This window comes from Dromaius novaehollandiae, chromosome 1, assembly GCF_036370855.1.
Source record: "Dromaius novaehollandiae isolate bDroNov1 chromosome 1, bDroNov1.hap1, whole genome shotgun sequence".
Lineage (NCBI taxonomy): Eukaryota > Metazoa > Chordata > Aves > Casuariiformes > Dromaiidae > Dromaius > Dromaius novaehollandiae.
In genome coordinates this window covers 195,157,816-195,301,153 of record NC_088098.1, presented here as the reverse complement: position 1 = coordinate 195,301,153, position 143,338 = coordinate 195,157,816, and the positions used below count along the sequence as shown (strand labels likewise).

The following is a 143,338-nucleotide window of genomic DNA, read 5'->3' as shown; positions in this document are numbered from 1 at the left end:
CTTGTCACACTCAAGAGCTATTGCTTGCAACCTAAATAATCCCACTGATGTCAAAAATCTCAGAGTGAGCAGAGATGGTGAAACCTGCCTGGTGTGCACAGATGGCTCTTGCTCACACGCGTTGCTTCTGTCAGCTGCTCACAGGGGTGGAAAGGTTTCACAACGCCGATACAAGTGGCATTAAATAATTTGACTCAGACCCATGGTGAGATACCCGGTTATGCTACAGGCCGCATGCAAAGTATTGGGGAAGGTTAAACAGCCTCTGCCTTGGGCAGCTGCCAATTTATGTCAAGATGCCACAGAAAACCTGAAAGGGGAAAGATAACATGGTAGTTGTGAAATCGTCCAGGATTGTGCGGTGATTTCTGTGTGGGAGGTTGCAGCAAGGACTCTCAAATGACTTAAACCACTATGTTACGGCTTTGGGTTTGTTTCTTCTTTTCTCACGTTTTGGGGGAGAAAAGGGTGTGTCTGGTGGTTCAGGTGCTAGCTTGGGATTAGATGATCTAGGTTCAGGTTTCTGCTTTGCCCATGACTCCCTTGGGCAAGTTGCTGAAATTCCCTCTACCCTTTACCCCTCGTCCCTGAAGGAAGAACAGGACTTCCATACCTCCAAGGCACAGAGGATTAATACTTCAAAGGCTGTGAGGCATTCAGACACGGTATTAGAGAGCCATATAAGGCCCTGAATAGGTTCACTCTGCTTTATCTTTTGACTGTACGCCTTGGACAGCAAAGGGAATCCTTCAGAGCACTTAGCATAGCTGACTTCTAAATGCAAACTAATGTTCGACCTTAACTACATGGAGAACTAATGTTCTGCTGTAATTCGTTCTAATACATTCTGTGCAATATTTTCCCTTCACTCTCCTCCTTTTCACGTGTCTGTCATATTCCTTGGTTGAAACATGGAAGCTGTTCTTAACTGTTTTCCAAGCAATCACACTTTTGCCCTGCCTAATTTCACTTCTCCTTGAACTGCTCTTCCCACCCTTCCCTTCCTCCTCCTCCTCAGGCAGCTCAGGCAGGAGCCACCCATCACTCGGCTCCCCGCTAGGATGGAGCAGGCAGCCGGCTGCGCTGCTGCGGATTTATAGACCCTTTGGCATGAGCAGAGGCTGGCTGGGCCAGGCCGCAGAGCAGGGGCAGACTGCAGCAGCTGGGAGCGCTTCCTGCTGCCGCATCCCGCGCGCTGTCAGGACAAGGCTGAGGTGAGTGGTTACTCCTTTCATTCTGTGCTCCGCTATCCGTGCAGAGGAAAAGCCGGTGTGTATTTCGGTAGGAGCTGCGATGCATGTTGATTAGGAGATAGCTTGGCTTGTGGGCAGACTAGACCTTGGAGAGATGCTGCGGTGCAAAGCAGGAGATTGCAAGAGTGACAGCCAGAGAGAGGGAAAAAATCCGTACAGGGTCACTGTGGACTCAAGCCTTTCAAAGTGTTATGCCTTCCCTCTCCTGACTTGCCAGAAAGGAGATCTAGCAGCTCAGGTATAGCACAGGACTCGGGAGACTTACTTGTTCTACAGTATTGGTTTTCTTTGGGTTTTGATCCCCGAAACCATCTTCTCCATGTGGGAGCGGACAGGTGCTAAGGCAGGAACGGGAGCTCAGGACCAGAGCCTGGAGGGAGCCCGTCCTTTCCCAGGGCGCGAAGCTGCTGGGCTGACGCAGCTGTAACACGAACCAGCATCTCCCGTTCGGCCGAGCCAGCCATTTTGTCACCTTGTGCTTCTGTTGCCCATTTGCAAAATGAAGAGCAGTATTTTCCTCCCTCATAGGGATGAAGCTTAGAAAGATGAAGGAGTCCGGGAATGACTGTAGCAGCGGTCGCAGACATGTCTGGCATGACCCCAGCAGCCTGCTCCTCACCTCTGGTTATCCAGCACCCTCCAAAGAGGCCACATGGGAGACAAAATGGCATTTCAGGGGACAGTTGACTACTGCAACTTGCCCATAAGGAGTATGCCACTCACATCAATGCTGTAGGTAACAAATCTTGACAGAGCTGCAGGGCTCTGCAAGTCTTTTGCAGCAGATATCCCTGATGTAGTGATGAAATCTGTGGTGCTTTGTTTTCCCTTATCTTCTGACATCTGCAACCTCAGTGGCTTTGGGCATGAGGAGGAGTCTTCTTATTTAAAAAAGTGGTAAGCATGCTTAGCTGTTTCTCTGTGGATGGGGGAAAGAATACAGTATGACTCTTCTTGCATTTGCAGCATGAGCTTTGTCAAGGACAGAAAAGAAGATGCATGCCTTTTATTTTTCTCATGTGTAGGTTTCCTCCAAAAATAGTTGATATTTCACAGGTGTAAACTGGACAGATGTAGCACTCTGTGGTGACAATCTGATTCCCTGAATTTGTTTCACATTGCTGTGAACAGCTTAGCAAGACAGGAGGGGAGAAAAGAAACATGCCTAAAATGTAATAAAAGACTAACTCTAAAAGAGTAAAAAACCAAGCAGATGAATCCTCACGCACAATCTCCTGTTTCTGTAAGAGAATGAAAACCTTTCTAAGGGAGCTGATATCAGTTAGGGTTAAGTGTTTCATGCTTTCTTTTGCTTCGCCTCTTTAAAAGCAAAGTTTTACTAGAGAGTATCACCTGCCCAATTTGAATCTAAACAAATAAACAGTTTGGAGTTTTACCTTTAATTTCCTGTCCAGTGCCAGTTTTCTCTGGGCCCAGCTGCGAGCCCCTCGTGAAACGCTCTGAGCATTTCTGTGTACAATAGGAAGGCGGCTTCCCGTCCCATTACCCTCCCCGGCGCCCAAGGAGACACAGGGAAGTTCGAGCAACCGGCAGGTGTGCATCCAAACAGGCTGCCTCGCGGCTGTCATCCTCGCTGAGTGCTCTCGGCACAGGGCTCTTTGCTCAGTCTTACTTTTCAGGGAGGAACAGCATCAAATTCTTTTTCAGAAAAATCTTTTTCTTAAATTGTCCTTGTTTGAAAGAAAGTCTTGTGTTCCCTGACAATGACAACAGGAGGACTAAATGCTCTCTGACATGTACTGCGCTGATTCAATGGGGCTCGGCCCTGAGTCCGGCAGGTTTTGCTGATTTCTGTACCATATACTGCTAAGCAGGCATGCATGGTATTTTTTCTGTGACCTAGAGCTTCCTCCCAGGACACTGCAAGTAATTTGATTCTTTGTTGATAAACCATCATTCAAACATGACATGGAACTATAGTCCTAATGACCTGTGCTAACGAAAACCCAAATGACACATTCTCAGGAGAAAGTTTCTTAGTTCCAGTGTTTTCGTAAGATAATTATATCAAGTCAATTACCCTCCCCTGTAGCTTCATTTATGGCGAGTTGCTCACTTTGTCTAAACTCCTGCATGCCATTGCAGTGCATTATTTTGTCATCTTCCACCCCATAATTTCATAATATGTTGCATATTTGTTTGAAAGTATGGCAAAAGCTTTTAAGTCTTTAGGAGAGAGATGCCATATCCTTACTGTGATGATATATGGTCTGCCAGTTCAACTAGCCTGCCTTGTAGCACATCCCAAATCGCAATTGGGAAACTTTTAAATTCCTAGTCTCCCCTGTGTTCCAAAATAGGAAAAGATAAACAGGAAAAAGGGGAGACACCTTCTATTTTATATTGTTCAACTCTCAAGTCAGTTGAGTGTCCGATATTAATAACTTCCTGTTTTGTTTTAAGTCTTCTGTCAGCGGAAGAACTTCCGTGTGTATTGGCATTTTGGCCTAAACTTAGGAAACTAAATGACTAGAGTGTTTTCAAGCTTGAAGACACAAATTCCAGTTTTCTATTTACATTTACAGACCCTGTAAGTAGTCGTGGGACTTGAGAGGGAAGAATCCACACAAATCAGACTACTTTTATGTGAAACATCAAATAAGGATCCTCTGAAACTCTGGGCTTTTGTGCATTTCTAAGGATGTGCTCAGAAACTAGAAACAGAAAAGAGGATCTGGAAAAAGGTAGAGAAAGGTGCATTTGTGTAATATCACTTGTGTAAGCTGCTTGTGTAATGTGGTGCATGTTGCATTGCATCATTTTTCACATTAGCTTAAATTAGTAAGACTCTCTCTTTTCCAGCTCTCCCAGTAACTTTTCCAGTGAACTAAACTATGTCTTTTGGATGATATGCTGTGTTGCTTACGTAAAGGGGAGGTGGAGTCCCCCATCATGCTTTACTCATCTGTACTGCACATGATAGCTGCTCTGCATCCCTGGCAACCACCTCCTGATCTTGGTGTGTGACAGGGCAGCTTGGACTTAGCTGTTCTGTAAGATCTAAAAATTAAACCAACGGATCAAGATTTAAAGCAGCACTGGATTTAAAAGACTAGCAAGTGTTCCAGCTGTGAGTTATTTCATTGGTTGCAGTAAATATCACTAGAAGAGCTTGTCAAAAGGAAATGCGAAGCAGGTGAAAAGAAATGTCCTTGAAGGGAATATCAAAGCCTTTTGCAACTATCATCTAGTGGACTGGGAGACTCAGGGCTTTGGAGAGAAGATGAGGGTGAAAGACGTAAAAATCTGCATAAGAAGGAGAAAGTACTGGTTATCCCACTGAGTGATTATAGAGGAAACAATCTTACTACAGGGACTAATTAGACACTGAATCTCACAACTCTCTAATATCTCCTTCAGGACAGTGAGTAACCCAAACTAGCTGAAGCAGTCTTCAAACCGGCAGCATTAAGAGGCTCTGTCGCACTAGGAGCACACTGAAATGCCAGTTCAGTACAGCAGTGGTAACTTCCTGTGTTCTCAAATCCTGTATTCTGGCAATAATAGGTTGTCCTAAGCAACCCCCTGGGACCAGGGAGGCAATTTTGTTTTCTGTGCGTCTTGTCTGATCAGCACACTGTGGTCCTGGCCCCACAAATGCATGAATGGGTCCCACTGCGTCTGATCAGAGCCTCCTACGCCAATGGCTCCAACCTCCATCTTCCCAGGCAAACATAACAGTTAATTGCTAATATTAACAGGACAGAATTTCACATTTCTATAACTGATCTACTAACTAGTTACATACTAGTTACATTCATCTGGTCTCTGAAGTGTCTTGTGCAGATCATGCACGGACTCTCAGGCGGTGCACAAGGCACCGGTGCTGTCAGGCAGTGGATTCATGCGTTGGTTCCTTTAGGCCTTGGTTTGGGACTCAGCTCTCCTGCCTCACTCTAACCTATCTGAGACACTGTGACCCTTCTCTACCTCATTTTGAAAAATGTGGAAACACCAGTCACAGTTTGAGAATACCTTTGGCAGCAATGTCTACCCCTGCTCTAGCTGCTCCCTCCTACCTCTGAACTGCAGGATGTCATCTTCTCCCTGGGCCAAGTGGGGAACCTGCTGAGTTAGGCTTTTTGGTTGGTTGATGGCTTTTCTAAATAGCAACAAGTTGTTGCTGGATTTTATTTAAGACCAATCATTTCTGTGACCTGGTCCTTGGCAATCCCCTCCCACCAGCAAGATGGGTTGTGCTTGAGGGAACGGCACTTGGGTGAGCGAGTGGCTGGGTCGAAAGGAAGGAGTGATTTAAGCTGGCGTGGCCCTCAAAGGCGCTTTTTCGTGAAACCATGTCCCTGTGTAATGATTCTGCCTGGGTGAGTCCAGGGATCTCTTCTAATATCACTGCTACGAGCAGCCACGTTTTTCTGTAGCAGGATTTAGCAGGCACAGGATGGATTGTGCCTACCCGAGGGTCGACTGCTCGGGTTGGTAGACATCCGTGTTGGGGAGAGACAGGGGCATACGGGGCTCCTCCAGGCTACAGGAAGGTAAGTGACCCCAGAGAGAGCTCAGCACTGCTGGTGTCGGACAAGGACATACGCTGTCATAGCCAGGATAAACAAACACATGCCTGTTTTTCTCTAGGGAGATAATTTCTTCGGTGCCCTTTGCCTGAGACTGTTTGCTTGGCTTAGCCTGTATTTTTACCATATGCATCAAGCCTTGACCACTTCACTTGAGGTTGTTATTCATTTGAGGCCAATATGAAACATTTCTGACATTTCTTTTTCATTTTTCAGGCCCTTAGATGCTGCTAATGTCTGCACTTCTACATACATTTATTTTCACTAACATTTCAGGTCTGCTTTCTTGTAGTATTTTAAATCCTTAATTCCCTGATGCTACAGATGGAGTATTAGTTACTTTCCATCACCACTCTGGCCATGATGATTTCCTTCACTTGATAAGTTTATTACTTTGTCAAGGTGACTGTTAAGTCTGTCTGGAGTATCTCTGTGTGTCTTGTGCCAGACTCCAGTTGCAATCTGGTTTCTTAGAGATGCTGTTTCTCCAGGCACAGAATACTAGGAGCAAAATGGGGATTTTGAGAGGGTTCCCCTCCCCCCCGCCCCCCCACTTCCCTACTGAAGTTGGTGTTGCTCCAGTTTATACTAGTAGGACTGAAATCACCATATCTATAAATTTGACGAACAAACTTATGGCAAACAAACCCAACTGAGGAAATTCCACTGATAAAGAAAATTCCCATTCTGGCAGCAGCTCAGCAAAGTCCACAAGTAGCGATTATGAGTTAATAATAATCGCACAAGTCTGCCAAAGCTGCTGGAGATGTGACTAGCAAACAGCTCCATGGAGCCAAAGAATTGTTATACTGCCTGCTCCCTGCTGCACTAAATCATCACTTCCAGAGGTATCAGCTCCTGCGCGAGTGGCAGGGGCTGACAGGCTTCCCAAAGTGCCAATTACATGTGGTAGGGAGCAGTGGCCGGGCCAGAAAGGAGCCTTTGCTAAATCACTGGAAAACTGGTTTAAAACTATGTAGGCTCATTAGCAGGGGAAGGAAACTTTCTCTCTGTTCCATAGTAGGATTGGCTTTGATATGCCCAGGGTAGGTGTCTCAGGTCAAGCTATCAGCATGTGAGTCCACAGCTCCCCTTAACAAATCTGGCACACAGTGCTGGAACCAGTATATCCCTGCTTGCCAAACTGGGGTGATAAACAGCACCAAGCCTTGCATCTTTATACTATGCGCATGCTGCCCAGTTCTCCAGAGACCCTCGGTTTGTTCTGTTATTCTGCACGACCCCTAAACACCTCAGATCAAGGGGAGTTTGTCCTTCACATGTGCTTTTAGCCATTCTCTAATAAATCCTTAAAACAGTAGAGAACAGTTGCAGCACCAAAGCTGTAGCATTAATAGTGCTTTCAGATTGTCTGGTGGATACCATAAGGGGAAAAGCAACCAAAACTAAGCAAATTAAATGCATTTCATAGCAGTTTTCAAGGGAGTCAGTTTATATTGCTTGTGAGCTGCAAGCCAGGTCAAGCAGGCTGGCCCTTCCACGGAGAAAGTTCTGACACCAGTCCAAAAATGTCATTGTTAAGGTAAGAAAAACATCCAAATCTCTCATAATTTTTCATAGTAGATATGTGATAGGAAGGGAGATCCAGACCACTATTAGTATTAAGAATTTGTGAAATAGAGTAAACTGCACACCATAAAACCAGGAGTGCTCTCTTAGAAGATGCAGAAACTGAATCCTATCCACTGAATGCTTCAGGAGGGTAAGTCCTAGGAATCCAACCTGCAATAGCCAAATGTCACCTGGGACCAGAGTGTGAACAATTCTTGGGTGATATGATTTAGACAGAGAATGTCACAACTTCTTGGGCTAGTTACAGAAGATAAAAGAAAAGGTTGGCCAGCATTCTTATCTGATGATACAGGAACAGTCATTTCTCTAACTACATGTGGCTGTACCTGACCATCTTGGGTATCCCAGCAGGCCGTTCAAAGGAAAACCGTGTGTAGGCTTGGTTTTCAAAAGGTTCTATTTCCAGTAAGTGTGAACTTCATTTATCCTAATAAAATGAGAGAAGTCTCTGTTTTCTCTTTTTTTGAATTCAGTTTTTCAGTCTACTGTAGCAGAAAAAAATAAATAACATGGTACGTTTGTTTGTTAGGGAGCTTACCATTGACAGCCTAATGCGGTGTGAGCGCTGAGGGTCGGTATGAGGCAGCTGTTCTTCCTGACAGACATGGTCCTAGGATTGCTATCCTCCCAGTTTTAGAACTTAGTGAAGAGGAGCAGTGGAGCCCATTTAGTGTCCTACCCCGACCTGATAATGTGTTGGTGTGCCAGTATACAGACCTCCCAGAATCACAGAATCACGGAACAGTTGAGGTTGCAAGAGACCTTTAGAGATCGTCTGGTCCAGCCCCCCCCTACTCGATCGGGGTCACCTAGAGCAGGCTGCCCAGGACTGTGCCCAGAAAACTTTTGAATATCTCCCAGGATGGTGACTTATCTCAAAGCCGATCAGGGGAAGCACTGAGTATGGGTACTGGTGACAGGACACAAAGCTCTCTCTCAGTGGAGCCCTTGTTTTCCCCAGAGACCTGCACCTGGCCTCTGCCCCCCTGCGCTGGGTGCTTCAGGGGCACCCTGGCCTGGCCTGGGCTTTCACCCTGCCGTGGCACCAGGTGTCACTTTCTGTTCTCAAAGGGCAGCAGATGATGCTCAGGCTCCCAGGGTCTAGAAGAGCAGGCAGACCCCGCTGTGGGTGGTGGCCTCCCTGCCCACGGTGCAGTATCTGTGCCCCGCAGCTTATGAGTCCCTCCCCTCCAGACCTACTTTTGCTGGGAGATACGAGGTAACCTCTCCACCAAAAATAGCTGGGAAGGCAGCCAATGGAGACTAATGGCATCATTAACGTCCCCAGTTTATTTATAGGTTTAAAAACGTCTCAGACCTGCAAACTGAGCAGAGTTAGTCTGTGTATCGCAGGGACTCCCAGGTCTGGGACTTCTGCTGTTCCTATTTCTGCTATTTCATCCTGTTTGTTTAGACTGGGAAACCTTTGGGGCAGAGACTGTCTCTCGTTGTAGACCTACAGCCTTATTAACCAGGGCCATATGCACCAGTCTTTTTTTTTTTTTCCCCATGAGCTCAGTACTTGCCTGTTCGCCTTTCTCCACCCAGCTGCTTCTGTGTTTACTTTGTCTTGTGGCCCCTATTTGGGAAAACACTCTTTTTGAAGAATTCCTGAGGCACAGGCTGAGCAGTAATCACAGGAATTAGCAATTTCCTGACTTAGGTTTTAAACCGTAAGCTCTTTGGGAGGAGGATTGTGAGTCCTATAGTTATGAAGAGCACCTAGGACATCTGGGGCTTTAGTGCAACACGAAGGAGTAACTAATGACCGTAGAGGTCTTTCTGCAGGCGACATGGGCCAAAAAGCACCAGCTCTGCTCCCAAGTCCTTGAGGAACCTTGCAGGACTGGCAAGAAAAGAAAAAACACCGTGAGTGTATTGGCTCTCAGACAGGAGCTCTCACCACGAGATCTGTGGCCACACTGCTTGGACTGTTTCCAAGAGCTCAGTAAAAGGTAAGTTAGGAAGGAAGCTTATTGTCAGCAGGCAGAAATCCAAGCGCTCTGCTGTTTAACCGGGGGATCTGCAGAGCTTCCATGAATAGGAGAAGAAAGTACAAACACAGCTAGGGACTTCTCCCATCCGGAAGCACAGGCAACCAGTGCGTAACCTCATGAAGCCATGCTTCAGAGTGTGACCACTCTTCTTGTTACTGTAGAATTTTTTTATATTAATTCAAGGTAAATTCCTGTGTCAGTCTCTTCTTGGCCCTCTATATCCCAAGAGTTTAAATAAAGGATTGGCAGAGAGCTGCTCAGACCCCTGCTACGTCCTCTTTTCAGGGGGCAATGAGACTACTTCAGGGCAGGGTGAAGGAGCCCGCGGCAGTAGAAATGACTGAAGAAGGATTTCCCTGCTGTAGCCACTGGAGATGAAATTACTCTGCTGGGATCTGCCCGCCACCCCAACCATCCAGAGCATTCAAGGCTGCCTTAATGCCTTATTTTCCCCTTCATGAGTGCAGCTCCCAGTCTCCTCCCTCCCTCTCAGGTCTGACTCAGGGCTGTTCTGCAACGGCGTGGGTCATGCCTGTTCTGCGCCTCAGTTTCCCAGTCTATGAAATGGGACAGTGACTTAACCGTCTTTGTGGAGCCTTTTGGAGGACAAAAGCATAAGGGCAGTTATTCAATTATCAAAAGATCATAAATGGGAAAAAATTATTTTCCTGCCTGAAATGTGAGATCCTGTATAATTTAAAAGGCCTCAAGGAAAAGCCAGGCTATATGCAGCATTCGAGATAGGGGGAGGAAAAAAGGTAATGTTTTAACTGTACTCTACTTATCCTAGCAGAGAGACATGTCTTAAATAGTCATTTCTGATCTAAACTCCTGAACATCTCACCAGAAAAGTCTGCTCAATTATCCCTAGACTGAGGTAAAATTAGAGGAGTGAGTTTTGTGACAAAAGAGTACACCTACGTCTCTCTCAAACTGATTACATTCTTTGAAAAGTGAATATAACAAGCAAAAGATTGTTTTTTAAACAAGATAGCTAAGCCACAGTTCTGCTGAGGGAAAACTATTTCCTGGACTTTAGTGCTGCATAGCTGCTATGGAATTGTTCACCTCTGATACAGAAAGCAAGATTGTATTTTTTTTTCCCACATTTCACTAAGCAACACCCAGTTGTAACCATATTTAACCTTTCTTTTTCTAGCTGCCAACACTGGGTGGCACTAAGTAACTCCTCCTGATTGTTTACAAAACCTATTCCAAAAGCTTGAATCGCACAGACTTGGCTCCACTCTGTCCTGACAGCAAACGGTTTTGTTTGAGAAACTTTTGATTATATGGTTGTAGCAGTAGAAACATTGGACTCACATGGCATGTTTTGCACTTCCTTGGTGTGTTAGATTGTTAAAGTGCTCCTGAAACTCTGACTTCACAGGCTTGGTAAAGGTTCGATGTGCTGCTTGGGCTTTAAAGATGAATTTCCTGTACTGAGGAAAGAATTCCTGGAATACTCTGAAGTGCCATGCTGTAGGCTGAAAACAAATCTCACAGAATCACGGACCAGCTGAGGTTGGATGGAACCTCTGGAGATCATCTAGTCCAACCTCCTGCTCAAACAGGGTCAGCTAGAGCAGATTGCCCAGGATCATGTGTGGTCAAGTTTGGGTATCTCCAAGGATGGAGACTCCACAACCTCTCTGGGCAACCTGTTCCAGAGCACAGCCACCTTTGCAGTAGAAAAGTCTTCTCATCTTTCAATAGAATTTCCTGCGTTTCAGCTTGTGCCCATTGCCTCTCATCCATGTCTCACTTGTGGTGGGGAGCCCAACACTGGACCCAGCACTCCAAGTCTGTCTCACCAGGGCTGAGTAGAGGGGAAGGATCACCTCCCTCTACCTGCTGGCAACACTCTTCCTGATGCAGCCCAGGATACCACTGGCCTTCTTTGCTGCCAGGGCAGATTGCTGGCTCATAGTCAACTTGCTGTCCACCAGGACCCACAGGTCCTTCTCTGCAGAGCTGCTCTCAAGCTTGTTGGTCCCCAGCCTGTATTGGTGCATGGGGCTATTCCTCCCTTGGTGCAGGACTTGGCATTTCCCTTTGCTGAACTTCATGAGGTTCCTGTCAGCCCATTTCTCCAGCCTCTCAAGGTCCGTCTGAATGGCAGCACAACCATTTGGTGTACCAGCCACTCTTCCTAGTTTTGTGTCATCTTCAGGCTTGCCGATAGTGCACTCTGTCCCATCATCTACATCATTAATGAAGATGTTAAACAGGATTGGCCCGAGTATCAACCCCTGGGGGATGCCGCTAGTGACTGGCCTCCGGATGGACTTTGTGCCACTGAGCCCACAACCTTCTGAGCCCAGCAGTTCAGCAGTTTTGCATCCTCCTCACTGTCCATTCACATAGTCTGTATTTCATAACTCTGTCTATGACTGTGTTATGGGAGACAGTGTTAAAAGCCTGGCTGAAGTTGAGAGAAGCACCCCTGCTCCCCTCTCATCTACCAAGCTAGTTATCTCATTATAGAAGGCTACTGGGGTGGTCAAGCATGATTTTCCCTTCATAAATTCATGCTGACTACTCCTAATCATCTTCTTGTCCTTCATATGTTTGGAAATGTTTTCCTGGATTAGTTGCTAAGGCACACACACTGCTGCTTACTGGCCTCCAACTAGACTTTGCGCCACTGATCACAAGCCTCTCAGCTCTGCTGTTCAGCCAGTTATCAGCCCACCTCACTGTCAACTCTTCTAGCCCATACTTCATCAGCTTGCCTCTGAGGATGTTATGAGAGACAGGGTCCATTGTCCCCATCAGATTGTGCAGCCTGCTGGCAAAGATGCTTTTGCCCCTGCTTGGTCTGGTGGATCCCATCTCTTCCTAGCAATCCATGATCCTCAGAGGGTCCCACAGTCACAAAAATCAAATCCCTGTTGTTGACAGCAGCTGTGCAACCAGCTGTTGACCCACAGGATCCATCCACTCCTTTTCAAGCCCTTTTCCCTCACCAGCAGAATTGAGGAGAAGAACAGCTGGCCCCCATGCCCTTGGCCTTCACTCCCAGAGCCACATAGTCACACTTGATGTGCTCCGGTCTCCCTTGTCCGCATTGTTGGTGCCCACATGGAAGAGCAGCAGGCAGACAGTCCAACAGCTGGGCAAGCCTCGGCAATGTCAGCAACATCCTGGATCTGAGCCTCCAGCAAGCAGCAGGCCTCCCTAGATGGCAGGTCAGGTCAGCAGATGGGGCCCCTGTCCTTGTAGCAGGGAGTCCCCCACTGCTATCACTCGCGACCTCCTCCAGGTACTGCTGTGGGGCTCAGGCGTCCAAGCAGGCTGCATTGCGCCGGACAGCGCTCCCGCCCCTCACCAGCTTCGAGGGCACCAACGCTCTTCCCTGCTGTGGATCTGCAGGCAGAGCACAGCCATCCTCCTGGGGCTGCAAGTCCCCAGCTCCCAGCCTTTGCCACCATAGGAGTCTCTGTTTCCCACCCCAGAGGCTCCCCCAGCCCTCTTGGTGCAGTGGGGGCTTGAGCTGCTGTACCCACAGGGTCTCGGGAAGATGCACTTGATCTTTCTCGCCATCCCTGATGCCGTTCAGCCGGCTGCCCCCTCCCAGAGTGGCACCTCACTCTGGGCCAACACTGCTGCAGGGCTGCCCCATGGTACCTGCTGAAGGCATGTGGCCCTCCTCCATCGGGGTCAGCTGCAACAAAAGCTCAAGTCCCCTTTTATCAGGAGTAGCTGGCAGAGCCCGTCAGAGGCTGCTGGAGCTCGTTGGCAGTCACGGCCGCCTGTAGCTGTCCTCACCCAGCAGCAGGCACCCTGGAGTCCCCCAAAGGGCTCCCGGGAGACCCCACTGATCCCAGAAGAAGTTCCCAGGAGATCCAGAAAATTTCAAAGCAGAGCCCCAGCAACTGCTGCACTGAACCGCTGTGTCTGTTGGCTGCCTCTGCTAGCTGCGTGCGCCGTGAAATTCTTTTTAAAATAAATCCGCTTTAAAAGAAATACAACTGCGAATCCAGCCATTTCACCCCCTGTAGTCTGTGTTTACCACACGAATGCTGAGGCTGCCATTTGAAACCCTGTGATGGCTCTGCTGTGCTTTGTGTAACCCCGCTGATTTATGCTGGTGCGCGCAGTGAGGGAGGCAGCAAAAAGTCAGGGCCCAAAAACATGTCCTCAAAGAACATGTGGCCGTTCTCAGCTAAGTCACCCATGGAGACCCATTACTGTGTCATGACAACAAAAATTAGCATTACTGTGTTTGTCAAGCACCTCCTTTCCCTAACAAGGTGGTTAAAATATAACAGACAACAGACAGAATAACCTAATGGGTATCATAAAGAGTTGCGTCCTGAAAGCAAGGACATAGAAACATCAATGACAGTAGATAAAAATTCTTAATGAGGAAATGAAGTCCAGTAACGAAGCGTAGTCTCAGGGGACCACATCTTCTGGCTGCCATCAGGCATGCAAGAGCCCTGTGGGCAATATGCATAAGTTTTACGTGGCCAGTCTCAGAGCAGCTGGAGAGGTGCAGCTGAGGAGGAAGCAGTCCAAAGCCAGCATTTCCAAACAGAAAAATTGGCAGAGGGTTGGTCCGCCTTGCAGCTACATTAAAGCTGGAGAGATAAGAGTCAATTTTTTTGAGGGCAGCTAAATTGGCCTCTCCTATGGCAATGGGTTGGGGGGGGCATCCAAGTAGAGCTAGTTACTTCTAAAGAATAGTTTATTCACTGAAAAATGCCATTTCTGGTTGACCAAAACATTCTGCCAATTTGTGTGTAATCCATTCATCAAAGTTAATGGGCAAACTTAGAAACATCAAAATAACTTGCTCTGATATTTTTGAAAAGAAGTATTTTGACTTCTTTGAAGCTGATTGCACAAGAAAGTCCAGACAACTCATGTTAGGAACAGAGTTTTAAAAGCCCTCTCAGCCTCAGTCAGGGCAAGGATCTGAACTGATGTGTTACATCTCAAGACTGTAGCCAAACCACAGGCTGTGGGACAGCTGGCAGTAAGTCTCTCCTAATCCTTCTGCTCAGGCTATAATGATATATAAATTATTTACACTGCTCAGTGGACCATATAGAGCAGGAATGGCTGCATCTACATGGCTAATTTACCCACCCTGGAGAGCTGGCCTGGGAGCCAGGAGTTGGTGGTTCAGAGTGCTTGTGTCCACACTGCTGAGGGCTGGATCATGCAAAGCAAGTCAGCCTTGGCTGCATGACATGGCACTTGACCCTGCCTCAGCTTGGCCCTGTGTGTTGTGCTTGCGGCTGCAAGACAGAATTAGTATTTTTGTGGTGTTTTTTTTCCCCCCAGGTCAAAATGCCTGAAGCAACAGAGATGATGATGTAGCTCACCAGAGTTGTGGATCCGCAGTGTAAAATGGGCAGGGTGTGTTGCATGCTCTGGGTTGAGACATAAGAGCATTCAGCAGAGCTGGAGGATGGACAGGCTGTTGGGTTTATGCTGGATTATGCTGGAAGAGAATCATGTAGGAAGGGAGGCAGAGCTTGCCCATGCTGCCCTTGAAAAGCTGCCCCTGGAGCAACTTTGTGCAGAGCAGCACTGCTTTGGGTTTGGACGGAGCCCATCAGAGGCTGCTGGAGCTCACTGGCAGTCACAGCTGTCTGTAGCTGTCCTCGCCCAGCAGCAGGCACCGTGGCGTGTGTGACCCCCTGCTTGTGTGACTCCAAAGAAGAGCCCAGGCATGTGCTAACAGTCATGACAGGGACAAGGACCTGTGAGTCAGCCGGGGAGTTAAATTATCTGATGGTGTAGGCACATCCGAAGGGCATGTCTACATAGCCAGCCAGGGGAACAGGCCCAAGCTCTGGACTTCTACTCATCCTCACTGCTTCGTTTTAGCTAATTCTGTGGCTCAGGTTTGCATCACTCCAGCTGGCTGTTTCCAAGACAAGTCTTCTCTTTAGGGAACAAGCTGTGGGTGGCTGTAAGCCAGGCAGTGCTACTTTGCCCTCTTTTATTTAACGGTGTAGGCAGAGCCAGCTAAGCTTGTCTTCTGCCTTTCTGAGCTCCAGACCCTAACATGCCCTGGACGCTGCCTGTTCTCCTGGCTACATTACTGCTTCTCACAAAGGACAAACCTTTTGTCAAACCTTTTTCTGTATGAGAAGCAGAAGGGATTTGGACTAGCATTTATGTGCTCTGAGCGTATGTCACAGGCAGTGTATTATAGTATATGATAGCTTTTCTTCATAAGCCTTGTGAGTGATGCCAAGGTCTTTTTGGGAATCTGTCCTTCCATCTTTGTGTGGTTGTTTGGGGTCTTTTTAACCCAAATCCATAACATTATTTTTTTAAAAATTAGTTGAGTCCAAAAGCAATCAAGCCAAAATTTAATTTTGGGTTGACCTGTACCATGTGTGTTTGTTTAGTTCTTAGTTTGACTACTGGACTGAAACATCAACTATAGTCAGATAGACAGGGACCCAGAAGAGCCAGAAGCTCTTGCGACAGCAGATCTGGCTTTGCAGGGATCATAGGGTGGTTGGCGGAATTCAGCCAGAGAGTAAATCCTGGTATTCAAGGAGATAACTTGGAGAAAAGGAGCTGTGCAGGGTTTTTCCACTGTTGTAGGAATCTTTCCTGTAATTCAGCTCATGTTGATTGACTCTGAATGCTAGATTTGCAAGAAGTGATTAGTGAGATCACACTGGAAACAGACAGATGTGCCATCTGTTATGCAGTGTACTGCTTTCGGGAGGAGGTTTTGCTGAAACATAGTTGTTCCAGACACTGACACTAGACTTTGCTTGGCTGTCACCTTTCCTCTACCTCCGCAGAAGCTGAAAACCCCTTTAAACACACAAAGTGAACTAGTGGGATTTGCTGTCAATGGATCCGTGATGTAATTCTGGCCAATGGCTAGATTAAGAGCTGAGCTGTGCTGGGATTTCAGCCACCAGGGTAAGCCATGATACAGGATTTTGCATTGGAGATGTTATCCAAGTGGCTGAAATCCCAGAGTGCACACATCTGGGCTTCAGTCCGAACTTGTGCCTCAGAGCATCTATTCCTTCATGAAATAAAAATGCCAAAAGGTTAGAGATGGGGTTTTTTTAATCCTTCTGAGGAGCTGTTTTGTGTACTGAGCATTACCTATAATAGCCCTGCCCCAAAATACTTACAGTGCTCTCCATTTCTACTGTAGTCACTCACTGCAGGTCTCAAAGACTACTGATAGCACTAAGCAGCTCTCAGACAGTAACTGCAATTATGCTTCTGCAGCAGTGAGTGCCCACAGCCATGCTTTATGCTTTCATGCAGAGCAACAGAGGATTTTAAGGAGTGGTGCAAGTCCTTGGAAAGCAACACATGCATATGTGCTTTCCTAAATCTAATCTGGCATCCTTCTGGCTTTCATATCATCTTAGGAGCAAAGTGCACCTTTGTGCTTTTCATAGTGTTGCTGCTTGGTAACTAGTCTCTATTCTAACAGGCAAAGCGTCGCAGCACCTTCCGAGAGCAGTAGCGTGCTCCCTTTGATCCTCGCTTCACCTTTTCAACGCAGCTGCACAGCAAGGTAGAAAGCTTTCAGGATTCTTACTTTCCTCTTCCTTTTTTCACAGTAAATCTCACATCTTGTACTCAAAGCGTCTGGCAGGTCTCCATTTACAAATGTAACTACTATTTATTATTTATACGGGACCTGAGAATGGCCATTGCTTTGTGACTATGTAATAAAATGGGTCACTGCTCCCAGAGTGCTCGGGAGCCCAGGACTGATCCCGTGGAGGTAGAAAACTGGTTTTCCTGCAAGGGAATATTGCTCTAGTGGATACCTTTGCAAAGACCAGACAAATATACAAGACACAGGTAGGGTGCTATGGGGCGGAGAGGAGCTGAGCAGCCTGCAGCATGTGCCCACAATGTGGGGTTTGGGCCTGGACCCCTCAGACGTGTGTAGGCAAATCACACAGGCAAAACCGCCACGTGGGGGAGAGTTTAGCCTAGAAGTGTCAATCAGGGAGGGCTGCAGCGCTCCGGGTTGTCGCCCACCAACACAGCAGTCAGAAGGCAGCACAGCGCCTGCTTATTTCACTTAAAATCCAATTGGGTACCTTCACGAAGTGACCACGGTGATGACGTGAAACTTTGAGCCCCTCCTGCCTGGGAAGCCAGGCGAAGAGCTGTTTCTGCCATTGTTTCTTCAGCCTTTCTGCTCGACTTTTTGATGAGAGAAATGACATCCCCCAGCGCGGCTCTCCCGCGCGGAGAACACGACGCTCCTGGGCTCTTCCTTGTTCACACGGGACTGATTCAAAAAAGATGTTGGCAAAAGATGTTACAGAGCTTCCAGACCAAATCTCTTTTCGTACTCCGGCACTTCCTTCTCTCCTTCCTCAGACAGGAATCGCCCGGGTCTGGACCGCGCTCCCCTATATTTCCATAGCTGGAGAAAGGAGATGCTGGTGCCTAGGAACAATCCCTCTGGATTACTGCATTCTTTTTTCAACCAAATAGTGGATCAATCCTGCATCCTGCAAATTTTCCCAGCACACAGTTTGCCATACACAGAGCCGTACACTCACCACGCAGAAGCAAAAACGGGTCTGGTCTCTTCACTCAAGCCCTAATGAATAAGAGGAGAAGGAAGGTTTTCGCTAAAGGCATGTGGAATGGTTATCTTTGGAAAAAAAGCCAAATATTATAAATCTTCTTTCTATCCAGATTTTTAATATGTGGGCCACATGAGCCACAGCAGGAAAAAGACCTTCTTACTCTAATTCTTTTTTCCGGAGAATTTACAACAAACAGACAGAAACCTGTGTGGCTTTTGGCTGCTGACACAACCACAGGGTCCCTCCTCAGAAGTCCCTATGATGAAGACGGTTCAATTCTGCACCACGAAGGCACAACGACAGCACAGCGCGACGGGGCGACTGGGCCTCCTTGGGGACCGAAACGCGTCTCACATAGGAGCTACGACGACCTACGGCTCCCCTGGTCCTGCCCCCAAGGGTCGCTCTGCAAAACAGAAAGAAGCCCCAACAGCTCAGCAATAATTTCACCCCCACCCAAATACAATCACATTTTTTTTCACAAGTGTTTAGCAAATGTAACCTCTGTGTTTTATAACTTACATTCATTGATCAAACTGATGTGTTTCTCTTTTGGACAAATAGTCATTACATCTGAAAGTTTACAACTAGGCTTTGAAGTTAATGTTCACTGAGATGAAGGAGAAAGTTCACACTTTGTCTATTGTTTCCATCCCCTTTGGCTGCAGACCAGATAAGACAGTAATGTATTAAATTTACAAGTGATGACTATTTTTGCAGCCAGAAAAGCCAAAAACGTCTTAAAATAATAATGGCTTGAATTCTGTAGTGCTCAGCAAAATGCTGCGAAAGGAGGGAAATGAATCCAGGAAATCTATGAATGTTTCATAATTGTTAATATCTCTGTTTACTAATGTAACTTCATCTGCCTTCCACGTAGGGTGCGTCACCCTTCCTCAGATTTGGCTGCTAGTGCTACCGCGTTTCCTTGCGTTGCCCACAGCTGTTTTTCCCCACCAGAAATCTGCAGAGAAGGACAGCCATTGCGGCCAAAAGCTGGTGAGACAAAGATCTTTCCTCCACTATTAACAGCTCCCTCTCTCTAATTCTCCTTAAATACGTAAAGGAGACACTAAATTTACAACATGCATTGTTAACAACCAAGGCGAAGCTGGAGGGAGTTAAAACATCCCACTTCTTCATGCTGGTTTGGGAATCCCAGCCTTCGAGTGACTTTTTCAAGCTCTTCTTTGTACCCCGGCATTAGCTAAAACCAGGGAAAATCCGCCAGCAGTGGAACAGGTCTGCCCGGGGGCCTGGTGGCTGTGCTGGGGGCCTGCCGTCGCCGCCTGCCCTGCACGCTGGGGAAAGGCCTGGGAACAGGCGCCTTGGAGCATGAGCAGCGATGCGCCTGCTGTCACCTCCGCCCCCGGGACACCGGGGAGGGCACGTTTCCATCGCCCCGTGCCCCCGGTTTATCTATGTGCGAGGAACGAGGAGATTAAAAAACAGGGAGCCGAGGAACTGCCCGGTGCTAGCCACGAGGCCCTATGATGAGCCAAACTGTGGTGTTTCTGTAGTGCGTTGTTTGAAAGTTCCTGCTGGGAGCACAACCAGGAGGACGAGCACAACCGCTGGACCAGATGCGGAGTTTTATCACCACCTGCAAACTCCAAGCAGAATAATTCAGGTTGAAAGGGACCCCGCCGCAAGGCAGGGTTGACTCTGAAGGGTCTTCCAGGGCTTTGCGCAGCCATGTCCCAAAGCTCTCCAAGGATGGTGACTCCACTGCCTCCCCAGGCAGCCAGTGCCAGCGTTACTCACCCTCCTGGGAAAAACATATTTTCCGTATTCCCAACAAGGATTTCCTTTGCAGCTGTTGCTTCTTGTCCCTCCCTTTGCACCTCCAAGAAGAACCTGGCTCCACCATCTCCACAAGCCCTTCAAGCAGCTGAAGACATTGAGCGGGTTGCCCCGGAGCCATCCCTTCAATGGGGGGAAGGACCCCGGCCCTGGGCACCCCACAGCCCCATGGTTCGGCTCACCCCACCGTGTCGCAGCCCCCAGCCGGACACAGCATCCCAGGAGACAGCGGGCAACCAGCCAAAAAAGGCCACCAGAAAGCTCCACGTGCTACCTCCTGGCTGGGGCTTATCGGAAATTGCGCTAAGGATACAGGGAATTTGGTTATGCCAGAAGCACCCACAACGTGCACCCAGATACCGCTATAGTATTCTCATACAGCTAACAAGTAGATGCTCTCCGATAATAAACGATCCTCTGCAATGTAATCTACAAGGCAGCAAGATTTCCAACATGCAACATATAATTTAAAACTAAATTGCATTATTATTGTACTACTTTAAATCAAGGATTGGTATACCATGGCTTGCAGCTGTGTAGACTGTAAACAAAACCTTCTTTTCCTTTTCCAAGCAGGAGTCTTCAGTTTGCTTCAGTCTCCCAGAAATTGCTGGTATGTTAGCTGAAATGCTTCAGCTGAGTTCAAACTGTGAGGCCTGGGCAGATGCGTGCTGCTGCTCCTCTTAACGTGCTCTGAAGCATCACTGCTGAAATTCAGCAATTTTCAGCTGGGGGCTGTAGCAGCAGGAGGTGAGGTGGGTCCCCATCAGCACCTCTCAGCAGAGCCTGTCTCCCTCCGCGTCGTGAGGGACTTGCGCTGGGGCTACGCCGGCTGGTGCCCGCAAGGACGGGCCTGAAAACCCCCGGCTGCAGCCACCGCTGGCACAAATTCCCGGGGAGCTGCTGCCGATTTTCCTCTGCGTATTGGAAATTGGATCCGGCTTGCTGGAAATGCCTGCCTGCTTTATTTTACTCCATTTAATCCTCTGCTGTAACGCTAAATAAAACCTGCTTATTATTAACCCTCCCAACAGTATTGGTTATGTTTGTGGCTCTTTTATCTTCCAAGTAATTTAAACAAACAACTGAACCATAAAGGGAAACTATTAAGCGTTCTCTTCTCCTGGACATCAAGATGTGCCAGTTCATTAATATTTCTTTATCACTGCAAACTTAGATGCTTAAAAGCTGTGACTCACTTTGTCAAATGGAATAATTATTAAATGTTTTCAATTATCTGGCTAATTAGTACTAAATTCTGCATTTCAAAGAATGTGACGTTACACAGTATTTTGCACACTAATTTCTTTGAAAGTTTATGCATATAATTTGGTATATTCATAGCAGCAACAAGGCACTTCCAGACTGACATTAAAAATTTTTGCTCTGGGTGAAAGAGATAGTAAATATCTTTTTCGGTTTCCCCAAGCAATCAGCAGCCAGAAAAATCGATGTCATGCTTGAGCATATCAGGATGAGAAGGTGTGAACCTGGCTGTTTGGCGGCTGGTGTCTGAACGAGTTTTGGGGAAGAGGCTCTGATTTAATATCCTTCAATTTTGGTAATAGCCCCCTATTTCACCCTTCTTTTTAAAGGAGGGTAAAACACTGCTGTCTCCATTCTGCAGACTGCAAAAGCGGGATGGCGAGATATTGCATATTTTGCTGTATGAAACTGCAGAGTAAAACCTGTGTGTTTTACGACAGCGCAGGCACTCCAAACTTCCTGGGACGCAGCGTACGCAGGACTGGTTGTGCTCAGCTTCGGGTCCCCGTCTGCCGGGCTCGGCCGGGTCCCACCGCTCAGCTGCCCCCTCCTGAAAGGGCTTTTTCCCACTCGCGCGCCGCCGCTCGTGCGGGGCCCGGGTCCAGGGACCCACAAAGCGGGCTGGACTCCACAGCATGATTTTTTTCCACTGGAAAACTGCGTTACCGCCCGGCCCAGCCTCAGTTCGAGGCAGCCACCGAGAGGTGGGGGCTCTGCATCCGATCAGGTCTCCCCAGAGGAAGCTGGACCTCTTTTTGATTAAATCTAGCTCGTAGGCAATTCTTAAAGAAGGGCTTTTTGAACTAGGAACTGAACCTTATGTTTGGGCCCCTGCCAAACTCAGGATAGCGCGAGGAGGATGTATTTTTGGATTGCATGTCTGCGAACAGGCTGTTAGATAAAATTAAAGCGAATGTTTATAAAGAATCCTCGAGTGGCAAAGCAGATGTGGAAGCCGGCGCTTATGACAAGATATGTTTCTGGTGTTCACATGAATAATCATTTTCATTCAGGGCTTTTTTTTTTGGTGCTATAATAATTTGTTGGGCTTTTTTTTTTTACTTTAACTGAAACTGGTGTAAGGCCCTAAAATCTTGTGATAAGCTTGTTCGTTTACTTAATGCACAGTAACTAGAGAGCTGGGCTTCGGCTGTGTTTCCTTTGATGCTGTTCATTCGATATCAAAGCAGTCGGTGCAGCGTGTGACACAGGTATCGAAGCAGTCGTATCGTTTCATTATTTTCTTGCTATATTGGCCATTGAAGATGAACACTGTAGCTTCTGCAGGGTTGCGTCCATGGACTGCGCAACTGCAGGCACCCGTGAGAGCTTCTTTTTCTCCAAATACGAGGCACAAGGAAGCCCCGTCCTGCTCTCGTCTGGCCTGATGCAAACCCAAAATAACCTTGCAGAAGGAGATGGAGTTACTTCTGTTTTGCTCTGAAACCAAATGGGAGATGAGCTGTTTCTTTACTAATATTATCCTTTAGTGAGCTGTGTTTCATAGCTGAGGAAATATTTGGGACTATGCTTAATATTATATAAGTGTATGGAATGTGTTTAATATATACTCTTGCAATTCTAAATATGTTTTCAAATATACTGCTTGCATGAGTGTTGAAGCAAGCAAGGGCATCTCTGTGCTTTAACAAGAAAAATGAAGAGCCCAAGTGCACATTTGTAATGTAATACGCATTATCATTAATTATACATATTTTCATTTTTTGCTGACTTGTTGTTCTTCCTTGGATTCAGTGCAAACTCCTGGCTTCATTATGGCACAGATAATAATTTTAAAGAAACAAGCCCAACATAACTCCCGCAGTATGTCTGTATCTGCAACGGGGCATCGCATGTGGAACACATAACACTGGATGGTAAATTTTTGCTTTGACATTATAGTAGAAGTTAAGTGAAAAGGTGTCAGCCTTGGCTTAGGATTTCATTAGTGTCCCAGACCGAACGCGGCTATTTGGGGTTCTTTTAAACATTCTAATAATCTTCCAAAAAGGAGAAACCTACAATCTGGACTCAATTGAACCTTGAAGTCATAAAATTCCAGGTTTCAATAAATCTTCATTTTATAAAAACACGTTCGACATATGTCAAAACAGAGACCCTAGAAGAAATTAAACATATGTGGGTCACATACTCTGCTGGATGCTCCTTAATGGTGTTGCAAAATTAGTGGCTAAACAGGAAACCATAAGGTACAGTTTTACCATGAAGTTGGAGAGGTTTTCATTCAACTCACCTCGTGGAGATCTGGAGGTGGGACCATCTCCTAAGCAGGTTTGCTATCACTCCAAGCCAAACTCCAGCTGGACACGAGGTTGCCCCAGGAAGGTGCCATCTCACACGGGGGCCAGGAGACGGTGTCACCTCAGAGGAGCACAGCTCCCTCCCTCGGCGTCCCTCATCGCAGGCCACATCCCCACCACCTTCTCCCGGCACGTGTGAGCGTGGCGTCGGTGGTGCCCCCACAGGCTCGACACGTGCCTATGTCCACACAGGGTGTTGAGGAAACACCTTAAACCTGCCCTTGCCTGTGCCCCGGGCAGGCTGGCACAGGCCAGGCAGGATTAGCCCGAGCCCACCAGGATCGCCACCGCGATTTTCTGTGCCCAGGCACCCGCTGCAGGATGCAGCTCTTCGCCTGTCAGTCGGTTGCACCGAGCTCATCGCAGTGGCGTGCCGGCCGCACAGGGAGCGCCGCGGTCTCTGTCCCACCAAACTCATAAACCGAGGGAAAAGAACCAAAACGAAGGAGCTATTTTGGTGCATCTGTGGTTGATTCACGGTGCTGCGTAGGCGCCCAGAGAGCCTTTTGGCAGGCTGCCCCGGCGGTTTCGGGGTCTCAGGCCAGTGCGAGAGACCGCGAGACATGCAAGCCCGCATCTGTACACGCACAGCACATCGTTTCTTAGGAAAGGGCCTGGCAAAGCACAGGATCCTTCGTACAGCCCCCATGAGAGTGCTGGAAAAGAAGGAAGAGGCCTGAGCCAAGCTTAGCAAAAGCGCTGTAAATCAAAGCGAGAGGAGAGTAAAGCGATATTTTGGGGGAGGATTTGCTTGCCTGTTCCAGTAAAGTTGAAATGCAAAGCAAAAAATGAAAGCAGCTGGGCTCATGCTGCAGAGAAATGGGCTTTAACAAGCGCTTTTTCAATGCTTTAAAAAAATCCTGCCTGTGATGTAATCTTGACATTTCCTGGCTCACTGGCGATTTCCTCAGATCAAACGCCACGAATGCTGGGGAGTCGTCACCACCGCTCGCACAGCTCTTATTACTGGTGATGTCCCAGCAGACCTGTCCGGAGCCGCTTGCAGGGTACCCGGAAAGGCCGGGGCGGGCTTCGGAAAGTTGCGTCTCTATCTTCGTCTTCTTCAGCCTGATGACTAGAGACAGTGAGAAGACATATTCAACACCAAATACACCTTCCTATCGGTCTGGCACGTCACCTTTCCAGCTGTCCTGGATGGGCCTGACCATGGGGTTTGTTTTAGAAAAGCCAGTTCTTAAATGCAAATGCAAAATCCTGCAGCCATGGGCCATGGTGAAGCCCCGCTCCGAGGGAGGTGGGCAGCCCAGACCGGTGCTGGAGCCCTGCGATTCTTGGCTATGAAGCCAAATACAGCCTGGGATAATAGCTGTGGGAAAAGAAAGAAAGTCAAGGTTCATTGCCCGCATGAAATGAGTTTGGTGTTCCTGGCCCGAGTCTCGGTAGCAGCAAAAATAAACGGTGCATAGGGTCTTCTGCTGCCGGCTCCGGCTGCCCCATGGAAAGCCGTGCCGCGCACCACGCTTCAGAGGGGGCCGCCGGGCCCCCCCCCACGCTGGAAACGTGGGGTCATGTGAGAATCGCCGCAACCGTCCTCAGAAAAACAGTAAAGACAAATAAGGCTGTTTCTAGCTCTGGCAGTCGTACAGAAAAGCTCAAAACCGTGACCCAATTATTCTCTAAAAGCTTAAGAAAGAAGAAAGAATTAAAAAAAAATATTAAAGGAAACAAGATTTTTCTCTGTTTACATGTAAGTATTTTTATACCACTGTGATGATTTTGAGATTTGAGGTTTAAAGCTCCTGACAGGCAATCCTGTGTAGTAGCCTGGGTCTCACTGGAAAGACCAGGACTGGCGAGGGCCGGAGCCCCCCGCGGGGACGGGGACAGGGGGAGCCCACGGTGCCGACGGTGCCAGTAGGACGGGGGGATTTTTCTGTCCTTCGAAGTTTTAAAACTGTTTTTTGGAAACCATTCCAAAAACATGGGAATTTCCCAACATGAGCGGCGCTATTTTGAAGCTCAGACTTCTAAAAAGACATAATTTATTTTTCTAATGTATAATACGGCAATTATATTAACTTTCAGGTGACTTCCCAGGTGCTAATGACCTATTGCAAAACCGAGCAAAGCCCTACGGACTTGGGAAGTACTCACCAAGACTCATCCAGTTTCTGCAAACAGTGTTCTCAAACTAGAAAATGCAAAAAAAAAAAAAAAAAAGAAAGCCCCCCCAATTCCCTTGGTCCTTCTCAGCACTTTACAAAAGGATTTTGGTGTATTTGGTGCTTATTTAAAACCCTCCAATGCTGCCGTGGGGAGTCAGAGCAGCACTGAACTGCAGGGGACATGCCGGAAAGGACGCTATGAAATTGCAGGTCCCTGCGTATTCGGCCACGCGAATACCGCTGCGGTGCACATCGACCCCTGAGGAACACATATGTTAAGCCAGGAGACTCAATTAAATCGATGAAAGACAAAACGTTTTGGTTCTGAGCGTGCTTTAAGTGAAAAAATCTCTGCACAACCTGAATTAGGCACCACTCAGTGCATACCTAGGTATGTAGCAGGTTTATTTAATATTTTGCACAGCGCAGCACACGCAGCAGCTCCTAACCGAGCCGCGGAGCTGCAGAGCAGCCTTCTTTTAGTCTGGGAAGGAAATAACAGTTTCTCCAAAATGCGGAGTTTCATGGGCACATTGATTTTTGCGGGATATAAGGAACGGAGGCTTTTGATTTTTCTAGGGAAGAGCGATTCAGTTAAGCCGAATATTTCACCTCCTCGAGGAACGCTGGCTTTTCAGGAAAAAGAACTTTTTAGGAGCCACAGCGCTGATGGCTTTCGGCTTTGGCAGCCGGGAACAGCCACCCCAGCTCGAGGCGCCACACACCGCGGGAACCACGTGGGAACAAGAAAAAACAGATTCTTCCCCAATTTTGCTACCTGTATCTCCAAAGACTGTCCTTATATGGTTTGTTTAGACGCTTTCCATTATTATTAAACTTGCCCTAGTGAGAAAAAGCGGGTCTGTGGAGACAGGAGCAGGAGGAGGAGTGTGAGCTCCCCACCTGCAGCGGAGGAAACAGGAGCTCGGCGGTGCCTCTGAAAGCAGGCAACGTGCAGGGCAGGCCGCGTCTTTATTATTTGCTATTTATAATGCCCTAAAAATCTGAAGCAGGTCACATCCCGCACCACGCTGACAACAAGCAGTGTAAAGTGAGTCCCCAGCCCTAAAAAGGGACCTCGCAAAAACTGTGAAGCTGCTCCTGGTTCGAACTAAATAAAATCTAACTAATAAACTACCTGCTTGGGAAGAGTTTGTATAGCAACTGGATCCCCCCAGGCAGCTTTTCTCCACCTTTTTTTCCTTCGCTGGGGAAACAGCGGAAAAAAAAGACTCCCTGGAGGCAGTGAGCGATCAGCGCCCAAACCCGCGGAGCAGGCGAGGGCGGCGAGCCAGCGGCCGGCAGACGCAGCAGCAGCTGCACTGGGGAGGAAACGAAGCCTGGGGCCGAGGGACACAAATCCTCCCGGCGATCGAAGCCCAGCGGAAAGCAGCGATAACCAAAACCCAGCAAGCCAAGCGTGCGCGTACACGGCTGAGTCGGTGCACACGGCTGAGCGCACTGGGCGTCGTAGCATCCTCGGTGCCCGTGCGTTTAGCTGCCAGCACGCGCAGGGCGTTTGCTGCCCTTAAGCACGTGAGCGAGAGGTGAGAGTTTAACGCACATTTCACTTTGCCCTCTCATAAAAGAAAACTGTAGAAACTGCACTTAAAAGGATATCCCCAACTAATTTAATGCTGCACCGGCATGCTTATAGAAGTAGTACTAAAAACTTTTAATATTAAAAATGCTTTTTGTTGTTGCTGTTTCAGTGCAAACTGATACTCCCAGTGTACCCAGCGGCCTCCACGGAGCAGTGACCCGACCAGCGCAGCACAAACAGAAAGTGAAACGAGCCTGGCTGCACAAGTCAGGCAAAAATAAGGAAACAAAGCCAAAGACATGGCAGTGGGTGCTCGCCTGAAAAGCACTTATTCTCGGCGGCAAGAGCAGGGCCGGCTCAAGCAGCATCGCAACCTCGGCTGGCTCCGCTTCTCCTCGCAGAAGCCTCTAAATCTTGTGCGAGCACGGATCCTTTGGGTTCGTTTTTTACCTTAATGATATCACACGCTACGTATTTCTTTTTCTGCTTGACTGTGGTATTTGCAGACTTGGCGTGTTTCAACTTTATTATTGCAGGTGGCCCACATAAACTTTTCATTAACTTTTTCATGTATGGCTGATAAAGAGAACTGTAAAATGAAGAGAGCCTTACTTGGATTTTTGAATAGGAATCAGTAGCAACTTCTGTATCAGTTTTGCAATTGTATTTTTCGTTTTGTGTCAACCCTCCCATGAAGCTGCATTAAATGCAGCGTTGGAAAGCCAGAAAATGGTCAGTCGGCAGCATTTGTGTGATAGGGACAGAGATTGAAAAAGAAAAAACAACTTTTGATTCAACAAATACATTTTAAGTGAAGAGAATTAAGGCAGGCATCCCAGTCTTCGGGTTTCTTTCATACATTTTGCTTCACTAAAGTCCTTCAAACACATGTATGTGAGTAATCTGACTCACATGAACAGACTGACTGAAATCACACCTCTTCTAGGGCTTTTAACAAAGTTAATTAATTACCAATTAACTTGAGCTACTCAACACCTTTGCAAAGGCTTATGTGATTATTCTAAATCTACATTTGCAAATCAAATACAGGTAAGTGTCTGCTGTGCTTTTTATAAATAAGGAAAATAATTAGCAATCGGTTGGTGCTTGGTTACCAAAAACAAAAACCAAAAGAGAGTCAATGTAGACAAACCATCTTTGGAGAAAAGTTACACCGGTTTTTGCAGCCATGTGCAGCACGGTGCTGTCTTTCTCAAGCATTTTAAAAACTGCTGCGTGGAGCAGTTGAGCTGTTCTGAATTTTTAATCTTTTAAAATGAATGCAGAAAATGGGAAGCAAAAGGCGTTTTCTCCTTAAAAGTCGCAGGCCAATGATTAAACTTTAGGGATATCAGCTTGAACTCAGGTTTCAAGAAAGTTGAACAGAGAGAGAAAAATCTGGGTAAAATTCACATTTTGCATGTTTTCTTTTGAAAACCTTCTGTCTAGTTTCCTCTGTCTTTTGAACGGTCTCATTATAAACAAGGTGCCCCCAGTATGGTGAGATTTTTTATAAGCAGTGGGTAAAAACCATAGATCTGCACGGTGTCCTGGGACTTGTAGTCTCTGTGTTCATATTTCAGAGATACATGTGATTAATCCTCCATTTCATTCATTGTATTTTTACTTTTCTGCTACAGGGAACAGTAAATAAAAGGGAAGTTGCAATAAGAGTCTCCTTTTTATTCAGAGACCTTCTGTTTCCTGCTAACTGGAGGCTCTAAAAAAAAAGAAAATCACAACTCTATTGTACTCTGAAGTCGTATTAAATGATTCAGATGGAAAAAAACAACACGTAAGTAGAGGCAGGGGAATCAAAGATGAGTGTCGAGCTCTCCATGTGGGAAAAGTGACATTATGATCCACAAGAATATTGCAGAGACCACTGGATATGTTCTCAGGTAGCATGAGGAGCAGCTTCAGCCCCCACCGGCTTGTCCGCCCCGCGGCTGCTCTCTGACCCCGTCCGCAGCTCCGTTTGCTGGGGATGCAGGAAATCGAGGGGCAATGCCTTCCTCTGCCGAGCGCGCATCGAACTCCAGCAAGGACAACGCCACCGGCCGCGGGCACGGGTCAGCCAGGCTTGCTCACCGCCTTTCCTCCCGGAGCAGGCCCCTGTGCCAAAAAGAAAAAAAAGAAAAGGGGATGCAGCACTCAAAAGTTTGCAAAAAAACTAAAAACAGCTCCCAAAATAGATCGTTTCCTCCTTTGACGTCAAAGAAAATGGCTTTCCAAGGAAGATCAATCGTAAAAGCGGGCAGGGCTCATTCCAGGAATGGTCCTGAGTGCGAGCGCATTCGCTTGCAGGGTCCTACTGACATCACCGCGTGTCTGTATGGGGTAAAAAATTCTAAAATGTGACTCTCGGACAAAACATTAGTCCCAGGAAAGAAAAGGTGTCAGTCTTGCAAAACGTCCAAAAGACAATGCAGGTGCTGTTATCGGCCACGTCCACATGTCCCCAGCCCTGTTGCAGGCTACACGCACCAGCTCTCGAGGAGCAGAAGCCCATCAGCACTTTACATCCGTGGTTTGTATAGCAAAAATGAACCTTCTGCCCCCAAACCTGCATTTAAAACTGCTCTGATGCCAAAGAGCTCAGACTTTGGTGCACCTTCATCTACATTTTCCGGTACTGGTTTTACAGAAAAAGAAATGTTTGTTTGTGGTGCCTTTCCTATTAAAAGGTATCATTAGAGACCTGTGTCAACAAAATTAAAATGAGCGTAAACACGGCTACAGTTAAGTCTGATAATAAAACATGAGTCACTATTATTCAATCATTTACTAACCCACATTTTACAAGAAAGTTATCTCTTCTAGGAATCATCACCACATAAATTTGAGAGCCTTTTCAAGAGGATTTTGCTTTTTATTGCTTAGCTGCTTCTTTACAGCGGCCTCTATCCGGGATCCCAATATCCGGCCCAGGCCCCTCTGCATTTCTATTTCGAATCCAGGTGTGAGTCTCGCTCTGAAGTGACCTGTCATTTACAGTTTGCGTACTTAAAACTCAATCCTCTGAGCACATTAGGTCACATGGCTCCTTTCAGAACAGATTGGAAATTCCTAACGGCATCCAAACTCATAAAATAAAACCTTTTTAAATCAGACTGGCCGGGACATTTGAAATGGCAGCACTGCCACTGCACCTTTCCCTGCAGCCACTGCGGGTGCAAAGCTGCTGCAGGTGCAAAGCCGCTGCGGGTGCAAATGCTGCAGCATTGCCAGCAGCAGCCCTGGAGGCAGAGCTCACAGCTCTAGCTGCAAACTTATCTGCCCAGTATGTTTATGCATTAGCAGACGGGCATATTGCAAATAATTGCATGCCCATGGTCATCTTCTGCCTACTTCGCTTTGAATCAACTTGTCTCCATGCTGCTGAAATTTTTGGATATGTTTCTTCAGAGAAAGCCCATTTTTGGAAGACCTGTCACACAGTGTGTGCAGCAGCTGATACCGCTGAGCTTTATGCATGCTGGATTTCTTTTCCTGTTATGTTGCACGATGCCTACCAGAAGACACTGGATTTCCAGCACCTGGTGTCAAACTAACAAGTCCTCGTGATCCTTTCGCTCTCTTTCCACAGCTCTCCAGCCGCAAGGCATTTTGAAGGTCCAGTGATTTTGGTAGCCTCCCCCAGCAGCCAACGCTTCCCCGTGTTCCCATGCAAAGCCTTTTTCCAAGTGCAGCCACAGAGGCAAAGGCATGCTGAGGGAGGAGGCTGGAAACCCAGCTCCCCTGTCCTCCAACACCAAAGCTGCTGAGCCACCAGGCCTTCTTCAGAGTGAAGAAAAGGATTTCCAACTGAATCCAGCATATCCAAACCTAAAAGTAATTGTTCAGTAAAACATTTCCTGGGTTCTGGAACTGAAAAAGGAGAAATCACAGGAAAGAAGCAGGAAAGAACAAGCCAATACCACTAGCCTTATGTTATTTAAAAGGAGCAGCAAGGTATAAGGGATGTTGCATCTCAGCTAGAATTTCTTTTCATCCAAATATTTCTTAGAAAACATTATTTTTGCTATTGATGACAAGTGCACTTACCAAACGCCTTAAAAGCGCTGTCCTGTTTCCTCGCAATAAATGTAGCTTTCTTAAGTGTTTTGCAAAGAACATTTACATTGTGACCTCTTGCTGCTTTATGGTGTATAGAGAGAGCTGCGTCTCCCCACCACCACCACCCTCAAGCATTGAAACTGTAGAATTTGGCCTTCCCCGCTTTTATTGAAGAATTTTTGGGAGGTCAGAAATGCTTTATTTGAGCTTTTCATACATGAATAGATGAAAGGCTGCCGGAACCATTCGGAGGAGCCTTCTTCGTCCCAAATGCTCATCATTTAAGTTAAATGTTTTAAGAATATAAGCAAGATTTTTAAAGCCATAAGTAAAACCAACTAAAAATCCACGCTTGCCTTTCTTGCTCACTCCGCACTGCTCTCTGCCAGATCACCACTCAGCTTATCTCGAGCGCTCCCTCTGAAGTGAAGGCTTAAGTTGGTGATGTAGAAAACAAGTAGACTTCCTAATTTATAACTTAAGTCTTTTATTCCATCATAAAGTAGCAAAAGAGAAGACTTCTTTCTTGTAGGTCACCTCTAATAGCAATCACTTCAGCAAGATGAATTTCAGAATTAGGTGTTCTCAAAACAGAACCCACACTGTATTTTTCAACAGCACAAAGCTGCCGTAAGAACAATCTGACCTTCATTCTTAATAGTAAATTCACTGGGGGAAAAATGCGTTACTTGTTTTTCTGCTTGAAGTACCGTCAAAAGAAAAGTCATAGCACAATGCACATACAAAGTAAAAATATACGATAATTTATACGAAACTATACAAAACTCTTGGAGAATGTACTTTTCAATTTTTTTTCCTCAAACACTGGAATAAACTCTGAGGGTTTATCTACAAATACATTATCCTGGACTAAAGAGCGGCGTTTTAATTTAAAGTGAAATCTATTATAGACTAACTCCATGTGAATAATACTGTCTCAAAGTGTTTTTCTACAATCTATGGTTCTACGGTACAATCCACTAGCGAAGTTTGGGGGAAAACAAGTTTATCAATAAATACTCACATTTAGGCATTGCTTTGCACTAGCTGATTTGTAACATGTCGCTTAATCCTGTGTTTCAGGGTTTAAAATAATGTCTATCACAGCCTGCCAAAGCAAAATGTCACACACTATTATTTTCTTTTAAAGCACTTCCAAAAGGTACGGTATGTGGTCTTAACAGAGGAAAAAATACGGTGTGATGAAGAATATAACAAAGGAAAATGGTTTGAAAATACTTAGAACTTTACTATTATTAATAAATGGATCGATACATTTGTGTCCTAAACTCTCTAGCAACTACCAGCAGCAGACACCCGAAAAGGTGCAAAGTAATTGCCTCTTATATTAAATGCTGTTTTTGCATTCTGCCATGTCTTTGTTACACATCCAAGGTTGAATAACATAGTATAACCCAACACAGTACATAGGCTTTGTTCCTTTGATTTTCCACGAGGCAGAGCTGCGAAGCCAGAACAGCAATGTTTATTCTGACTAGCAGGTTCAATCCTGAGGCTAGTAGGCATTAGGAAAATTTTTCAAGCTCTGCTTGTCACCCATATAAAGAACTTAATTTTACGGCTAGAGTCTGCCCAGCTCCTCTTCCAGCAGAGCTATTCCAACCGCTCTTCCCACTTTCCAGGAACCCTAAAAACAATCATCATTCGGCTTTTTCTGCCTCGCAATGGGCTTATTACACCAACAAAAGCAGCTACAAAGGGGCGCAGTGTCAGCACTGCCAGTGTTATCCTCATTAAGCTGCAGAAATCTTTTCAGTCACTTCAGATTCCTGGAGGCCTCTGCCTGCAAAGAACCATTTTGGTTTATCAGCTCACCTTTTTGCTAGGCCTACTATGGTCATTGAAACTGCTGCAAAAGGGATATGCGCTTTCTGTACATCTAGTTAAACCAGTTCAAAATTATACAGAATAAAGCAAGTGGCAGCGACTTCAACTTGCTTCAGGATCTGAGGCTAACTGGAGACTAACAGCAGCAAGAAGAGTATGGATTCATTTGACATTTGAGACACCACAATTACCACTTATTACTATTCAAGTTCTCTCCAAACCAATCCCCAATTTTTTGTTTAAAATAGGGAGAAAAAAGCTTTTTTCTCTCTAAAATCAGCATTTATGTGAAGGTTAAAGCCCTTAGAAAATGTTTTTTATTTTGACAGTGATGTCAGCGCTGCCTAGTTCTTGCAGGGACCCACTGCCTAAATGGCTGCAATTTCACCGCTCATTATTCCCCAGCAAGCACAAACTTTTAAAGATCACAGGGAGGCAAATTCAAGTAAAAGCGTCAGTAATCACTGACCTCAGATCAGTAATCTTGTAGTAAAGTCTGACCTAATAATGCTGAGAATTGGGCTGAGTTTTTGCTAACAGGATTTCATAACTACCTGATAGCAGGGGGCCCTCTACAAAGCACATTTTGAGAAGAGAACCTAACAAATTATGGCACTTCCCCCAGAAATAGCGGTTTCGTTGTTTCAAAAGAGGTTTCTAGAAGACAGAATTAAAAACTTCAGTCCAGTATATGCACACAAGATCAGCTGACGTTATGTGCAGGTACCAGCCACCCACGAGACAAGTGCGGCCACGCAAATTGTGGCGCTCTCCAGAGATTTTAGTACACCTCCTGACACCAGTCAACAAGGATATCGAGAGTATTATTATTATTTTGGATTCTTTTTCTCAGGAAGTAGCATAAAACCTCCATTATCTGCACTCTTCAGCCTTGAGCATGTTGTGTTTGTTATCAATTTCCTCACCCCAAAGACAAGTCAAATACCATGCCTAGCTGGTGGGTAAGCACTTTCCACTCATCTTTCAAGATCAGCTAAATCCTCCAAGTTACATTTGTCAACATTGAGCACTGAGAACAAAGGCACAAGATACTGGGATCTTAAGTATGTTCTAAGAGCAAGAAACGTATCAACTTTTCTCTGATGACTCAGAGAAGCAAAAAAACCCTTCAGCACAGAAAATTTATTTGTAACCAGTTACCATCATTCAAAAGGGTATCCAGTTTAAAAAAAAGTCTGATCTGCCCTATGTTGACTGCTTTCCATACGGAGACCTGAATGACGTATCTCTTCTGTTTGAAACAGAAAGCAAGGATGTAAACACCAACACCAAAAAAAAAAAAAAAAAAAAAAACCCTTAGGATATTAAGTGAGCCATTTAACTAAGTATTTAAAACCTCTGCAATTATTAGTTTATTAGTATCATCCAGGATTCAGATGTTCAATATTTCTCCTGAAGTTATACATAAATGCAAATTGAAATAAGAATCTGAAAGTCAAAATTGTATAACAAAACAATACTCCATCACAAAAGCGTGTAAAATTACAAGAATGCTTTTTTCTTTTTTTCTTTTTCTTTTTTTTTTTTTTTTAAACACTGGCACTTAAGAGAACCATAATTTTGTAACCAAAAAATTGCCAAATTGTCCCCCAAACTGGTAAGCAGGTATATGTGAAAATAGTTACAGTTGCCAGCACTTGAAGTTTTACTAAATATGCAAAAAACCCCTTAGCTTTGGTTTTGGAAGAGAACTATATTTGACCAAATTAGACATTGTTGGTATACCATAAACATTTCACTTTTTAATGCAAAATTTAATAAAATGTACTTTTCCATACAGCTATATTTAACTTAAAAATGGGCAAACATCAAGAGTGCGGTATAAAACCTAACAGGAAAAATACATCTTATCTCATTTTCAATTTGAGACAATATACAACTTTGTTTAAAGGGCTAAAACTAGAATTTCAAGAATACAAATATGAATTTACATAGATTTAACAAATAATAATGGTACCATTTATAGAAATCTTAGAAAGAAAAATCATTTCTCATGGGCCATTTGCTACCAGGAGAGTTTCATGGTATAAAGCCCGTGGCCATCACCAGATCTGTCACCAAAAAATATGGTAATTTTATGCTTTTAACTTTACACATTTTAGGTATGCTCATCTCTCACAAGTGTTCAGAGATTTACAAATACAACTTCCATTACATGGTAACAGAGTCACACCTGTAAATTTCTCCACACTGGATGGACATACGCTCTTCCTATGGGTCCTTCTAGGACAAATTTTTTACGTCTCCTCCCGCCCCCCCCCGCCCCCAAAGTATTTCATTACTGTAAAATTGAACTCTATACTTCTCAACTCTCCAAGACTGGTAAACTCATGCAACTCAATAGAATATTACATTTCACAAAAATCTGAACAAATATCAGTTTGCTGAGATTGAATTTTTGTTTTGTTTCCAGTTACGGAAGAATATTCATCGTATGCCTATATATTTCTTTTCTTACCCTATCATGATTATGCAGGGTATGCAGATCAAAGCTTTGTTTATCAGCTGGTTATATGAAAGATGAAAACTGTAATATTCACGTGATCCCAAATGGGCATTCAACAAAGCAAAAGATGAGTTCCCCTCAAAAAAAAAAAAAAAAACTATTGATTTTTCAAGGGCAGCTATTAAAAGGACAACAATACTAATAAAAAAAAATTGTATTTACTTAGAAGCATTCAGAATGTCAACAAAACAGCTGCAACTTTTTTTTTTCCTTTTTGCAATTACAGAGTGGTATTCAGTTAACAGAACAACAATTATTTTTATGATGCATCAGAGACAACTGAAGATGAAAAATGAACTACATCCCCATATATAACTAATTTGTGCTGTGCACCAACAAGAACCTGCTTTAAAACTCCCATGCCAATTTACAACCCCCACACTGTACCAGGCAAGGTTAGTGGCCATTGAAATACCACTAAGGACAGGGCTATCTAAAGACACATTCGGTAGTGTGTTAACTATACAAAAAAAGAGACACTGTACAGTTTAAAAACAAATCTTACACAGCCTTACATTTCAATTTTTTTTTCTTTAAAAGGAGTGAGTTGTGTACAGGGGGGTTAAATGCTTTATAGACAAGAAAGAAATTGCTCTAAAAGAGACTTATTCATCATCATCATCATCCTCGTCCTCCTCCTCCTCCTCTTCTTCATGCTCTTCATCATCATCATCCTCTTCATCCTCATCCTCATCTTCCTCCTCTTCCTTCTTCTTCTTGCTCATCTCAGCCTTGGCAACTACTTTTTTGCCTGCATCAACTTTCCCTTTGGCCCGGTATGCAGCAATATCCTTGGAGGAGAAAAGCAGGAATAATCTCTCAAAGATTTAACCAGCCAAGAGCTCTGAACAACTTCCAAATGGTACTTGTGAAACACCTTCTCCATGTCCACTGCGGTAGGACCAGGAGTTGTGGCTTCAGTTACAACAAGATAAACTGAGGCTCAACACCAAAAAACCCCTAAAGAAACAGAAACCCTCTAACACTGAAATGACAGTCACATGCCAAAACACGCTGCTCATGGCTGCTGGGGAATCTCTACTGTCAGGCTTTTAGGAACACACTGGAAAAGCAGCTGCCTGGGATGATACAGGCACAGCTGAGGCCACTTTCCAGGAATGAAGTAGGGAAACCTCTCAAGGTCCCTTTCTACCTCTATTTTCTATGATGGCTAAAGAAATGCACACAAAATCCTTATCTGAGACATGAAATTATAATTAGCCATCAAAAACACATCAGAATGACATGGCCTAATATGTGCAATGTTATGCCTCACCAAAGAGCAATTACACAGAATTCTGGCTAAGTGAAGTTTACAAAATAAAAGGTACAAGAACTTTGATTAAAGGGTAGACAGTGCCACCTTCTGCATGCAATAAATTTATTCTAGTGGTTTATAATGCACAAAATTCAAGTTCCTGTCTCAGGCCAGTCAAAACTGTCCATGGACTGCCCAGTTTTATGCCAAAATAATAAAAACAACAGGCACCTAACAGAATTTATCTACTGCACTCTTAAACATACCAGCTATAGAGAAACGTCCAACATCTTTAAGCAGGCAGTCCAAATACTCCCCACCCAATCTATCCCCTACCATTAACTTCACAGTTCTTTCAAACTCCCTTAAAGCTTAGCATTAAATTTTCAGAAGATAGAAAATTCACTACCAGTCAGAGGCCTATCAGTGAAATATTGAGGTTACTGCACCTTAAAACCCCCATTTGTAACAAGACTCGTGAAGACAAAAATATCCAGGAATGAAGAATAACAATTCTACTATTTTAAAAGCATCTTATGAGTTGTTTGATGCAGTTGTATGTACAAATAATTACCATATTGGTGAGTTTTGTTTAAATTTTCACAGAAAGGACAACATGGGATACCTTCCACTGCTACGGTTCCTCTCCAGCAAATAATCAGAACTAAAAGGAGCCACCTTGCTCACTATAATGCTACAGTTTTGACATGATTTTGATTGCCAGCAAGGACAAACGCCCAGATAAAGGTCACAGCACACAAATGGATAGCTGTGGTATATATTAGCTACAGGTGAATGCTGACCCATAGTAAGACATCATCAGTGTACATTCTAATACGTATCCCCTTCTTTGGTTACACACTATTGTATGTGCAACATGTGACAACAGCTCCAACTGTTAAGGCAGGATTTACCCTTAGTCATTCAAGAAATTGTATGACAACTGCTTTGTAGGCATTAACTACCTTAACTACTAGAAAGGAGATAGAAACAAAATAGAAAAATGCATGTCTAGAGCTAGCATCTCGCTAACATTGTAATATCTGTTATTATTGAAGGAATAAGCTAAACAACTATTTTTATCAATTATTCTAATGTTCGGGGATGTTCTTCAATACCTAACTCCTCCAAAACTAAGAGCATTCTTTACTGACCTTGCTTAATGCTACTACCTTAACTCAGATACTATTGTTGTTGTGACCTATTGTTTTAATAACCAATACAGACACAATAGTGTCTACTAAACCATCACTGGTGGCCCTGAATTACAGGTGAATGAAAACAGTTCAACACTAAGGACTGCAATTTAGAGTTACAACTAATAGTGCGCCCATTGAGTTATATTTTTCTACAGATATCACGACATTTGTCATTAGCATATTATATATTATAAATTATAAAATATTAAGAGTACACTAGGCAGGAAAAACAAATGTATAAATTCAGGTTTGTTCTCCCCAAACCTTCACCATAAATGTCCATCTTTACCTTTTCATACTTCTCCTTCAGTTTAGCAGCCTTTTTTTCATAAGGCTGTTTATCATCTGCAGCGGTGTTGTTCCACATCTCTCCCAGTTTCTTTGCAACATCCCCAATGGACAGACCAGGATGTTCTCCTTTGATTTTTGGACGAAACTCGGAGCAAAACAAAAAAAAAGCCGAACTGGGGAGGGAAGGGGGTAGGGGGGAGCATTTTAATTTTAGACTTTAATCTACTATAACAGATACAAAAAGTCATAATCTTTGTTACTGTTTCTTAAGGGCTCTGTAAAAATATTTTGTAAAAGCACCCAGAAGTTAGACAAACATTAATTACAAAGCAAGATATTAGAACTAAACTTTGAAGACTTAACACATCCTTGTACCTAAGCACTAACGCACATCTGGTCTAATTTTTGGCAGGACTCCCAGAAGGGCTAATTTATATATCGTATGCAGAGAAAATCTTAAAAACAGAATGACTGAATGATACTAGGGGAGCAAATGTTAGGTCAGAACTGTTAAAGAAGGCAGAGTAACATATACACTGCAATATTTGTTGTCAAAATTAGGATTTCCAGATGACAGCACTAGCCCAAATAAAAGCACTCATTTGTACAGGAAGTTCCCTTATTCCCTACAGTGTTAGCTCCATTAAACAAAAACAAAAACAAAAAACAAGAGAGATAAAAATGTATCTCTACAAAGTATTCTCTATATCTATACTAACTTTCAAATTCTCCTAGTAATCTTTTTTGTAGGGACTGAGGTTTTAATTCTCTACAACTGTTTCATACAAGATTATTCCTCTAATTTTAAATGGAACGCCAACAAAAGATCCTGTTCAAGCCAAAAGTTTGTGAGGATGGGGCTGGAAATATTACTGCCTTTTTAGACAAGAACTACTGTCCAGTCACAAAAACTGGAAAAAAATCAGTAAGAATTGTGTGACAGGATGGTGTAGATTTTGGGATCTGCTTTTAAAGGCTGACTCTGTTCCAACTTTATCCAAACTTCACCAACCCAAAAAACAAAACCTAATATTTATAATGAGAAATTCAACCTATCTTTACACCACCAGTCAGAAAAACGACACAGTCTTTTATTTCTCAAGTTTCCAAACCTGGATAAAAGATTACTTTACAGGTATACTCCAGCACGATGGTCGTGAACAAGATAACCTAGCTGGAAATCTACTTACGGAGGCCTCTTCGGTGCATTTGGATCCTTGAACTTCTTTTTTGTTTCCCCCTTAGGTGGTACATAGTTTTTCATTTCTTTTTCATAACGAAGCTTGTCAGCCTTTGCCATATCTTCAAACTTTCCTTTCTCCTTAGAAGACATAGTCTGTAAGGCAATAAAGTGAGAATCTAAGATTCAAAAGCATATGCAAGTCCCTCCCAAAACTCCAGTCTGGGGAGATTAGGCTAAGGCAAGAACAATGGATAGTTACCATTAGTCTTACAACTGTACTTCACACATAGCTAAAAACTAACTTTTAGGGAAATAATTTACAATCTTGAATAATATTTTACACCAGGTAGTTAGTTATTCAAGGTTTTTTTGTTTTGTTTTGAAGTTATTCCTACCTTCCATCGTTCTGAGCACTTTTTTGAGAACTCTGAAAAGTTCACTGAAGCATCTGGATGTTTCTTCTTGTGCTCCTCCCGGCAGGTTTGCACAAAGAAGGCGTATGAAGACATTTTACCTCTTGGCTTCTTAGGATCACCTTTGCCCATTTTTGATGTTTTCCTGTAACACAGTGAAAAAAACCCCCACCTTTAAAACTTTTAAATCCCACCCACCATGACAGAAGGCTATGAAGAATGATCATGCTGATTCAGAACTACCAGAGCAGTATTCTGCTATATCGTAATGGGAAGAAGTTTCTTTACTGGAAAACTTGCATAAGATTTCTACCATCACTGTTTGAGGTAACCTGGCAGATGCAAGAACCCTGACACCTCAAAGGGCCTTCAAAACTTACACTTTCGGTCTCCTACAAATAAAAACGTCCCCTCCAAGCAATCTGTACATAAGTACTGGCATCAATGCAGTGGATATTGCACTCCTGGATTACTGCAAGTGTATCAAATGCTAGGAAAGAATAATCGTATTGAAAGAGTACCTTGATATCCTGTCTCAGCTACTAAATTCTTTCTCTATATAGTCTGTGTTTCCATCCCCCACCCCTGCAGACCTTTGGTGCTCATTCGCCAAAAAAAAAACCAAAAAAAAAACAAAAAACCCCCCACAACACAGTGCATTATTTTATTTTTTTATGCCATCTATTTTGACTAACTCTTTTAAGGGTACTGCAAAAACATACTCTCTCTTTGTATGCGTACCTAAGAACACAGGAACGAAACACTGCACTCAAACGTGTTATAACCAAGTCAGGGACTTGAGAAGTATGACATTTACATACGACTAGCAAAACTGCGAGGACTCACTGAGGTCTATCCTGACTCTGTCAGGGACTGAGGGGGAACCAAAAACACCTTCCTGGAACTTTCACACGCAAGTCAGACATTCAGAGTATTTCTTCATAGCTCCCTGGAAAAAGCCACTTGCACCCTGACAAACTCTGCTCTGCAGCAGGAATTAAGAAAAAAAGTAAAAAAAAAAGTAAAAAAAAAAAAAGTATTTAAAAAAAAAAAGGCAGCACACACCACCCGCCTGTATTGCCACAGAAGCTGTATTTCCTATCGGTTTGGCGGATAGACAGAAACAGATTTCTGCTGTGACTAAACACGTCCGGTTTGAAGTTTCTATCAAGTAAACAAGCGGGCTGGAGGAGCCGGGGCAGCTCCTGCCTGCAATGGAGACGCTTCCAGAGCAGGCGCTGCCCGGGGCCGCGCTGGTGACACGGGGCGGGCGGCCGGGGGCCGCGTCCTGCCGCGCCGAGGTGGGGGCCGGGCAGCCGCCGGCCGTCGGGGCTCCACGCACGCTCCGGTGACTGGAAGAAAAACAGTGATAGTGGTGGTTACACGCCACAGCCGAAACGCTGCAGCTACAGACTCGCGTTTAAAAGCCGCCTTCCCGCCATTTTGGCCATTTCCCCTGCAAGGGGGCAGAGGGAAACTTAGGAAGTGCCCTGAAAGAGGCCTGCGGGGGGCAGGGGAAGGCCGGTGTCAGGAAAAGCGGTAAAAGTTTATTCCACGCCCGCAGTGGCTCTGCCGCCGAGGCCGCCCCGCATGGGCCCGGCCGCCCCCTCCCCCGCCAGGACAAAGCGCCGCGCGCGGCCCCTGCGCCGTGTGGCGCCGCGCGAAACGCGTGAGTCACCGCGGGGCCCGGAGCCGCCGCGGCCTCGCTCCGCCATGAGCGCCGAGGCGGCGGCCTGCCCGCGCGGCCTGCGCAGCCGCCGCCGCGCTGCTGCTGGTGGCGGCGGCCGCCGGGGGCCGCTCCCCGGCGCGGCGGCGGCGATGGCGCAGGCTCCTGGCGGAGGAGGTCACCCGCCACCGAGGCTCCTTCCATTTTGTGCGCCGAGGAGGGAAAGCCCCCCCCCCCCCGGCGGCAGCACCACGCGCCCCCCCGCCCCGCGGCTCGGCAGGGCGGGAGGGGAGCGGAGGCCGCGGGACCCCCGCCGAGGGGCCGCGGCGGGAGCCGGGCGGCGTCCCCCGGCCGCGGCGGCGCAGCGGCGGCGCAGCGCGGAATGGCCGCTGCTGGCGTCGCCCGCGCCCCGGCGCCGCGCGCGCAGAACATGGCTCCTTCCTCCCTTCCCTTCCCTTTGTGTGAGTGTGCTCGCTACCCTGGCGCACACGCTCAGCCATTGCAGCCGGGGGGAGGGCGGGCGGGAGACGGGGGGGGATAGCGGGTGGGTGCGGGGGGGCCGGCGCGCTTCCAGCGCCCGCCCGGGCCCCGGCGGAGCAGGCAGAGCCCCGGCGGGGACCCCCGCGCCCGCCCGCCGCGGGCGGCCGCTCGCCCGGACTTTTAAACCCCCTCGGCCGCAGCCCCTTCGCCCCGGCGAGCAGCGGCGGCTGGAAAAAAAGTTCCCCTGAACTGCGCCCCCGCCCGCCCGAGCTCCTCTGTGCTCAGCCGCCGCTCGCCTTGTTTTCTCGCTCGCGGCTCCCGTCAGCCATGTTACAGCGAGGCAGCTCCGGGGCGAGCGGCTCCCCCGCCCCACGACCCGCGCTCCCCGCGCCCGGCCCGGCCCGGCGGCGGCGGGCAGCGCGGCCCGGCTCGCCCGGCGCCCCCGCCGCCGGCGGCTCCCCGCGCGGGCGCCGCTCGCTGCCCCGCCACCGCAGCGGTGGCCATGGCCAGGCACCGTAAGCGGCTTACGGCAGGGCACGGCGCAGCCCGTGCCCCCGCGCCGCCTCGCCCCCGCGCCGCCGGGCATTTCCAGCCCCTCGCCCCCCGCCGCGGCGCTTCCCTCGCCCATTTCCCTCCCGCCTCCCAGTTCCCAAACTCGCCCGCTCCCCGCGCCCCCGGCGCCCCCGCCCCGCCCCGGCCCGGCCCGGGGGCTCGCCGCCCGGGAAGTGTCTTTTAGGCGCAGCCTAATTCGCCTTTGTGTGCCGCTGCGAGCGCCGGCGCTGCCCCGCGCCCCGCGGCCAGGCAGCAGCGGCGGAGGGCACGGCGCGGCACGGCACGGCGCGGCGCGGCGGGTAGCGCCGGCTCCCTGCCCGGCTGCGAGCGCGCCCGGCCGGCCCGCCGGCCCCCGGCGCATACTCACCCCGTGTCACACTCCGCACGCACCCCCTCGCTCGGCCCACGAGCCCCAGAGACGCTAGCCCGGCCGCTCGCACCGGCCCCCCAATGCTGCCTGGGTCTCTATGTAGCCCAATGCACTGCAATGGCTGTGAGAGCGGGATCGATACGCAGCCTCCTCACACTCTCAGCGCTGGTAACATTACTCTCAACACAGCCCCGTCCCCATTGGCTGCCGCCAAGCCAGCCGCCGCGCCGATTGGCCGAGGCCCTTCCATTGTCCTGACCAGAGAGCTCCGCCGATTGGGCGCGGCGCGGGACACGTCACTGAGGATTGAAAGGGCGCGCAAATATAAAAGTGAGTGGAGGGAGCCGGGCGGCGGCGGGATGCACAGTTCTGAGGTGGCGGCTCGTCGCCGCGTCGCTGTCTGCGAGGAGCGCGGCTCGTCGCCGATCCGCCCGCCGTGGCCGCGGCCCCGCCCGGCCCCGCCGCCCGCGGGGCAGCTCCTAGTGTGGCCGCCGCGCCGCCGCGGGTGCCCGCGCAGCGCCCCGGCAGCGCCGCCGCCCCCCTGCGGCACCTCCCCGCGGGGCCGCGGCGCGCAGGCGGCGGCGGCCGCCCCGCCGGCAACCCCATTTTACAGACGCGGAAACTGAGGCACGGAGCGAGTAGGGCCCGGGGCGCGGTGGGGCCCGCGACCCCCGGCCGGGTTTTCCCATTTTTCTTCCCTGGTTGCAGCCGTCGGATCCCACTTACTGACACGCGAACGTCGGCGCGCGTGGCGTTGCCGTTAGCTCTTACACGAGTGTACAGGGTTTTGCCTGCGCGGACTATATTGTGTCATAACTTCCCCCCCACCCCCCCAGGGGTGGATAAGTTACTCCAGTGTCTGTAAGAATGAGAATTTGGAGATTTTGGTTCTCTTTATAGCTCCCTGTACAGCTCTTAATGAAAAGGTGCAGGTTGGGATTTTCAAGCAACCCTCCTGGTCTTCAGCATTTCTAGAATCATATCCAGTTTGGGCATCGAAGAGCAGTGACAGGCTAAACTAACAGAAACTTGGCATTATGGGCCATATCTCATTTGCCCTCTGTTTCCCTTTCTTCCTCTGCTTTTTTTGAATAGTCATTTGCACTGCACAAATCATCTGCAGAAGTCTATCAAATTGAAGGAGTAACTGTTTACATCTACCTTACTCTAGTGCAAGTAACCATATAAAGAGCACTGTTACAATAAATCCAAAAACACTTCCCTGAAAGGTGTTATTAGCATACTTACCCAGCTAACAGATACTTGCATGGACAGAGCTAGACAGGTGTACATAGTAAAAAATGTTCTTACCTTTCAATTTTTTTTTTAAGATGATAATATATGAGTAGCAGGTCACAGGAAGAGATGATCTATACAATCCTCAAAGTTTTGCAGGCAGTCTAAATGTGAAAATAGGACAAATCCTAGCGTCCCAGACCACAAACTCTTCCAAAACTTTACACATAGGAAGAGATTTTTAAAAGAACAGGATAATTAAGTAGGTTGTTAAAATTAACTATTGGACATGAACATAACTATAAATATTTGTGACCAGTAATATAACATAAGTATTAAGGAGAAATACTGTTGAGCAAAGAGTCATGATACACATCATCCTTGCATACAGAATTACAAAACAGTAACATTAAGATTAAATTGAGTTTCTGTATTATCATCTGGCAAAATAAACTAATTGATAAAGGCACTGTCTTTTTTTTAGCAGGAGAATGGCAGGAAATAACTACAGTGACAACTGAATTAACTCTTAAAATTCAAAACAAGGTGCCTTTTAATTTTGTCTTACTTCTTGCATAATTCTCAGTAAGAGAGAACCTTAGAGAATACTAGTTTACTAACTTTAGGCCTATACAAATGGAAAGCTGCGCAAATACTGAGAACTAATTAAAAAAAAAAAAGCCCCAAGCTCCACATCTTAGTCATAATTGTACCAATTTCCAGTGCAGCCAGGTCTAAGTTCAATAAGCTAGCATCCTTTGCTTCCTCTTTCTTTAGATAAGGATGTGATTAAAAAGAAAGCAACATAATTATACTGGTACTAGTCTACTGCATGCACTTCTATACTGGGATGTTTTGATTCTCTACTTGTTTGTAAGGTGCAAATTAGGTGGATAGAATCATTTTAACTGTATCATAGAAAACCCCTCATAAAATCATGTGAAGATTCACCCAAGCACTCACTTCAAATAGTTCTCTGCTCTTCCATGTAAGCCATGGAAGACACAGCACGAGTGGCTATGCTACAGACTATTTAATGATTCTTGGGCAAATTTTTGTGCCCATTCTTCCTTCTTTAAATAGGATAATATTTCTCCAATGTTTATGAAACACTGTTACAACTGAAGTAAGCTGCAAATGAGCAAGTCCCTTGGTTGAGGAAATAGGTGCTGATCTATTCGAAGGAGTTCCCCTACTGGAGTAGAGCAGCATCCTTAACTCTGTGCAAATGTGTCAGTCCAGAGATAAACACCAATGACTGGTCTCAGTGTCACACTGGATGACATGACACAGAAAATGCAGTTTGTTTCTTCATTGGCTTATTTCTTGAGTAAAATCAGTTTGCTTTTACATAAAGTACCCCTGTAAGTCCTATAGAAGTAATGCATAGGTTCTTGCTCAAGAAGCTGGCAGCACACAGTAAGGTAACAGTAAGCTACGAGCTGGTTAGCTTCACAGAGCTGCTTAGCCTCACAAGAGTTAAACCATCTCCCAGCAAGCATTAGAATATGCAGCAGGGCAAGTTTATTGTTCAGTAAGTTCTGAGTGTTGTCCAGACTTCCTATCCTTTTCCTAATGTGATTTTCCCATCTCAGAAAACTCAGATCTCTCCTCAAAATCTTCCCAAATGCTATTTAACTGGGCCACTCATGGCTGAGGAAGGCCCCACAAATCATACACATTTTCTAACAGAATATTTGTATTAGTACTCATCTGATCTCCTTAATTAGACTGGGATCCAGTAAGACCCAGTCCACCATTACTATTCCAGATCCTATGCCTGAACCACTTGCTGTTGTTTGGTCACAGTTGTTGCCTCTGACTTTTTTTCCTTCTCTAGCTGATGTTTCCTTTAAAATATTGCCCATGGGAAGGCACACAAATTCCAAATTCTTCATCAGAATTACCAATTGTTTATCAAGGGCAAGTGGTGCTTTTTGGAAGTCAAAGACCCTCCTTAATAATTATTCTAATACTAAAACTGTCCCATTTGGGAAGAGGTCCAGATAGACACATGAGGAAGACAAGCAGTTCTTAGCAGTTCTGATATCTGAAATAATGTGAAGATACACGGACAGTAAGGAACAGTAATATTTCTGTCTTAAGGAAAATTATTTTGTCAGGTTTATGTCTTAGAGTTTAAACCTTGTCTTTATACAGGATACATATTGTAAAAAGTATTTATTTGGCCAAGTGCACAGTAGCTAATAACTTTGCTCATATTGAACATCTTCAAAATCTCTTCCTTGAAAATAAGGCCTGAAAAAAAGGAAATGGAAGGCATGTATCCCCAGCAGTTGTCTAGAGCCAACAGTTTAGAAAAAGGTAAGAGAGAATCTTTAAGATGTCATTGTAAGGAGTGTGTGAATGTGGAGATTCTGACTACATGACATATTCTTACAAAGGTTTTCCTCCATCTGTGCTGTTTATATTCTAGGGCCTGTACAGGTTTCCATAGTCTGGGGGGCTTCCTCTGCTGTCCTTGAATACAGAAACAAAAATAATTTATTCATCAATTGCAAACTAGCATTTTTTATGGAAGCAGTATGTTTCTTCTCTCGTTCATGCTGTGCCACATCCCTTCTGATACTTACAAACATGCCTTCTTCTGCAAACTTTATTGAAGTCAAAATCTGTTTTAAGTTACAGTCCACATAACAGGTGGACAGAATCACTTGAATAACATGAGCCACCTTAGACTTCATGCAAAGAGGCTTTACCCACAGAGTCATTACAGTACAATATGACTGCTCAGGAAAAAAGTATGTAGCTGCACAGGAAGTTTCAAAATCCCTATTTAGTAATTTTGTTGTTTTGCAAACTATTCTATACTTTGGGAAAAGTCACATGGATTAGATGCTGTATTGCAAAGAAAGAATAAGACTACAATATCTATATGCGTGTGTTTTCAAATTTTTCAATTTTTACAATATCCTTTGTAACGACTTACTTCAAAACTATTAGTAGAAAAGTTTGGAAGGAGTATTTTGATTCAACTTCTTTTCAATGCATGGCAAGCTGAACTTGGATGGAAACATCAGCTATATATTCTTAACCTTTTTAAAAAAAAAGTTCTTCATTTTCCATTTTCTTTAGAGATAACAAAGATAAGCAAGAGCAAGGCCTCTCCAAAGAGAGAGTTGTTCTTCTAAACAATGTATTTACTGAGTGGTAACAAGAAAGTTCCAATTAAATGAAGACGAATATAGAGAAGCTTTATTTTATGTATTTAGAATTATGCTCTTACTTCAGGACATCCTCTGTTTCACACATAACTGAAGACTAACAAAGACAAACAACGATGGAGAGTCCCAAGGAGTACTACAGAGACTGTCTGGTTGACAGTGAAGCCTAACCAAAAGATAGAGGCAGAGTGGTATCTGTTTTCTTTGCAACTTTCTGAAATCACTTGGCAAGATTCCTCTTTGTTCAACTGTATTTTCAAGGAAGTCTAACAATATAAAGAGCCATGCCTTAGAAAGTCTCTGAGCTCTGTGATAGCTGACAGAGGTGAGAAAAGGAACTTACGTCAGGACACAGGAACTTTTCAGAACAGGGCAGCACACTTCCACTGGGACAAGGAGATCACTCTGCCATGCTGCCACCTTCTCTTTTGCAGATTCTGCTTTCTGTGAAGAACACTGCTCACTCCACATCATTTTTGGCTGGAAGTCAGAGGATTTCAATAGCTTTCTTTGACAACAAAAAGAGTCACTGGAACTCTGGATTTTGTCGCTCTGTGCTCCCTCCTGACGAAAAAGATCATTGTTTCTTCAGGTTAAAATTAAGAGTGTATTATGGTGAAAATGGCACAGCAAAAAGTAGCTTGTCAGTCAAATCCAAAAGCCATTATTAGGCCATTTTTGATGAGTTTTGAAAGCCTGTCTCAGCAAAAATGTTACATTTTCAGCTCAAAACGAGAGCAAAACCTCCACAGAGAAAGGGTATCTGGCCACATGTACTTATGATGGAGCGGCTGATGATTTAAATTGTCACTGTTGTTTTAGAACACTTGCAGTCATGCACCCGGGGAGCTGGTTAGCAATGCGCTCAGAAAAAGCACTATCTGTATTCGCCCTTTTCCTGAGGCTGCAGTGCCATCCTGTATGCCGCCCATATGAACACAATTCTCAGTTTCTTATCAGATACAGACTTACAACCATGTTTTTCTCCAGTGTCTTGTGCAAAATCTTCAGGAGATACTTCAAATATTTCCTTAAAACCATTTCTGAAAAAGAAAGACTCCTTTCAAAGAAATGAGACTTAGCAGGTCTACTGGTAGTAAAAATGCATGGAATGTGCTTTGCTTACCTTTCCGGCTGGATTTGTTCAGATTGCATAAAGTAATCTGCATATATTGCTGACTGTCTTTTATAACTGAGCATTATCTAGAGAACAGAGTTTCAGAAGGCCATTTGTCCTTTCAACGTGGATGAGTGGCTGGCTATTCTAGATGTGTGAGTAAGCAGCAACTGAAGAGAAGTAGTAGCCAGACAAGGTAACCTCGGATGACTAGAGGAAGTGGTCGGGGAGAGGCAGCCAGGGAACAGGGATGGGACTGGTGCCGCTGCAGTAATTTCCTCATCAGGCTTCATTTGTGAACCAGCTGATTTTTGTTGACATGCGAGCCCTCCAGACAACTGCATCATTTCTATAGCCTGCTGATATGTTCTTAAATCAGGCTCAGTACTCACACAGTGGTCTTATCTATGGAATGGGTAACACTGATATTTTTAAGGATGCAATAGATATAAAGTAAAACATGTAGGAAAATATATTTTATAGCAAAAATGTATGCCCACACCGTTCAACTCATAAAGTGGGCAAAAGAGACTGATGAGGATATATTAGTATGACTTTTCTTCAGATGTTCATTGTGCCAGCAACATTTTTTCACAGTGAAAATGTGTATGATAAGTAACCATTGCATGGTAGCACTAATGATAATTATTTACTATTATGACATGTGATTCCTTCAGCATCTTATTCCTTACATATAAGCACGTGACTTCTTTGAGTGCCTCTCTGAAGCTCTTAATACAGAGTTTCAGACAGATGGGAACTGTGTTCAGCTCCAACAGCAAAAAGGAGTGCAAGAAATGTTCTTTAAGAACTGCACTAAAATCGCTGACCTGTTAAGATGCTTGATTTGCTGAGAATACAACATGTAGTGCAACATCCACTTGTCTCTTCAACTTCGTGGAAACACTGCATCAAATATTCAATTCCCCTCCAAAATCTCCAAGCTGATTATGTGATTTTACACTCAACTTTACCACCAAGAGTTATCAACTGTAGTGCTTGCTTCTAGTCAATGCAAGATGCTGCTGTCCACCTTCACAGACACTGTCCTCTAAAGGTATTACTACTCACTCTTCCTCACTCCAGTCTAGAGGTAGGTAAGTCTCTGATGCTGACCCTGTTATAAGACTTCTACACCGGAACAGGCAGAATCCAACCAGCCCTATGCTGACGTGAAAATACATGACATTCCTTTTGTTCCTATTTTATCCTTACCAAAATGTTCATGGAGATATGCTCCCTCACATCTGGGACTCCTTTTGATAGCCTTCCATGCTACATGATAATTTTGGAAGATCCCTTGGGCAAGGCATAGTACTGGGACCCACCTACTATTCCCTTATCTATGTTTTCTGAAAATACACAGTATATGAACATCACTCTGACCTGCACTCTGGTCCTTTTTACAGAACACTATCCATGTCTGCAGCACACACTAAACCACCCGAACCAGTCTATTTCTGACCAGATAGAAAATACTTCAACAGCAACAGACCCAGACATTAGAAATCCTAGCACCTACTCCATAACTTGACTCGGTATTGTCTCTACAAGAGAGGAGAATAATGTGAATTTACAGGATGTTGGTATCTGAAGAAATAGGGGATGCAGCACACATTACTCTACCTGATAACTATATAGGATCTACCATGATGTCTACACTGCACACAAGCAGTTCCAAGAACTGCTGGAGAAAATAACCATTAGCTCACAGCTTCAAAAACAAACCAGAGTAGTCTGACAGAAGGACAGTCTTGCCCTTTAGCTGAACGTGATTGCCACTGAGTACTATCCACCTCATCCCTGATGACAGAATGGTAGAAAATAGTGTTTCTCACTCATTCAGAGAATTTTATGCATCTTCAGCAACATTAACTTGCTAACTTCCTGATGAAATACAGTGCTCAGGAAGGATTACAAGTACTAAAAATATCAAAAAGGGATCCTTACAGACAAAGGGTGTGTTTGGTTACTATTTTAATGGCTCTCTAGGACACACGGTGATCAATCACTAGAACTTTATGGAATGCCATACAATATTCTATATTACAGCTCTACAATACTACTTATTTTAGCATTTACTAACTGAATAAAAGGAAGCAGTCATTGGTTACTACAGTCTGTACTGGATAAACACTCACTAAGAGCATCATGATTTTCTGGATACAACTAACTAGGACTACTGGAAAAGTCAACTCTGGGGTCTGCTTAGAGAATAAATTTTTTTTCCAACTTTTCTCACACTGCAGCTTTTCTGTTGGAGAAAAGCATCTCAAAGGGTCTTTAAACATGGAAAAACATATACAAGAAAAACAAATCCACCTCTGCTCCAAATTCCCAGATGTTGTGGTCTCACCTCTGTGACTCTTCCACTGTTACCACACAGATTCTCTTACATGGATGGTGGGCTTTTAGGAATAAAGTCTTTAAGGAGGCATTTCCACCCTCTAACCCAGGCTGCAATATGCCTTACAGAGACCATGCTGCATGCAGCCTAAAGATGAAGTATCCAAGCTTCACAGAGCATTAGGGTTCAGGGCAGTAGGATGGTCCTCAGCGTCAGCAGTTTTCAAACCAGGGAGCAGGCCATGTAAGGAAGGCACAGAACCCTTCCTGGGAGGGTGCAAGAAGCCTCATGAAAATGTTATCCTATCTTCACCTCTCTCTCTGTCCCTCTTTCTCTTCCCATTTTTTTCCCTTCCACTGTGCAAAGGTAAGCTGGAAAATGTATCATGGCAGCTGTGCCTGCTCACCATATACTCACCACGAGCACTATTTAAAGTGAGAGTAATTTTCTTGCCCTCTCCTTGAGTGGTTATACTCCAGTTTGCTGTAGTAAACTCCAGCTTACTCCAGTATATATTATACTTCAGTGGGTGCTGCATTGTTGCAACACCTATCAAAAGTCTTCTCAATTTATTAGGAATTAAGAATGAGGATCACCTCTTATACAGTAGTTCAAGGAAATGAAGTCATGCTAGGATTCTTATTGATGCTGTCTCCAGTTTCTATGATAATCATTCAGTCTCTTCTGCTACCTTCTTTCCCAGAGCCCTTTACTGAAGGGTTCTATTCCAAGACTTAGAGACTCAGATGAAACTGAGGCACTCTAGGATGTAAGAAATTATATTCTTTACACTGACTAAGCCTGTGATGCAAAAAGGCATTCAAGGGCATGCCCTCTTCTACCATCTCCTTCTAACAACAAATAGCTGTTTTAAAAAGGGCTCTGTGGGCATCACTGCATGGGGACAATGTCTACCCCAAGTCACTTTGTGCTACCAAAATCTTAGGATTAATTTTGTGATTAACACAAGTGCATAGTATCGCTTTAGATTCAGACTTTTCTTAACTAGAGATCATCTGGCTTTTTATTCTTTCCTTAGTCCCCTTTACTCCCTTTTCAGGCATATTAGAGGATTCTAAAGTCTTTTACATTATTTAATTTTCCTTTCCCCTCCTCATTTACCATGTCTTCATGAACTTTCATTTTGTTGAAACAAATTAAGTCCTTTATTTTGAATATGCTCCAAGTTTCATTGAGGGAATGTTGCCACAGAGGAGAGGCATATTCTTTGAATGGGCAGAAAGTCAACTTGGTGACCTGAAATTTGTATAAAAATAATAGTAGAGAAACTTGCAATAAACTCATCTGTAGCACTGAAAGCTTAAACAGTCTCTTGTTAAGTTTCACTAAAATCTGAAGGTTTCTGTGAGGGATCAATGTGGATCGAGAAGCACGGATTTGATTAGATGTTGATATGCATGTAAGTCTTTGGGTAGGCCCAGATGTTTTGACCATGCAGGCATCTGATTAGTCTACTTAAGGAAAACTTATTTTAACTTTCTTTTCACAGTATGGATAAAAATCAAAATGAATGGCCCCTCCTTTGGTAAGAAATACGGCAGTAGCAAAACTTTCAAGAGGCTCCTTGAAATTGCAAGCCACGGATTTTAATTGTTTGAACTCTTATGGTGATTGCTTTTTATAACAAAAGAATTCTTGATACTATCTTATTTCTTCTATTACAGCATAACATGTAACTGTTATACTTAAACTATGTAACTGTTCTAGGGTTTCCAAATGTAAGCAAGTGACTACTCATGGGATTAAATGGACTTGAGGAAGGCATTCATTCACATCCATTCACAGTTTCATTTTCCAGTTGCCCAGATAGTTTGTTACTAACAAAGTTTTTTTTGCATTCACTCCTACCAAATTTTGGCAAGAAAAGGTATGTAGTATGTTACGTATAGTACTTAAGGTTTTGATGTATTATCATTCCTTTTTTTACAATTAAGATTATTACTTTTATTTCACTTTTATCTTCTTAAAAAGTCAGCACAAACACAAATGCTTTTGCAAGCACTCCTACACACCATTCTCACTGAATTGATAGCCCTTTAGAAGTTTATGAAAGATTGCAATGCTTCTAAAACAATCCATCTTGTTCTGTCCTCTAATAATTATATATCCAGATGTGTTGAAGTAATATTAAATCGATGTTTATTTAATTGGACCTTGCAAAAACATCAATTTCTGAACATACAAACACTGAGTAAAAGAGTAGTGAGGTAATTTTACTTCTATGTATGTTACTGGTGACACTTTTTTTAAATAGAAAAATTACAAGGAACAGGAAAGAGCCACAAAATCATCTAAGAATGTGGAAAAAATGAGAACCATAAAAAGCTCTATCTGTTTAGCTTATCCAAAAAAAAAAAAAAAAAGATTGAGAGGTAACTTGATTACAGGGTAAAAGCAGATTCCTGGGGAGAAAATAGTGAGTACTAAAGAGCTATTTAATCTATCAGAGGAAGGCATAACAAGAGTCAATGACTGGAAGCTGAAGGCAAACAAATGCAAATAGAAATAAGGTAGCAAATTTTTAGCAGCAGGTGTGATTACTACTTGTATTATCTTAGTTCTGGGAAGCCAAGTCGTGGATCAGGTCTCGAAAAGAAAAGAAAAGAAAAGAAAAGAAAAGAAAAGAAAAGAAAAGAAAAGAAAAGAAAAGAAGAAAAGCCTTGCCAAAAGGTTACATTTAAAGCATAAGATGAAATATCACAATAAATCAATGACATAATATTATCCAGTATGACAGACAGCAGTTTCAGGCCACAATTTCATGATACAAGCTGTTGGGTTGAGACACTGGCTTAAGGTATTTCTGCTCTGTCAAGACTGATTCTTCCTGCTCTCACAACTTACCCACAGCTGTGAAACAACTTTAAAAACTGATCCATAAAAAAAGAAAAAGTATTAAAAGCAGGGTTTTGATTTCTTCTCTAAACAAAACAGTGGTAGAATTGACAAAAGTTTGGAAGTGTTTTGACTTAATGAATCCTAAAGAATGGCTTGACTGAAGTTTTCCTAACTACCTCTATTTCTCAATATCAACTTCAATGCAGTTTGCAGGACATCTGAGTTTGCTGCATTACTTGTGGAAAAAGATTGTGCATAGCACAGGGAAAATACGCAAAAGGGAAGTATATGGTTGTTTTGTTTTTTCACAGAAAATCACTAGGCCAGTCACCAAATCTCAGGCATGGATAAGGTAAAACATCAACAAGAAATAAAACTTAGGCCATGGCCTATTAAAGATTTCCCCCCTGCAAAACCCCATCATCCTAATCAATTCTAGCATAAAAGATACAGAGATTAGCTAGCGATTCCCGATACCACGGCTCTGTCACCAGATTCTAGGCACTGTCTGCGGTAGTTTACAAACACAACAGGCCATTATTGTCTGACTAAGAAGATTAAAGAGGAGAAGCTGAGAGCAGTATTTTCCATTATCAAAGTTTTTGCTACATATTTTTGAGATTGAGAATCATATGGCTTGCCCCTGAAATACATCAGGGAGAAAACTGGGATGCCTGAAGAGTGCCTAATCTTGGCTTCTAATAGAAAAACATGTACAGGAAAAAAACCCCTCTGATTTCCATTCCATTATTTACATTATTAGCAGATTATGTCAACACACCAAACATCCACAATTGATTATGAATACCTCCCTGAAGTTGAGCCTATCATGCAACACATATTGCACCAGGAATCTCCAGAAGAGGTAATTTCTGGGGTTGGGAATGCTGAAGAGGAAAAAAAAAAAAAAGGTAGGGTGAACACTCTGCAGATAGCTCCTGAGATTCAAGGGCAAATGAGTATACTCATTTTGTTTATTACCCAGACTTTCTCCCTCTCCTCCCTAGAGGTGACCACCCTCCTCCTACTGGTTGGTGTAATTAGTTCTGTATCTCACTGAGCTGAAGATTCATGTTTAAATGCTAGATACAGAAATAGTTCAACTATATATAATAGCATTTACTTTTTTTTTTTATTTCTTGTTAAAAATATTTCAAACTACAGCTTAATGAGCTACATTAAAATAACGTTATTTCTTTGCAAAGTTTAAATATTTAACAGCTGCAACATTCAGCCTCACATGCTCACCCATTGCACCAATTTTTTCCACAGGACCGTGGCCTCCCTGTGTGCGCAGGACATACGCTGCTCCGGAAACGAATAAGGGTTGTGTATCAAATTAGATTATTTATAGGTTCCTATATGTGCTTGCTCTAGAAGTTATGTAGAGAACAAGACAGACAACTACAGGAAGAGAGCAATGGGCCTGTGGTTAAGGCAGTTGAATGCCACACAGGAACATTCAGTTCTGCCTCTGCCTTTGCCATAGGGCTCTATGAATAAGGAGCAAGTCAGACCAAACACCTTGGCAGGTGGCCACCAAAGCTGTGTTCCTCATTTTCTGGGAGTCCAAACCGAAGCACCTTAGGCCTTTTACGTAGAAACATCAAGCATCTGATTATAATGGAAACTTTGGTTTTTGAGGGAGAAAGAGAGCTGGAGGCATACGGTTAAAAGGTGGGAGGACCCAGTTGATCAGGTTGACTTCACTAGTGACTGACCGAGTGGCTCAGCTCTTCCCTTTGTAAAACAGGACAACAGTGCTCTCCTGTTGTGGGAATACACGAAAATACTGTGAAGCTCTTGGATAACATTTTAATAAGCCTACAAATAATAATAAAAAAGAAGATATTTGATTTTCTATATACAGAGACAAGTTTGGATATTTTCATCCATTTATTACCCTATACTGATATATGCTCTTTTTCAATTTGTATCACAGCTATTTGATTTTAGTACTCAATGAAACTGTAACATAGTCAAATGGAATAGGACAGGGAACAGTATTCATGTAAACCAAAGATATTCTCTGGTTTACAAAAATAAAAATATCTTCACTCTCAGCTGTATAGTAAGTCATATAACCATGTCCACAAAAATCGAAAAGCAACAGGAGAGCTAGTAAAAGTTAATGTCTTTTTGTACTTATTTTATTGGCCTACATCACAGCGTACCATCACCTGAAAGCTTTTAGTAATAATAAGCTGCTAAGAAAATAGCACACTGCAAAATAAAATAAATACACATTGTATCCAAACAGTAATAATTAAAAAAATCGACCAACATCTTTAAAAATGACCTGAATAGAGTTCCAGTAGTTACTCTGACTTCAAAATCTGAGTTAAGAGAAGGTTTCATACTACAGCTACGGAAAACGCAGATGATTATCTCCTTTTTAGGTAGGAAGTCATTAAATGTAAAAACATAACACAATAATAACAGCAATCAAGAGTTTTTGGCAGGTGAGACAACAAAGGTATTTCAACCATGACTGACAATATCCAGAGTACACAGTATACGAATGATACTAAAGTACATGGGAAAAAGACTCGGAGACAATACCATTTTATAGGGAGATTTTCATGAATTAGAAGCAAATAGAAATGGGAGTAAAATAAAAATTGAGGTTCAGGTCTACAGTCAGATCTTCAGAGTAGAAACTTCCAGTCTTTCAAAGTCTCATTAACTCAGTCAAGCCCCAGGAATATAAAGGTCCATTTGAACAATCCAGTGACAGGATTAGGGCCTAAATATGTAAACAGAAAAAGGATGAAATCAGATAAACACAGTGCACAACAACAAAAGAGGCACCAAACTAGTCCCAGAAAAATAATTTGAGTGTCTAGAATGTTGCAAGATTTACATTTTTATTGCAATATGCTGCAGCCATAAAGAAAAGCTACAATGATATATCAAGAGGTTTATACATCAATGAATCAAGTGGATTAATTGATCACAGCATATTCTTCTTCAGGCAAACATGAGTACCTGAAGTCCATCTGCTGACCTCTAGTGTGCTGCTGTTTTTTCATACTTATATATAATTTCTTTTATTATTTTAAATAAAAGAGTGGCCTAAGATCAATAAGGGGGATATTTTTATCTTAATTATCAACTTCTCATTCTTAGACATGTAGATTTTTAGCCTCCTCATAATAGGGTGGCAAAAACTAAAATGAGGTAATCGTACCATGTTTTAAAACACTAAAATTGACAGAAAGTAATATTACTACCATAAAAACGTTCATTCTCATGCCCATCTGAAGGTTGTAAGGAGTTCTATCTTGGCAGTGTGTTAGATGAAGTCACTTTTTATGCTGATGTTTTCTCACTAACATACTAATAATATCCCACAGTACCATATATCTAGAATGCACAACTGCCAATAAGAAAATAGGTTTTTTTTTCTCTCCTTCACACACACACGTGTAGGTTAAAATGAGGGTAGCCAACACTGAAATATATGCTTTAATATAACTAGAACATTTAACAACGGCAGTGAAGACACAAGAGGAATATCAGTTTTATGATAGAACAATTCCACAGTATAGCCTGTGGTTCTGTGCAATATCCTATTATTGTAGGTTCAGTAGCAGTACTTATCAGCCAGTCTACAGTGGAAATGGGAAGTGGTCCATGATTTCTGTCTGCCTATGACCCTCCCATAGATCCATCAGCTTTGAAGGGTGTAATGGTCTTCAGTCTGATCTGCTAATTCATCAGCAAATGTTCACCTGCAAATGTTGCAGCACCTTCACTGTTACTAGCTCTTTGAGACAGGCAGAGCAAAGATAGTATGAGAATGTCTAGGAGTATGAAACTGTTCCTCCCTTTGCTATAGTACAGCCATGCCTTCAGAGATCAGCATGTAACAAGACAAATCAACATAAATACATCTTCTCACCAAAAAATGGTTTAGGAGAATCAACTACCTCTAATTAATTTTACTTTTCCTACTTGATGGTTTAAGACCCAGCAAGAGTCTTCATCTGAACTAAATTAATATGTTTAAAAATTATTCCAAGATACATAAAAGGACATAAACATCTCAAGTTCATTCAAAGTAGATGTTGATTTGCATATACCACTCATGGAGAGGTAAAGACTCAAATCGTTATTAGTTCTATGTGAAAAAAATATAAATGGAAATAATATAGGCAAAGGTTTCAGCTCGCTATGCACATGGGCATTATGACCCCAATTTTTTCAAACTCTGACACTGACTTAGACTATGTACATGTGAGGAAACTCATATATATGTAAGAAAGATGCAATTTCCAAAATTTGTGGAAAAAGGCAACATTTTTGTAGTCTTATTGTTTGTTTTAGTTCAGAATAGGTATTTAAAACTTTATTTCCATTTTAATGTTGAATTTACACTTGTATACCACATGCTTCACAGCAAATTGTATGTTCTAAAGAACCTGTAATACCACATTTGTAATATAGGGTCAAAGTCTGGCTACTTCATCTCATGACAGTTACAGACTTAAACCTAGCTGTCTCTCAGTAAGCACACTGGGGCAGGGCGAGAAATGGCAACTCAGCAGGGCTCCGCATTTCTCCGTTTCTGCGGAGGTCCCAGGCACAATGCTGAGCCTGTCAGTACTGAGCATGGAGAAGCCCAGCTGCCGGGCTGGTCTCCCCGCATGGCTGCGCCCAGCCACAGGTATCCAGGCAGCACGCTTTTTACCAGCAAATGTCTGGAATGCCGCAAAGTGTGCTCCCTCAGGAATCTGCATGTGACTGCCTTACCTGGCCATCACAACTCTTCCACCGAACAGCCTGAAATTATTGAAAGGCTATTAGCATCAAATTCCTTTTCAGAGGGTCACATTTGTCAGCAACACAATTTAAAAATTTCTCTTCTCCATGAACATACTATGCATTTTAATATTTTAATCTGGACACTTGACAGCCAGACACTTAAGACAGTATTTCTTCTTCTCTTGCAAAAATGCATTATCAGTTTATATTTCCACAACTGGTGATCTGAAAGGTATCAATCTATTTTAAAATTAACAAGAAAGAAAATACAAAGCTATTTTTTTCAGGTTATGCCTCCCTGATACTAAAGTTGCCTCAGCTCTATTTTAAGTGAGAGAAAAAATTCTAATTCACACCTGTTTGCTATTATCCCCATAAGACCATAAGCCAATGGAAAATTAATAAAGTGCAGATGCATTTCCTCTAGCCAGATGTACCCTTTTTCAACCTGTGAGTTCTAGCACATGCTGAATGAGGAAGGAAAAGGATCAATGCAATTGGTATAGAAACTGGCTATAAAGGCCTCATGCAAACTGAACACTTCCTCCTCCTAGCAAGAATTCTTACACAATCAGGCAGGACCCAGAGCAGGGAACTGAATCAATTAACTATATTACTAAAGTATTATGGAATATAGTTTTTGGAAACTTGACTTAATAATTTAATTGTGAAGAAATGACTGTACTTGGTGCTCATTGCTACTATGAGACGAATACAAATTTTAGTGCCTTTGCAGCAAATGCAAAAAAATACCTTTTCATGGCAGCCATCTTGCTGTGACATTACAAATCAAACTAAACAATTAAACGCAGTGCAGTCCTTGGTGACAAGTTGGAAAATAGTCTAAGCTATGTTATTTGGGAAGTAATCATACAAGCAGAGTGAAGAAGTCCCAATAAGTAATACAACTACATTTGAGAATAGTTATTTTAAGGTTTCCATATGAATGACAGTTACTAGTGGCACATGCACAGCTGCACAGCTACATCATCCTCCCGCCTGCTGCTCAGACCAGTAACTCTAGCATCACCTTAGACCCAGCATTTACTCCAGATCCTAAGATTCACACAATGTTCATCCCTTGCAGATACTTTCAGTGCGACATTTCCAAGACAGTACTTTCCTTAATTCTTCCAATTGACTAAAACATTCAGTTATCATCATGACATTTTGATCCAGCAACATTTTTCAGCAACTGTTCTTAAAACACTGCTCTCCCTCCATACTCATGCAGAATGCTGCTGCAAAGACCCTTTTCCACTTTGAGAGCTTGTTGCTGTTTTCTTATCATTCCCTGACTTCTCCTTTAATATTTAGTACGTTACTTGTCTTCACTTTCAAGGCCCTTCCTGGCTTATCACTACTGCATCTACTGTTCCTTAATCTTCATCAGGAAGTCAGCTGCAGTTTGTTCATATTTGAAGCTAGGCCAATTTTCATTAAAAATGAGAAGACCATTAGGTCATCCAGTCTGATTTGCCATTTATTGTTTGGTACTTGCCTAAAATACTTCTCAAAAACTCCAAGTTTTATTTCAAACCTTTTGGAGATGCTTCTTATATCTCTTCCCTTTGTATCTCCTGTATGTCATCCAGTATCGAGAGTCCAGCTTCTGGCTCTTCTGTCACCCACATTACATTTTTAAACAAGCCTATTCTGTCTTCTCCTATTTTACTCTCTGCAATTGAAGGAAATGGCCTTAAATATTTGAAAACACACTTCACTGCTTTTCTTCAAAGCTTTGGCTGAAATTCAGCTTACTAAGATACCCATAAAAAACAAAATTAACAACTAAACCATCAAGGTAATCAGACTATTGTCTATCATCAAAGGGTGCGATAAAAAGTTACATACACACCACCTAATTTTAAGTATCTGAAGTAGGCAAGTGTTTGACTTAGCAAATGGATCTTCTTATACCATAAAGGGAGAGAGGCTCAAGTAATTTGTAGAAGAAAATCCTTAAGTATTCCAAACCGTCCTCTGAAGGAAGACCGTTCTTTCCATTAACTATGGAGATGGCATAATCAGATCAGTCTGTTGATGTAGGTACCTAAAGTTATGGGGTATTAACTTTACCCCTAAACTCCTATTATTTCCCTTCTCATCTGTGCATATTTTTTGTTTTCAACTTTAGTATGTTTAAATTGCAAGTTTTTAGGGTTGCAGATAATTGTCTATGTTTGAGTAGCTAAGCATCACAGGAACTTGGATGACCAAATAACACTCCTTTATTTTAAAGTAATACAAACAATCTTACAATACTATATAGTGTTTTATTAAATAGTACCTGATTATGTAATTATAATATAATTATACACACATACCACGTAGAAAGTGTACAGCCATGCATCAACCTCAAGCTTGTGATTTTCTAACTTCCTTAATGCTGAAACAAAGAGCTGGAAATGTGCTCATGGAAGAAAAACAGCTGGTGCCAACCCAGTCTGTATTTCAGGCAAATCCCCAATAAAATTCAACAGAGTGGAAGAGAGAGGAGAGAAAGAATGATGAGAAGGTACATGTGGACCCAGGATGCACACAAAAGTTTTGGCAGAGGAGGGGAGGGTGGGGTGGGGTAGGGGGAACACACCATGGAAACTCTTGTCACGTGAGAGACAGATGTTTTAATAAGCTGCTGAGAGTTTTCTGAAACATTTAATGAGAAAATGATAAATGTAAGACTTGTAAAGTAAAATTAAGGAATATAAGGAGTCCCTTGGTATATGCAAAGAGTCCAGACCCTACAAAGCTTGCTTCTCTCTCCTAAATTTATTGTACTTGTATACCCTTTTATATACCCTTTTCTAAGGGGGATTTCAGTAAGGGGAAGAAGGTCCTTAAAGTCCAAAATAAGGGAGCAAAATCCCTAGATATATTTTGGATGATACTAAGAAAATCTGTGAGTCTCCAAAAACATGTTTATTGCTGGGAAAAAGAGACTGAAACACTATGAAGAAACAATGAGCTTCAAGAGGTTATTTGAATCGAATTTGGAAATCTAATCCTAGTGCAAACAGTAAGCAAGAGCAAAAGTCATAGCAGGCTTCGTGTACAAAAGAAACAGAATAGAACAGCTAAGATTGCTGAAGATGTTCGTGCTCTGGCTCTGTTCTGTCCAGGTAACAGAAAAGAAGTTCTTTCAAAGCCCAAAGTGAGAAAAATTTCTGCTGAAGCAAAGTGCTACCTTAAAAACAAAAACAGACAGAAAGCAAACAAGTTCTAGAAGATGTCAACTATGTGTAATTTCTCATTACAAAAAAGACACCACAGTATTCCAGAGTACTAGAAAAGTCACAAATTATATACCCATGTTCAAAAACGTATTGGGGAAAACCAAGGATTTGTTAAAAGCCTTTCACCTGACTGACCAAAGTTAAAAACAAAAAACAAAAAACAAAACAAACAAACAAAAAAAACCCCAGAAGATTATCACTGGCCAGAGTCTAATCAAAGTGGACTCAGCAAAATCCTTCCATTTTTATGAAGGTCATGCACAAGATGCTACCAGGCAAGGGATGGGCACATGCCCTCCTCCAGATGCAGCTATGCCAGATGAGGAGGCGACTGTCCCTTTCACTCCTAGCTCTTCATCCCAGACCCCTTCTCTAATCTACCACTCTTCTCCGATACGCTGGCTGATCTGCTCATGTAAGCACTTAAACATTAGTTACTTGCTAGCCTGGCTCAGCTGGACTGAAACAAGTTTGAGTGCAATAACACAAGCAATTCATACAGCAAACTGGAACAAGCGGTGTTTTTTCTATCAAGAAAGACAGTAACCAACAGCTAAGGACCATAATGTCAACTAGCAGAGCTTCAATTATAAAAGGATGGGCACCTTAGGCGAGACCCCACTTCATCCTGGAGCAAAATCTGTTTACTCAAATATTTTACGTTGTTTCTTCTTGTGAATCAATATAACTATGATCAATTTCATTCATGGCAAAAAGTTAACAGCCAAGTGTCACAAGTTAATGGATTTGGTCCTATGTTTTTAATATATTTATCATATCTAGAAACTATCTAGAAACTGAGGTGGCTGAGTACCATGATATATAATCTGCAGTTATTAAGATTACTCATAATCATGGAAAACTGTGTAAATCTAATCAAAATGAACAAAAGTGAAACTTAAATGTTGATAGATAGCAAGCACATACTAGATTAAAAATAAAAGGAAACATTCTCCATTTTATTGGGTTTCAAATTAAAGCCACAGCTGTAGAGGATTTAGTGTAATAAAACTAAATGTGAGATATTATGGGAGCAGAAGGTGATAGTTATTTACAAAATTTCTGAGTAAGTTGATTTTAACCACTCGCATTCATTCTCTCACAGATTTCATTCACTTACACAAGCACCAAGACTTGCATGTCCAAATGGTCAGTCCAGGATACTTCCATGCAACACAGAAGACAAGGGTCATCAGCTGACAAGTCCCCATCACATCTCTGCAATAACAAACTAGTTTTTTGAGCAGATCTTTCATATCCTTTAGAAATCACCAGCTGTTACGAATAGTCCTTTGCCTCAGGATCTTCCATAACTTAGGCTAGGTTGCTGTCCCTTGTCTGTTTTCCCTTGTTAGGTGTTTAGGTCTGAAATGCCTGTCTGCAGCCTCTTTTCCTGTTCAGCTAACAGGAAAAAGAATGGCATCTGTGATATACTACAACTTGTTGCCATCCTCCTAGCCTTAGGATGCAAGACCTTCTGCTGGCACATCATCTGTGCTGTGGAACACATATACTGTTAGGAATGGTGTCCTGGGGACAGTGTCCTTCATTAACAGTACCTGCCATTCCTTTAACCCTTTCTTCTGCTGTTTCTCCCGATGTTTACACACACATTTCCATTCATACTGCATTCATACCAATTTAAGCATTTCTGTCACAAATCTTAGCATTTTTATGCTAGTTAAACTGATCTGATGACTAGTCAATGCAGAAAGGACAGGTTCTGCTATTCTATTGCCTCCTCCCTTTTGCCACGTTTTTCACATGCCAAGTAATTTATCCATGAAATTCACTGCTATGAGAGGTGACAGAGTCCAGTAACAGAGTGGACTACCAAGAAAATTCAGAGTTACTAACATAAATATAATGCCTCTATCAAAAAAGTATTGTTATTACAGACTACAAGTTAAACTATTTACTGCATAAAGAAATCGAGAAGAAATTTATTTGGAGTTAACACCAACTTAAGCACCAGAATGTAGTTACTAGTGAAACAGGAAACTGTATTATGGTTCAAGCCAGTATGGCAATTCTTACATAAAAAAATCAATCAAAAGAAGGAACAGCAACTTGATTTCATTATTAAATCTTTATTCACAATATCATGCTAACTTTTCCTACAGTTTGTGCTAAATGTTATTGAAAGCATATTAACAATAGTATAGTCATAGTTAGAATTTTTGAAATAGCTGCTTCTAAAGTTTGGACACATTAAGCTCTTCTGTATGCAATAAAAACAAATACATAAAAAATGAAAATCAACATGTAAATGATTATAAACTCATTTTCTTCAGCACTGCAAGTTCTATTTAATTTTTTTTCTTGATTTCTGGTCACAGCCCATTTCTTAGAAGTTTGTTTGACTACTTTTCAAAGACCTGAAATTGAACACTTTTCCCCTTATCAAACTCCTCTCTGGACACCTACTTTCTTACTGTTGAACTTTCCAAATGGCTTTCAGTTTGATAACTCAAATATAGCTTGATTTTTTTTAAAGGGTTGTTTTAAAAGAACTCCCATCACAGGCAATGTCAAAAAGCATCTGAAGAGTGACCACTTACCAATCACTTACAAATACGGGAGCTAGGAATAACTAGTTTCTTAAACAATTGGTATGCCTTCACTATTCTCCTTGTTTATCCTAATTAGATCATTCTGTTTTAGTCTGAAATTATATTGTGGTAGCACGTACAGAAAACCAATACCCGATTGTATTATTCATTACACAGACATATAGAAAATGATAATTCTTTCTCAAAGAGCAGTCTTAATAAAATCATAAAGGGTAGGACACAACAAGAAAAAGAAACAAAAGAGAGGACATAAGGAAGGAGCTTCATATATTTTGTAAGGTCTTTTCCCCCCTAGTGTCTGGGAAGGTAAAGAGCAAGAGAATGCAAGAGTGCCCAGGGGTATAAAAACAAGGAGGGGCTGCCAGCGATGCCAAAGCAAGGATGGGACTCCATGGTTTGATAAGTGAATGGATCAGGTTAAACATGGCAGGAATAAATGGCAGAAGCATTGCGTAGTAGAATAGAAGGAACAAACGAAGACTCACATGGTCATTAATATAGACAGCACAAAGAACCAGAAGGATAGCCTAGTAACTCTTTCTTGGGGAGAGAGAATGCAGGTGGTAGTAAGACCAGAGAAACTGAGAAATTTAAAGAGCTAGATAAACTCTGAGCAGTGGCACTTGAATGTAGGCCAAGGTACTGGTTCTGTTAGAGAAAGAAATGTAAGTGGATGTATAGCTGTGGGTCTGAGAAGACCATACTGGCCACAGTGATAGAAAAAAATTGTCCGGCATAAAAGAAAGCCAAGAGTTTGCAGGTAGGCAACACACCATTTCTGAATCCAAAAGGCAACATACCTTGCATCTATGTTCTCAAAGTAGCAAACTAATCAACACTAGGAAATCTGAACATAAAATTTATTCCCTTTAACTTATTCTGTTCTTCAGATCATACAAATTATGAATTTGTGAGTAAAAGAATGGCCACTTGCCAGATTTATCTTTTAGTGTTACAGCTTTTGCCTGTTATCATTTTAATAGTATCCTCCATCTACAAATACTGATCAGTTTCTAAAATAAAAAGGGCATTTGCTTTATGTAAAGCTATTTTATTATATTCTTGAAAATATGTAATACATGTACATAAGTCATAATACATATCACCATACATTTTACCATAAAGTTGCCATATACCTCCTTTTTTCTTTTTAAGGAGTAGGGAGACAATTCCAACAAAATAAGCTCATTGTGGAAGAGGTGTAAACTAACTTCGACTGTTTGAATGTGAAGGGATTTCTTGTTAAAGATGTTTATTTGCTTATCCCAATATTATGAAAGCTATCTATTTGGTAATAAAAACTTTGAGCTTGAAACAGACATTTCTGAACTTCTTATTGATGATTAATGTGCAGCTTAAGAGAACCCCTACTTTGTGATGAGCACTAAGAAGCCAAGCATCAGATTACAAAATCTTATATTCTACTTTCATTCTAGTTTAACAGTAAGAACTCTTTTATTCTTAGTATCTTGTTTTAAATATTAAACTGCAAAGAGTTCATCAGGATATGTTGCCATAAGAGTAGAGCATCTATTTTGAAGCGTGAATGTCATTTTAATATTTTCTGCTTATAGTGCTTACATATTAACCACAACATATTTTTGAACATGAAGATTTCGTACAATGCATTGTATATATCAACAAAACACCTAGGTTTACACTGTATATACACAAAAGAAAAATGTCATCAACAAAGCAGCAAAATTTTTACAACTCATATAGTAAACTTTTAGACTATACTTACCACTTGGTCCCCATGTTGTACAAGTTATTTTCCTGAAACAAACGAAACATTTCTTGCCATTTTAAATGTTTTCATTTATTATCTAGGCATATATTTCAGAGGTACACAAAAGCTCTAGGCAGGACCATGTCTCCATTCTGCATGGTATAGAGCAACATATGAAGATCAAACAGCTCACAGTGCATTGTCTCACTTGCTTTAGAACAACGTAGCATTTAACTATGGTGTTACTAGAAATACTACAGTAGTACAAGGGGATCCCAACCACAGGTCTAGGTCTGTTTGTGCAAAGCACAGTTCAAATTCACTGTAAAAAGACAGTCCTTGGTCTAAAAAGCTTACAGCTAAAATGGACTACACAACCAAGAATGGCTAATCTAATACGAGCCTTCAAAGTGCTAGATATAAGACCGCAGCCCCTATCCTTACACCACAGAGCTTACAGTCTAATGGACAGGGGGGACACGGGAGACAAAAAGAGAGTAAATACAGAAGTATAGTGAATTATCATGGCAACAAAGGGCCTCCTAGTTGTGGAACTGGTGCGGGGTTCTTCTGGTGGGGAATGGAGAAGATTGCAACAAAGGGCTCGCATAAAGCACAACCTGAATGGAACAGGCCACAAGAAGGAAGGAGCTAAAAGAGAGTACTTTGAAACGCAAGATAGCAAGGGAGGATAAGCTGGAGGCAGAAGAGCCAATGAGCAGCAGGCCGTGGAGGCTCGTTTGGCAGCAGGCAGGCGGGCAGGCAGGCAGCAGCTGGCTGGGCGGGCAAAGGTCCCCGCTGGCCGCTGTGGCTCCCTGGCTGCAGCTCCAGCTGGCTCCTTGCACGGGTTTCCCCCAAGGCCACACGAGGCAGGGAAGCGAGGAATGAGCCGGGTCCTAACGCCCTGGTGTCTGGAGGCAGCTGAGGCTGATGGGGAGCAGGTTGTCCTGTGCTAAGCCCATTTCATTTCCTACCCGTTGGTGCTGCAGTCCCTGCATTAGTGCTTCTGCAGCTACTTCCACTGGCTGGAGTCACAGAAATGATGTTTCTATCATATTAACGGGGACAATTTTATGATCATGCTGCTAGCTGGCCCAAGGCAACATTTGACTCTTGTATTGATCTAATAGGGAAAAAAATCTAAGGCCACTTGAACTTAGTCTTGTGCAATACCCTAGTGTTTTGGGTGACTGGCAGAACTGTGTATAGCCAGGGGTGAAAACACCACCCCAAGATAAAAGGGCTAGAAGATTCAACACAGAGGAAAAGGTCAGTACATTCAGCACCTAACATAAACCCTATGTTTATAAGAACACAGATTAAGTTCTCAAAACAGCCACTGAACTTAGCCTTAGAGCTTTGCATCTTCATCACACAGTATAAAAAAGAAAAAAGATAAGTGCTCTGAAACAGGTGGAAAAGTGAAGCATGAAAACAGAGATGCCGCCCTCTACATCTACCCCAGTGTCTCAAATACAGCAACCCAGCTTCAGTGGCAGCTCCTGATCTATTTCCATTTTGCTGTCTCCTTCCTCCCCTCGGCTATAGTTCAACAGCACTTGAACATGAGATAGTGGTCCTCAGTTATATTTCTATATCAACTCTTTTAGTAAAACATCCTGAAATGGCTTGAAAATGGGTGCTGGAATTTGAAACAGGATTGAAATTGGTACTTTTATTGCCGTCCAGGATATTCTATAGGAATTGTGATTAATTTTATTAATAATTATGCTTAGTTTCCATTAATGTGTCAAGTCTTGCAGCTCAAACCAGACAAGGGATAGATGGATCAGCTCTGTTAGGTGAGCACAGACATGCTCCTGCTCCTGAAAATGAACAGGGACATAGGCAGAAAACTCGCACACAATATACTGCCCCAAGGAGTATAAAGTGAAAAATTTATGGAAATAGTAGTATTTTATATAAATGTGTCTGTTTGGTATAAACTCCTTCACTACATATTATGCATGATAGAATAGGACTGCTATTTCAAAGCCAAAATACCTGATTCATGATATCCTAATAACTCCACAGCACCAGTCTGTCTTATTATTATCAAAACCATAGTCCCTCATCCAGAGAGCAAAAATTCTGGAGGTGATGGAAGCTTATAATTAATCCTGCTATATAGCACATGAAAAAAAACCCTAATGATTCAAAACAATATCTGAAGATTCTTATTTTACTTTCTTTTCAATACTCTTCCTCTCAGCTTGACACTGTGAGTACATGTCTGTATTCATATTATAATAGAGATAAGAGCGCAGAATAAGAGATGCTTCAGAAATGTAGAACTGGAACCCTGGACCAGTTTTAGGCCTGCTTCTTGCACTGCTCCACTTCTGTAGGAAGCTTCTGTATTATCAACGATAAATTATGCAACCTGTTGTCAATAGATAAACCTGTTCTACTTTTGTCATTTTTAATAAACTACAAAAAATTAAATTGGTAAGAAAGCCAAAATTCAAGGACTGCTAAGATAAGCAGAGGCCAACTGGTTTGCCTGAGTAGGTGTTTTCACAATATGGAAAACACTAGATCAGTGCTATAAACTTGCCAAATACAAATATTTCTGAATTTGTCCAAGTTATTACAAAAACATACAGGTTGCAACACAAATACCTTTAGTCTCTCATCAGATAGTCTGGAAATGAATATACAGAAACTGTGTCACATTGGGGAAAAAATAAAACTAAAAAAATCATTGTTTCTCAGTTCCAACTTACAAGAGAGATGTTGCCTATAAGCTCAACAAATTAAGGATGGGAAAAAGAGCAATCAGATGCAATAAAATAGAACTTTTTTAAAAATAAGTACATTGAATGAAGTAATTGATAGCACACACGTCTAACATGCACATAATTTCTCACGGAATCAAATGGGTAGGAGCATCTATCATATTTTTTATATATAATGGCATCAAGTTTCACTGTGGGCTGCAATATTGAGGGCATGCCTTTAGGCTGACATGTTCATTTAGCATATGAGTCATTCAGTGTGGAAACAATATAACAGAAACATCCACAAACTAATGAATTGTGGAAGAATTATAACATTTTCCCCTTCAGGCTTCCACCTACTAAAGTGTCACAAATAATGTTAATATCACAAAAATGATTTAGTAAAAGAGGAATTAAACACTAAATGACAGTCAAATCTTTGTCTTTTACAAGTCAATCACTTGCTTTGACCATTTTTATTTGAAACAATGTCATTCAGTACAGACACCTTAGAAAAGATCAATAGAAAAAAAGTAGGTAACACTTCAACCTTGATTTTTTTATGATTGCTGCAACTACAGATAAGATACCTCTATGACATGGAAACTGCAAACCACGTTTTTCTTGATTGATATTGTCCTTCAGAATTTGATGGGTTTTTTAAACTCAAAAGAACTCACCTCTTCCTTCCTCCCCCCCCCCCACCAAAGACAACTTTAAAATATAAACAGATCAAATAAATAACCAAACACTTGTCAAGCAATGAACCAGAGAGAAAGATTAGCACTGCAAAAAAAAAAAAAAAGTCGTGAGCAGCCTAACTTCTTCCTTTCAAGCTACTACGATAGCCTACAGAATCACGTCAATTTGAAAAACTATAATAAAATGTATCTAGCGTACACACTTGTCCAGTGCAGCTTGATGAACCTAATAATGCCCTTACACTAGAGTTGTCGATGCATGTTTGATATTTTGGCATTGGAGTGAGTGCATAACACTTTGAAGGCAAGATTGTCTCTTCCACCCACCTAGTAAGTGAAAATGAAAAGCTGAGTGTTGCAGAAAGGGATGTTAAATAAAAGTCACTATTAGTCACTTTCGAACTGATCTAATTTCAAATGAGACTGCTCGCATTAATTTGTTCAGAAACTGTCCTAAAGCTGGTCTAACTTGTGCACTCCAGGCCTTCGGAGTATCATATGCCTGGCCACAGATTTCTCAGAAATTCATCTACCAGGCATTCTTCATACTTCCTTTCCCAGGCTCTTAGTGAGAATCCTCTGTTTAAACTAATGCTGCCATAGGTACCTGCATGTCTATACTGTGCGACTGGGGACAATGCAACCAGATTTGAAGCTCTGTAAGCCAGGCTGGTACTCCTCCCCTGCCAAGGTACAGTATAGTGCTGTCATCATTGCACCAAGTGCCACACAGGATATCTGTGTCAGCACAACAATGTGCCTGCACTTGTTATCCTTGCCTCTAGCAGGGCTAAGGGCTCTTGACAGACATGCAGCAGCATTCGAGGAAGGTAACGCTTTTATCCCTCTCAGACATAACCCCCCATCCCTCTAATGCATTTTGTCCACCCCTATTGATGCCTTGCCACTGCTTGTGAATCAGCTCCTGAAACACTACAGTTTTCAGCTTGGTAGGTTGAAATAAGGAGTTCTTGAGGACTGTCAGAATCCTAATTTAATTGAAAGTAGCATGCTGCTGGATGGCCACCTCAGTTCTGCAACTAGCTTATCAGAAGCTCAGTCAGAGTCTGCACTGCTCTTCACTACATAGTGTATACACACTCAGGATCTCAAAATACCTTTAAGAAGAATTGTAAGGAACTGCCAGCTGTTATCAGAACAGTTCCATTGCAATAAAAACCACCAGGGGAATTCAGAGAGTGGGAAGAAAAACAAAAGCACAAGTTCTTTGTGAATTTCAAGATCTCAGTATATACAAATAAGATAATTGATTTCAGTGAAAACAAGAATTTTGCTTAAAGATTTGTGGTCCTAAGTTTTTTCAAAGACTAAATTTAAAGGAATCACTTCTACTGCAGTGGATTTTAGTTGCAATAAAAATTCCACTGATGTTTCTACTTGCACCTTCTAGTGGGTACACTATTTAAATAGCGTGAAACTTCCAACAAAGTAGTACCGTACAATAGTGTAGCATGTTACTGTTATGCTTTTTTTAATCCATAGGAAGACAAAATGTTTCCAGATATGATTAATTTGTCAATACATACATAAATGCTTCCTACTTTCTGCAAAGTTGGGTTGTTTCTTACAGTGTTTATTAGAACAGTTATATGCATACTGGTGAAATACACTACTAAAACTTAAGCTATAAAAAGTTTGCTATAGGCCCATAAGTAGTCTGAGTGCTAAATTTTTTTTTGACAGCTCAAAACAAACTAACAAAAACCAGCTTCTAAATATTCAGAGAAGCAGGCTCACAAACAGTGAGCCATAAATGGCCACTAACTACTTTTCTGAAATAGCCTATTCTTCTAAAAAGCTACTTCTAATTTACTTAGCAGTGACTTCTTACACGTAAAAACAGGAAAAATTTTGAACACTCGTTCAGAGTTTAGAATAGTGAAATCATCTTACTTTTCATATTTTATATGAAATACTTTCCTTAAGGGATCAGACAGTCTTTGGGGAGGTGTACAAACACATCTGATTTAGAACCATTACCTTTCGTTTAATAAATTACATTCAGATTCTTACCAGAGTGCCACTCTTTGTGAAGATGCCATATCCATTCTCTCTCATTAGTACTCTTCTTGTTTCATACTCAATCCGCAGAATACTTTTCAGACAAACAACCCCCATCTATCAAAATGGTTTCTAGAAAGCAAACGTAAAAGCTGTAAAACATGGACAACGAACTAACAACTTGCAAACTACTGCAAGTGCAATGCAAACACAGTCAATAGGAAATTTATCCTGAAATGTTCATCCTATTATTTTGGACTGTAATAGAACTACCGTTATAACAGTTGTACTTTTAAATCATGAGATCACTTGCAGAAAAAACTGTAAGAGCAAAGTTCCTCTTACACAGTCAATCTTGTACACCCCGTCTCATTATAAAGGTAGTCATTTGCCTAGAAGTGATTTCTTACAAAAAGGCAGGATAAAGGAATGTTACTCTTAATCATATTTATTACAGTTACTTCTAAGGACTAATGATAATTGAAGTTCCATTGTGTTGGACAGCACATAAACACAGAACAGTAAAAGGTCCCGGATTAAAAAACTTACAGTCTAAACAGATAAGACAGACAGCACGGGGGAAAAGTTCACACACAGCACAAACAGCATGACTGTGGTAAATGCAACAGTAATTCCATTTTGGGGATGGCTTCTGCTTGCAAACAAAATGGAAGGAGATCCAGAGTAAGGATGGCAGAACAGGGGCAAAAAAGCATATGAAATAAGTAAATACCAAAGCAGAAGTGCAGAGGCAGAATGGAAGGAAAGAGTGGAGCAAGCAGTCACTGAGCATAGGACAGAACAGCTTATCAAAGCTAGTCAGTGTTCTCTGGATGGCCAAAGGTCCCTGGGCTTTTGCCTCTTTCTGTTCCTGTTAGCTAGTCTGGGTCCTTTCTCCACTGTTTCCAGGCTTAAAGCAGGAGGGTTATTCTGATCCTCAGTCTTTTCCCCATCATGATCCCATATTAAAAGGAAGGGGGAAATCAAGATCTCTCTCTCATTTATGGCTTTAAAAATGAAATAATCAGGACCTGTTCAACTCTATTTTGTAGAATGCACATATGCAGATCATCTTTATTTGCAAGGGGTCCAAGTTCTGATATTCAGACTTCCACTTTCTAAGTTCTTACTTGGGTAACATATGTTAGACAAGATACTGATTTATAAAGCAGCAGTAAAAGTTTGGTCAGAGTATATGAAACATAACTCTCTATTGTTTGGCATAAAATGTAAAGTTAGGATTCAGAGGGGCAGCTGCGCTGTATGTTCTGGTAACATGTAGCCAGATGGAAACATTCTAACCATTCACAGTAAATTGTACTTGTTCTAGTATAAACCAAGTAAGCTAGGCTTATATCAGAGAGAAAGATGCATTTTTATTACTTTTATTACCAAAACATTCATCATTTATATCCTGTAACATAGATGCACATATAATTAGTAAAGGGCAGATTTGCCCACAAAGGCAAATTGAACCAACAAAACTAAAGTGGCATCACTTTTTATGTGGACTCTGTGGAAAAAGGCAAATAAACCAGAATGAAATCACTTTTTTCTGGTATAGTGTCTCCACACAAACAGTTTATGCAGGCATAGCAATAGCAATATACTTAAAAACAATTTCTGGAATCGGGCCAGCCCTCCTATGTGGAAATAAGCTATCAATATACACTGTTTAATACTGAGAAGGCTGTATTCAAACTAGGGGGAAAGAGGGCTGCTACTTTAATTATGCTGGTACAGACAAAGTGGCAAAATGTATGGAATGGAGAAAGTACTGCTGTGTTTAGACAAAGTCTTAGAAAGTCTCGTATATAGCACATTAGCTGTTGCAAGATAGCTGCAATATTTCTAGTGCAGCCAAGGCTTTAGAATGCTAATTCTTAACTTAAAAAATAATCCCTCCTGGGTAATTCCCAGAACATGATCAACCTTTGAAATGTTAATGGAATTACTAGAGACAAACCATACTTTGAATTTCTGCCAGATTCTGTCAGGAGTTCAGCTGATGAGAGTCTTCTGCCTGCCACTAAGGTGTCACTATTCTTTTCAAAATACCATTTCTTTCAAAAATGACTTGTTTCAGCAACAACGCTGTGATAATTTCGAATCTTGGTGAAAACACTCGATCCTGAGAAAGTGCGTGTTTTGGCTTGAAAAACACACATAAAAGCATCAGCCAGAACAGAGCTTTGGAAATGACCACTGCTTTATCTCTATCTTGTCAATGAAAATAACAGGCAAGTAGTTGTCTAAAAAAATTCCTTCAGTTCAGTTGCACAATAGTATTTCCACCACTATCTACTTTATTTGGTTGTTTTAAACATCATCTGCAAATTCTGACTGTGCTGTTAAAATAACCTTTTCTGGTTCTACAGGAACTAACTCTAGTTACCACCACAAGTATTCTTTACCCATTTTTTTTTTTAGCTATTTTCTCCTTTAACTAGTACATTCCCTTTAGGACAGTACGAATGGTAGCTCACAGACTACTGAGTTACGACACTAGAATTATCTGCTAAAACAAAGATGCATTTTTCCTCCTTATTTATTGCTTGTACTACAACAGTATCCAAAATGGACTCAACATAAACACATATATGCAGAGATAAACTTAAATGCAGTTACTGAATTTCTAAGTTATAATGTCTGAGTCTAGAAAATTTACCCATTACATTCCCTTAAATCAGGAAAACCATATCAAGCATGGAAGGCATCTTTTTGTCTCCTAATCTCCCTCTCCCCTTCCTCCCTACCTGCAAACACACCTCCAATCTCCTAGAAATCTTCGGACAAAGTGAAATATCTACAGTAGTAACTTGCTTATCAAAACTGAACCATATGTGCTTCTTTAAGAATGGGAATTGTATCAAGCATAACCTAGTTAGCACACTGAAAGCAGGGACAGATGTATTAGTTACAAAATATATATTTTACTATCTAATAATAACAATAATAATTTTAGAGATGGATCTGTGTTGCAAACTAAGGTATTTAAAATATGTGTGAGGGGGTTGCCACTTGGCCAACCTAAGTAGGAACAAAAAAACTGAACATAAAAAAATTAACAATATGATCCTTATAATAGTAACATCCTATCATAAATACAAGGGAAACACCTATTTCTATAGTAAATCTTGTTAAACAAACATGACATCTCTGTATAGAGGATTATCTCATTATAATATAGTTAACAGAGCACATTAAGGACCAAACAGTAAATGCAGTCTACACCATATAGGAATTTTAATTTCTTAATGCTATAGAATCCTGGGGCCCATCTTGTACCCCTGCGGCACTAAGATACTATTCATTACCCTTCGTTGTGTGAAGGATAATCAGAGAAAAAAGGCGGAAAGGTGGGAATGCTTATGACCAATGTCTTCACTATGAAATGGTCCAGTAGGAAGATAGCCACAATGAGTTGAAATTAAAGAGACACTTTAAAAATGGAGCAAAAGAAAGAAAGCAGTAGCAGAAACAGGTCAGGATCTAAAATAAGCACCCACACCTGGTGTTTAAAAGCAGAAGGCTGTGCCAAGGCAAGCATGGCTTAAAGAATCGCAAGCATCTTCACTGACAAGCTAGGCAGTAACTCAATTCTGGGAACAGTAGTGAAAACAACTGGTAGAACTTGGAGAAAAGATAGGTCTCTAAACCATGGTCTTTAACTAAACTGAAGCACAGAGGAGTTTGTCCACCTACAAGCTGAAATGTTTTACTCCTTAATATAAGAGGGTCTTCAACTGAACCAGTTGTCCCTTTTGAGGTATCTGGAGTTTCAAACCAACTGTACTGTATCAAATGGAGTTCAAGCCACAGACTGTCCCTCTCTGATGTGCTCACTGGAGTCCTTACTTGACTGCAAGTACAGAATTTCTGTCTCATAAGATGGTATTCCATAACTTGGACTGTAACCTAAGAAAATGTGTCCTCTTCCTGACCCAGAGAATACTACTCTGTAGTTCTTCCCTTCTGCTATGCTATAACCTCTACTATGAAAGAGAGTTGGGTGGATAAATGTAAATATGTTCTGTGTTTGGAATAGATGTGGTACTTCAAATTAACTACCTTGATCATTGAGTGTTGTTAAACCAAGCAACCAGGGACCAGTACTGGCTAACATACACAATTATGGCAGAATAATGAAGTTCATCTTCAAGGCACTAGGTAGGTTTCATCATCTCTTCTTGAGGAGCATGTCAGCAATGAGATATCTTCTCTTGGAAGACCCTGAAATTGCCATAGCTAGACTGCAGATGAGGCAGAGCAATCTCATTCTTCAAAAATTTAAACCAACTAGCCCAATATGATAGCACTAAAAGAGTGGGATCCAAGAGCAGTATATTTAAGATGGATTCTGATAATGAGGACAATAACTTTTTTGGTTTGCTCTCAGAAGAGTGCCATGATGGTGGGAACAAAAATTTGCATATTCTGTTACTTACCTTAGGGTCTAACACTGGATCGCACAGGCAATGAACCCTCTCTGCTCAGACATTCTTAGATCATAAGCCCCAAGAAGGTAAGATATGTCTCAGAGACAGGGGAGAGGAAGCTAAATGTGGTCCAAAGAGAAAGGGAACAAAGATGTTCCGTAACAATACTAATATATTAATGTGTTAAGCATAAGAAGAGCTATCTGCACAACTTACCTATTGCTCGGATATCATGCTTCTGAATCAGAGTACTAACGACACATAGCTATCTATTACGTATCTATCTACTACTACTGTGGATTGTCTCTTAAGAGATGTCACTTCTCTCTAAGATTGAATATGCTGTCCATTAAGTAATATTTTATTAATTATCAATAACGCTTAGTAATTGTTACTCAGATTTTATATAACTTTACTATTTTGAGAAGTACACATTTGGCTCTGTTTAATATACCTGTGACAAGAATTACGGGAATTACTAAATGGTCTGGAGGGAAAAAATTCTATATTTTACATCACTGCTACACACACGTAGTATCTTTTAACTTACAAAAAGTGGGTGATATTTCTTCAGCTTAATTAACTAAATTAAAGAACTACTATGAATGTGCTCATATTTTAATAGCTTCGTTTACCCTGTTGCTTGGCTGGAAAAGTTGTTTGTCTTCTTAAACCAGATGATCTACTATTTGATACATCAGTTTCTCTCACAGTCTATATTCCCTATAGAACTGAATATAGAAAATCCTAAACATCTCACTGATGGTAGAACTTAAAAATTTTTAAAAGGCATCATATGTATTTCAATGTTGTGTTGTAACCTCTCTTTTCTTAAAGTACCCTTTTTTTTCTTCTTGATCTTCATCTTGAATTATTGATATTTTACAGCATCTTCCTTGCTTTTTTGAAGGCAGCAAGGAAGTGAGTCTGTAATTGAAACTGGGTAAGTCTTCAAAAAAAAAAAAAAAGAAAAAGAAAAAAGAAAAAGAAAGAAAAAATCCCCAAACCTTTAACATTTTCTTTTAGAAACACTCCGATGCAGAAGAAAATAAACCAATTTTTATTTTTTTTTTAAAAACAGGAATATTTCTTCTTTTTCTACTAATTACAGAGCATTTTCCACTTTTTCACCAAAACAGAGTGAGAGAGGACCTTGGGTGATAAGCTAGGGCAGATGCAGATGACGGGTGAAGGCCATAACAGCTCATGTCCTCATTGTCCACCCTGTTCTTCTCCGAGTTTCTTGCCTCTGCTACTGAGGTTGCAGTACCTGCTGCACCACTGTACTTTACAAGAACATAAATAAAAGTAAAGCAGCATCGATTCAAGGTGACTTTAAGGCTCTAGGTTACAAGCTACACTGGGCTGTTGCACAAAGAATGGAGCTGCCCTTTCCCTGCAGGAAGAGGGGGGACTAGCTGGAGCAGGAAACAAATTAAATTAATCGTGGGATGCGAACAGAGCCCCTAATGCATATTCCAATATAGAAGCTGTTACTTCTGAATTATGCAAGCATTACCAAAAATACATCTCTGTCTTTGAAAAATGGAAATTACAGTAGCTGAACTAGAATCTCACTCATAGCTACACATTGGAAAACAAGATAAAAAGTTGCTGGGAATAGAACTAGATAGTCCTCTTCTGCGCTGGTAAAGTAGTCCTCTTTAGAAACAGTATTGCTGAAGTGTTAGATAACTATGTAATGCTCAAACTGTAACCAACAAATCCTCTCACAAAAGTAGGAATATCTATTTTAAAGGTAAATGTTGAGAGGAAAACATTTATAGTTTAAGTTGCACCCTTTGCTACTTAATTATCATAATTAAAAAAAGAAGAAACCTTTAAGTTCCTCCTCCAAAGAAGTTATTTACCTGAACTGTAGCTTGGGAGTCCCCAGTATCAGTCTGTTCCGAGATGCTCATCCCACTGAGTGTCAAAGATCTGGTATTTCACGGATGGGATTTCAAAAAAAATCACTTAGTGATGACTTAACTTTGTCTCACTAAAGATAAACCAGGCTTTATTCCCACTCAGGTCAACTCATTGATCTCAGGGAAAACACATTTAGAAAGCAGAGCTGAACACTTCCAAAATTCACCCATGAGATAGAGAGAAAAATAATCGAACATGAACTGACAGAAGCCATTTGAGACTTCTTGACACATGATAACAGTCAAGTATTTTTGTACAGGCGTGTGCTTTACAGACCACTGAAATTACTTTTAATTGCTCCCTGAAATAACACAATGTCGAAGATCTTACCTTCTTATTCTTCGGATATGCAATTTTGTTTATTCTTCGAGGAAAACCAGCTTTGTACCTAGCACAATCTCCAGTACATGGACAATAACAGTTCTGCTGAATGATTCAGAAAAATATACATATGTATCTCTACACTCACTTTTCTTAATACTTGTATTTTTGACATCATAAGCAATATTGCTGAACCATACTGAACTTGGTTTATGTTTTATTCTTGTCTCGCTTTGGCTTCTATTGTGTTCACTAACAGTTTGCCTTCATGTATACCAGGAATCCATTCTCACCAAAAGGAAAAACTAATAAAATTTAAAAATACTGTTCTTTAAATACTTTTTAAAAATATAAAAATAAGGTCAGATGCATTATTTGCTCAGATTTTATAGTTTTGCTGCATTCATAAATAGCATTTTCATAATGATCTCTGGTTGACCTTATTCATTATATGCCTCGTGCACAACACAAAGAGAAATTTTAAGATGCATCTCCAGAATGAATTGTCTTTTGTGATGATTTTACTGAAATGCATTCCAATTTTTATAATTTTACTGAAGCAAGTCTCATTTTCACTGAGTCTTGTGTGTATTTGGAGTAACTTACTAACAGTCCAAAAGCTTTTCTTAACTAGTTTCTAATTTTTAGTTGCCCATTACATTTACAAAGCATTTAAGACATCTTCACGTTTTCTCCAAGTATATTTAAAAAAAAAAAACAAAAAACAAACAAACAAACAAAAAAACACGGGTTTGCACTGAAAAAGTGCTGTTCTTTCTCTGTCCCTGAATCTCTTAGGCATCACTGTTACACCAACATGACACTGATATAAAGCTAAGCATGTGCACAAAAACATGCAGAACAGGAACCTCTATTTCTGGAGCCAAAAGATATGATAGTATCAAATTTTAAAAATCTGGTACTTAACATTCTGTGGGCTTGTTAGCAAGACAAATGCTATTGTCAAGGCTTTTCAGATAATATATGTATCCATAAAGATATATTTTAATGTATGCAAGTGATACAGTAATTTAGCAACAAAGCAGACTCGTGTTGTAAAAAGGTTTTAGATTTAGGTGCACCACTGACAAATTATACTCTGCCATTCTGGTAAGAAGCAACTTGCTTTTGTTTGCAGCTTATCCCTTTTTTGACTGATGGTTGGAACACCAAACCCACAGCCAGTTAGAATACTCCCACAGTGTGCAACAAAAGCACAGGAAAAGAAATTCAAGTACCTTTTTAAATCTTCATAAGTATTTTACTATGCTGCTGCTAACACTCCTTACTGTAAGTACATTACATACAGTGGTCATACAGAATACTACTATCCGTACTATAAACCAACTTCTGCTGTGAAAAACAGTCAATATTATGTTGGAAACATATGTTTTAATTGGATGTCTAGAAAAATAAATACATAATGTATAGTGAAGATTCATCCAAAAAAAAAAAAAAATCCAGATCCAGTGTTAGCATGCCAAAATTTAAGGATCCATTCCAGCAAAAGTTTTTCTATCTGACTGACAGAAAATTCAAAAGCTTATTTTTTAAAATAATAAATGTGAAGATGTTCCAAGTTGTGGAAACATGACTGCTACTTCCTTTTTTTTTCCCCTCTCTCAATGATTTGAGACCTAATTATTAACTCTAACATGCATAATAACTACTCTGCCATAGCCAAATATTGAATATGGAAAACAAAGAAAGAGATAAGAAAATTCCAAAAAAAGAATTCTTAGCAATAGTAGAATTATGTCATTATGAAGAGATAATATATTATCTCCACCCTCACCAGCTAGTCCAGATATTAGAAGTTATTCTAAAATCACTTTCTAGACAACAGTTTCCTTCCATGCATCTTGTAAGTATGTATGCTACTACATGTGCCCTTTCATTTCAGGATACTTCAGGTGTCAAATGACCAACACAAAGGCTGATATGACACTGCATGTATGCTAATTTAAACAAAATACCCACGTACCAAACAACAAATAAGTATGATTAAAAAATAACAAAGACAAAGCACTTACCTGAACTTGACAAAGCACCTCTTTGCTGCATCAGTACTGCTTTCCAAATGAAGACTCTTCTTTGCAAATAAGTTAGCCTTCTTCAGATCATTATTCTGTGGCACAGGCTCCTCCAAATGGCAGAATGAATGTATTGCCATTACTGAAAAAGTACAGATAATCCAAAGAAAATGAAGTGAATGAAAGAAATATAGCAGCTTTATTTTAAATATGCAAACTTACTGCAAAAACTGTACTTAGTTTTCCAGAAGTTCTGTTATTTATAAACAACATTTTAGAACACACAGAGGAAACATGTAAGCACGGATTGATAAATTACTATTGTAATTCAACTAGATGGACAGTTAATATCATTTGAGCAGAAATCCCCAGCTACAGAATTTTCACTTATGCTACTCTGGAGCACCATTAGGATAAATCTTAGGGTAGTTTCTTTTATAGCGTGCACTCTGAGAAGAGGTTTTCACTAACGCATCTATAATGATATATGCGTTTCCGCAGAACATGTAATTTAGAAATATCTTCAAGTATTTCAAGTTATGTCTTCCAATGAGAGTTATTTTGTAACTGTAAATACTGAATGACATGTACCATCATTATGCCAGTATCTCCAGCTTTAGATGATTACCGCGAGTTCCTCACAACTTTCTCTAACGTTATGGAATGTATATAGTACATTTTACCTCAGACACTTATTTTAGGACAAGATTAATCACTTCTAAGATAGATGTCTAGAAGCATAATTTGATGAATGTCTATTTTGGTAAGACATCTTATTCAAACAGATACGAACCTTCTCCTCCTTCTTCTCCTTGTGCTGCATCCTTCTTTGTGTAGATATATCTACTTATGGAGCTGCTCAGTAAACAGACTTGAGGAATTAACCTGCAATAAAAATTGCTGTTTTTTTTACAGACTCAGTTTTTTAGTCAGGATTAATTCTCTAATCCAAGTCACTGCATCACAACACAAATGGCTGTGCTAATACATCAGAAGGGGAACAGGGAGAACAAGAGCATGCAGCTAATTGCTACTAATGCCAGCACTTCTGAAACTACTATGTCACCTGCAGCTAAGTTACAAGGTAGATCAGCTTTGCTGCTGAAAGCCATATAAGATGCTCCTGCACTGTTTTTCCCTTCATTTCCATCCCTACATCACAATTCACCATCCTCCCAATCGCACCAAAATCAGTGCTTGTAGGACCACACCAAAATGATTTGGTTCACACAGTTTTATAAAAGCCTATACATCGTAAATTTAATAAGCTGGAATGAACTGCACACTGAAAGTGGATATATATGAATACATTTGTGGCATATGTCGGTGTGTCTTTCTTCTCCATTAACAACAGAAGCAATTCAGACATGACAATCACTGTTTAGACAGCTAAAGACAGTGGAGATTAACATTGTTTTATATGTCTAGCTAGATTTTGTCTGACCCTTCATAACCTGAATCCACTAACTGATTTCAACCAAATTTGTCAATGCAGAAGATTCAAAAGTCATTCACAGTTTGAATAAGGAATCAAACATTTCAAAATTGCAAGTGCTAGGTGTATGAATAGACAAGAGTGAGCCACAAACTGCCCCAACTGAAGTAAAGGCTGCAGCATAAGCCCACATGTTATTAGAGAAACATGTACAAGTGTGACCTTATAAATATCCCCGCTGCACTTGATGCTTGTAACTACCTGTAAGATGCAACTACATAAGAAACTAGGGTCTGATGGTCCTTATGCTCACAGAACTACATGACTATTCATTTAGTACTCCAATCTACATACTTGGCATTAACATATGGATTGCGAGTCTGCAAATTCCAGGACTGCTCCTTGTGCGCAGTTTAAAAGTATGGTGTATGCAACACATGCTGGCTTCCAGTCTTCTGACATAGTATCTCATCTTAACGAGGCACATTCTTGCTAGCAGATCAGCCACTTCATTCTCTAGAACCACTGAAAGAATGAATCTCATCTAGCCCTCATGATTTAAGCTTAGGGGTCTTCATCACTTTATTCTAGCACTTGATCTTCTGATACCTCATTCTCTCATCTGATAACCAGAAAACGCCCCATCAACATTACCTGATAAGAATAGAAACAACATCTTCTGTGGTGAAGAGTAACACAAAGAAATCATTCAGCTCCTTCCTAGAACCTTTTACTCCTTTTAATTCTTTTCCATACTCCCTACCAGTCCAGGATACCTGCCAAATCCTTAACACATTGCTTATTTTTTCTGCTCTGATAACCCTCCCTCTTCTTTTTTTTAATAAAAACATACAAGCAGCCAACAATTTCTCCAAAATATACTGCTAAATTTAAGATATGATAACAGTCACCTTATGTTACTTTGGCTAATCCACATATTTGAAAGGGTTACAACGTTAAATAAAAACATTTTTTTAGTTACATGCAAGCGAAAGCAATTGGCCTTTTTCAATCAATAATTGTGAGGTTTCCTCCCTTATCACCAACTTACCTAAAAGTAATTAAAAATACTAAATGAGAACAGTTAAGCAGGCATCAGTAGGTGTAAGGTTTAGCCTAACACAGGAAGACAATCTACATACATTTTGATGAGAAGGATCATACTACTGTTCAGTCAAATATTATTTCTAAAATAATGGCACAGACTGTTCATCTCAAAAATACACTTAGCATATGATTTATTAAACTCAGGCAGTTGTGGCAACATCTACATATATTCAGAATCTACATAGTAAGTTCTTACTTTTTTTTTTCTTTTTTATATTTAAAAATTCCATCTCACATTCCAAGTCCTTGTTTTGGAAAGCTTTTAGCGCCTTATAGAGAAATACAGTGCCTTGCAAACCATCCAAGAATTTACATTTGGTTTTCTTTTAAACCCAGGCCATTACTGTTATTAGTTTATCAATGACATCTTCTAGGATGCATCATTTCACTTATAGTGTTCATCAAGAAAGAAATGATTCAGTGTGGTCTCTGCAAGCCTTTCTTACTCAGACTGCTGATGTGCACTGTTGTCTTTGCCACTATAACTTCAGTCCTAGCAGTACCTGAAACTGTTCAAATACGCTTAGAGACATACATCCACTTAACTGTACATAATGCATCAAACTTTCAGCCACTCTGCTCTGCACAAGTTCCAGCACTGAAACTGAGTAAACTATATACCATCAGATGTGAAGGAATTTAATTAAATATACAAAAAGGAACAGCGTATTTCTCTTACTATTTTAAATCTTAAACCTGGGTCAAATTTGCATCTCCACACTGTACAACATGATGCAATAGGTAAAATATTTGCAACAATTTGCTGGGGGTTAGCTTATTTCCTATATATAAATAAATAAATAAATAAATGGAATATCTATTTGCACAATAGAAGGAGGTTAATCACAGAACCATTCTGCATGGAAGGGATCTTGGAGGTCATCTAGTTCAAACTGCTGCTCAAAGTAGGGTCAATATCTGAATACTCATTAATGATACAGGTCATACTCCTAACCTTGCAGACTACTAATCACATGTAATCCTTAATCAGAGCCACTCAACTGACTGATGAGACTACTTATCTGCAGAAAGGTTTGTGGGACCAGTTACTTGCCACACATATTTGTAAGCATGGTACTTTATTATAGCTCCCAACTATGCCTGTGAGCACTATCACACTTTCATCATGTTAACCATCTTTCAAGCAGGTACTGTCTGAGAGCAATTTTGGAAGTGGGCCTGCTGTACACGAGTAGATTTCGGTACATGAGAATGTGAAGCATGGAGCACAGAGCTGGGTCCTGGTTTCAGCTATGTTTCATAGGTTGATGGACATAGAAGTCCTGATTTGAGAGGTACTCATACAACCAGAGAAATTTGGGACTGTTGGTGCCAATGGCATTAATCATCCATGCCAGTGACCAAATCTCAACAAAATAAGTTTGGGAACCTCTAGTTTTGTACTGTGGTTTTATTTTGTCCCTATAATTTTGCTCTGATAAGGATTTTCATTCTAGATTTGTATTCAAATTTTACACATTTTCTTTCACGCATGAAGAAATAGTTTAACGTAGTACAGCATTTCTCATCCAAAAAAAAAAAAAAAAAAAAACGCAAAAATAATCCAAATGTAAAACAAAAGAAAATTGAAGTATTTATAAAAATCACGATTACCCCACAACACAAGCTGAATTGCAAAGTAAACCTACCTTATATCAATTCAGTAACACTCCTCTGTTCTGAAGCATGAAATACAGTAACAATTTATCTATACTGTATGGTGATACATTAACTCTACCACACTAATTAAATAGAAACAAAAACTCAAGTTGTAAACAATGATTTAAAAATTTATTACCCACTATTATAAATAACTTCAGATATTAAATATAACTTATTTAAAATTAAATTTAACAAAACTGAAAGAGTAAAGAATGTTTTATTGGTTCATTTCTTAGGACTTTATGGTCATTTTTACTGAGGGTGGACACTTTACTGTATATCAGAAATGCTCTTTAAATGGTTATAACAACAAGAAACAAACAGCAGCAAGATATAAAGAAAGAGAAAGATTGGTGGTATACTTTAGAAGGTTTGATAATTTTGCTCTTAAAAGGCATTTTAAAACATCAGCAGTCTAAAAGGTTTTTAGTGTAATTTAAATTATTTTACAGTTCAGGACTTATTTATATGCCCTCCGAAAGCATTCATTAATGGCCACTATTGTGAACAGGATGCTAGGGGTCTGTCTCTATTTGACCGTATACAGCAGTTCTTAAAGTACAAGGTACTATAAGAAATTTTATTCTTAGTTATCCACCAAAAAAAAAAAAAAAAAGACTTTTCAACAAACTTTTCTGCCACTGTATAAGACACAGAAGTTAGGCCACATGATGCATCAGCCACACAATCATAAAAGGGCCATGGTTAAAAGATGAAGGTAGGAAGCTACTGCTAAGACTTTTGAGTGTAAATAACATCAAGTAATGATGTCACACACATCTTTATACAGCAGATGACAAATCAGACTGACCACTAAATCTGGCTTGTAGTCCTAACACAGAAGAAGTGACAGCACATGTGAGGCAGCCTGGTTGCTGAACAGCAAGAGGCAGGAACTGAGCAAGCAATCCTACAGCCGAGAGTGACAGATCAAACGGATGCACAAACTGACAGAGCATCTTCAACAACAAAACTTCAAGCTTAATCTCAAACTTTTATTTTACAGTTAAGTCAAAAAACGTTCAATATTTTGCTGGTTAATGAAGCTGAATAATTATTCTACTAAACTTTTCAGTGACCTTTTAATATAAAATTGTGCTGTTCTGGTATTTCAGAAAGTTTACTAACGAGTACTTCTTCTCAACAAAAGAAACTCTATTTGCATGTTTGTTGCAACCTTGTATAGCAGCTGGCATTCTAGTTAAGCAGGAAGCTCAATACCTGAACACCAAGTAACAAGTCACTGTCCTGGCACCACCTCTGAATGTCCCAGGAGACACTCTCCTGATACTGTATAAAGGCAGATACACCCAAACCTTGCTAGGTGCTGCAGCCATAAAAAGGCAGTTTAGCAGATGGTTGGTATTGAGCTTTGGCCAAGGTGCCAAAATACTTCCCTGACAACTCTGACTAAAAAACAAAAATGATAGTTTTGAGAGGCAAATATACTGTGTTGTTGTGCATTAACACACCACACATTATGCGAAAATTACCATTTCCGGTATAAGAAAAAAGCACTATCAGAGTGAAAAGGACAATTACAGCCATTCTCTTCTGTTCTAAAGAGAAAGGTAGAAATTATACTTTATGTAGAACAATTACTGAACATTATGACTGCTTTGGAACAAATTATTCCTCATTTTAAAGTATAGAGAAAGGTCAACAGATTGATGGGGAAGAGGATATACACCTAGAGGAAGTTAACTGGCCTGTAGGTTTGCAAACAGGAGAATGAGAAGGGTGATAAATTTTCACCAGCAAACAAGGTGGTGGTGACACTTTGTTTTGGCCAGAATTTGAACTATTGATATATTGGACTCCAGGGCAAAAAAAAGGTCTTGAAATAAATGGTTTGTTTTTCTCTCTGACAACACAGAGCCTAAGAATTACAGAAAAATATTTTCAAAAAAAAAAAAACCTCTCTGTTTTTGTGTGAGAAGGATAGTAGTCTTCAGATCCAAGATGATTGCTTTTTGAGGGTGAAGAACCATACGTGTTCTTACAGCAACCAGCAAAATGAAACTCAGTCATGATGTGGCCTTTCAGCACCACCACAAAATAGACATATAAAAATATTTGTGTCCTATACTTCATAAAGGCTATTTTTGTTTGCTTAATGCTACCTAAGTGGTATGAATCCATACACTCAAATTTATTAGCTGCCTCACAAACATGCATTTACTCTAGGCCTGCTGCTACATTTTTCGATTTAAGAACAAACAAACAAAAAAACCCTGAAGAATATTTCAAACATAAGAAAGATTTTGCAAAGGCTTAGAGGCATGTTTGACTTCACACACAAGTTGTCGTACCAGGTTTAACAAACTATCTGCACCTGGACTGTTTGGTCAAAAAACAAGGAAACATACAACATGTGAGCAATTAGAGAAAGGATAGGTATTTTCAAACTCTTCAAAATAAGTACGAGTCTTTCTTTGCATTTACACAGCACTTATTAGAATGAGATTCCAGTAACTGAAGCCTCTGCTCACACATAACATCAGTAAGTACAACAATAAGACCATCCTTACACAGGTTAAGTGCTTTCTTAAATTTGTAGAGTGCAAAAATCCAAGACTAAACCAGATAAGGACCACAAGATAATGTTTGCTAATATCCCCATAAATTTCAGCTAGAATGTCTAAAAGTACTGGAAAGAAAAGTCTCTAAAGGTCAGGTAACAACATGTCAGTGTAGGTTTAACCAGGTAAATAAGAATGAACTATCTGTCTGTAAGCTTTTTCCAAAATATGTCATTGTTCCTCTTTCTTTCTCAGTATGGATTGCCATCTTAGCAACACAGAATGAGCCTACTTGAAACGTCTCCTTCCATTGGAAGTACCAGAAACTGGAATACGTGAAAAATGATTCAAAGCAAGTTATAGATTATAACTAGAACTAGTTAATTTCTCAGTCGGCAACTATGTTATTTAATCATCTTCGTTCTGGTAACACAGGAACCAAGTTCTGCAGGCAAGATTTTCAGAAACTTTTTCCAAGAGTCGCAATGGTTCAACATTTATTAATGCTTATTTTCAGCAGAACAAAATGGGCAACCTTCAAGGTTTATTTGAAAACAGAATGAAACAATCAGATCTTTTTTTAGAAGGAGTCATATGTTACATCAAATATTGTAAACTTGCATAGATATCATTTGGACTTGATTTCCATTCTATAAATGCATATAAAAGAGAAATTGAGTGCTTGTTTTATACCACACCAGTTTTCCTAGGTCCTGTAAAATACTGCGTTCAGCTGGTATTGCTGAAAATCATCTTTCTCAAAAATTATGAATCCCCTTCCTGGCAAAATGTCTCTGAATCCTGCCAGAAGTTGATCATTTAAAACTATAATCAAACTAAGAAGAAAAAACCCATAAATCTCAGACTTTCATGCAGAAGAACAGAAAGCTGGTACAAAGGCCAAACAAAGGGAAAAGGGAGAGTTAGAAATCAAATATAACTTAGCTCTAAAGAGCAAAATCAATAAACAAAAGCAGTGTGAAACCAGAAACCAACAGATCATATTTCAGCATGAAATATTATTCATACTTTGTTCACCTAATTTCAATACACTTTACTTGCTCCATTCTTTGGTTTTGCATGTCTTTTAACCAGTGCATCTCCAAACTTTCACATCAGTTTTTAAAGTCCTTGCCATCAAAACTAAGCCAGGTAAGATGATTGCTCTTTCAGAGCAGAGACCTGAATCTTGTTTCAACTGTTGTTATATTATCTCATGCAAAGGCCAAGTCAATTTCTGCCATCAATATTAACAAAATATCCTTCTGTTTATGCTGATGTGCACCCAGAGTAGCAATGCAATGCCATGATGCCCCCCGAACATACCCAGCCTGTACTGGAAGAATCCTAGGGATAGAAGTAGACACCGCAGCAGTCACGATCAGATCAAACATCACCCATCTTAACACTGTTTTGTGAAGGCAGATTTCACCACAATACTTTCCCACTAGAAATTCTGCTAAAGGCAATTCACTTCTGAAAACCCCAAAGCTAGTAGGTTATGACTGTTGTTCCCTACTGGAATGGAGTCAGAAGCCTAGACACTGCAGGACAGGGAGGTAAAATAATTCAGAACAGAATGAAAACCAAGAAAAAAAATGTTTTGAAGGCCTGCTGCAATTCCCAAATGGAAATCTTTGCAGTGATTTCACAGAACATTGAATCAGGCCTAAAGTTTTCAGTATAGGAGAGTTCCTCTTCAAGATAGCTCCTTTGTGCTACAGAACAGAAAAGATACTCCTGTTGAAGATGACAAAAGCCATCCGTAAGAATTTGGGAATGAAAAGAATCAACCTCTAACTCAGAGCAGCGAAGACACTTCTCTTGCTTTGGGCAAGGCTACAGACACCGTAGTATGGAAACAATGTAACAGGTATCTTCAAAAATACAGGAAAGAAAAAAGTCAAGCTGTTCAGTAATATAAACAGCAGAGAAATTATAAAAATATCTTCTAGGAGGCTGCTTCTCCAGAGAAAAGGATTTAAACAGGCCAGCAGTTGATAAAAAAGAACCTGGCCTCATGTTTTGGCTAATGATTTTATAATATCTGTCTCAAAAAAAGATATCCCTTTCTTTGGTTAAAATATTACAATGCCATAGCCAAGGGATACTGCATGTACATATTAAACTCAGTATTATTAGTAGTAATGTAATATTCCAGTCTGTGGACTTAAAGCTAGTTATGAAAATATAAGGAAGTCTACAGTCACGGTAGTTTTTACTTTATATAGGACAAAAAGTATCAGAGTTATGATTATTGTAATTGTAAACCTTTTTGCGGTATATAACATTATATATAAATAAATAACATCAATAAAGTACTTATGTATTTAAGAAGTGTTAAAAAAAAGAGACGTACATTTAGTTAGTTAGTTACTGTATTCCTGTTACATTTCCAAAAAGGCGCTTTGCAATATTAGATTGTAATCTTCCTTTGTTATCTTAAAAAAAAAAAAGCAAAACCAAGCAAACAAACCCTGAGAAATGAAACCTTCAGAGCCAAAGTTTTCAGATGGTACCTCCCACTCCCTGTTCAACTTCTCAGGGACCACCGTGCAGTGACAATCTGGTTAGGAGTCAGCTGCCAATGGGTATGTGATTTGCATGCAAAAATATTTCTAGAAGACACACATGAATAACATATGTTCTCAGCCTGAATACAATCTTTTAACTACATGCCTAGAATATTATTTCCCCAACTTTCATAATTATTTTCCAGACAATGATGTCTGATACAGATATGTTACTCTTTGAAAACAATATATATATTGAGCCTTAAACCTCACTCATTTTAGAATTCTCCTTGTATTATAAAAAAGTCTCTATATGGTAATTTTTCCCCCTCATATCTGAAAATCCTACCCCCCCCCCCAAAAAAAAAGAGAGTCTTTTTTTTTTCCTGTTATGCTACATGTTCATGTGCCAAAAGACTTCAGTCATGGAAAGAATCCATTCCAGATAAGTGTTCTAGAAATGTAATAATGCATGGAAACAAGTTAATATTTAAATTACTTTAAAATCTTTGCTGCGTATGTAATTATGAAGTGTACAAATATTTGAAAACAGAATGCAACAACAGGAGACCCCAATTCAGAAAGTTAAATCAGATACGTAGTGCACTTGCCTGAATCAAAGCAGTTTCAAAAATCATATCAGAAAACCTTTCTGCTCTTCCTGTGTTAACTAAAATTAGTTAACAAAAAAGATGTAAGTTAAATTAATATGACCAGAATAAGCCATATGCACATACATGATAAGCCAATTTACACTAAAACAAATTAATCAAATTGACACAACATGTCAGAGAGAATAACATTTAAGCAAACACCAACTCCAACTAGATCCCAGAATCGTTACCAGTCCACATCTGGAATGCCCAAACCAAATTCTGGCGACTCGAGTTTGCATCATGTAGAAGCATGACTGTGCATGACTTAAGGACTGTTTTGTTCAGGCAAATGAGGTTCTACTGTTTTGTGAGTTAAAACCCTTAGTTTCTTTTCTTTGTTAAAATGTAAACTCTTTTCCTCAGATCTCTAAGAACATGTATGCACATGAGACATTCTCTCTTCATATGGAAAAGCTCAGGTCTGCAATCCTTCCTCGGCCCTAGCTTTCCTTTAATCCATTCAATCTGAATGTCAGGGAGGAACAAACAAGGAACAGTAGCAAATTATTCTGTGGCACTTTACAGCGTACAAAGAATACCTGACAAACAAATTAATATACCCCAAAAGTTGGGGAAAAAAGCGAAAATAGAGAATGGAGGCATTGGCCAGCTTTAAAATCTTAACAGCTTCAGGCCATGAAATCTAACTGATCAGAGAACTGAAATCTATATTGGAGGTTTTCCAAAGCCAGCTCACGCTAACAAACAAGGAAAACATCTACTTTAGTCATGCAAGATCACACACAAGCTCACACAAGCAAGCAACTTTTACCGCATCATCTGTTACGCAGTGTACACTTCAAACAAAAGCTTATGTTTGATGAAAGCTTAAAACAAAACAATGGACTCTAGTCACCCCTGGAAAAAGCAAAAATTTAAATTATAATCAAAATAAGTTAAAAAAATTATTATTGAAATTAAGATACAGAGTATGTATTAATTTTCACACATCTAAGCCCTGTAATTCAACCATAAGAAAGTATTACTAGGACTAAAGAAGGAATATATACAGAAGCCTAAAATGCCACGAGGAAAACCATTATATAAGTACCACTATCCATTGAAACTACTTAACAGCATTGTTCAATGTATTGCATTATTCTACCAGTTCTAACAGTCACCTACATCAACTGAAAGGGAGCTGAAATACACATGCTCTATTTAATGTGCCATGGATATAGAAAGACCAGCCTCAACAGCTGTTGAGCCACCCATTTCCCTCTCCTATTCAACACACCCCAAAGTGTTTTACATTTCCGATGGGAGCACACAGAAAAAGTACCTTCTCCACAATAAAAGCACTAATGGATCAAACCCCAAGACCAATAAAAATTACCCTTCACAAAGTTATTACTAAATTTCATTGCAATCTTTCACCAGTCAGGCAAACGACTTCTTCCTCCAACAGAGAAAAATATCCCAAAACATTCATTCAAACTTCAAAACATTGCCAAAGGAATGAAAGGAAGAATAACTACAGAAAAAAAAATATGGATCTCAATAGAACCATTATGCCAGCAAATTATTTCACAATGCAAAACATACAAAGCTAAACACTTTCTAAAGTCAGATCAAGAATAAGGTGTCAGCAAACCAGAGACAGACAATAAAATACAAGGCATTTCTCATGCTACTCCTGGAACAATTTCCTGAGTCATTCCATCCTTCAGCCCGGGGACCAGACTGGCTCGGGCCGCACTAACAGACTTCTCCATGCAGCTGAAGCAGAGCGCTGACCTAAATGCTCCTTGCGACTCAGGCTGAGGAAGAGGGGCCACTATGGATTTAAGAACTTGCATGAAACACTCAAGCTATTTCAGCTTGAAAATGCTCGTGCAGAAATGCTCCTTGAAACAGCCCTAAATCACTTCAATTCCTAGAGGCGGAAACCTCCAAAAATGACTACAAGAAATATTCCGAGCTACCTAATCGGACAGCATTTTTTAAAACAGAGCCCGAAACACGACAACGCTTCAGGAGAAGCGAACCTGCTGCGCCTCGGTGCTAGGAGAGAAACACGAGGTACCGAGCCCCGGACAAACCGCACCGGGCAGACGCTGCGCAGCGCCGGCGGCCGCTGGCCCGCCGCGGACAGCACCAACGCCTCCGCTCCGCGGCCGCCGCCTTTCGCCCCTGCGGCGGGGAGACGGGCGCGCCGCGGGCCCGCGTGCGGGCCGAGCCCTCCCGCCCCCGCAGGTAGCGCCACGCCGCGCCCTCCTCTCGGGGCCGGCCCAGGCGGGCGGCACGGCCCGCGGCTCTCCCCGCCCACCGCTCCGCCTGGCTGAACGGCAAGGAAGGGAGGGAGAAGGGGGAGGAGAGAAAATACCTCCGGCGCTCCTGGCCCCGCGGCGCCCCGGCCGCGGCCGCGCAGGCCCTTACCCGCCCGCCGCTGGGCGGTGGCTCCGCGGCCGTTGGCTGCCGGGAGCGGGGCGGGGCTGGCATGGCGGCGGCGGCGGGCACGCGCCGGAATCTGCGCAGCAGCCGGGCCCCGCTTGGCCGCGGCTCTTAGCTGCTCGCGCGCGCGCGCGCGGGGTGGCCGGTGAGTAACGGCCGCCGGGTAACGGCCGCGGCGCGCGCACGTGCGGCCCGGGGAGGCCGCGCCGGGCCGCGCCGCCGGTAGCGTGGGCCTTAGGGCTGCGCGTGCGGTTCGCAGGGCGCCGCCGAGGCCGCCGGAGCGCGCCGCCGAGGGCCCGGAGCGGCGGCGGCGCGCGGAGACGAGACGAGGCGAGGCGCGGCGCGGCGCGGCGGTGGGCCGGCGCGGAGCCGGCAGCAGGTGAGAGGTGGGCTGGGGCGCCCCTTGTGCCCTCGGGGAGCTGCGGGCAGCGCCGCGCTGCCTCGGCGTGCCGTGGGGCCGGGCCGCTGCTGCAGGAGGGAGCAGCGCCGGGCCGGGCCGCTGCTGCAGGAGGGAGCAGCGCCGCGCTGCCTGGCGGGCCCGTTTCTCTGGGAGCAGCGCTGAGCCTTTTGCTTCGTTACCCGGTTGCCTGTTCCGTAGGCAGTGTTGGAATGACCGTCTTACGTATTTTTAAATGCCGACTTAGTATTTCTTGTCAACATCTGTACATTTGAGGTCTTGTTCCTTCTATTAAGGTAGCATTAGCTAAAACAGTATTTAAGAACAGATGTATGTGGTGAGGTACTAGCATGTATGTATTTTTCCCTTGCACGGTTTTCTGATTTTCCAATAATTAACTGTATATATTTTTTTCTTCTACAGCATTTCCCTAGTGTATGGATCACTCTGGATGTGGGAAAAAGCCTAAGGAGGCTGTTTACTGCTAGGTTTATGTTGAAGCGTTTGAATGCTACTTGGCATTGAAGGAAGGGCAGCAGCCAGGACAGTGCCAGCCAGTTAGCTGGAGCCATGTCCGTGAGCCCTTCGCTTCCGCTGCCTGGGGTTAGAGACCAAGACTCTGCCTACACCAAGTCTCTTCCTGAAATCTTGCATCTGTTAGCTGTAGCTACAATAAATGTTAGTTTAGGGTATATCTTCCCATACTAACTTACTTCCTTTCAAAGGCCTAAAAGGTCTCAGCAGCAAGATACTTAGTCCCTCTACCTTACAGTACTCCCATCAAAACATTTAATATTAGGACATTTAAGATAAGTCTGACCGTAGAAGAAGCTTTTAGATCAGCTCATTAATCATGTTGCAGACTAGTTTATTTCACAGCTTCATGCATTTCAGCTTCATTTGCCTTAGTCTGTATTAGGCTATTTGCAGGAAAGACTCTTGCATTTGCCCCCACAGGAGATGGAATTGTAATTCTGCCTAGCATGTATGGCCTGTGACGTAGGAACAGTTACCAGGTGACATCAACAACGTCTCTTTAATGTCACACTTAACTGGAATATGTTTTTGTGGCCAAACTAGTAATTTTTTCATGCTCCGTGATTTGAATATTAATAGTTATACCTGGAGATAAAGAAAAAAAATAATACTCTGATGTCATCTTTCATAAGGAATGCACACATACCTAATAACATGGTTAATGTAAATGCGTGTGACTTTCTTCTCAGACTTTTGTTTTTTCATCCTTCCTTTTCAATTTTCCTTTGAAGGAGAGAAGACTTATGATTTGCAAGAAGTTTATTCTCAAGCGTCCCTTTAGGCTTTAAATTGAGAAAAGATGTTCACTGTAGTGTAATCACTGTTCTATGACTTACTTACTGGAGTTCTTAACTGATTTTGTTTCACTAGATACTAAAACCGTTACTGTGTCACAAGACAAGCTCACTGTTATCAAAAGCCTTCTTGCCGTATAAATTCGCCACCTCTTTCCCGCTCTCTGTCTTCTGCCCTGTTATCTCTGCAGTTCATCAGATCTTTTCATAAACCAGCTTAACTCCCTAGAGTAGCAGAAAAAAATCAGAGTTTTCTGCTGCTTCATGAGTTCAGTTAGCTTAGGGAAAGTCTTGACAAGGAAGTGAGCTGTGGGATTGGTGACGGAGTGCGAAAGAGGAGAAAAAAGATGCAAGACTTCCCTGTTATGTAGCAATTACCTGTTGGATCGTCAGTTACCCGAGGAGCCATAACTTTAGCCTAGTAATTATACCTGGTCGGTGGCATATTTTGCATTACGTTTTGCAAGCGTCCAATGTAAAAGAAGGCAAAGTAGCATAAATGTTTTAAAACATGATCCAGTAAGCTTGAGAGCGTGTTCCTATGTACTTTCTGATATGTAATGCTGATGTTACATGCTGCTACAATGGGTCGTGTTAGTAGTTCATAAAGCAGTCTTTTATTTTTTTTTCTTGGCAATTCTCTTATTTCTTATACATTTTACAAAGACCACAAATAGCTTACTGTACTTTTACACGCACTGAAATGTACAGCTAGGTCACTTAGTACCATTCTGTATACCTAGTACTGGCATCCCCATTTTATTTGCTGATTCTTTGTATGTCTCTGAAATAAAGAGTCGAATAAGAATGTAATTAACATTTACAAAAGTATTAAGCCCAATAAATGGTATGGGCTTCAACATTATAATACTGTTGCTGGGTGATTATATTTGGGGAGGTATTGTACATCTCAAAACAGTGTTTAAGCTTAAAAGGAAGGGCAGAACTAACAGATAGGGAACATGGAAAAAATTGGAAAAATACCTGCTTTCCTTTTGAGAGGAATGACAGAGTAAGCAGTGACTTATACAGCAATAAATATCACTCTTTATAAAATCAAGAAATACTTAAAAAGAAATAACTTGTAGGTTGTTAGTGTTACTAATATGCATTTAAATACATGCATTTAAATACAGGCAGATAATTTGTATTTGTGCAATGAGAAATCACTTAAATACGTTAGGTCTCATGACTGTATTTACTCCGGAGAGATGAGACTGCTCCAGGCCAAGGAATTGCCTAAAAGTTCCCTGAACAAATTACAAACATCTCATTAGCTAGAGCCTGGAGAACAATGTCATTCTGTATTTTAGAGTGGTTGATATTTGCATAAGTTTAATATTACATTAAAAAGTCAAATTCTGAACTAGATTAAATATGCGATAACAGAGTTGATACACTGTGATAGTGCGATTGGCACTGTGTGAAAAATTAGAGAACTTGGCTTTCCTTCATAGTGCAGTACAATTACACACTTGGAGCTAATTCTTTAGTTTTTACCTTGAGTGAGCCTGGGATCATGTTGTTTATTGTACACCTTCCAGCTGTACTCTAAAAACTAATCATGCTCTCTAAGGACGTTCGTATGGATTGATACTTTTTTTCTTACCTTCCATTATAACTGTTAGTTTTAGAAGTCCCAGTATACTACCTCTTCATCTTGCAGCCTGCCTGTTCTGAAAAGAGCTTCTATACATGTTGAAAGTATTAGTAGGACATGTCATCAACTTAAGTTGTCTTTGGGGTTTGATATGAAATAATGAGTTATTACAGTTTGCTACTGTACTTTTTTATTAATACTCTGTCCATTTTTAACAGTCTGTCCAGTTCTGTAGGGTCTCTTCTTGCTTAGTATTATAAAGGGGCCATTTTAACAGTCTGTCCAGTTCTGTAGGGTGTCTTCTTGCTTAATATTATAAATGGATTTGGTTGAACCTGATCTGTGCACGTCTCCAAAAATGCCATGGGATATTGAGTTCTTGATTCAAAAGGAATTGTCTTTTAATCTGAGTCAGTGCTATAGTGCAGGAATTGCGGAGCATTGGGCTGTAGGAGAGGTTCTTGTTCAGTGAAAAAGAAAGTATTGGCTGCTCAAGGAAAGATATTAACTTTGATGACTTTGCTGCTTTTCAACTTAATTACATTTCACCTACCTTAACTTCCCCCTAAATCTTGAAGAGATGTATATTTATTCTGGTTAGCTTCATCTGAAGTCAACGGTATAGATTTGGGTCCATATAGTTCTAAACCTCTGTGTTCTTCTGACTCATGTAGTTACCTTCAGAGCCAGAGAAAGAATTGACTTATACAGGTTTAAAGACCTGTCTTCTGATGTGTATGTAGTCTATACTGGAGTCTTCCTACACAGATGTGTGTGTAGGTATATACATATGTTACTTAAGTGAACAACAACATACGTGAATCAGAAGGCAAAATTTGGCCCTGAATTTGAGAAATCATATGAAACGAAATATGCAGTGTCATGAACAAAATATGAAATAGATTGATGTAGCAGTAATACTGTGGAAGAGCTTGCTAGGAAGTCCGTAGTGTTGTTAGAATGACTAGGTTGTGAGAAGTTTCCAAATAGTGACACTAGCAGCAGGATGCCCTTCTGTAGTTAGAAATTGCTCCATTTGCAGGATGAGCTTTTTATAGTTAGTGTACTAAATTCACTTTTCTGAAAGCTACAGTAGTTCTTTAATGTTCTTCACCAGCTAAGCTGTAACTATTTGGCATCTTAACTGTAGGCATTTTTAAAGAAAATATCAGTCAGAAACTTTCTGATTGAGGGTAAGATGCAGTAAGTTAAGATGTACAGGCAAGACATCTACGTTTCTGCTAAGTATAATGCACTTGGAAAATAAATGAGACCTTGCAGTGTGCAAAGAATACGTAGATTTGAAAATTCAAGGTCTGAAGCTGCTGAATCTGTATATGACTTAAAGTTCTGAGTTTGTCATCTCCACCAGAAAATAAGTATGTTCGGTCAAGAAAGTGTACTTCTGAATTCATTCTCACAGAAAATACAGATTACATTACTGTTGGTATATTTTTATTCAAAATTTAATCAATTTTTTTCTTTAATTGTTGTATTCACTTCTTATTTTTCAGGGTTCTTTGAAAATTCCTTAGTGGTCTTGACATTGTTACAAGTGACATAAATTAGCCAGTGGCTCAGAATGATGGATACCCAGAAGACTACAAATGGTTTGCAAGTGATTGGACAAGGGACTGGTATAGGGATATCGACACTCCACATGGTGGGGTATTTGGGAAAAGTCAGTTGAAACTTGTTTTACATGTGTGCAAAGTTCATATTTTTCCTCTGCTTTGAGAGATTTTTAATTGGTCTTAATTTTCCAAAAAGTCTCAAAATTATTTTTCCACGGAAATCTATAACAATGGCGAAAGATTGTTCTGAGTACATCTGTGTCTGTGATTTTTTTTTACTGGTGCTATTTTTAAAACTGTTAGCTTTCCTGTGAAAATGTATTTGTCTTTGAAAGATCTGAATTTGTGTTCTCTGGCAATAAATGTCCTTTGGTTTAGTGCAAACAGAATGAGGTGTTATGTAATAGTATTGTTAAAAATACTTTCTTAAATATTTGAATATTTAAATCAAAAGATAAATTCATTTAGAACATTCTATTGTATGAATATTTATTTTATAGCTATGATCAAAACCTAATCTAAATAACTTTTTTATACTGTATCAGATATATTGCTTTTCTGTCTTGGTATGTATGTCTTATTCTTGGATAATGTATAAAATACGTAAGCTAATGCTGCTTGGTTTGGCTTTTTTTTTTTTTTTTTTTTTAGAACTGTAGTCCTGTGGAAGTAACTACAAGTGAGTATTGCCCAGTCTGCAAAGAGAAAGACCAGACACAAGCTTTACGGACTTACCGCATTAATTTTCAAGAGTCCATTTTCCTTTGTGAAAATCCTCAGGTATTCTAATTAACGTTTTTTTTCAGTTGTGTTATCTTTGACATTTACGCCTCTTTAAATTCAAGAGTTCGTTGGTGGTAAGCAGATTTGGAATAGGGCTCTTTGGAATTGATCTGCTAGACAGTATCTGGCTGTATTTAGACAAAAACAAAGCTTAACTTCTATATGTGTAGTGTTTATGCATAGCTAATGTAAAGAAATGTTGCAAAAAATAAAAGAGGGGAGTTTGGCCTACATAACAAGGGAGAGTATAGCTCTATATGAACCAGATTACAAGCTAGAATTTGTTGATCCCTGTAACCGGTATTCTATCTATGCAGATGTTAGTTTCCCATTCTTCTTTCTTTAGGGTTTTTGTTTTTCTTTGTGTTTTTTCTTGTTTTGCTTTTCTTTTCCAAGTAATACAAATAGGTTTGTAATTATAACTGCAGTGTTTTTGACGTTTTCCATTTTAAGTTTAACCTTAGCTAGATTTCTGGACTCCTTAAAATAGTTAGTGTTGACTTTTGCTGCCTCTCCATTCCCATTCCTGCACTCCACATGTCTGTAGGGTGAGGGTATAGCAATCTCATATGGCCTGATACCCTTAAATTAACAAAGTGCAAAGACTAGATACACTTCTGTAAGTTGGTCTCATGACCCTCTTGCCTGTCCCCCCCCCGACTCCCTCCCTTTACAATAATCATCATACTGGTTTGGTGGAGGGGAATAGTGGATTTGATTATATTTTCCTGGTTGCAAAACATTCCTATGCGTAAGACCCTACCGACACCTAGTCTGATGCATCAGGCTAGCCAGAAAGATAGCCTTCCAGTTTTGGAAGTCTCAGGAAAGAAATGTTAATGCCAAATCTGTACCCTACAGGAATGGATATAGCAGAATGAGAGAACAGGAGTTTCCTCGGCAAGATTAGGATGTCTTTAAGGGATTGGAAGTGGGGAGTCAGATATTTACTGGAAAAGCAGTGTTCGTTATCACTTTTGATACATTTTTTCAGCATTGCTTATAAGACAGTGGTTGGATAAAACATCCTTCCTGTCACATATATATTGAATTTATGTATCAATTTCATGGAAGTATCCCTTTACAGAAGTTCTGCATGCTGCTTTAGCAGTTTAGTTTGTATTTTTTAGCTACTGTTTACCTGAAATTGCTTTGTAGATTTCATTATAACTTTTTTCTTTCCTTTAGTGTATCTACCCACTTGGTTATAAACCATTAAACAGCATAATTATTTCTGCTGATTCAGAAAAACATCAGATTCCATGTACTGATAAGAAAAGGAAATTGTGTGATATTAGTGACTTTTCTCCTATTGAATCACATCCAAAACAGGCAAGGACTAATAATGGGATAAATGTTGAGCAGCCTATTAATGCAAATCCTGCCATCAAATACTGTGAGAATAGTTTATATACTCCCAGGCCAAGACTACTTGATGAATTACAGAATGACCAGCAAAAGACTGGTAGCGAAGCGGAGTCCCTCACGCAGAAGGTGGACATTGAAACAACCAACAGAGCCAGCAGTTATCAAGCAAGCCCTTCTAAGACTTCTTCAGCCAGAACACAGCTCTTACCGAATTCTGAACTTTGCTTGACAGCATCTGAAATTTTGCTCACAGATGATAAAGGTTCTACTAATAGCACAGATTTATGTCTTCAGTGGAGGAACGTGTATGCTCTTTGTTGGTTAAACTGTATTTTGTCAGCACTGGTACACTTAGAAACATTAAAGTTTGCTCTAACAGAAGAATACACTGAAGAAAAATGTGTACTCCAGGGACTCCTTACAAAATATAATCAAGCAACCGCACTTCTGAATACCTGTAGAAGAAGTAAGGTAAAAGGTGAGTTAGTTTAACTATGTTTCTTTATATTCAAACCGATGTATCTGCTACAAATATGTGGAATTCAGTAGAGTGTACTGAAGTCTGCTTCCCTTTTATTTCAAGATCACAAAAGAGTGAGTTACACCTCATTTCCATGAATTTCCAGACCAGAGTTCTTTGTCTAGCAGATTCTCAGTAGTCACTGAAAATATTTCTCTCAGGGAAAATAGGCACACTTCGAAAGCAGAGGTCAAATATTAAGTATCTCTTGAAATTTTCTGTTATATACCAGGTAGATAAGTTGTGAATTGTTTGTGTAATTGAGCCTGAATTTGTTTCCTTCCCCTCTGTTGGTTAAGTATTATACTGCTGTTCTAATCTTAATCTTTAAAATCTTTCCTGATGTGTTTTTTTTATATCCCTGTATAAATGCACAGTTATCCTGTCACACCAAAAATAGTAAAGCTGGGGAAATACGTTCTTTTCTGGCTCCAGCTGTGCTGACTGAAGAAATGCTTCCCCTGAGGTCTGCAAGCTGCACTGCGGATGGTGGTGCTTCCTAACCCGTTTCAGTCAAAGTCAGTCAGATCTGTTAACCTGGTCCCTACTGTCTGGAATAGGTTAGGAACATTCCACATGAGTGGCTTGGCAGATTGGAGGGCAGTCACCCCCAAGCACTGGGGCAGTGATGAGCAGCTGGAGGCAACCTTTCAGCCAGCACAGCGGGAGATAGATGTGTCACTATAAGCTGTTAGCGTGGGCTTTGATCATTTGGTGTAGTCTGCATCCAGTTGAAGACTCTTATACTACTAAAATATATTTTTCCTAGTTCTTTTGAACTGACCCATTGGAATCATAGGTCTGAACTTGTAGAAGATGTTCCTTTAGAGAATTAATGCAGATCTCTTGACTAGCCAGTACCTTTTGTGAAGCCTTTTTTGGTAGACCTGAGAAAAGTGAGTGTGGGACTATAAAGACTATAGTACCATAACAGCATTAGGTAACTTAATATTATATCTTCCCTAGAAAAAACACCGGGTGTATGAAAAACGGTTTAATAGACTTTGTGACAGAGAAACCATAATATTTTTAAAGAAGGGAAAAAATCTAAAGAAATTCTAAAAAATCTCACATACTCTAGTTCTAGCCAGAAATTCTGTCTGCTTATTTTTAAGTTTCAAAATATTGCCTGGAAGGCCTCTACCATCACAGTACCTGTTAATCTGAATGGGTGTTTTCCCCTCTGCTGTGCTACTGCTGTTTGCAAAGAAGCACTGATATAGAAGAGCCCTCAGTGAGGATGCTAGCTTGCTTTCCTTAGGAAGGATGTTGTAATATAGTGTTGCTTGAAATAACTTAAGCCTTTCCATTTCCAGGAATCGCTGCAAAACAAATTAGTTTATGTGGGCAACAGTGGAGAAGGCAATGGGATGAACATGGTGTAGTATTTATTTTGCCCTGCTATCTAATTTTTCAGTATCTTTTACTTTTGTTTGTTTTTAAAAACAGACAGATGCAGCAGAAGATTTTTTTTTTTTTAGTTTTTTTCTATCTACATAAATATTATAAGTAAGGAGTAGTTTCTACAGCTGTGTTAAATTCTTCCTTTAATTTGTGGAGGTTATGATCATGATTGTGTAGTAGAAGTTATATTCTTTCTTGAGTTTAAAGAATCTGTGTATAAACAAGGTAACTGTTGTAAAATTAAGTTACATCCTGAGATATATGGTGTAAGCTATTTAACAGATTTATTTTTAATATTTTTAATGCTGATTTAGGAATTTAGTATTTAATCTGGGACAACATATTAAAATATTTCATTACTAATTGTGTAATATCATTACAAAACATTTAAGCAATTTTTTCCCTGTGGATCTTAAAATTTAGGTTTTTAAATCGACCCTTAAACTCTGAATCTCCAGGGTTTATAATGTCTGGTTACCTTATCCTTAAAGGTCTTTACTGTCCAGTTGATAGTACAGTCTTAACCATAATTTAAGTCAAGTTAAGTAATTTCTGATAAAATGTGTATTACTTCTGTAAATTCTACTGTAATTTTCAAATCAGTTAATACTAAGCATTGGCTATTTTACCAAGAGTTATAAAGAAATGAATGCTAATAAGAAAAGCATCTGTTTGATGACAGTGTTCTTAGGTGAACATGGAGTGGGGGAGTGTTACACGCAAATACATGGAAATATGTATTTTTTTTCTTTAGATGTTCTTCCAAAAGCAGAATCATATCTCAATGAAATCAGAAATAGAATTTTTACAAAGCTTCAGCCTCAGCTTGGGTGTAAATTGGGTGAGTAATTATTGCAGCATCTCAGTATTTATTTTCAGGAAACTACATGTGAAGCTTTGTAGTTTGTCAGCGTATAAAAATATGTATGGATATATGCATACAAAACGGCTTGCAGATACATTTTACATATCATTTACTGTGTGGTAAGCTTTTTTGTCCCTTAACTATTTTTGAAGTTTAGAGAGCGTGTTCTTCTCTTGATAACTATGCTGTAGTCACATAATGGCTAGTGTCAGCAACCTAATAACAGGGATCTGTCTCTTTGTGAGGATTAGAAATACTTAAGCCTTGAAAGGATACCTAGAATTAGAATCAATAGCAGTAAACTTACCTCTTTCCTTTCAAAGTACTGAAGGCTGATTTCAAATATTCAGTGACTGTTTTTTCCCCCCATCTTTGAAGGTGAGGAGGAAAGTCCGGTGTTTGCACTCCCTCTACTTTTACGACAGGATCACCAAGCTGAGAAACTATTCCTGCATTCATTTTCTTGGAAGTTTGAGTGTTTATGTTGTGGCTACAAATACCAGGACCGGTGAGATTTTTCTTTAAGTTGCTTTTGTCTAAAAGCTGCTTCCTTACCTTTTTATATCTGCACTTAATACATGTTTTTTCTTCAGATCTCCAGGTTTTGTACAACTTAAGCTTGTTAGTGATGTTTTATGTGATCCACTTTTTAGGCTGGCATTTGCAAATGGTTTACTGCTGTGTAATGTCTTAGGAAATGATGTTTTCATGTAATTCAAAAAGAAATAATAGGCAATTGTGATGTCTTAGCAGTGCTCATACTGTTTTTTTGCTGAGAGTATACAGATTGCTGTTGTTCCAAAGAATATATGCCTGGCACACTTTTGCTATTGAAGAATACCTGTAATCTTCATTTGGACTGCAAAGAATCAGAAATATAAATATGTGAGGTTTGTTTGCATAATTGATTTATTTTACAATAGTATTACAGGGAAGTTGTTTCTTGATAATTGATCGAATTCTGTGTAGCTGTGAGTGCAAGCTACTCACTTAGGCTCCTTTTAGAGTCAGCAGAAAAAGAGAGGCACATTCAGAAGATAGCTCTTTTTACTTTAAAAATGCCTGTTTCTCTTCGCTATCTTAGGTTTATACAATAAACTTCTAGACCCACAAATGAGGTGGGATGAATTCTGTCCTTTTTACCTCCAGCTAATGTGTAGTCCTGGTTAATAGGATGTGTTCAAGAGCCTCTTTGTTATGTACTGTATTTTTCGATCAGTTGAAAAATCTAGGTTAGGTTGGATATAAAATAAGATCCTTCTGAGGCTGATGAATGAATGAACTACATTGTTTCACTTTAACATTCCATACTTTGTATTTCTATGTGTGTAAGCTCCACTCTAAATGTATTGGTTCTTTGAAAACAAGATGTTGTATTCTGCATTCTGATGTAATTTTTTTACTGCTTTTTCACTCTGTCTTGAGCTTCTGTATTAGTTAGTAAATTACCAAGGTCTTGGTAGAAGCTCATATTTTGAAAAGGAAAGAGATAAGGTGTTAGGGGGGAAAGAGCAGATAATGTGGAATTAAAGGCCCTAATGCTGCTGAGAACAAATGATGACTGATACTGTTTGGCAGAAGTGAATTCAATGCTGACTTGCATCTGATGCAGTCACTTTGGAGTTCATGCAAATGGCATGAATATGAATAGAATTTGGCTTAGTCATAACATTTTTGTAACTATTTTCCCCTGATATGAAATATGTATTTTTATTGTTTTCTGGTCAGCAACTCAATTTACTCTTTTTTTGTGTGTGTCCAGATGTAGGAAAACATTAACAACTTTCACAAATACAATCCCCGATTGGCATCCGCTTAATGCTATTCATGTTGGTCCGTGTAATAACTGTAATGATACATCTCAAAGAAGACAGATGATTATGGAAAAGTAAGTTTGAATATGTGAACTTTAAAAGAAAATAGATAAAATTCTGAGACTTTATCTAGTGAACATAGTCGCACTTGCAAAAACAAACTTGTGTTTAAAGAAATGCTAAACTTTTAACTCTGATAAATATTTAGTTTCTTAGATTTAAGGTTATTCTTAAATGCTGAAACTTGCAAGTAATGTTTAATAAACCTGAAACATGGAAAGTACAGTGTTTAACATACCGAATAGCACATTTGTTTGAGCCAGGTAGTATACTGATACCCAGTAGCAGCCTCTCCACAACCCCTGGCACTGGTGGATAAAACTGCTGTGTGATCATCTTTATTAGCTTGACTTGGCAATACTATCCTGTCTAGTTTGGTTATAACACAGTTGTCTCCTGTCTTTCTCACCTTCACACACACACCCCACCCGGTCCCCCCATCCCTTGTGTGTTGTTTTTTCCCCACATTTATAACAAAATGGAGTATCCATTTGGCGTATTCTTCTCCCGCAAGTACCACTTAATCTTAGGAGATTTGTGTGGAGATAAAATAGTAATGGCAGGACTGCCAACTCTTTGAGATGCCTTGCTTGTGATTTTTCATTAGGAACTTCCACTGATATTTTGTTGTAATAAACTGTTCTGTTTCTTTATTAGAGTACCCGCCATATTAATGTTGCATTTTGTCGAAGGCTTGCCACATAACAACCTGAAGAATTACTCATTTCAGTTTGAAGGAGATTCCTACCAAATAACATCTGTTGTTCAGTATCAGACAGTCAAGAGACACTTCGTAACCTGGTCTTTGAATCCTGATGGTAAGAACCATAAATTCTATTATAAGAGTGCATGAGTCTACATCAAATACTGTTTTATGGGTTACTGAAATAGTCCCAAATGTCCATAGATAGTAACAAGGTTTTTTTGTCTGTATTCTAAACTTCATATTAAAATCCTGTGAATAATTGTAGGAACTTTGTTATTCTGGGTTAAGGTTTCATTTTGGTTTAACTGATTTGTTCAGCAGTGTTCTGTCTTATGCTGTCCTCATTGGGCAAAGTTATTTGGGAAGAATCATTTCCTTTCATAACTTTGTAAAAATGGAAATAAATACAAGCTGTGCATAGCTGTTGGACAAACTGTATTGGTTATTTTGAAGCCAAATATTCAACCATTCTTGGGCAGGAATGAGGAACTAGGGGCATTGATGCTTAGTTTCTGTTTGTTTCTGAACTTTGCTCCACCTGATGGTTGGGAGGCACAATTTGGTTTTAGAAACATGACTAATGGTGTGAAGGTTCTGTTGGTTCAGCAGCAGAGCTTCATTCAAGTGGAGCTCCAGAATCAGAAAAGGTGAAAAGTTGACATTTTGATTCTCATGGTTCCATAGAGAGAATGGATGCAGTCCTATCAAATGTTTTGGCAAAATGAAAGTTGCCTAAATTGTACAGCTAGAGTTTAGGAAGAACTTAGAAGAGGAAGCAGCTGGGAAGCAACTAGTTAGGAACATTTGATATGTTGTATATATGTGCTGTATATGTATTTTGTAGGTTCTTAAAAGCTGTAAATTTTTTTTTATGATTTGTAAACAATTTGCAGATGATGGGGCAAATTACTAAATGAGCAGTTTCTCTTAAACTGTTGTGCATCTCAGTCAGGCAATGAAAGCTTCCACTGAAAAATGTTTTTGAGAGGTGGTCCTTGCTTCAGACCTGTGCAGATATTTTCAGACAGGACGTCAGCGTCACTAGCTCAGATGAAAAGCATTAGCTTTGCTTTTCTGGTTGATCTACTCTGACCTGTAATAGTACTGCAGCAAGTTCTGCTCAAATGTGACCTTTTTAGGGTGGAAGCCTCCCAGTTTTCCTCTGATGCAGTAAAGAATGGAGGGGAAAAAGCTTGATTTTCTACAAGTCAAGGGAATGGGTTAATAAAAATGTTTGACAACTGTCAGAGAAATAGTGATTTCAATTTTAAAGGTCTCTGAGTCTCTACACTGTTTGCTCTTTATTTTTCAGGAACTTGGCTTGAATGTGATGATTTAAAGGGTCCATATTGCAAGAGACGTAAAAGATTTGAAGTTCCTCCGTCAGAGATTTTTATTGTCTTCTGGGAAAAGAAAACATCTCATGTGCCAGAAGAACTGAATTCACAGTTCCAGAGTAAAAATATTGAAGATTTTCCTCTTAACAATGTACAATCAAATTCCACAGTTTTGCACTGTGGTTTTGAAAACGCTGTAGACAAAATACTTGCAGAACATCACAAAGAGGATTCTGTGAGAATTCCAGATAAGAAACAGCAGCAGGTAGCTGAAGATGAAAGTAGTGCTCATCGTGGTTTAGAAAATCTGGCACATGATGATGTTATAACTCTGACACTTGTAGAAATTCAAGTTGACTCAGAAGCTAAATCACTGGAGAACAGACAGATGGTGGGAAATAACCTTGTTGTTGAGACGAACACGCTGCGACAGCAGGAATCAACTTGTTCACCTAACACTCCACATACAGGAGAGGTTGTTGGAACTAGTCTAGCTATGAATAATAAATACACGTTATCTGAAGATCGCAGCATTTGCTTACCTCTAGAAGAGAGAAACCCAGCAAATATTACTCTTCCTGTGCCTAAAAAACAGGATCCTTGTCCATCTTATTCACCACTTACTCAAAGAACAGATGACAGAGCGAATTTATTTAACACAGAAAATAGTACTAGCTTAATTTCAGAACTACAGCTTAACAAGAATTTGTCACCAGCAGAGAATATTACACGAAGATCACCTGACTTGAAAGATGCAAGCAAAATAGTAGTTGATTCTCAGATTGGAAATTCTGCTGCCAATAATCCTTTTCAGCCTTCACACAAAGACCAAAAAAGAGGATTTGTAGGAAGCTGGGTAAAGAAATTATTAAGCAAGAATACTTCTTTTATGCCTTCAAGTGCCTCAGCTCTTAAAAATGAGAGAAATTGCAAAACTCCCTCAGTGCAAAAAATAAGTGATGTGCGGTTGCCAATTAAGGGAGCAAGTAACTTTGATGGATTTCAAGGCAGAGGTACAAACAAAATGACTGAGACCCCTAAATCAGCAGTTCCTCAAAGTAAAAATATTCATCCTTTGTCAGATTTCAAAGGATTTTCTGCAGATGTTCATCTTCCTACAACAAATCATATTGCAAATGGAGGTCCAACCTGGAGAAAGTCAAGAAGTGTATTGAGTACCTCAGGTAAAGTAATTCAGCTTAATTCATCCAGCTGTAATTCTGGGGAGGTAAAAGAGTCAGATACTGATAAAACAAAAAAACTTCGACAAAAACTGTTAAAAAAACTTAACGCTAAAAAGAAGAAATTAGCTTCACTGGATCGGCTAGCAGTGGAACAAATGAAACATGAAAGACCTGTGAACGGAGGTGGAAGCACCCCATCACATTTTGAATCTCATAACGATAGTGAATTATTACAGACGTTTTTAAGGGAACTGCAGCATCAGATTGATGTTGCAGATAATGAATCTGATGCAAACTCTGTATCAATGTGCACTGGCCATGATGCTAATAATGAAATATTAGCAGAATTACTGTCCCCTACTTCAGCTGTTGCTTCCTTAGAGGTTCCAAAAGGTGAAGATGAATGTATGTATTTGGAAATGGTGGACAGCAATGTTGCACCAGCTGTGCCTGCTGAGATGACCAGTGTGTCACATGTAACAGTGCCATGTGAAGACCACAATTACTACAGTCCTGTAAAGGACAGTAATTCTGAAGTTCATACAATGAACAAATCCAGCATGAAAAAACTTGCTTTTGAAAGTCCTACAAGTGAAGATATCCTTGAAGACCTATTCTCCATTTCAGCACCAAGCTCAATAGCAGGCGATATAGATTTACCTCATTTTGATGAAACTCTGTTTGAAACTTGGTGAATATTCAGTTTCTTATTTTTAGTATTTTTCAATATTATGTATATTTTGAAACAAAGCACTATTTAAATTATATTTTCTAACTTGTTTAATTGCACACTGGCTGTACTTGAACAATTTACATTTGAGGTATTTTTTTCTTAAAATTGCATTGTAGCAGGCAAATGTTTTAATCCATTTTGTCTGTGAACCAGTTATTTTAGCTGTAGGATATGAGGATAGTTTTAATTAAAAGCTCCTATAAGTCTTTTTTTTTTTTGCTGCTTTTAATATGGAAAACTCATCCATATTTTATTGAGCTTGAAAAAAACAACCTTCAGTATCCTTGATGGTGTAAGTAATACTATTTAGGAAGTACTGATTTATTTTTCAGGATCTCTGAATTCCTGAAGTCTTGTTGTCCAACCTAAAAAAAAAAAAAGAAAAATACGGACTGTAATCAGGGATATTTGCATCCTTTTATACAAAGATAATTTGCAGCACTAACAAATCAAGGATGGTGTTCTGCTAGGCATTTTACTCTTTTCAGAACTACAGTTCTGCAAGCTCTGTGGTGTGTACACCCTTGCATCCAAGGAAGGAGGAATATAAAGTAGAAATTTTCCTATTTAAAGTTAGGACACATGCTGAGGTTTTCATTCTGGGTTAACTGAAAATACAGTTTTGCAGAATATACTTCTGAGCCTGCTGATCTTTTAAGTAAAATAAATAGGATTTGACCCAGAGTTTGCAGCATTAAGAAAGAATTAGTACCAAATGTAACTTTCATGTATTCATTGCTGCAAATTCACTACTAAAAGAAAAGTTTCCAAGTGTTAAAGTTAACTGTACATTAGCACCGATTACTGTTGCTACTAGGAGTTTTTCATGGATAGAGCTATGTACTCCTGTCTGTATATAAGAGAATGCCAGAGATGAGCAAGGACAGTAGGAAGAAAGTAATGGAGAAATGTGGCAAGAGGCAGTGAGTAAGAAGAAGGGAGAAATATTTACATCCTGGTGTTTCCAGATTTGTGTATAGCTTTCATTTGGTTTGATAGGGAGACTTGCATGAATTCGTATATACAAAGCTGAGACTATTATATGCTAAATTAGATCACCTAAAATATTTTTCATGTACATGGAAATAATAAGTATTTTATCAGCAAATCTGTTTCAGCAGTTTTTAGAGGTACTCTATTTTTTTCTTATCCCAAATTCAAAACGTAAGCCCTTCTGTCATACTCTTAAACAGGTGCAGTGGAACATAATTGTTGTTACAGGTCACGGCTACAGACATAGATGGTCTTGAATAGCTTGAACAGATTCAAAAAATGTTTGAAAAAACTGTCAGTGACACTGAACTCACCTTCCCAAACTATTTCTGTTGCAATTGTGGGCATGTTTATCAAACTTGCACTACAGACAACTTGAGCTCCTCCTTTGTTTTAAATGTCTTAATTGATGTGTTACAATGGAAAGCAAATCAATGGGTTTTGAATGTAAAGTCCTGGTATACTGCTGGAGAAATGTTTGTCTGTAAATTCCCCTTATTTAACAAAAAATGTTGACCAAAGCTAGAGTTTGACTTATCAGTAAATAACATAGGTGCCCCTACAAGATGTGAGGGGGCAATAAGATTTTCCTGCAGTCATTTCTGTATATGCAAACCACTTAAAAGCTGTGTACCGCTAGCTCCTGAACGCTTGTTGCGGAGGTTTCCCTAAGGTGAGGGGAGGCGCTTCCTGAGCGGATGCCCGCTGAGATGAGCTGAGTTGCAGTTACTTGGAGCTGAGAAGTGGAAACTCCCTCAGTGGAAGCTCCCTCAGGAACTGCTGGCTCAGGAGGTGGCACAGACCCCAGAGGGAGTGAAGCAGCAAGCCTGGGGCTACTGAGATGCAGAATGCGTTGGCCTGTGTGGGGGAGATCCTACTTTATTGGGATGTTGGAGGGGGAGGCTGTTGCAGATGAGAAGGTCCAGGTGTAAGCAGTATGATAAGGTTAATAGCAGAGAAAAGCGTGGGGGTGCAGCTGCTGGGCATGTGCCTAGACAGAACAAGGAGTCGCCATGGTCAACACTGGCAGCCCCCCTGCAAACTCATGTTAGGAGAACTTGGGCTGCAGCTGTGCAGGGTACAGTATGGGTGCACATATGTATAAAATCCCCAAGGGCATTTAAATAGTACCTGAGATTAAAGTGAATATGAAACTACTTACGTTACTGGTGCAAGCTTTTTGATGCGTTGTTCTGAAATAATTGTTAATGAAAGATGATGCTGCACAAATTTGTCTGTTTTCTAATTGGATCAGCATAATTGTTTTACTCCCACTGATTCTTTGCAAGTGAGAATTCAGCTGAGATTGAATAAAAACTCCTTCACCAAAGAAACAGCTTGGAATTTGGTGATTACTGCACTTTTTGTTTGGAACTATTTTAAAATGCAGCCTGGATGATCAGCCTTTTATTTGCAGTAAAGGGAATATAATGTATTAGTTTTCTGTCAATTAGAAATACATTAGGTGGGCATATAGCAAGTATGATTAGTGAGCAGTTATTAGTCACTTTATTTTGTAGGTTTATCAATGTTTTAGGGTAAATTTTTAAAGGTCCAATGGCTTTGTGCATTTGAGATTATATTTTACATGTTTTTTTCACTTCTTGCATCACAATCTAGTTTGTCTTCTGGTTTGGAAAAGGCACAGTTGTGGCACTTAGAGACTTACAGCTTTTAAGGTCAAAATCAGCTCTGTGTGGAAGGAGTTGCTCTGGTTCCAATCTTACTACTTTATGATATAGTAAATCACTTTTTAATAAAGGGTATATGAAAAAGGAAGAGACATCTCATGCTGTCTGCAGGAAACCAGCCCATCTGAAAAGGAGCTCTCTACATGGATTTTTTTGCAGCCTCCTCCCCACTTGCTAGAAGATTGCTCTAGAAATTCATTGTGCTGCTTGTTAGAAATCTCCTAATTTCTATCTTGTTGTTTTTCATGGTTGGTTATTGCCATTTATTCTTGTTTCAATGTTGGGTTTTGGCTTAAATAATTATTCCCTTCCTGACAATGTGTTAATAGAGAGAAATTGTGTTCTCTCTGTCTTTCTTTTACAAAGCTAAATAGCTGCCGTTCCCTTGATGAGCCGCTCTGTGCTCCGAAGAGCAAAGCAGGTAACCTCCTGAGCAGATTATTCTGTACCCCGCTTCGCAAGCACGCGCTGGGCTTCGGAGCTGGCCACGGTTCGGCCTCGTGGTGGAAGAGCTTATGGTCCAAGTGTAGGCCTGCGGGTGGCAGTGCGTGCAGAGAAGGAGAGACGCTGAGGTTAACCGGATGATGAGGTCGATCAAGCCTTATCGCAGCGTGTCCCGTTCTGCGTTGTACACACCAGTTTAATTGTTTGTAGGGGAGGTACTGAAGCTGCGCAACACAATACGGTGGAACTGTGGGACGCACAAAGGAGAGCAGATGATGGAAGAGGAGTGTAGAAAAGTAGGTCTTCACTCTCCAGTTTTGAAGGCCAGTGAGCCAAACTCACCTGTTCAGTTTGGCAGTTCTGGCAGACTCAAGTTACAATCTAAGGCCACACAGGCCTTTTTTAATGCCAAGACTGGGAGACTAATTGGGTGTTAAGGGTCCAAACACCCCTAACTTAGGTTTTCTGGAGGGAGGTTGAAGAAATCATAAGAGGCTTCTCCCTGAATGTGGATTCATACTGTTCTTTTGTTTACATCACTGTCTTGTATAATGCCCAAGATAGGGTGTAGGATACCTCTCATCTTGCCCCAGTTTTCTGGTTTAAAAATGGGGGAAAGAGGCAATACGGTAAAATACTTGTGAACTATAAGACTTAGCAATATTCTGTGAAACCTGACATAGAAGAACCTGCCTAGGCGGCAGAGAAGAATCTCAGCTTTCATGTTTAGAAAAATGAACTTCTAGTCCTGATGATCGATACCATTACAAAAATTTTCAGTGCAACTGCCAGATATGAAGAGCTGAACAGTAAGAAAATGCAAAATTTTTTTATCTTGCTCTTAGTGGACTGTATATTCCATTTCTCTGGCTTAAAAGAGGGAGGGTAGCCCATAATTTTAAAGTATTTATGACGTGTATTTGGTCCTTTAAGCAGTATTTTACATTCTTGCATACTCTAAGTCTACCTTTTATGTAGTTTGTTTTCATTTTATTTTTCAACAGTCATATTTTCAGTGACTTGCTTTTTTTATAGGTGTAGCAGTGCAAGAGGTTCAAATAATGGAGAAAGTTGTGAGAAAGAATTAAGCTGTGCTTTTGGATTTTCTAAGGAGTTAGCATTTTTCATATAATCTCTCTCTCTCTCTTTTTCTTCCCTCCTCCTTCAAGCCTTGCTTTTCATGGAGAAGATGAGGTGTTCAGATTCTTCATTCCTCAACACCACGAATTTGAGTGTTAACTGGCACTATCTCACATGCCCTCAGTTCCAGTCAAAACTTCAGCAGTGCTTAGGCTGATTAGCCAAACCTCTTCTACAACTTCTGCCATTCAAGTGTAAGCAGTGAAAACGCTGTCGTTTGGTTGTGGAATCATTTTAAAGATTTTGCTACAAGTTTTCTGATGACACTCAAGCCATTTCAATTTAGACTCGTTTCTCCTCCTTTAGGTTATCTTTCCAAGCAGACAGGCTGAGGTTATATTTTTAAAGGGAAAGCTTAAGTGACAGAATGGACCAAAGCTAAAAAATAAAACATGTAGCCATGCCCTTGCAATATAGCATGCTCCTTTCTTGTAGTGGTGTGCTTCCAATCCCCTGCATAGCTCAAGTGCAAAACCTTTCTGTAAGGAAGGCTGGACAGAGGTTGTGGCTTCCTATATATATTGCAAAGGTGTACAGCACATACATACTATGTAGTCATACTGTTTACTTAAAGTTTAAAATAGCAAGCAGAAAAATTATTAGGAATGTTCTGCCCTGTATTAGCAACAGTTGATTATAACTGAGGTTACCACTCTTGGTTCTAGGAAAAATTGTGTCTACAATACTGCAACAGCATGTTTGCAATTTTTGAAAAATAGTTATCACTCAAGAAAGAATTCCATACAACAATCATATGGTCTTTCAGCCCCGTGGTAGCGAATATCATACAGCCATGGGACCTGAGGCCTAGATGTAACAAGCAGCCTCGCTATGATTGAATTCATGCTACGTGCTGCTTGGAATCCTGAGAGGTCTGGTTATGCTTCTGAATCAATATGTGTGTGCGCGGTGCTTGGGGTGCCGGAGTGCGGTGTCTTTGCTGGGTAGCACGCTGTATTGGTGCAGCACAGTTCATTTGCCCAGTAGCGTGCTGTATCAGCGCACACCTGAGATGGGTGGTGGCCTGCCTCAGAGTGGCTCCCTGCAGCAGCCTTGAAGTCACACTGAAGCAATGGGCACCGCTGCAGTCTGGTGGCAGCGAGGCTGAAGTGCTCCGCGTTCCAGCTTCGTTTTGCTCCCCGTATCACAACGTGAATTCCGACTGGGTTTAAATGAAGAGCTGGAAGGGTAGGCAACTCAGAAGCAGCGCGGCGAGAAAAAAAGAACGACTGTGTTTCCGCCCGGTTTCGAACCGGGGACCTTTCGCGTGTTAGGCGAACGTGATAACCACTACACTACGGAAACTCCCGCTGCGATGGATTTTCCGACAGGGGCCCTTGCCCCTCGCTCTGGCGCATCGAGGGCGGTGCCTCCTCCCGGGGGGGCCGCGGCGAGGAGCGGCCGGGGCGGCCGAGGAAGCCGGAGGCGGCTCCCCCCGGGTCACCGGCGCGGCGGGGGGACCCGGATCCCACTCGATTTCCCAGGGGAGAAAAAAAACGCGCCGCCGACCAAAAGCTTCGCGCACCCGTCCCTGGGTGGGCTCGAACCACCAACCTTTCGGTTAACAGCCGAACGCGCTAACCGATTGCGCCACAGAGACGCGCTGAGATGCACGTGCGCCGCGGCGCCCTGATGGCTGCGGCGGCGCCCTCGGCCCTCTCGCCCGCCAGCAGCGTGAAAATGCGGATGTCCGTAAAAACGAGAAGACGCCCCGAGCGGGGGCCCCGTTCAGCACCGTAATGCGCACCCTCGCACGGGAATTAAAAATAGAAAGAGGAACGAAAAAGGCTCAGAAAGACAAGGAAGACAGAAAAGGGAAAATAAGAAAGGAAGAGAAACAAAGAAGTGGCATGGGCCCACATGTTCTTCACATGCACGCTCAGTGTGGCGGTAAGAAACTGCATCCGTGGTAAATAAAAGTATCATTTCCTCACAGTGGCGCCATTTGCCCTTTAGTTTCTGCAAATTTGTCAGTGACCGGGAGATCTGGCATTGATCAAGGATAAAAAAATCGAATTTAGACCTCAGCTCGGAGGCCGTGACTAACCACCAAAGCAGCAGCGAGTCCAACACTCCGATGCAAAACAGCTGCTCCCGCTTACTCCGCCGATGGCCAGAAACGCTTGTCGGGGGGCCGGGGTGGGAGCCCTCTGCTGCGGGACACAGACGCAGGGGAAGCACGTCGGGGAAAGATGCCGGTAGCAGGAAGGAACATCGCCGACTTGCAGTCTAGTCCCTTTAAATCATGCCGTTGAAGGCAATTTCTGGGAGTCTTTCTGCCAGCAGTAGTGGCTGTAAAACCATGTTTGGCTTAAGTTTAGAAAATATTTTTCTCTCTGCTCGTGAGTGCCACAGGCCCGGTGGAGATATTTCTCTCACCCCAAAACTGTAAAAGCTGATGTCTGTAGCGCGATGCTGGGGCGCAAAGCGGCACATCTGGGTGCTGGAGCAGAGCTGAGCACAGGGGGAGAAACAAGGTGTCCACTGAGCAGCAAGAGATGCCCCGGTGCTGCTTTTCTTTATTTCTCTTATTTTTCCACCAAAGCCGTGAAACGCCTCCCCATCGTTCAGTGCCCTGGAAGAGTTTAGCTTCGTATTTCTGCTGCTTCTCCTCCTTTTCTTTCTTTTTTAAAAATTTGAAGATATCAGGTTTGGAGTTTGCATATTCTTCAGATTAAAAAAATAAGCATTCTCATTCTTTTCTGTTGTTTCTGTGGCTTTTTATGTAGGAGCAAGGAACAGAGAAATAGTAGACAAATAGAAGAAAAAGGGGTTTAGAGCAGGACCCCTTGGCAGGACAACTGGAGACGGAAAGCTGAAAGCCTCATTCAGAGACATAAAAGCCAGTGCAGAAAAGTTTTATGAATACATTGGAAGTTAGAGGAAGACAAAAATTAGCCTAGGCCTATTATTTAATCAATGACCAAAGTATTCAATGTCTTTTTTCCCTACAATTTTAATAAATAGGGACTAACTGTGACAAGAAGCTTAAGGAACAGAGGTCAAAATTCATCCCACAGTATTTAAAGATTGCCGAAGCAACGTCTGGTGCGTTAATCATTATTCGGAAAAACTAATAGGAAGTGGATACGCCCCATAAAAATGAGTCAGGGCAAAAAAAGTCATCTTACAGGGGAGCGGATGGGAAGACCCAGGGAATTCCGGCCCAGCAAACCTGGCTTCAGTTCTAAAAAAATGTATAAAATAAATTATTAAATAATCAATCTGCAGCCGTGTAAAGGAGAGTAAGGCGATACAGACAGCCGGCCTGGGTTGTCCAAAACAAATCACGTCAAAGCAATCTGATCTCCTTCTTTGACGAGGTAGCTGGGGCGCTGGGCTGCCGGGGCCGCTGCAACGGTGCGGCTCCGTTTCGGCAAGGCAAGCGGCTGCCCGGGGCGAGGGAGCAGGGCGAGAGGGACGCAGTCCCCGCAAGGTGGCTCTGCCACTCGTTATTGCGTATGTCGTTGCAGAGCAGCTCTCCGAGCGCGGCAATCGGCAGTTTCCCGGCAAACCACGAGGACTTCCCCCAAAAAGGTCTCCGTGAGGGCTGTCCAGGACTCAGTTCAGTTCTCCGAGTCTCAGCGATGACAGCGAAAACACGAAACCTGTCGATGTGACCAGGTCCGGAGGGGGGTTTCTGGCATCCCAGCGGAGGGGACTCAAACCAAAACGCTCTCACCGCGTCGCAGAAACGTCTGAAACATGACCCGCGGATCGCGCGGCCGCAGGATGAGCCAGGGGGGAGATGTCCGAGGAGCGGCCTCCTGCCTCCTCAGGGAGACCCAGGGCCCCACGGCTTCGCTGCTCTGGCTGTGCTGGGCCTCAGCTGCAGCTCCCCGCTCCGCCTGCCAAGGGGTTGGGGCATCCTTTCGGATCCGCCACAGAGCCCTCGCGGGCGGCTTTTCTCCACCTAACCACAGCCCAACCCCCGGGTCCGGAGGTGGCGGGAGACGAAGGCAGCATTCCAAAAACACTGCAGCATTGCCTTTGGCTTCCTGCTGCACTGCATGTTTCCTGCTGTGCTCGTATTTCCTCCAGGGTTTTGGTCAGACTTTGGAGAGGAGGCGATGATCGAGCAAAACGGTGCCACGCACACGCACACTTGGTGCTTACATGGCACTGTACGTTTGCCAAGCGCTGCCCTGGTGTCAGCGGGTCGGTCCAAGGGGCTTGTGTCGCACGGCATTTCTGATAACGCGCGATGGCTGCGTGTCGTCTGCGAGTTATATATAGGCGCTTCACCGGGGCAGGTTTTATTAGGACACACACTTACGTTTGAGCCTTTGCAGCTGACAGCTGAGGAGCTGCAACAGTGCGTACGAGTAGAGAAAAGATGAATATCCAAAAAGATATTTTTAGATCTGCATCCACAGTCTTTTCCTATTCAGTGCGAAAGTGCTTCTATGAAGGAATTATTTTGAACGGCTGTTAAAGATTTCCAGAGAAGGAGATTAATGTGCTGGAAGCATCACGGCACAACTGGAAAAGCTTGCCAGCTGTGTACATTTTCATGGGCTTTGTAGCTCACTCTGTCAAATTTATCTTCCTCAAACAGGAAGATGTGGATTTCAAATAGCAATAAAGCAAGTGGAAGGGCTGGGATCAAACAGCAGCTGGTGAAATGCAGAGTTACCTGTGCTCGAATAGCACGGGCTGGAGCTGGCAGTTACTGTGGATGCAGACATCTCTCCTCAAGGCTTCCCCTCACATGCACTTTTTTTTTTCGGCCTACTTGAGAAAAGCCCTTATTTCAAATGGCCAGGTGCAATACGATGGAGGTGCTTTGCACCAAAGTTTCTTTCAGTCAAACAGCGTTTTCCTGGAGTGGCCACTTCTCCTTTTCTCGGCCAGTGATCCTGCAGGTTATCCTGCCAAAGAAGGGCAGGCAGAAGACACTGCTGGGCTCATGCACTTAGGGCTGAAGGAGAGGAAACAGTTTGATGTGTAGGTGTGACAGAAACGGTTTGCAGAGCCATTTTGGCTCCACCTTCACCCTTCCTTGACATTCCCCAAATTGCAAAAAAATTGCCAGAGCTTCCGCCCACCCTGCAGCCATTCCAGCACCAACAGGTGTGGGAAGATCATATCCCTCCGGCTGGTTTTCTGCTCTATCCAACTCATTTACAACAGGGTTGCTCTGCTGCGGTAATGGGTCTCCTAACCTCTTAATTTCTTCTGTTTTTCCTTGAAATTTCTTGGAAATGTTCAGTTTAATGTTATACTTAAAAAAAACCCGCAGCATTTATTTTGGACCACACGGAGGCTCATTGGCAAAGTTTTGGGTTTTTTTTCCCTGCACATGCACAAATCAGCTCAAGAAGCCCTGGAACCGGTGCGATGGTTTTTGGGGGGCAGAAGGGAGGGGAAGGGAGGGGGAAGAGGAGGCGCTGGTGTAAAATAGGCAGGAGAGAGAGGGAAGGACCAGCCCATGCCGTGGGGAAGGCTGGGAGACGTCCTGCCGCAGTGCCCTGGGGACCTGCACCACCTCCGGCGCTGTCCCCCGTCAGGAGCTGCCCCTGGCCGAGGCCACCGCCACGCGACTCTCCCTTCCCACGCGTTGTTCTGCCTTCTCCTGGGCCAGCGGTCCTCTCGCGACTTAATTTCGTAGCACTCCTAGGTGAGGGCTTTTCCTTTCCAGAAGATTAATAGAAGCGTAACCTTAAATACCATCCTTAAGTGCCAACTATGATCCTGCGCTCAATAGGCCACAAAACATTGATGCTCAGGTAATAAAAGACTGTTTTATGAGGAAAATAAAAACTTCGGTCTGAATAAAAGCATTCTCAAAGTGCTACTGTGCTTTTCTGTTGTTGTTCTGGATTTATTTTGAAGCAAATTTACCAAGAGTTAGAAGTCTGGAAAACATACCACAGGCCTAATCTAAAACCAATACTATTTATGGCCTTGCCACTCACAAAGGTGCATCTCTGTGGCTCGAAGACCACAGTTTAGTTTCCCAGAAATACAGCCTTCTTCTAGTAAGTTAATAGGTCACAACTCAAAGACCAAGTTAGTCATATACCTCCCAGCCAGTGTGTAGCTGTGTATTTGCCTATACCCAGTGATAGTTTTCCATATCAAATAATTCAGGTGTTTTTGCATGATAAAGAGCCTGGATAAAAATACAGTTGTAGTTAAAGCTGTCACCATTGTACAAGATGAATTTCACAGTTTTGCATCTGCTGGGAATTAGTATCTAGCTGAGTCACATCCAGAAAGATGTGTCTAGTCATCTGGCTGTGGCTTGGGCACCGGGCACCATCCAGACCTCTTAGGTAGCCTGTTGTGGACTATGGAGAGACAGGGATGCAGTAAAAATTGTCCGGGGCTCAATCCAGTGAAAATATTACTTTTATTAGTGTTAAATCCCTACTAAGGTAAGCATTTTTAGGAAGTCTTTTCCCATCAGAATATAGGCAAAAGAGGGCAGAGGGGTTATGGTGAGCAAGTGAGGTGCACTTTAGATGAGGATGCTTTCCAGCAATCTGACAACCTGTAAGAAGCTTTCTGCAGCCTTCCCATACCCTAACCTGTGCTTTTCTGCCATTTCTTTAATGGAGTAAGTAGCATAATCTTGCAACAACGATGAAACCGAGGCAATAAACATGCTGCAACACTTATGTCCAACTGCACTGCATCTAGACTTATAAAACTGGGGTACAACTGGGAAGTCCAAGCCTGTAAAATGCTGAATGCTGACAGTTGTTGCTGTCTTCCAGGGAGTTATTCACAGGGGTAAGAGCTGCAGGATCCATCCCTGGCAATGAAAGATGTATTTCTGTGCCCACCCATGATGTTCACAGCATTTCCATTCTCTTTGTTTAACCTGCCTGTTCCAATATGCTACAGGGTGAGGAGCTTTTGCTTATGGCCCAGAGCTGTGGGGTCTCGTCACCAGTGAGCCTGATGGAGCTGTGACCAGGGAGGGTGCACATCTGAGAGCTGTGCTGTTACTGCCACTGCCCAACAGTTTAATCTTCCTACCATCTCTTTGGGCAGTGGTTGGACTCTTGCAAGCAATGACATGATAGCTTGGCTGGTCTTTTCCAGCCTTTCTACTGCTTGGCACAGCTAACCAAATACTCAGATATACTTTAGACATGGAGGCTGTCATTTCGCTCCTGGGCAGGAAGGGGAATGCCTACCTTTCTCTATTACTTATCTTCTTGGATCCTGGACATACTATTTCCTGTTTCTCTTGGCTTCATCTGTAAATAAGAGTATACAGTGAGGCAGTGAGGCTGTGTACTGCAGCTGTGTTGCACTGATAGACATCTAAGTAAGAGATGCTGCTTATGCTAGCTGTGAAACCATAGGAAGTGTTTCATGATTCAAGATAAGAAAGGCCATCACTTCCTCCTTCTGCGCTTTGCAGGGCTGAGCTGCTGCCGAGTGCACAGGCGAGCCTGCTGGCAAAATGGACCATGAAATTCTTGGAAGTATTGTCCTGCTCGCCATAGTCACCTTGATAAGTGTTGTCCAAAACGGTAAGCCAAAAATAAGCATTTATTTAAGGGCTAAAAGGGAATGGGGGAAAACTGGGTATGGTGTATGCTGATCTGATCTTTGGACATGCAATCTCTTGTTGTATGTGTGCATACCATTTTGCATGACATTGCTTCAGTATCTTAGCAGTCACACTGTCCTATTCTGTGATATCCTAGAGTGAGTTTGTTATACATACGCCAGCTAATGTAAGGGATAATATGTTGTGGTTGCCTGCGAGGGTCTGTCTCGAGCTTCAGTGACGGGGACATCTTCTGCTGTCTGAAGACCCTGACGCGGGCAGCCGGGGCTGCTCTCCAGGCAGAGCTGTGCTGCGAGCGCAAGGGCTGGGGGAGCTGGGCTACCGCGGCGTGGGGCCGGATCAGGTGTTTGCTGGGCGAGGTTGCACAGAGCTGGGTGAGGCCACTGAAGCTGACTCCCTGCAAGAAGTCTGATCATTTGCCAGTATCCAGTTCTCCTACTTTTCTGCATCCGTGAGTCCTGCGGTTGGATTAGTTTTTACTAAGTGCTGTCCAGAGAATGATGCACATTTTCTGCAATGGAGAAATTCTAGAAATTCCCTTTTTTTGTCCCTTATCTTATTCAGACCTCTAAAGCCTCAGTATTATGCTTTAGAGTCCTTTTAGGGTCTTTTTTTTTTTTTTTTTTTTTTTTTTTTTTTTTTTTAGGAAAACTATAAACTTTTCTCTTCTGAAAACCTTTTTTTAACTTCATCCTCATCTCTTAAAAATACTTAATCAAATCAGTATTAATATTTAATACTTGAGCAGAAAATTCTGCCCGGAATAGAGATGAGTGAGTGAGTTTTCCTGCAGCTGCACTGAGATTGCCTTGAGTTCAAGGAGAATTATGTGATGGGGATCTGGCACAAATGCTTGAAATCTTCAGTAACAGCTTCGGGAGGCAAATGCAAAGATTCCCGCTGAGTGCAAACCACATTGGAAAAAGCAAAAAACTGCACCTCGGTTCTTGGTAATAGGCTGTTCGTGGACTGTCGCAGAGAGGAGAAGTGCCAGGGATCACAGCACAAGCGTAGCTGCCACAGAGTGAAAAAAGAGGTGAGGATGGGAGTAGTTTTGACGTAGGCACTAAAAGCAGTGTTGTTTGACCCAGTCCCATTTTGTGGCAAAGGCACAGTGTGTGACACCACCAGTGCTAGGATATGGCTCGCTGTAATCGGAGCACATGCTGCAATTAAAAAAAAAGTGCCGAATTTCTCTTTCTTGTTATTTAACCAGATGTCTGACTTTATATACAAATTTGTCCTCTCACTCTGAAACTTGAGCACTCACATTGCAGCCTGTGACACGCTTTCGTTTCATGGAAATCTGCCTGTAAGAGTATGACCCAGCTGCCGTGAGCTGGCAGAGCTGTGCGTGGCAGAGGGCTCCTGGTGCCGATCGGAAGAGGCACAGGGCCCTGAAGGATGTTTCCTGAGCTTGCACCATTTGATTTCCTCCTCCCAAGTTTTCTGTCTAGAAGGGCCTGACTGCTAGTCCTGCAATGAGTGCAGTAATTACGGCAGGAGAGCAGATTGTCAGGGGATATCAGGTGTACAAAACTCTTGCTATGGCTTTGGTTCAGCAAAGCACTTAGGCATCTGCTTAGCTATCTTTAAGTACATGAAGCCAGTACAATGTAAATTCAGGCCTGAATGTTCTTCTGCATCTGGTGCAGGGCTATAAAATACTTCTGATGAATACTGTTGGCCCTGGGGGTGGAGGCCGGCTGCAGTTCTGCCCCAGTCCAACATCCGTTTTCTGGTGCCTGGTTGCTGCTGAGGATCTGACTGTTCTGCGGAACGCAGCGAGCTGTCAGACACTGCTTAGCCACACATGTCGCTCTAAGTCTTGTTCTTGCGCCAGCAAGATGTTGTAATTAGAAAGCTTTGCCGGGCAAGCTGGGGGCAAATGCTGAGCAGATCAGGAAGGAGGAAGCAAAGCAAGTCAATGGAAGGAAGGGGCGATTTGTGCGTTTGCCAGGTCTCTGGGGGTTAAGCATCAGCACACGACTTCTGCTCGCATGGACCTGTGAAAAAAACAGACTTGGATTTAGTTCCTTTGTACCTTAATTGACCTGAGTCCAAGCTGCTGTGGCCTTTTCTCCACCCTTGATCCCAGAGACAGGTTCCTCCCTCTCTCTCACATAGCCAGGTCATGAGCCGGTTCATGAGAATGATCCCACTGAAAATAGGCCTAACAACAAAAGTGTTGTATTTTCAGCTGGACCATCTACCCAGCCCACGTGCTGCATGCACCCGCATGCTGGCATCAGGGAGGGGACAGGAGTGCAGCCAGGCTGGAGGAGACGGTGGGACTGCAGCAGCTCCTGCTCAGAGCAGTGAGGCAGTCCTGGGGCATTGGGGCATCGGTGCCTGCTGCAGCTGAGCCTAATTAAATCCCCCAGACAGGAGAGGTCGCCCCCAGCTGCGCCCCTCTCTCACACTTGCACCTCTCTGCTCTGCTCATGCTGTGTTGTGAAACTACCCTCTGGCCTAGAGGTTTAGAGTAAAAGAGCAGGAAATATAATTGCGGTGTTGCTAACAGCCTCGCTCTGTAGAGCCTCCCGTCCTCCCCAGCCATGTCAGTCTGACCCAAGCCCAGTGCCTTTGTGCTGTGAGAGAAAACCTGTGATCTGGCCCACCAGTGGATCCGAGCCACCAGCTCTGGTCCAGTCCTCTGAAGAGCTTCAGCCTGAGCTAGGCCAGGCAGCTCTACCGCCATGGTGCCTTCCAGGGAGATCTGGGGATCCTGCAGAGCATGTGAGATGGACAGAGCCAAGGAGCAGCACAAGATGAGTGCCACTTCCAAGAAAAAGAGCTCACTCAAAGTGAGAGGTTCCACTCCTCCTAATGACAGCGAGAAGCTGGGCTCTCCAGAAGTGTAGTCGGATGCGATCTCCTCCCATGTATTGCCACCTTGGAGTTTCACATGGTCCCAAAGAAATACAGCTGCTCCAGTGGGTCAGAGGTGGTTGTTCCAGGCACTGTTGCTAGCTAAAAGGTGGACACCTCTTTTTTCGTTGTCTAACCTGTTTGTGAAGTCAATGGAGAAAGGTGGGCGCTGCCTTGGGGTGATTTCTCCCATGATGGCAGCTCTCTGAGGCACGGATTGCCCTCTGGAGTTGCCTTTCCTCTGTTTCCCTCTCTAATCCACTGAATCCATAGAAAGGTGTTTTTTAAGAGGAAGCAGCATGCTTTAACTTCTGAATTCTTTGGTCATGTTGTAGTATTAAAAGTGACTTTCTAGTTCAGAAGATGGCTTTGAAAAACCCTCAGAAAGACTCAAATTCCAAAGAAGGTGGACAGTAATCCACTGATTACAGAAGGAGAACATCTATCAAGCATTCTCAAATGGCTAAAATGAGGTGAGATAAAACCTGTTTCTCCTCTGTGAAAAAGGTGCACATGGTGCACCTTCTTCTGTCCTTTGACCTAACACATGATCCTTTGAGCAAGGACACAGGCATTAAGTTGGCAGTCAGTAGAGCATCTTAAGTACAGGCCAGGGTGCTCCGGAGAGCCTGAGCCCCATGCTCCAGCCAGAGTCGCTGCAGCGATTTCATATGCCACGTCAGAGACAGTGAGAGCTTCCAGGACAATGCCTGGATTTCCATAGCCAGATCCCCGTCCTGGGGGAAAGGATGGCATTTATAGCAAGCCGTAGGGAAAAGGAGGTATTTGTGAGAAGCGGTGCTCTGCTGTCACCTGGCTCTAGTCGGAGGACCCCAAGGGTGGTGTGGTCCCCAGCTGGCCCCTCCAGGTCACTGCACTCTGTAACCCCGGCATGTCGAGGCGTCTGGACTCAGCCCGGCAGCCGCTCCGCGTCGCTGCGCCTGTCTGCAGTGGCCTGCCAGCATTTGAGAAGCAGTGGTGCTGGCAGCAGCTGAGAGGGAGATATACATATATATATAGGTCACTCTTGGCTTTCTGTGAAGCTGTGGCATGTTCTAGTGATTTCACGAAGGAGCTCCAAGGAGGGGAGGAGGTATGCTACGTACCCCAGTGGGCCCGTGTAATCCAAGGCCATCAGGAAGGAGAGGCTGTTTCCCATCAAGAAAATGCCAGCCAGTCTAGTCCGCTTTGATGAGGTCCTCTTAAACGACGCAGGCTAGTTAATAACCCCTGTGTCAGAGGCTGCAGTGACACCCGGACGCCTTTGTCTGGATCCCGCCACGGCTGTGCCACCAGATGGTGAGTGCTCCAGGCTCCCAGCCCTTGTCTCCAGTCCTCCCGCACGCTGGCTAATGCACTGCACCGGTGAGCACCCAGAGGGCTTGCAGCCCGGTGGAGGCACTGGCTTAAAAATATTGGGGTTTTTTGGAAGAAAGGCTGCAGAACAGCTGGACGTGCCCAGGGAATTGCTCATTATTGGAAAGCAAAAAGCTCAGTAGCTTTTCATGAAGGCAATTTAAGTACAAAAGACATGCAGCTTCTGCGAAAGAAAAAGAGAAGTAACTGTTCAGATTCTGGGGATGAAATCCTACAATTTATCAAGTTCTACCTACTTATATTGTTACAATAATGTTTTTCCTGATGTTTTATCTTTTATATTTATCTTTCGCTAATATTCTAAATTGTAGAGCAGTTTGGGTACACTGAGACTGGATATATGATAATACACACCTGGTAATTTGTAGCCTGTCAGAGGTCTGTCTGATGTATTTAGACATACGATTGATGGTCTGTTTTAGTGCCATTAGATAAAATGTGTTTGTCATATGCTCATGATACATTATCTCACAGTGATGCATTTTTGCAGCAGTAAACATCCTGACACAAGACTATTGCTTAAATGGGGAAACCGCAATATGGACACATAAAGATCAGCAAAGAAGATAGGTGTCTTTATGCTAGGACCTCAGAATAATTTCTCACAATCATTGTTGCTTATTTACAGTTTCCACTGACTCACCTAGCAGCTTTAACAACCAACTCAAGCTGAGAAGAGAAATGTATTGCTTTGGACAGGGGATTTCTCCAGCTCAGATTCTGATTTGGAATAAAAACCCTTTTTCTTTAATTCTCTGTGAAAGGAGTAAAACAGCGGCACGACAGCTGTTGCAGAGCCATGGCCCTAGGAGCCTTGTGATCCTTGGCTCAGGAGCAGCACGTCTGAAAAGGTGCCCTGGACGTCCCAAAGGCCATGCAGGCGGTGCAGCTCAGCCCCCAAGCCCTCCCCGCAGAGTGCCCCTAAGCGGTGGTGTTCCCATGGGGCTGGTCCTTGCGCCAGTGTGGGGCAGAGGGGCTGCGGCGGGGGCGCCCACAGCCAGGGGGGCTGCAAGCCAGCACCACGCCAGAACTGGGTTTGCAACGGGCCGGTCGGGAAAATGAACCAGCCCTGCAGGATGTCCCCATTTTGTCAAATAGGTATCACCAAAAGAGAAGCAGTTCCCTTGTCTCCCTGCTTTATTGGACAATGAGACTCGGTTTTGGCAACCCTGACTAGAAAGCTTATTTCTCCGGGGGTACAGAAGGCTGAGGCTGGGTCCTACTTCTGTGACGGGGCCGCGCTGCAGGGATTAACCAGGGCTCAGGGGCAGGACCTGCTACCGGGGCCGCGGGGTGTGAGGCCACACCACTCTGCACCCAGGCACGAGGGGTTTGGCGATGGCACAGGACAGAGCAAGCATGCTGGCCACATCCTTCCAGAGGCACGCCTGGATGCCCACAAGCCCAGAGTCCGGCCCGCAAAGCCGAGCCCCTGGAATATCCCCCACTTACATCTCCCATCAAACCCTGCTTCTTTTTCACACAGCTTTTTTTGCTAGCAAAGTGGAGCATGAAAGCAAGCACTGCAACGGCAAAGGGTTCCAGCGGCCGGGATCCTCCGCCTTCGACCGCGTCTACACTGCCAAGTGAGTAGCGAGCCCCGCGCAGCCGGCGGAGGGCAGCTCGGACGTTGCTACGGCTCGGTCCAACCCTTCTGGGGCCCGAGGGTGGGCTCCAAGCACCCTGCGAGCGGGGCTGTGCTCTGCAGCCCCACTGCTGCCTGCGCTGCGGCAGTGTTTGGACAAGGGGCTCTCAGGGACCCTTGCTGGGTGGCCAAGCTCTGTGCCAGGCTCCGTGTGCGTTGCTCTGTTTACACTGAGCTCGCAGCCTTGTGTCTAAGTATTATGTCCCTTCCTTTGGGAACCAGTTCACCCAGTAGTACCTAACACTGGAAGGATGATATGAGTGCAGTCTGTGTCCCAAAGATGCTGCAGCTCAGAAGGGAAAGTAGAAAGGCACGGCAGAGAGATGCCGACTTGCTTAATAACAGGTTGGTGGCAGCGCTCATCATAAACGCCTGCTCTTAGTCCCCAGTCAGAGTCCCCTCAACACTTGGCTCTCTGCTTCTTCACTACTTTCTTTAGGTCTTCTCTTTGACATCCCTTAAGAGAAAGTAGAGGGGAAAATTAATTCCAATCCAGAAGAGAAAAGAATATAAAATATTTTTTATTACCCGTGAAGTACTGACAATGTGCTTGAAACAGTCTACAAAAGCAAAGTACTGCCCTTCACAGGGATGTAGCCGCCGCCAAGAAAAGACTTCCCTCTGGAAAAGCATTTCCATCTGAAGGGAGGAGCTGGAAATAATTCCTGTTCGTGCACAGAGATATGTAAACTTTGTCAGCCACTCCTGCTCGCTGTGCATTTTTCCTTTGGCTGGTTTCACACAGTTTTCTGTGCCAATAACCTGATTAATATGACCTGATCGTAAGAATTTTCCGAGCCACACAGTATCTATTCTGTAGGTGCCACAGCTGAACAGGTTAGCGGAGGGAAACACAAAGGCACCTCTCATCCCGGGGAGGCAACCGGGAAGGGGACCCGCAGGCGAGGCGGCAGCAGCGCTGGGGCACGGCCATGCAGACCGGCCGTGGTGAGCCGCTCTCCCGCCGGTAATTGCTCTCTCCCCGGCACACGTGTCAGGCGATTTGGGATACGTACTGCGCGGTGACAGCGACCTTGCCTTACTACGGAGTAAAAAACTACACAGCTGCAGCAGAGCATCTGGGAAAGCCCAGATTCACACCCATGAAACGCAGCAACTCGTTTCTGTTTTCCCTGTGTTCTTATTTCTCCTGTATAAATTCCTTTCTAGCCAAAACTGCGGACACACGTACCCTACATTTCTCGCTGTGCTTTGGTGTGCTGGGCTGCTTTGTAGCCAAGGTAACACATGGGTTATTTTTTTCCCTCTTCAACCTCCCGCGGTTCGGCCAGGGATGGCGGCTCGGCAGGTCACACTGCCAGGCTGCGGAGCAGAGCAGACCGGCCGCTGGCCGTGCTCGGGCATCAGCTCCGCTCGCCTCCCTGCACATCACGGTGCCAGCAGGGACCAGCCAAAATTAAACAGGGACCAGACTCTCCCGAAGCCTGGGAACCCATGTCCCCGAGCTCATGGGGTGAGCAGAGAAAACCAGCTTGTTTCAGGGGTGTGATCCAGGGGCCAGGGACTATCCCCAGTACAGTACAGACAAGATCCTCTGGTTTTGGGAGGGGGAAAAGACAGCCTAGGAGCCTGGGTGCTGGGCATGCTGTGTTATTCCCCCTCTGGACTGGAAATGGGCTCATTTGCAGCCCTTCCTAGCCCTAAGGACAGCCCGGGAGGGGGCTGTGATGAGGTGGCTAAGCCGGGTGGTGGGAGCCAGGGGGAAGGTGCCCAGGATGGGGGCAGGCAGGTGAAAGCGGCATTGCCACCTCCTGCCCTGAGACAAGCACCACTCGCAAGGTATTTTCCTGCATACCTAAGTATGCTCCCATTTAATGCATTTAATTCCCGGATTTAAGGTCAGGTGCACACATAACTACTTTCCTGGGCTCTTTGAGTATTTTTTCTGGAAGAGTGGAGTTTCTTGACTGGGAGAAGAGGGGCTTTTGCCTGCATGTGTGGGGAAAGCTAGAATTAGGGGGGAAAGGAGTGTGCTCCTATGTGCTCGGAAATGTATACTGAGCCATAGTATAGTCCTTCACCTGCTCCTGGAAAAGTGCATTTATTGGCTACCTTTTATTTCTGGTGAAACCAGTGTCTAAGCTGACACGCTTCTTCTCAGGCATGGCATGACCTGCAGCAGGTTTCCAGCTGGGGCAAGTGTGCGCACTGCAGCGGGCAGACCTGGGGGCAGAATTAGACCCACAAAGGTTTCCAAAAAAGTGGAGTGGGGGGGGGGAAAGTCTTCTGTTTTCCATACCAAGTTTTCTGTCCTGGTTCCACTGCTCATATCATAGCTCAGGGCAGTGGTTTCCCCACATCCCTGCCCAGCTGCGGCAGCAGACGGGGACAGCATGTACAGCGAGACCTAGGCTGGCCTTTGTAACACGTTGTTTTACCCTTTGCTCAGCGCCTGCCGCCTTTGCGGGACTGATGTACCTGTTTGTGAGGCAGAAGTACTTTGTGGGCTATCTCGGTGAAAGGCCTCAGAGGTGAGACTTTGCAGACCCTCTTTACAAAACCCCCAGCGAAGCCCTGTCCTGTCGCCTTCCCTGCTCACAGCATGTGTAAATGCACATCTGTGTGTTTGTGCTTCTGTTTGCACAAGAGCTTCCTTTCCCATTAATAAAGCTAATTTTGCACATGTGGAACACAATTGTCCCACCATCTTTGATGGCTGAGAAGACGTATGGGTCTCCCTGAAGAGCCACTGTGCTGAGCACAGGGGGCCAAATCCAGACCCACGCTGATGCTGAGACTTCCCACTGGCATTTAAGGGCTTGAAGCTTGAAATGGGCCCTATCTCACCACCTGAGATCTCTCAATTGGTCTCGACAACAAGCTCTGAAGTCTGAGGACTTCTCAAGTGAGCTTATGTATGTTAATGAATTGCTTTTCTCCCTTTCTGTCTCCTCAGCACTCCTGGTCACTTATTTGGAAAGCGCATCCTTTTGTTCCTGTTCCTCATGTCTGTGGCTGGAATACTCAACTACTATCTCGTCTTCTTTTTTGGAAGTGACTTTGAAATGCACATAAAAACGATAACCAGTGCAATCTCTCCATTGCTGCTCATTCCGTAACTTTTCATTGCACTGAGGGGGTCAGCATGTTTAATACATTGATGCCCAGAAGCAGCCATAATTCAACTGTTTAAGAAATGAACCTATAACCCTTTTAGATTGCTGTAAATCTAATGCTCAGTGGGCTTTGTAGTTTGATTTAACCTTGCTTTTTCCTTCAAGAAAAAGATTTATTGTGAACACTCAGCATGCCCAAGGAATGGTAACAACTTCCAGTTAATTCTTTAGATTCTTTCTGTAAATTGCACTTTTAGAGCTGATTTCACGACTGTGAGGAGTATTTTATGCTTTCAGCATAACTCTGCTGTACTTAGCCCTTGTCATGAAAACCAGGAGCCTCACAGCCTTGCTCGCATGCAACCGTCCTGACAGACGTGCAGCTACAGCTGCCTCCCGCAGCTATCCTCACACACCACACAGGCTTTCACCATCACCCTGCACGCAATGCCCACACAAACGTGCAGTCTGGCCTCTTCACCTACCACGTCCCTTGCGCTTGCTGGTGACTGCGCTCCCACCAGTGCCACAGGATGGCAGATTGGCCGCTGTCTGGTCTTCCTTGATAAATATTCTTGTGCATAATTCTCCTAACACTGGTCTCATCTACCCTTCAGCGTTTTTGTGCTTCCAGAGGTGTGGAAAGCAGTCTCATGTAAATGAGGATCTGGTGTATTCATGATGCGGTTGGTTATGTTTTGTTTAATAAAGCAGTCTAAAAGGATGAAATCTGTTTTCGCCCGTGTTCTTCGCGTAGTGCTCAATCCCGATCCTCCCCGGCACAAACGTGCCAGTGAACAGAGCAGCAAAGGGCCGGTTCGCTGCACGGGGAGCACCGCTGGGCTCTGCGTGTGCTCTGCGTGTGCCATGAGCACAGCCTCCAAAGGATGCACACTTAATGTCTCCTTCTCTATTAGCAAGTTTAATTCTCTGCCTCCATCACTTACAATGTGCCCCGACAAGTCAGTATCAAGGAAGAGTTTGATTGTAGAGGCAAACCGAGGCAGGGAAACAGACAGGCACAATCTTTTTAAACATTGCTACCATATGAATGCTTAAGCTCTTAAGCCTGTCTGATTACCACATGCAGGATGGATAAAGCTGTATTTTATGACTCCTTTGGGAGGGATGGAGTCTGCTTGCTACGTGAGGAGGGAGTCTGCAGAGCTGTTTCCAAAAAGGATCCAAGAAAGCAGCCTGCCTTTGTACCAAGGTTTATGGGGCGCGCGGCAGAGGTGCTTGTGAGTGCTGCTCTCTTTGACATCAGCCTGTGTTATCTCTGCACTTGCAGTGCCAAAATAACACATGCATTTTTTTTCCTCTTATCTTGTACAGGAATGTCAGACATGCAAGATTAGTTATAAACATGCTTATTGCAGGATGATTAGCAACTAAATGCTCTGACTAGTGAGAAGAGGTAATAAAAAAAACATATTTTACCCTTCTAACATACAGTTGCAGAAACACGCTATATCCTGGTGCAGTGCTTATATGCCTTTTCTCCCCTTCTTTTCAAACCATCCTGATACATTTCAGAAACCTGCTTCAAACTGCACCCTTCTCCCCGCTTCTCTCTCCTTAGCACATCCGCAGCCTCAGCGTCCTTGGTGGTGACCTGCACCCCTCGAGCAGCTGGGGCAGAGGGGGAAGGCGATGCCCCTTTTCCGCTCTACCCCGCTGTTTCGCGCCGGGTTACCGCAGCAGGGCCCGAGGCAGGAAGGGAGAGCCTGAACCCAGCTTTGGGGGCCGAGTTGCTGAGAGATGAGAGTGTTTCATCTCTGTCACACTGCTGGTACCAGCAAAGGCTCATGCTGCACCACAGTTGGCCAGTACAGAGGAGTGGCTGGTTTCGGAGGACACTGGTGGGGCCCCACAAAGGCCACAGTCCCTGTTCTCCAGCCAGTCTGGTCTCCCTGAGCTCTCAGACCTGTTTCTGGAGGCCATCACTTGTTGGAAGTCGCTGTCCCAATCCTATGGGGGTTGTCCAGCAGGTCCCAACAGCTGTGCCAGGCTCTCTTAGCTCTTCGTGTCCTCTGTGTCATGAAACTTGAAGCTTGCCTGTCCTCTTTTTGACATCTACTGGTAGCATCCATGAAGCTCCTGATGTTCTTCACTGACTACACAGGGCAAAGAATTCAAATATCTATTATGGGTCAGATAATTCATCCCAGCATGCTCAGGCCTCTCCATTGACTAGATGGCTAGTTTTACACAGCTGCATTTAGGTGAGATCAGTTCAGGCCTAAATATCTTCATAGGGAACAAAGTCAGGCCCATCTTTTGCTGTAACTTACTTCCTCAAAGCCTTTCTGATAATGAAAGAAATGAAAATGTAGGCAAAATCTGTTTTTCATGTCTATAAATGAAAATGACTATAATATCAAACAGATAAACAGGTGGTAGGTAAATCGGTCACTATGTAAATTCTCCTGTGAATGTCACAGTGTGTTTCCTATGTTACAGACAAGGCCTGTGGCCGCATTTGCCTTTTCATTATTTCTAAGAAAAGAAGGGAATTCCAGTGTTATTTGGGCTTTCCCCACTGTGTTAGAGAACAACAGTTTTTGTTTTCAGCAAAACTGGGCCGTACAATGTCTAGCACTTTGCACATCGGGTACTCAGAAAGACACAAACGTAGATCCACATGCAAAAACACACACACTACTGTAAAAGACATATGGGCACACTCGGCAGAGAAACTGTCCTAAAAGCCAGGCAGCCTTCTTGCACCCTTGCAAAGCGTCCCGCAGCGTGCCAGCTCTCTGCCGTGCTGCCAAGGGAGCTCTGCTGGCTCAGCACAGCGAGGCTTGCGTTTGCACCTGGCTTTAGTCCCTGCAAAGGAGCTCTGCCACTCTGGCAGCCCTTGGAGTCAGGCTGAGGTCTGCCAGGCTGGGCGGCGGGCTTGTAACGCGGACGCCTGGGAGGTGCGCTCTGGATGCTGGCACAGCCTTCACCGACAGGTTACACAAGCATGCTGCTACTTGTACCTTTTGCAGACAGCTGCAGAACAGGGAACCCAGGGTCTCTTTTTCCTTTATGCTATGTGGGCTCAGTGGCTGGCATCCACCTGCATGTTCACGGGCTCCCAGAGATCTTCACCTCAGAAGGCTATTCGTGCATCTAAATCCAAGATAACACAAATAAACATATTGTGTATGTGTGCATATGTACAGACACACTGCGTTTTCTTACTGTATGTATATATAGTAGCTGCTGAGTCACCTAAAGGTGGCTAGAGGATTTTCAAGAAAGGCAGGGAGGAAGGCTGCTCAGCCATCAGCCCTCTCAGAGCTTGCAGGCTGCATACATCAGAGATTGCAGAGGCTGCTGGAAGCTGGGCTATCCCAGGATGCTTTTGATCTCCTAACAAAGGCCTGGAGTACATGCAATATTCCTGCTACGTTAACTGCATCTGCTTCAGTACAGCACTACAACCCTCTAGTGGAAACTCGGTCCTATTGACACTCAAGTGCTTCTGGCTGTTGGATGAGCTGTTCCCTCGTGTCTTTAAGCCTGAGAGTGATAAAACTGCATTCACATATCTAAACAGGTGTGTTGTTACTATTGTTGCTATTTTTATTATTCTGCCATGCAGGAGCCCTAGTCCTGAAGCAGGACCCCACTCCACCCATCACAAAGAGACTGTAGCACAGCCTGACCAAACAGGTAACATCCAAGGGGTATGAGAAATCTGTGTGCGCCACGCTTGAGTTTCCTACAGTATTTGCCAGATTCCTAGTTTCCCAGAACTCTCAAAATCAGACGTTGCAGTATCCGTTCAGCCTGTGCCATGTCTCTGCCAAGTCAAGTTTCCAAACAAGTCTCCAAGGATGGGGAGAGCAGTTCTGCTGGCATGGAGCAAACGCTGGCTCAGGATAGCTTGTTTAACTTTTACCTGATCTGAAATTACTTTTTTCGAGCAGAGCAGCTGGTTTAACATTCACAGAAACCTTTCAAAAAGCAACCCAAAGCCCTGTTGGGGTGGGATGCTGCAAAGCATTTAGCACTGGCCTGGCTTGGCCCCTACCCAAGTCAGTGGTGCATCTTCTGCTGCCTGCAGTGGGAGCAGGATGAGGCCCTGCAGAGCATACTTCAAAATAGTCCACCCCTGATAAATGAAAGGGCAGTCCAGAATGAGAATAACGGCAAAACCATTCCCTGGGTGACTTTAAATTAGTCTCATGTTCCAGCTGAAGGGAGCAGAATGAACATGCCCATGGAAAAGCACATCGGTGTGCTGCAACCGCACTGGCAGAGCCTGCAAAATGCCCTTGCAGGGGACACACTGAGCTGGCGAGGGAGAGGATTGCAGAGATTGTCATGTCCCTCTGGGGACACCCGGCGAAGCACATGCGTTTCGCCGTCCCTTTGGGTAGTGCAGACTATTGCCCCCCAGCACCATTGGGGAGGGTGAAGGACACCGCAGCTGTGACTGCTGTCAAGGTGGTTCGGTGCCTCTAGGGATTATGAGTGAGCAGCAGTGTCTGCACTGCTTCCACGCGGATGTGTGTGGCTGCGATGGAGAGAGTGCTGCTTTTAGCAGCACTGCTGTGAACCTCAGGAAAACATGGCCTTTAGAGAGTGCCCAGCTCCTGGCTGTGCCCAGGCTCTGCTCCGGGCATGCAGACGGCCACTGCGAGTGGCACGAGCAGTCTCACGAAGGCATTGGCCCAGCTCCATCCATCTTGCTGTTCACCTTGCGAGAGCATCTCGCAGCTTCCAGCCAGGGCATGCAGAGACACGAAACCTGGCGAAAGTGAGACTGCTGCCCCAAAGGGCTAACGGTCTCCACAGTGAGCTGGCAAGGATCGTCCCCCTCTACAAGATGATTTGCATAGACAAATGCACTCCCAGGGCTTCCTGCTGGCTGCCCTGGGCACTTCCTCCATGTCGCCAGGGCAAGAAGACCAGGCGTCGGTCGGCCAGCTGGGATCTGGGTTGTAGAGACCTTGGGGGGGGGCGTTCATTTAAAAAGAAAGGTGCAATGGTATTGCAATTTATATAAAAAAGCAGTCACAGCAGTGTCTTTTCTGCCATGTGGGAATGGCCAGGACTGTTTATAGACTGTGACCTCTCACAAGACCACATGATGCTTCTGGAGACTTAGGAAAAGGCCTGCTGCCTGCTGTGTTGCTATTTGCCACTGTTTGTGCAAGCAAATGGTTGATTTATTGTTTCTGTGTTTTCCCAAGAGAGTGCCACCACAGCCTTCATCCCCAGACAATGTTTACTGAGATTTTGGCACTGGTTCGGTACTTCAGAGAGGGACGGTCTGACCCAGCAGGGACACCCTCGATGCTTTGGCGTTAAGCAAAACAGCACAGTGTCTCTTTACCAACTGCTTCATGCTTCTCCAGTCATTTGTGCTGCTGCAAAGGAATTTCTTTCCAAAAGACCTTTCCTCCGCCCTCCGCAGACGAGCAAGAGCTACTGCAAAACCCCACCAGCAGCTGCAAGACCCCGGCCCGCGGGGCTCCTGCGACCATGCGCACTCCCACCTCCATAGGGCCAGCACCCTCGCTGGTGGCCAGATTTGCTTCCTTCTCTCAGGCTAGAGAGCTTGGCCATAAAAGAAAACAGGCTACAGGCTGTCATTTATCAGAGTTTAAGTTAGAGCCCAGTCTGGGGGGTGTTTCACAACGCTGTGGTTTCTTGGAGTGGACCTCACTCCCTAAGCCTTCAGCAGACACCGGCGCTGAGGAGCTGAAGACAGTTTTCATAGCACAGCTCCGCCGCTCATCCCTGCTCTGACCTCATTCCCCAAATCCCATGTGTCCTCCCTCAGTTTTCCTGCTCCCATGATGCTTCGCAAAGGTCGCTTTCCATGCCCACCCCATTTGCCATCCCCCCCACCAATGCTTGTTCCCCTTCCACATCCCTCTGCTAGGTCAGGGGGTGAAGATACCTGGGGAGCCAGTTCAGGGAACCCGTCTGGCTGAAAAAACACCCATTTTTTTTTCTCCCCTTTATTGAGTTATTTTTAACCCAGGTTGGCTCCCTGATCCTCTCTGCCATGTGGCCACGCAGCCAGCTGGAGTGGCACGACCAGGGGGCCGCGCTGCCCGCGCAGGTGGTGACCCCAGCACAAATGCGGGGGAGCCCCTGGGGCTTTCCCTGCGCTCAGTGTAAATGCCATGCTGATGTTTCCATGCTGAGGCCCTCCTATGTGGGCGAGGTTTCCTTTACCTAATTTGCACTTGGTTATCACAGAGTCACCAAGCCAAAAAAACCCACTTTTCTCCCCTCGTGTAGACCGGGGATTGACACGCACACTGTGCATCACAGGAAATATGCTTGTACCCTGCTGCCAAGCCTGCAATCCCTGTCGCAGAAAATGCCAGATCTGTGACAGCATGGGAACTACAAGTGGCACGCTAGTGACACAGTTAACGAACATAAAATAGCAATAGGATACTCTGTCCAGGCGTGTTTGGGGGACCAAAGACCCTGCAAGTCATTGCTCATCCCACCCACTGCCAGTTTAATGGCTCCTGGGTTGCAGTATTTCAGAAAAGTGCTTCTGTTTCTCAAACAGGGGCTTACATGCGTGATTCTTTTTTCGACTGAAGTAGCAGGATGTAACTCTTCTGCCAGGGCTTAGCTGGCAGCAGTAAAGTCTAGGTTCAAATTTAAAGAGATTCATAATAAAACATCAGCTCCAGCTCCCTGGCAAAATTAAACTAAACTATCCCCATTCAGACAGAAGTCACTTGGCTTAAAAACAGTATTTTATTAAAAGGGAGAAATGAAAAGCAGGAAGGTGAATAAATGGTGTAACTGTAATACCATTTCACAGCCCAGTCCCTCCAGAGGGGTACTGATCCCCCTCCCGCTCTGCCAGTTGCTCCACTCTCCACACCAGTAGTTTACAGAACCCCCCTATAAAGAAGCCTGCTGCTCTTCTGGGTTATAACTTGGACCCTCCTGCTATGCCTTAGGTGGAGGTTACCGATCCCCCCAGACACAGGGGGTAACTTCATATGTCCCCAGACTTCTGCAGACGACTGGCTTTAGAAGTTTCATGGTACACCTCCTTTTTACGAGAAAGGCCTCCTGAACCTGGTGAAACACCCTATATAAAGTCAAGATGTTTCATGCTTGTCCACTGAACTCTTCTGCTTGCCTGTCTTTTCCACGAGGTGTCAACCAAGTCCCCAACCCACTGGAGCTCCCAGCTCCCTGCAGGGCTGCACACACCTCCGTGGACCTGGCCTTTCCCTGCTGCCGCTCATCCGGAGCACAAGGGCTACCACATTTGCGCCACTGTGGCACAACCCATTTATACCACCATGGCACCTAGCTCCACTGTTACGCTAACAAGCATCCTTCCGATCGACCACGCTGGCCTCTGAGGTCTTGAGTGTCCTGTACCACTTCATGCTCCTTGGTGGACTTCTCCAGGGGGTTGGATCATTGCTTGCTTCCATTTGCTTGGCACTCTGCACAGCCCACGCAGCGGTTTCTGGTTTTCCCGACAAGATGTGTGGTCTAACAAGCTGCCAGCCAGCATTGTATTCAACATCCTAATTTGAAACAGCACAAACGCACCAGGGCAAAATTCCTAACATTTATCACAGGGCACAGAGTGCTCTGTGTTTGCATGCTGTGGGACGCTGGAGATGCTCATCCCCATAACTGTGGGTAGTCCTCACCCACCAGCAGTGGTAGCAGCTGCATAACGTATCTGGCCTGGCTCTGATTAACCTTTTGCACTGCAGTGTGGATGTGAATGGATCTGACCAGGACTTCCCCATACAACCATAATGCAAATAATGACTAATGACTGAAGGTCAAGACATGAGGCTACACATCACGTGGCAAAACTGCAGTTTCACAGACCACCGAGCTCATTTGATAGCTTGCAGGCACTGGAAGAAGACAGCTTATAAGGCCCTATCCTTTTTCTAACCCCCCTCCTCTCTTGTTTTCCTGTTCCTGGTCCTGCAGTCTCATCCTCACCTTTCCTTCATCTATGGCACCCAACAGACCTTTCTCTGAGACATTCCACTCACTCAAATGGCAGAAGACTGCCATTTCTGTGGATTACGGTAGTTTGCAGAAAAAGTCTGACAAACGCCAGAGCTGTTGCAAGATAAATGGCAGGAGTGGGAAGTAGAGCGTGGAGCCTTTCCTCTGCAGCCTCTGCCTGCGCCTGTCAGTTCTGTTCGGCTTGTTGTAGCCACGGATGATGTTCAGGTAGCTATGGTGTGGGACTTGAAATGAGCGGGGTCTTCCTGGCAGGCCCAAGAGCTGCTTTCTAATACAGCCAAGTAATGGCATTGTCAGGGGCAGGATCATTTCCACAAGGATTTTTGGTCTGACTCAGTATGGTTGATCTTGCGTTTTTATAAATTTCTGCTCCTAGGTAATTCCACGAAGCACACCATGGGTATTCACGAAGGAGAGGGGAACAGAGGACTGATACATGGTGGAAATCAATTAAGATACATGCTGCCAAATATCTTCTTTTCTCAAATGATTCAGCGAGTGACGATGGAATGGTACAAGTGGGTTTTATTAGTACAGCATGAAAAATTCAGCACTGTAAATGAATGGAAGATTAGACAACAGTCCCACAAGACAGTCGTTGGGAAGGACTTATTCTCTCCCTCCACCAGCAGATAACCACCCGTCACACACAAGCCTTAGCTAGGGACCCTGGATGGCATGAACCTGGTCCAGGGCTTGTGATAATGATGTAGAGTCCTCCTAACATTTCCCAGGGGAGCAGGCCTCTCTGCTGGCCCAGGACACAGTGTGGTTGTTGTCTGGAAGCTCAGCATACCCCAGGCCCAAGGGCAGCAACAGCACCATGGAGCGTTTGAACAGTCACCTCTCAGCTTGGTAAGAGCTGCATCCTCCAGCCTGCGGTGACGCAGGCCAGTGCCCTGCTGAGCGACATGCAGGTGCCTATAAACGGTCAGAGAGGACAGCCGCAGGGCTGGTTTTAGGCCAGCGCGCCAGTGATTTGAAGTTGCCTGCCCTAGTTTGCAGGCAGCTTTTCCCATCCTTCCCACATCAGGGCCTGCGTCCCTGGGACGCGCAGGCTTGGCCAGCCCTCCCTGTCAAACTTTTCTCATGCCCCAGCCGGCATCAGGGAATCCGCTGTTGCCTGCCCTGGGCCAGGCAGGGGAGATCAGAGGATGTGAACACCCAAATAACGCATGTGGAGGAAAGGCACTTTATTTAGCCTGAGAGAGAACAGTTACCACCTCCACAGCTGTGTTCAGCAAGTCAAACAGCCCCAAGTGACGCCAGGCAGCCAAGGACACAACGTGCTCAGAGGTTGCTGCACACACGTAGGAGCACGTGGGAGCTGAGGAGGAGCGATCACGGGGAAGGGGGCTCAGCTGGGAGGACATGCACAACTACGGGACAGAAAGTGCAAGCCAAGGCCAGCGTGGAGCAAAGCTGGGCACCACTGGCTGAGACAGAGCTCCTGTCCTCCTCAGCACCCCCAGGGCCACTGCACACCACCCCCTTGCCCTGCAGCATCCCGCCAATGTGCCACACGCCCCACCACAGAGCTGAGCTGCTCCTTGCGCAAACCTTTGGGATGCCACTTGCTAGTTCCTGAGGCACCCTGCTGCAGCGGGCAGAGGCTGCCAGCTTCCCAGTGACCTGCCTCTCATCGCTCGGCGGCTCTTTCATGCCCCCTTTCTCCATGCCACAGAAAGGCGATCTTACACAGGTCCTTACGAACATCACTGCTGTCCTGAGGTCCTGCTGCTGCTGCATGGCTTCTAAACTGGCTGTGTGACACTGCCAGCACCCAGCAGCCTCTGCCTGGACTTACATCCCACGGGAAATGGAGCTGCCCCTCTGAAACTCTGTTATCAGAGAGAAATGTAACAATGCAGCCAGTGGCACCAGCTCTGTCCAGGGCCTATCTTGTTATAGGGGGTCTAGGGTGAGTAGGAAGCCAAGCTGTGTCCAAACTGCCACTTGTAAGCCTGGTGGCATGCACATATCCACACTGCCAGGCCTTCTGCAGCTTGAAAAGATCTCAGCAAGTGGTGAGGGGCAGGCAGCCTGGTGCCCTCCTTTCCAGAAGACAGGGTATGCTGAGATTGATTTGCTACACCAGCCTGGTTTTTTTCCATACGAGTGTCACAGGAACAGCCCGAGGGGGAGCCAAGCAGAGGCACAGGACACATGCACCCAATGATGCCATGCGGCACACCTGAAGCATGCACTGTTGGACTCACTGCATGCTCTGCTCGGCCTCCTTCAGCAAAAATGCTACCAAATGCATCTCATAGCATATCTAAATCAGATATATGTTTCCAAAAGAGCCAGCTCAAATACAATGCTAGTGCCTGTGAAAGTGTGGCTCAGGGCAACACTTGGCAGGTTCCTTACTGCCTTCCTTCCTTCCTCCCTGCCTGCCTTCTGGGCTGAGAAAACACAGAGGGTGTTGCAGCAGTCATTCTTTCAGCAAAGTCTGTGTTGTAGTTCTTAGTTTTATAGTGGATGTGCAACAAGTCTAGAAAGGCTAGGCACCCCAGGAAGCATCAATATGTGGACAGCCTCAGAAACCTAGCTCAAACCAGTGTGCAGTGGTCCTTGGAAAGTGTCAATTAGACAAGATCTAATAAAAGCTTGGTTCCTAATACAGCAGTGTTATTTATTGCTCTCTGCTCTCCGGAGTTTTCTAACTCGGAAGGCATGTACTAATTGGCTTTTTCCTATGCTTAACTATTGTAACATGCTTTACACTAACAAGAGCTCTAAAGCTCATTACTTGTCCAAATTCTTGGGCTTTTATTACAAACAGCAGTAGAAATTTTAAGATACCCCTACCATAAGTGTATAGTGAGCGTAAAGCCCTGTGGAAACTATACAAGGGTACAGAACTTATTCTTTATATTCCCCATCAATATGGTTAAAACTAAAATTATGACATGCACATGGTCATGGCAGCTTGTGGCTTATGTCCAAAGTCCTTGCACTGGTACCTTGCTAGCTATGTCAGGCAACCCTACTGATTACATTGAGGAGTTTATTGCTTTACCATTGGCAAACATGTAGTAGCAGAAAGATTCTGGGTCCAGGAGCCCTTCCGGGATTAGGTGTATTGATGAAGTAAATGTTGCTGCCTCTGAGGGAAATGGCAAAGTGCACCAAAACACGGTCAGTGCCAGCTTCTAGCAAAGGGCTCCTCCGCGTGGTGGCTGGGAGGGGACAAGGGCTCTGCTCGCAGCCCCAGGAGCTGTGTTCTTCCATGATCGCCTGGGGTCTCAAATGCTTCAGCCCTGGGGCTGGGATACGCCGAGCAGCGACTGGCTAACTCGCGCACTGCTTCTCTGCCCCAGCGCATATTATATCACTTAGGCCAACGCTCTTCTAGGAGGTCTCAGGATTTAGTGCTGTTCATATTTGATCAGGCAGATCCCCAAAAAACCATTTAAATTGTAGAGGATATGAGTACAGAATATGAAGGGACCACCTGGGTCACTAAACCCTGTCCCCTGTTGTCCCTAGCAACCATATAATAGACATTTAATCCAGAAGGACCCAACTATCTCCATTCCACCTCTCCTGCGCACCAGGAGCTGGTAACATGATATCAGAGCTATCACTGAAAGCACATTTCTTGCTGTAAAAAGGCAGTGCTCCTAGAAAACGGAAATTCTCCAGTGTCTGTGGTCATAATATACTGGTAGGAATAACACAATCTCTAGCAATAGCTTTTCATGCAGTGCCAGACTTGGCATTTCCCCAAACACTTTCTCAGCCATTTTAGAGATTTATGACTAATAATTGCATAGCTGGATAAATAATTAGATGCTGAGGTTTTGTGCTAGCTTTTTTCTTACTACTGCATTATAAATAAATGCCTTATTCACAAGCTGTATTAAAACACCTGTCAGTACTATAATGTGCATTTCATATTGGTGACTCGCTTATTTCCTGCCTGGGTACATTGATTTTATTTCCATTATCTGTGTTGTTTTATTTATGCAATTATCAAGCCTGTCTTTTGTCAGAAATATGTGTTCTATGTATATAGGTATAGAGCTATACACATAGGGATATGTGGTACCTACACACGCACAGGCATGCCTGCACGCAGTGTTACAGACAAACAGGTCAGCATGATGCAGAAACTCCTCACAAAAGGACGGATCCACTCTGCACTGCCCCGATCTCTGAGCAAATGCTGAGCTCACCGTGGCCAGCCACACTGACCCACTGGGAGGGAGCAGCAGTGACTCCCTAGAGCAAACACTAACTCTGCAAAGGAATTGGTGGCTAATGCCACCAAGAGAAAGGCCTCTGGAAAGCAAGTCCTTCTAAGGAAAGGAAGATTAAGGAGGCAGAGAAAGATACTGCTCAGCTCTCACGGGATCCAGTGTTACCAGGTGTCTATTGAGCATCTATGAAAGTGAAGAATAAAGAAAACAGAGCAGCATTAGCAACATATTTCCCTCTCAGAAATGTGCATTACTCCGATTTCATTCCTGATGTGGCTGAATGTAGTTGCACAAGTGCTTAAAGGCAAAGACAGGAGAGAATATAAACCAGGTTAGACTTATTAAGGGAGAGGACAGTAAATGGGGCCTTCCACATTTGCCCAGCTGTACAAGAACTCCTCCTCAAGAAGGGCTTTTCCCTCAGCCCTGGGAAGAGATGGCTGCCCCACCTTTCAGTGGCTGGAGACATGAGGATGTGGGGGGCCGATGGGGCTGCTGCTCTGCCCCCGTCACTGCTGCCTGGTGCAGCACGTGCTCTGCCTTGTGCCCGAGGGGCTCCACTGCCCCGTTGTCACTACCGCAGCGATATCTGGCCCCATTTTAAATCCACACTGTGTCAGTCCCTCGGGCAGCTTTGTCCTCTCTCCACATCTTCACCTGTCTCTTGAGTCAGATGAAATCTCTGTTCTAATGTAGGCAATGGGGTTTGTAAACCACAGGAATTAGTGTCTCCCTGGGGGATGTGCCGAGGGGAGGGAGAAAGGCCAAAGCTGCTTGGGAGTAGACTGATAGTTACATAAATAGAAATGTAAACTCAGGAGACCTACAGATGCTGTGACCGAGAGCTTGCGTTTTCTTTGCCCTGGTTCCCTTTGCATTTTAGGCCAGCTGGATGCTGCTGTGAGCTAAAGCCAATGGAGCTGCAGCAAGTGGGGCAGTAAAGACTCACGTCCATTGCTCATGCCTCAGTCTCGCTGCAAAGAGGGGATTTAGCTGACATGGACCTGACTCCACCTGACTTCAGTAGCGAAAACTGGGCTCATCTTGTGTGCCAGTCAACTCGATTTCATAGCTGTGTTGGGACACAATAATAAGTAAGGACACTGGCTTCAGGCCTGTTGTCCTGTGTCTCAGCTCTGATTCTAGGTGAGGGTGACAGTTTATGTGCAAGAAGTATTCTTAGTGACAGTAATTGCTTTTTGCCCACCTGAAAATTTCTGGCACAACACCTACAGTTGGTATCAACAGCAAAACAGCATAAGCACAGCTTTTTCTATTTTTACTCTAAGGATGGTCAAATTTTGCATATGCAATTAAAAAAAAAAAGCAAACTCTAATGGGTTGAGTCAAATGAAAACAATCTGTAAGAAGCAATTACTATTTCCTCTTAGCTACAATTTTCTTTTCCGTATTGGGTCTGTGCCTTGCAACAGTGGCCATTTCTTATACAAACCCAGGAGATGCAATTCTTGGTGGAATTCCACCAAAAGCAGAGAAGCTGCAGGGCTGGAGAGCTGGCCTTAGCCTCGAGCCCCCCCACCCTTCCCAGCACCGCTACAGCTGCTACTTGCACATTATGTTTTATCTTCAGACATTTGAGACACCTACTCAGAGTAGATTCTCATGGATACCTTTACAGAGGTACAGGCCAACTGCTTCTTGTGCAAGTTTTGGTTGCTTTCCATCTTGGGGATTAGACCAAGTGAAGTCTGAGGAGTCTGCAAAATTCTAGTTTAACCTTTTGCTTTTGCTGGCCCACAGAAGGTTTATTTTCCTTTGGCTTTCACCAAAGGGCAGTCCTGAGCAGTCTGTTCTCTGACAGCCACGGTAGTGCTGTCAAGCAGTAAGTGGTAGGTGGCCAGCTGCTGGAAGGAGGCCAGGCCAGTTTCAGGAAGGATGTTAGTCATGCCATTTACCAGAAAAGTCTTCAGTAACCACCAAAAACTCTCATGGCCCTAGGACTTTTTTCTTTTTTCCTTGGCATGTTGTGTTTTATTTTTGCCATTACCTTGTGGAACACCCAGGAGAACCTCTACCCTTAACAGCTGAACCTGTCCTCTGCCTCGCAGATGGGTGCAAGTGGCTACACTTCTCTGCAGCCACAGTGTTGGATGTTCTGCTACTACAAAAATATTAACAAAGCTGGGCCCTGGGACATTATTAGTCAAAGAGCACTGAGACTCTGCAGTTACTTTCCTTACACTCATCTTTCCTCCTAAAAGGATGTTGACATCATAAAAAAGTCAAACTATTCTTTATGCCATTAGCAAAACCTCTAATAAATAAATAAATAATGTGCCTTTGTGGGTCATTTCCCTCTATATGTAC

General features: G+C 43.0%; 3 protein-coding genes, 2 long non-coding RNA genes and 2 other non-coding genes across 16 annotated transcripts; 3 read left to right on the top strand and 4 right to left on the bottom strand.

Moving 5' to 3' along the window:
- The first annotated feature begins 16,360 nt into the window (after positions 1–16,360).
- On the top strand, positions 16,361–20,796 carry LOC135327160 (uncharacterized). Its single transcript, XR_010387290.1, has 2 exons — positions 16,361–16,918; positions 18,838–20,796. It is a non-coding gene; the product is annotated as an uncharacterized LOC135327160 (long non-coding RNA).
- A 13,476-nt stretch (positions 20,797–34,272) lies between these two features.
- On the bottom strand, positions 34,273–43,068 carry HMGB1 (high mobility group box 1). Of its 2 annotated transcripts, none has more exons than XM_064504955.1 (5): positions 42,860–43,068; positions 39,777–39,939; positions 39,389–39,534; positions 38,197–38,371; positions 34,273–36,241 (listed from the first exon to the last, which is right to left on the bottom strand). In XM_064504955.1, the coding sequence occupies exons 2-5, from the start codon at positions 39,924–39,926 to the stop codon at positions 36,056–36,058; spliced, it is 657 nt and encodes a 218-aa protein (XP_064361025.1). In that variant the 5' UTR covers positions 39,927–39,939; positions 42,860–43,068; the 3' UTR covers positions 34,273–36,055. The 2 variants fall into 2 exon arrangements, with proteins under 2 accessions (XP_064361025.1, XP_025964704.1); XM_026108919.2 differs by lacking the exon at positions 42,860–43,068 and adding an exon at positions 40,641–40,785.
- A 12,660-nt stretch (positions 43,069–55,728) lies between these two features.
- Positions 55,729–92,411, bottom strand: LOC135327159 (uncharacterized). 8 transcript variants are annotated; one of them, XR_010387289.1, is made up of 7 exons: positions 91,963–92,272; positions 80,873–80,964; positions 80,080–80,221; positions 77,665–77,734; positions 75,803–75,912; positions 71,367–71,486; positions 55,729–56,352 (listed from the first exon to the last, which is right to left on the bottom strand). It is a non-coding gene; the product is annotated as an uncharacterized LOC135327159 (long non-coding RNA). The 8 variants fall into 8 exon arrangements; XR_010387287.1 differs by lacking the exon at positions 75,803–75,912 and adding an exon at positions 78,056–78,151 and having other exon boundaries at positions 91,963–92,271; XR_010387288.1 differs by lacking the exon at positions 75,803–75,912 and adding an exon at positions 78,056–78,148 and having other exon boundaries at positions 91,963–92,271.
- Positions 92,349–110,371, top strand: USPL1 (ubiquitin specific peptidase like 1). Of its 2 annotated transcripts, XM_064504954.1 has the most exons (10): positions 92,349–92,513; positions 92,628–92,747; positions 97,211–97,377; positions 97,922–98,050; positions 99,242–99,899; positions 102,100–102,186; positions 102,589–102,718; positions 103,973–104,098; positions 104,742–104,902; positions 106,103–110,371. In XM_064504954.1, exons 3-10 carry the CDS (start codon positions 97,279–97,281, stop codon positions 108,004–108,006), a joined length of 3,294 nt encoding a protein of 1,097 aa, XP_064361024.1. In that variant the 5' UTR covers positions 92,349–92,513; positions 92,628–92,747; positions 97,211–97,278; the 3' UTR covers positions 108,007–110,371. The 2 variants fall into 2 exon arrangements, with proteins under 2 accessions (XP_064361024.1, XP_025964644.2); XM_026108859.2 differs by lacking the exons at positions 92,349–92,513; positions 92,628–92,747 and having other exon boundaries at positions 92,777–97,377.
- A 3,173-nt stretch (positions 110,372–113,544) lies between these two features.
- On the bottom strand, positions 113,545–113,617 carry TRNAV-AAC (transfer RNA valine (anticodon AAC)). The gene has a single exon. It is a non-coding gene; the product is annotated as a tRNA-Val (tRNA).
- Positions 113,618–113,838: 221 nt separating this feature from the next.
- TRNAN-GUU (transfer RNA asparagine (anticodon GUU)) lies at positions 113,839–113,912 on the bottom strand. The gene has a single exon. It is a non-coding gene; the product is annotated as a tRNA-Asn (tRNA).
- A 5,773-nt stretch (positions 113,913–119,685) lies between these two features.
- Positions 119,686–129,534, top strand: ALOX5AP (arachidonate 5-lipoxygenase activating protein). Its single transcript, XM_026108813.2, has 5 exons — positions 119,686–119,802; positions 125,578–125,677; positions 126,907–126,977; positions 128,147–128,228; positions 128,654–129,534. The coding sequence occupies exons 1-5, from the start codon at positions 119,733–119,735 to the stop codon at positions 128,814–128,816; spliced, it is 486 nt and encodes a 161-aa protein (XP_025964598.1). The 5' UTR covers positions 119,686–119,732; the 3' UTR covers positions 128,817–129,534.
- Positions 129,535–143,338: the final 13,804 nt, after the last annotated feature.

What these genes read in the sequence shown, in the direction of transcription:
- HMGB1 (XM_064504955.1), bottom strand. Translation starts at nt 39,926, where the DNA reads ATGGGCAAAGGTGATCCTAAGAAGCCAAGAGGTAAAATGTCTTCATAC. An exon ending in AATGCACCGAAGAGGCCTCC is followed by an intron (nt 38,372 to 39,388) that starts GTAAGTAGATTT and finishes TTCCCTCCCCAG; the next exon opens with TTCGGCTTTTTTTTTGTTTT. An exon ending in TGAAGGAGAAGTATGAAAAG is followed by an intron (nt 36,242 to 38,196) that starts GTAAAGATGGAC and finishes TTCTCCTCCAAG; the next exon opens with GATATTGCTGCATACCGGGC.
- USPL1 (XM_064504954.1), top strand. Translation starts at nt 97,279, where the DNA reads ATGATGGATACCCAGAAGACTACAAATGGTTTGCAAGTGATTGGACAA. An exon ending in TCCTTTGTGAAAATCCTCAG is followed by an intron (nt 98,051 to 99,241) that starts GTATTCTAATTA and finishes TCTTTCCTTTAG; the next exon opens with TGTATCTACCCACTTGGTTA. An exon ending in TCAGCTTGGGTGTAAATTGG is followed by an intron (nt 102,187 to 102,588) that starts GTGAGTAATTAT and finishes CCATCTTTGAAG; the next exon opens with GTGAGGAGGAAAGTCCGGTG.
- ALOX5AP (XM_026108813.2), top strand. Translation starts at nt 119,733, where the DNA reads ATGGACCATGAAATTCTTGGAAGTATTGTCCTGCTCGCCATAGTCACC. An exon ending in GATAAGTGTTGTCCAAAACG is followed by an intron (nt 119,803 to 125,577) that starts GTAAGCCAAAAA and finishes TTTTTCACACAG; the next exon opens with CTTTTTTTGCTAGCAAAGTG. An exon ending in TGGGCTGCTTTGTAGCCAAG is followed by an intron (nt 126,978 to 128,146) that starts GTAACACATGGG and finishes CCCTTTGCTCAG; the next exon opens with CGCCTGCCGCCTTTGCGGGA.